We start from the raw sequence: 144,179 nt of genomic DNA, 5'->3' as shown, positions 1-144,179 counted from the left end.
TAATTTAAAAAGTTAAAGATCAATTTTAAAAACAAGCTATATATGTGGTAGAATACCTACTTAGATGGGCATGGTCATTGGTTCAATCCTCAGTACCCCCCCCACACCCTCCAAAAATGTAACGTGGAATTCCAGTGCTGGCCAAGATGGAGTAAACCTCTTACGATTTGTCTCTTACTATTATAACTAAAATGTAGACAGACTAAAACAGGTGACCACCTGAGGACTCTGAAAAGCAAACAATAAAAGGCAATTAAATAAGGAAGTCGGAACCTGAAACACAGGCCTCCAGCCCAATGGTGAGTTTCCAATATTTCTCCCCCTTTTATGGCAGCTTTGACTTGAGGGTGAGACAAGAAGTCTAGGAACAGTGCAGTAGATGTGAACAAGGAACTCAACTGCTCTTTCTAGCCAAAGGAATGGATGGAGGGTGGGCAGATCTAGCTGGAGAGTATAGAGGATTCCCCTCTGCAATGAATTGAATGTCTGGGTTCTCCCAAATTCATATCCTGAAATCCTAACCCCCACATTAGGAGGCAGGTATTAGATCATGAGGGCAAAGCCCTCATGATTGGGATTAGTGTCCTTGTAAAACAAGCCCCAGAGAGTTGATCCTTCCACTATGGGAGGATGCAATGAGAAATCTATATTCTGCAACTCCAAAGAGGACCCTCATCAGAAACCAACTATGTTGACATCCTGATCTTAAACTTCCAGTTTTCAGAACTGTGAGAAATAAAGTTTATTGTTTTTAAGCCATTTAGAAGTTATTATTTCTTATAACAAGATAAGATATTCTTGTCTCCCCTGTTTTTCTCACTGTCTCAAAGCCAACTCAAACAGTGCATTTGAAAATGCACAATGAAGCTAAGCAAAAAATTTGAGGATCCAACTATGATCTACTCTTTACTGTCCATGTCCCAGGCCAACTTCTCAGTGGTTCATGCACATAGGCTTTGAATGTGGGATCCACCACCCACAAATAATAAAACACTCACTAAATGATTCTATATCTATCACCTGATTTCAAGATTTACTATAAAGTTACAGAAGTCAAGATAGTGTGATATTGGCAAAATGTAGACCCATGGAACAAAACAAAGAGCTCATAAATAGATCCATTGAAATATGGTTAGTTGATTTTTGGCAATGATATAAAGACAGGTCAATGGAGAAAGAATAGTCTTTTCAGCTGGAACAACTAGACAGTCGCATGCATAAGTATGGACGTTGAAGTAATAAACCTTCTGCAGAAATTAATCCCAAATGAATTATAAACCTAAACATAAAATTTGAAACTATAAAACCTTCAGAAGAAAACATAGGAGAAAATCTTTATGGCCTTGAGTTGGGGAAAGTTATCTTAGATATGACTTCAAAAGCATAACTATAAAAGAAAACATTGATCAATGGGGCTTTTCAGAATTTAAAAATATTTGCTCCATAAAAAAATAATTTTTTTTTCCTTGTCTTTGCCATGGGCTAAATGTTTGTGTTCCCCTAAATTAATGTTGTTATGGTCTGAGTCTAATAAATATAGATTATAAATTATAGATTATAGGTATAAGATATTTAAGCAGAAAAAGAAGGATAAGATAAAATAGGATAATAGAAATAAGTACTATGAGATGAGTAACGTTAAACTACCCTAGTAATAAGTTAGAAGTAAGCATAGAACATAAGTTCATCAGAAGTGAGCATAAGTAACAGCAGGATAAGCAAGTAACTGTAAGACATAGGATGTAAGCTATAGGAAATAAGATATAAAACAATGTAGGGTGATAAGTATGTCAGTAGGCCAGTGTAGTTATAGATAAATAAAAGGCTAATAAGTTAACATAGAGATAGTTAAGGTTAAATCAATATAGCCAAGACAAATATAGCTTGATATAGCCATAGTGACTCCATTTTTATGACTCTCATGTGAAACTGACATATAACCTGTTTTTAAGATGTTAAAAAATCATTTTTCTCTATTTCATACACCCATACTCAAACTCAGGATATAGACCCACAAATGTGCTCTAACCCAGGATGTGGTTGTGTGCTCTAGTCCTGCTAACTGCTTTCTCAGTCCTTGTATCCCGCTTGCTTACAACTTGCAGATTCCATAGGATGTGGTTTTCTTCCTTAAATACTCTGGCTAGACAATTTGGGGCTATTCTCCCATAGGATCCCTTGGACTCAGTGAGGGACAGTCTCTGGCCAGATAATAAAGGACTCTCAAATTTGCCTTAAATTCAGACTTAGAATGTTTTCTGAGCAGTTACCCCATAACAATGTTGCAATCCTAACACCCAAGTGATGGCATTAGGAGATGGGGTACTTTGGAGGTACCATTAAGAGAATGAAAAGAAGTGCCACAGACTGAGAGAAAATATTTACAAATCACATATATGACAATGAATTTGTACCCAGACCATATAAAAAAATTAATGCTCCACTAAAGAAAGCAAAAAAATAAAATAAAATAAACAAAAGGAGGGAGCAATTTGAATAGATACTTCACCAAAGAAGACAGATGAATAGGCATCTGAAAACATACTTCGTAATAATTATTTATTAGAAAAATTCAAATTAAAAGCACAATGAAATACTATTATGAGGATGGCAAAAAAAATGTTTTAAAACCATATTAAGTGTTAGAAAACATAAAGAACAGGTGGAAATGTTATATATTGTGGTAAACACACAAAAAGTTAAAGTCATACTGAAAAATAGTTTGCCAGTTTCTCATGAAACTAGGCCTGCAATAACCATTCATCTCAGCAAATCTACTCCTGGGTATTTTACCCAAAAGAAATGAAATTTAAGTTCACACAAAAAAATCTGTGCTGCTCTATAACAAAATATCTGAGACTGAGTGATCTATAAAGAACAAAAGATAGTTTCTGACAGTTCTGGAAGCTGATAAGTCCAAGAGGTTTGGTCTGGTGAGGACTCTGTCTGCTTCCAGGACGGTGCCTCATGCCTGCATCCTTAGAGGGGGTGATTGTTGTATCTTCATGTAGTAGAACTGCAGAAAGACCAAGCCCCAGGGAAACCTCGGCATAAGGGCCTTAATCCCATTCATGAGGGAAGGGCCTCCTAAAGGCCCCACCTATTAATACTATTACATTGGTAATTAAGCTTCAACATATGAATTTGGGAGGATACATTCAGATTATAATGTAATTTAATTCATATTCACCCCAAACTGGAGAACACACAAATGATTTTACCTGTTGAATGGATAAATACATTGTAATTAATTCATATGATGAAATATTACTCAACAATTAAAAAGAACAAACTGTTGCCAGTGTGGTGATCACATTTGTAATCCTAGTCACTCAGAAGGTTGAGACAGGAGGATGGTCAAGTTTGAGGCCAGCCTCAGCAGCTTAGTGAGACTTTGACTCAAAATAAAAATAAAAATGAAGAAAGAAAAGAAAGAACTGAGGATGCAATTCAGTGGTAAAGTGGTAAAAACACCAAGACAAACAAACAACAGTTTGCACGCTACAATGGCAAATTTGAGTATTTGTATCAGAGTTGAAAATATTTACTATCTGGCCCTTTACAGAAAAAGTGTGCCAATCCCTGTGATAACGGAAAGGAGTCAGATGCAGAAGGCTACATAATCTATGGTTCCACTTATGAGACATTCTGGAGAAGGTAAAACCCCTGGGATAGAGATCACTGGTTCCCAGGGGTCAGTTCGGCTGTAGGAATTGACTACACATGGACAGCACAAGAGCATTTTTGGGTGTGAAGCAACTGTCCTGCATCTTTTTTTTAATTTTTTTTTCCTTTAATTTTTATTGTTGGTTGTTCAAAACATTACATAGTTCTTGACATATCATATTTCACACTTTGATTCAAGTGGGTTATGAACTCCCATTTTTACCCTGTATACAGATTGCATCACATCAGTTACACATCCACTGTTTTACATATTGCTATACTAGTGTCTGTTGTATTCTGCTGCCTTTCCTATCCTCTACTATCCCCCATCCCCTCCCCTCCCCTCCCATCTTCTCTCTCTATCCCATCTACTGTAATTCATTTCTCCCCCTTGTTATTTTCCCCTTTCCCCTCACTTCCTATTGTATGTAATTTTGTATAACCATGAGGGTCTCCTTCCATTTCCATGCAATTTCCCTTCTCTTTCCTTTTCCCTCCCACCTCTCACCCCTGTTTAATGTTAATCTTCTTCTCATGCTCTTCCTCCCAACTCTGTTCTTAGTTATTCTCCTTATATCAAAGAGAACATTTGGCATTTGTTTTTTAGGGATTGGCTAGCTTCACTTAGCATAATCTGTACTAATGCCACCCATTTCCCTGCAAATTCTATGATTTTGTCATTTTTTAATGCAGAGTAGTACTCCATTGTGTATAAATGCCACATTTTTTTAATCCATTGTCTATTGAAGGACATCTAGGTAGCTTCCACAGTCTTGCTATTGTGAATTGTGCTGCTATGAACATCCATGTAGCAGTGTCCCTGTAGCATGCTCTTTTTAGGTCTTTAGGAAATAGACCGAGAAGGCAAATAGCTGGGTCAAATGGTGGTTCCATTCCCAGCTATCCAAGAAATCTCCATACTGCTTTCCAAATTGGCTACCCAATTTGCAGTCCCACCAGCAATGTACAGGCGTACCCTTTTCTCCACATCCTCGCCAGCACTTATTGTTGTTTGACTTCATAATGGCTGCCAATCTTACTGGAGTAAGATGGTATCTTAGGGTGGTTTTGATTTGCATTTCTCTGACTGCTAGAGATGGTGAGCATTTTTTCATGTACTTGTTGATTGATTGTATGTCCTCCTCTGAGAAGTGTCTGTTCAGGTCCTTGGCCCATTTGTTGATTGGGTTATTTGTTTTCTTATTGTTTAATTTTTTGAGTTGTTTGTATTCTCTGGGTATTAGGGCTCTATCTGAAGTGTGAGGAGTAAAGATTTGTTCCCAGGATATAGGCTCCCTATTTACCTCTCTTATTGTTTCTTTTGCTGAGAAAAAACTTTTTAGTTTAAGTAGGTCCCATTTGTTTATTCTTGTCATTAACTCTTGGGCTACGGGCGTTCTATTAAGGAATTTGGAGCCCGACCCCACAATATGTAGATCGTAGCCAACTTTTCCTTCTATCAGACGCAGTGTCTCTGTTTTTATATCTAGCTCCTTGATCCATTTTGAGTTAACTTTTGTGCATGGCGAAAGAAAGGGATTCAGTTTCATTTTGTTGTATATGGATTTCCAGTTTTGCCAGCACCATTTGTTGAAGATGCTATCCTTCCTCCATTTCATGCTTTTAGCCCCTTTATCAAATATAAGATAGTTGTAGTTTTGTGGATTGGTTTCTGTGTCCTCTATTCTGTACCATTGGTCCACCCGCCTGTTTTGGTACCAATACCATGATGTTTTTGTTACTATTGCTCTGTAGTATAGTTTGAGGTCTGGTATCGCTATACCACCTGATTCACACTTCCTGCTTAGAGTTGTTTTTGCTATTCTGAGTATTTTATTTTTCCATATGAATTTCATGATTGCTTTATCTATTTTTATAAGAAATGCTGTTGGGATTTTGATTGGCATTACATTAAACCTATAGAGAACTTTTGGTAATATCGCCATTTTGATGATGTTAGTTCTGCCTATCCATGAACAGGGTATATTTTTCCATCTTTTAAGATCTTCTTCTATTTCTCTCTTTAGGGTTCTATAGTTTTCATTGTATAAGTCTTTCACCTCTTTTGTTAGGTTGATTCCCAAGTATTTTATTTTTTTTTGAGGATATTGTGAATGGAGTGGTTGTCCTCATTTCCATTTCAGAGGATTTGTCGCTGATATACAGGAATGCCTTTGATTTATGCGTGTTGATTTTATATCCTGCCACTTTGCTGAATTCATTTATTAGCTCTAATAGTTTCTTTGTAGACCCTTTTGGGTCTGCTAGGTATAGAATCATGTCACCTGCAAATAGTGATAATTTAAGTTCTTCTTTTCCTTTTTTTTATGCCTTTAATTTCTTTCATCTGTCTAATTGCTCTGGCCAGTGTTTTGAGAACTATGTTGAACAGAAGTAGTGAGAGAGGGCATCCCTGTCTTGTTCCAGATTTAAGAGGGAATGCCTTCAATTTTTCTCCATTCAGAATGATGCTAGCCTGAGGCTTAGCATAGATTGCTTTTACAATATTGAGGTATGTTCCTGTTATCCCTAGTTTTTCTAGAGTTTTGAACATAAAGGGAACTTTGAACTTTGTCAAATGTGTTTTCTGCATCTATCGAGATGATCATATGGTTCTTATTTTTAAGTCTATTGATGTGGTGAATAACATTTATTGATTTCCGTATATTGAACCAGCCTTGCATCCCAGGGATGAATCCTACTTGATCATGGTGCACAATTTTTTTGATATGTTTTTGTATCTAATTCGCCAGAATTTTATTGAGGATTTTTGCATCTAGGTTCATTAGAGATATTGGTCTGTAGTTTTCTTTCTTTGAAGTGTCTTTGTCTGGTTTAGGAATCAGGGTGATGTTGTTGGCCTCGTAGAATGAATTTGGAAGTTCTCCCTCTTTTTCTATTTCCTGAAATAGCTTGAAAAGTATTGGTATTAGTTCCTCTTTAAAGGTTTTGTAAAACTCTGCTGTATGCCCATCCGGTCCTGGGCTTTTCTTAGTTGGTAGTCTTTTGATGGTTTCTTCTATTTCCTCAATTGATATTGGTCTATTTAGGTTGTCTATATCCTCCTGACTCAATCTGGGCAGATCATATGCCTTAAGAAATTTATCAATGCATTCACTATCTTCTATTTTATTGGAGTGTAAGGATTCAAAATAATTTCTGATTATCTTCTGTATTTCTGAAGTGTCTGTTGTGATATTGCCTTTTTCATCCCGTATGCTAGTAATTTGAGTTCTCTCTCTTCTTCTCTTCGTTAGCATGGCTAAGTGTCTGTCGATTTTATTTATTTTTTCAAAGCACCAACTTTTAGTTTTGTCAATTTTTTCAATTGTTTCTTTTGTTTTGATTTCATTAATTTCAGCTCTGATTTTAATTATTTCTTGCCTTCTACTTCTTTTGCTGTTGTTTTGCTCTTCTTTTTCTAGGATTTTGAGATGAAGTATGAGATCATTTATTTGTTGGTTTTTTCTTTTTTTAAGGAATGAACTCCAAGCAATGAATTTTCCTCTTAGAACTGCTTTCAATGTGTCCTATAGATTCCGATATGTTGTGTCTGTGTTTTCATTTATCTCTAAGAATTTTTTAATTTCCTCCTTGATGTCTTCTAAAACCCATTGATCATTCAGCAACCTATTGTTCATTCTCCAAGTGATGCATGTTTTTTCCTTCCTTCTTTAATCGTTGATTTTCAGTTTCATTCCATTATGATCAGATAAGATGCATGGTATTATCTCTACTCCTTTATATTGTCTAAGAGTTGCCCTGTGACATAGTATATGGTCTATTTTTGAGAAGGTTCCATGTGCTGCTGAAAAAAAAGTGTAACTGCTTGATGTTGGGTGGTATAGTCTATATATGTCAATTAAGTCTAGGTTATTAATTGTGTTATTGAGTTCTATAGTTTCCTTATTCAACTTTTGTTTGGTGAGAGAGGTGTGTTGAAGTCTCCCATGATTATTGTATGGTGGTCTATTAGACTCTTGAACTTGAGAAGAGTTTGTTTGATGAACATAGCTGCACCATTGTTTGGGGCATATATATTTATGATTGTTATGTCTTGTTGGTGTATGGTTCCCTTGAGCAGTATGTAGTGTCCCTCTTTATCCCTTTTGATTAACTTTGGCTTGAAATCTATTTTATTTGATATGAATATGGACACTCCTGCTTGTTTCCGAAGTCCATATGAGTGATATGATTTTTCCCAACCTTTCACCTTCAGTCTATGTATGTCTTTTCCTATCAAATGTGTCTCCTGTAGGCAGCATATTGTTGGATCTTGTTTTGTGATCCATTCTACTTGGTCTCTTTATGTTATCCCATATTTCTTGGATGTGCTGCTCATGGTTTCTTAACAGTCTTGCTGAGCTGTCTGTGTCTCTTAATTTGTGAGTTTAAGCCATTAACATTTAGGGTTATTATTGAGATATGTGTTGTTCTTCCAGCCATATTTGTTTATTTATGTTACTAAACATGGTTTGTTTTCCTCTTTGATTATTTTTCCCCCTTTACTGTACTACTTCCCACTGTTGGTTTTCATTGTTATTTTCCATTTCCTCTTCCTGTAATGTTTTGCCGAGGAATTTTTGGAGAGATGGTTTTCTCGCTGCAAATTCTTTTAACTTTTGTTTATCGTGGAAGATTTTAATTTCATCTTCCATCCTGAAGCTTAATTTCGTTGGATACACAATTCTTGGTTGGAACCCATTTTCTTTCAGTGTTTGAAATATGTTATTCCAGGATCTTCTAGCTTTCAGAGTCTGTTTTGAAAGATCAGCTGTTATCCTGATTGGTTTACCCCTAAATGTAATCTGCTTCCTTTCTCTTGTAGCTTTTAAAATTCTCTCCTTATTCTGTATGTTGAGCATCTTCATTATAATGTGTCTAGGTGTGGATCTCTTATGATTTTGCACATTCAGCATCCTGTAGGCTTCTAGGATTTGGGATTCTGTCTCATTCTTCAAGTCTGGGAAGTTTTCTCGTATTATTTCATTGAATAGATTGCTCATTCCTTTGGACCTCTATACCTTCCTGTATCCCAATGACTCTTAACTTTGGTCTCTTTATGTTATCCCATATTTCTTGGATGTTCTGCTCATGGTTTCTTAACAGTCTTGCTGAGCTGTCTATGTTCTTTTCAAGTTGAAATACTTTGTCTTCATTGTCTGATGTTCTATCTTCTAAGTGTTCTACTCTGCTGGTAGTATTCTCAATTGAGTTTTTAAGTTGGTTTATTGCTTCCTGCATTTCTAGGATTTCTCTTTGTTTGTTTTTTATTACCTCTATCTCCTTGTATAGTTGATCTTTTGCTTCTTGGATTTGTTTATGTAATTCATTGTCGAAGTGATCTTTCATTGTCTGATTTTGCTGTCTAATGTCTTCCTTGAGACTCCAGATCATCTGAAGCATGTAAATCCTGAATTATTTATCTGACATTCCATCTGCTGCAGATATTACCTCTTCTAACGTTGAGTTGACCTGCATTGCTTGTGGTCCTTTCTTTCCTTGTCTTTTCATACTGTTCGAGTTTCTTTCCGCTTGGTGAAACTGTTGTGTTATTGAATTTTCCCCCTATATATTTATATTGCTCTTGTATAGTTGCAAAGTCTCTCTTGCAGGTGCGAGCAGCAGCTCTGCTCCTCCTCCAATTGGGGCAATGTGCCTACCATACCGGCAGGCCGCTGGGCTTGTTCTGCTGATCGGTAGCAGGTCTGCCTACCTTGCAGGCGTGGGCGCTGGCTCTGCCCCTCTGCAGGCCGCTGGGCCTCTTCTGTCAGTGGCCGCAGTTCCGCCTACCTTGCAGGCATGGGCAGCGGCTCTGCCTCTCTGTGGGCCACTGGGCTGTTCTGTCTGTGGTCGTAGTTCCGCCTACCTTGCAGGCACAGGCTGCTGGTCCTGTTCTGTCTGTAGGTTGCAGGTCTGTCTACCTTCAGGCGTGGATGGCGGCTCTGCCCCTCCCCCAACCGGGGTGATGTGTCTACCACACTGGCGAGTCTCTGGGCCTGTTCTGCTGGTGGGTCACAGGTCCTTCTACTTTGCAGGCACAGGGGCAGTTCTGCCCCTCCGCGGGTTTCTGGGCCTGTTCTGCCAGTGGGTCGCAGGTCTGCCTACCTTGCAGGTGCAGGGGGCGGCTCTGCCCCTCCTCAGGTTGCTGGGCCTGTTCTTCTGGGTCGTAGATCCTGTCCTGCATCTTAATTATGGTGATCGTCAGACATCTCCATGCACTTTCCAAAGCTAAAAGAAATGATTCAACTGCAACTGCATTTAAAAAATCTTCCTGTATGTCAACAAAAAACTGAATAAAAATAAGTGCTATAAAAATAGAACTTTTCTCTTTGGTGTATGTATTTGTCTAGACATTTTGGTTGCAAATTGTAAAAATTGAGATAATTTTTTAATAGATAAAAAGTAGATAATTCAGTATTCAGATAACTGGAAGTAATACCATCTATGACAAATCGAAAAGAAGGGCTTCAGGAACTGGGTCTGAGAGAAGAGATCTGGAGATCACAGTCCTGGACTCTCTCTCTGCCTGCCCTCAAGTTCTCTGTGCGTGATCACTCTCCCTCACTGATCTCTTTGTAGCAGAGATTCTGTCCTCTGGCAGTTCCAATTCAGTAGCCCAGCTGGAAACAGAGAACTTCTTTTCCTCTAAACATTCATTTAATGACTCCAGGGAAGGCTATGATCGGCTCTGCTTTGCCACCAGCCTTGATCCATGGCTGTTCTCATCCCATTTCTGTGACCCAAGGACCAGGGTCTGCTTTGAGAAGACGACTGGAAAACCTTATGAGTGGACACAATCCATAGCAGTCTCGGTCAACTTTACTTGCCATCAGTGAATATAATTAACAATCAATATTTTATTTCTAGTTCATGTCTATTTATAGTTTCACAATTGTTATCTTACCCTTTACAAAAATTGATTTGGAAGGCAGGTTTGAGGTATTTAAAAGAAAGGTTTTGAAGCATTTGTCAAGTGGTCTCTGACCTACAGAACAGGGAGCCATTCTTAATTAACCATGACAATATTTATGTCAGCTTTCAGTGGATTTCATTTAAGTATTAATATTTCAAGAAAAAAATGTTGTAAAAGAAGTGACCTAATGCTATAGGTATAGCCCAAATAAGAGACATTGTATGCATTAAGACTGTACTGTAGCAACCTTTATGATTAAGCTTTTTTTCCCTTTGAAATATGAGCTTCTAAACATTTAGGGAGATTCTTTTTAAAAATTCAAATCTAGATAGCCTCTTGTCAAAAGAGAAAAGATGCATAATTCTAAGGATTTTCTGAGCATGGCATCAATCATGACGATTGAATTTGGCTTACTAATTTTCCTGCCTCTGTGAAGGAACTAGAACTAACATTCTCTTTAAATGGAAAGCAGACATACAAAGACCTTAATTTTCTCTTTTCATGCAGTGTATGCTATAAAGAAATCATTAAACAACGTATAAAACTCCTTCCAAATCAAAAGACACAGAAATTTCATTATCTTGTTTTTCTCTTTCCCTTTCTGCAGTGTTATTGCAAGGGCTCCACCTGATGGGTTAGCTTAGCCAAGAGAAAATCAACTACACACTGATCTCATGTCCCTAAATTACCACCCAATAACAGGAGGAAAAGAGAAAAATAAAAGCTGGCTTCCATTTGCCCAGCCTTCTGGTTCATCGACCTGGGAACACAGACTGCATTGGCTGCTCATTTACAGGGCTGCATTGATGGCTTCTCCCCAGGAGGGAACCATGGAGAGAATCATTCACCCTCAAACTCCTCTGATACTTAGTGCCTGAGGAAGCAAAAGCAGATAAAGAAATTGGAATAAGACTTGCCTGGGAGGAAATTTGAATCATTTCAGAGAGGAATGAAATCTCAAATTTTAAAACCTAATTTAATAAACATACATCTCTGCAAAATAACATTGTGCGTATCAGCACCGTTTCTATCTCCAACTGAAAATGGAAGCAAAGTTTTCCGTGACTGGGAAATCCTCTTGATATTGAGACAACTGGAAAGAAGAGTTAGTGCGTCTAATATTTTTCTTCTATTCATTAAAGTTATCTTATTCCATATTTTAAAATTCTCTCCCACTCTACTTTGAGACTTTAGGTTGAAGTGATGTATAATACTTAAAACTGGGAATGTAAAAAAATTTTACTAGGGAAAGTTTCAAAATTATCCATTAAATAAAAATCACTACATTAGCTTAAGCAGTAACAGTCTAATACAGTCCATTTCAATAGAAGAAGATATCCAAGAAAAGGTCTACTTGTTGTCTTAAACTGTGTGGTAGTGTGTGGGGCTGAACAAAATCTTTCCTATGTTCTAGAATTGGAGATCAAGGCAATTTCAAGAGCAAACTGTACTAAGTGCCCACATTCCAGGACAAAGGATGATTAGAGATGTGTCTGAGAGTTTGTGGATTTATCCCACTGGCACCAAACCTCCATCTGAACACCACCACCCTGGCTGAAATAAGATAGCCCAGAGGGATAAGGAGACTGACCCTAAAAGAAAGGCCGGGAAGGGTCGGGGGACTGAGAAGGTGGGCCAGGGGGGCACTCACTGGCACAGCTGATGGTTGACCTAGGGGATCTGACAGCCAAACCAATTGTTTTTTTCATATTCTGCTCCATCTCATAACACAATTATTTCAGTAAATGCGGAAATTAATACATTTTAAACCTTAGTTAAATCTGCTTATGCTCCTTCCAAATAGAATTTTTCTATGTATTATATAGATTTTTAATTTGCTTGAGTTTCTTGAGAACTAGATGTTCTATCTTTTGGATTCTACCAACAAAGAACATTTATAAATCACTATCATATAATTTCTAGTGTACAGCATACTGTGGCTTCATTTCCAGTAGAAAGAGCCAAAGAAATATTGATTCAATCCAGTCATTCTTTGGCACTATTCCCAGAATATAAGCAGATAGAATGTCTACATAAACAAATTCTTATGAAATATAGTTAAAAGATTTTGTGTCCAGAAAAGCACCATTGCTATTACAAACTGAAATAAGTAGTAATAATGGACAGGAAAGAATTGCCAACAGCGAAAAAATGTTGCATTCATTTTTATGCATATGATCACATCAGTAAAAAATAAAAGATTATCAAAATATTCAGAAAAAGGAAAAGTAATGAGTTAATATATTTTGATTGCTTCAATGAGATTTTTGGGAAAAAGGGGGAAATGATTGTCTTTAGATTAGTCTGTTATGTTAATGATAATAATGAATAGAATTATGTTTGTTTGTTTGTTTGAAACCTTAATATTGTCAAGATGGATCTTCACAGATTCATGTTCAGTGGTTTCAGAGCCCAGTTTTTCAATCTATTGTCCCTCATGGTTGATCCAAGAGCAGTTTTTATTAATTTTAATTTCAAAAGCTATTTTTACATGATGCAGCACATAGTAGGGAGAAGTCTTAAGTGTCAGGATAAATTTATCAGAGAGGGAATCCCGCCAGCCAAGCCCACACTGACCCCCGGGCTGAGATCGGGAGTTTAGACGGGGAAGGAAGCGGTACAGTCCCATCCCCCACAGCGGACACTCCGCCAAGGCAATCAGCAGTCAGCATCTTGAACAGCTGAAATTTCCACCGCCATTCTCCGACAGATCTCAACAACAAAACAGGTGTGTGGCACTCAGCCCATCCCCCATACATCGGGAACTCGCATAAAATCTCTCCTAGGCCTGCCGGGGGAGGGAGAATCAGAGTGAGCCTGCATAAAGACTAGGGGGGAATTAGAGGCACCTGACCTGCAACCCCCCCTACCCATCTGCAGCCAAAACGAAACCTGTCTAGCTAGAGCTGGGGGAGGGGCAAGCAGGAAAAATCCAAAGGACAGAGTGCCTGGGATCCCAATTGCCAACTGTGGGACCCCGGAGATCCAGGCCGACTGATTCGTGCGGCCTGCCCTGCGGCTACAGAAGGCGTGGCGCCCCAGGGAAGCCATTAATTAGCAAGCAGGGAGAGGCTTGGCTGAGACCAGGTGGAATCCCGCCAGCCAAGCCCACACTGACCCCCGGGCTGAGTTCGGGAGTTTAGACGGGGAAGGAAGCGGTACAGTCCCATCCCCCACAGCGGACACTCCGCCAAGGCAATCAGCAGTCAGCATCTTGAACAGCTGAAATATCCACCGCCATTCTCCGACAGATCTCAACAACAAAACAGGTGTGTGGCACTCAGCCCATCCCCCATACATTGGGAACTCGCATAAAATCTCTCCTAGGCTTGCCGGGGAGGGAGAATCAGAGTGAGCCTGCATAAAGACTAGGGGGGGAACTAGAGGCACCTGACCTGCAACCCCCCCTACCCATCTGCACCCAAAAGGAAACCTGTCTAGCTAGAGCTGGGGGAGGGGCAAGCACGAAAAATCCAAAGGACAGAGTGCCTGGGATCCCAATTGCCAACTGTGGGACCCCGGAGATCCAGGCCGACTGATTCGTGCGGCCTGCCCTGCAGCTACAGAAGGCTAGCAGGAGAAACCAGGAGGCTAGAGGCAAGGCCCTCGAGACTGGGCAGCTGGAAATTGCAGGCCCGCCGGCGACAGTTCACCCACTGCCCGCATAGGTGGGCGGTAGGAGAACACCCGGCCGCAGGTGACCGATCACCCGCCTGCGGCCTGTGATACTGGGCGGCTGGAGACCGCCTGCCTGCCGCGACTGGGAGCTGAAATCAAACAGAGACAGTTCAGTCATACCACCTCCTCAGGACACCCCGGCAAGGAACTGGGGCCAGTCATAGCGAAGTAGTGTCGTCACTGGAGCTCGGACGTCGGATCTGCCTTCACAGTGGAACCCACGTCAGCAGGCATAGTTTAACAACACTAAGGAGAGGCATCAGAGTAATACAGAACCGAAACAAATCTATAGAAGAGAACAGAAACACGACAATCAAATAGAGCTGGAAAGCAACGGGGACAACATGAGAAAACAAGGGAAAAAAGGAGTACAAACAATGCAAGACAACTTAATTCTACAAGAGGACATAGAAACATCAGAAGCAGGGATAGGGAAAGAACTCAAGGCATACCTAACTCAAATGGAAAGGAATATTAGAGAAGACATGAGACAGCAAGTCCAAGCAATAAAAATATATTTTGAAAATGAGTTAAACAAACAAATTCAAATGGCAAAGAACGAGCTCTACCAGGAGATAGAGATCTTAAAAAAGAATCAAAATATAATCCTAGAATTGCAGGAAACTATAAACCAAATTAAAAACTCAAACGAGAATATTACAAATAGACTTGATCAAGTAGAAGTCAGAACATCAGATAATGAAGACAAGGTTTATCAACTTGAAAAGAGTATAGTCAACACAGAAAAGATGCTTAAATCCCATGAGCAATCTATTCAAGAGATATGGGATGCCATTAAAAAACCAAACTTGAGAGTCATCGGGATAGAAGAAGGCACAGAGATTCAAACCAAAGGAATGGACAGCATATTAAATGAAATAATTGTAGAAAACTTCCCAGAGATGAAAGATGGAATGGATTGCCAAATCCTGGAAGCCTACAGGACCCCAAACATTCAAAACTATAATAGACCAACTCCAAGACACATAATTATGAAGATAGCCAACATACAGGACAAGGAGAGAATATTAAAAGCTACCAGAGAAAAGAGACAGATTACATTCAGGGGTAAACCAATTAGGTTAACGACTGATTTCTCAGCACAGACTTTGAAAGCGAGAAGATCCTGGAACAATGTATTTCAAACGCTGAAAAATAATGGATTTCAACCAAGAATACTGTATCCAGCAAAATTGAGCTTTAGATTTGACAACGAAATTAAAATCTTTCACGATAAACAAAAGCTAAAAGAATTTGCAGCAAGAAAACCAGCACTGCAAAGCATTCTGAGCAATATACTACAAGAAGAGGAATTGAAAAATAGTGCCCAAAACTAACAACAAGAGGTATCTCAGTAAAGGAGGAAGAAAATAACCAAAAAAGTAAAACTAGCCAAACTAAAATAAATAAATAAAGAAGCATGACTGGAAGTACAAATCATATCTCAATTGTAACTTTAAATGTTAATGGCCTAAACTCACCAATCAAGAGACATAGGCTAGCAACCTGGATCAAAAAAACAAATCCAACAATATGCTGCCTTCAGGAGACTCATATGATAGGAAAAGACATACACAGGCTGAAGGTAAAAGGTTGGGAAAAATCATACCACTCACATGGCCCTCGGAAGCAAGCAGGAGTGGCCATACTCATATCAAATAAAATCAACTTCAAACCTAAGTTAATTAAGAAGGATAAGGAAGGACACTATATACTGTTAAAAGGGACCATCCACCAACAAGACATAACAATTATCAATTTGTATGCACCAAACAATGGAGCTGCAATCTACATAAAACAAACGCTCCTCAAGTTCAAGAGTCAAATAGACCATAACACAATAATTACGGGTGACTTCAACACACCGCTCTCGCCATTAGACAGATCCTCTAGACAAAAACTGAATAAAGAAACTATAGAACTCAACAGCACAATCAATAACCTAGACCTAACTGACATATATAGAATATACCAACCATCATCAAGTGGATACACGTTCTTCTCAGCAGCACATGGATCCTACTCAAAAATAGACCATATATTATGCCATAAGGCAAATCTTAGTAAATATAAAAGTGTGGAGATAATACCATGCACCATATCTGACCATAATGGAATGAAATTGGAAATCAATGATAAAAAAAGGAAGGAAAAATCCTACACCACATGGAAAATGAACAATATGTTATTGAATGATCAATGGGTTACAGAAGACATAAAGGAAGAGATAAAAAAATTCTTAGAGTCAAATGATAATACAGACACAACATACCGGAATCTATGGGACACAATGAAAGCAGTTTTAAGAGGGAAATTCATATCCTGGAGTTCTTTCATCAAAAAAAGAAAAAACCAACAAATAAATGAACTCACACTACACCTCAAAAACCTAGAAAAGGAAGAACAAAACAACAGCAATTGTAGTAGAAGACAAGAAATAATTAAAATTAGAGCAGAAATAAACGAAATTGAAACAAAAAAAACCATTGAAAAAATTGATAAAACTAAAAGTTGGTTCTTTGAAAAAATAAATAAGATAGACAAGCCCTTAGCTATGCTAACAAAAAGAAGAAGAGAGAGAACTCAAATTACTAATATACGGGATGAAAAAGGCAATATCACAACAGACACTACAGAAATACAGGAGATAATTAGAAACTATTTTGAAACCCTATATTCTAATAAAATAGAAGATAGCGAAGATATCGATAAATTTCTTAAGGCATATGATTTGCCCAGATTGAGACAAGAAGACACACACAATTTGAACAGACCAATAACAAAGGAAGAAATAGAAGAAGCCATCAAAAGACTACCAACCAAGAAAAGCCCTGGACCTGATGGGTATACAGCGGAGTTCTACAAAACCTTCAAAGAAGAACTAATACCAATACTTTTCAAACTATTTCAAGAAATAGAAAAAGAAGGAGCTCTTCCAAATTCATTCTATGAGGCCAACATCACCCTGATCCCAAAACCAGACAAAGACACTTCAAAGAAAGAAAACTACAGACCAATATCTCTAATGAACTTGGATGCAAAAATTCTCAATAAAATTCTGGCGAATCGAATACAAAAACATATCAGGAAACTTGTGCACCATGATCAAGTAGGATTCATCCCTGGGATGCAAGGCTGGTTCAATATACGGAAATCAATACATGCTATTCACCACATCAATAGGCTTAAAGACCAGAACCATATGATCATCTCGATAGATGCAGAAAAAGCATTTGACAAAATACAACATCCCTTTATGTTCAAAACATTAGAAAAACTAGGGATATCAGGAACTTACCTCAACATTGTAAAAGCTATATATGCTAAACCTCAGGCTAGCATCATCCTAAATGGAGAAAAACTGAAGGCATTCCCTCTAAAATCTGGAACAAGACAGGGATGTCCTCTATCACCACTTCTATTCAATTTAGTTCTCGAAGTACTAGCCAGAGCAATTAGACAGACAAAAGAAATTAAAGGCATAAAAATAGGAAAAGAAGAAATTAAATTATCGCTATTTGCAGATGACATGATAATTTACTTAACAGACCCAAAAGGATCTACAAAGAAGCTGCTAGAGTTAATAAATGAATTCAGCAAAGTGGCAGGATATAAAATCAACACGCACAAATCAAAGGCATTCCTGTATATCAGCAACAAAACCTCTGAAATGGAAATAAGGAAAACCACTCCATTCACAATATCCTCAAAGAAAATAAGATACTTGGGAATCAACCTAACAAAAGAGGTGAAAGATTTATACAATGAAAACTACAGAACCTTAAAGAGAGAGATAGAAGAAGATCTCAGAAGATGGAAAAATGTACCCTGTTCATGGATAGGCAGAACTAACATCATCAAAATGGCGATACTACCCAAAGTTCTCTACAGGTTTAATGCGATGCCAATCAGAATCCCAAAGACATTTCTTGTAGAAATAGATAAAGCAATCATGAAATTCATATGGAAAAACAAAAGACCCAGAATAGCAAAAGCAATTCTAAGCAGGAAGTGTGAATCTGGAGGTATAGCGATACCAGAGCTCAAACTGTACTATAAAGCAATAGTAACAAAAACAGCATGGTACTGGTACCAAAATAGGCAGGTGGACCAATGGTACAGAATAGAGGACACAGAGACTAATCCACAAAGTTACAACTATCTTATATTTGATAAAGGGGCTAAAAACATGCAATGGAGGAAGGATAGCATCTTCAATAAATGGTGTTGGGAAAATTGGAAATCCATATGCAACAAAATGAAATTGAATCCCTTTCTCTCGCCAGCCACAAAAGTTAACTCAAAATGGATCAAGGAGCTAGATATAAAAACAGAGACACTGCGTCTGATAGAAGGAAAAGTTGGCTATGATCTACATATTGTGGGGTCGGGCTCCAAATTCCTTAATAGAACGCCCGTAGCCCAAGAGTTAATAACAAGAATAAACAAATGGGACCTACTTAAACTAAAAAGTTTTTTCTCAGCAAGAGAAACAGTAAAAGAGGTAAATAGAGAGCCTACATCCTGGGAACAAATTTTTACCCCTCACACCTCAGATAGAGCCCTAATATCCAGAATGTACAAAGAACTCAAAAAATTAAACAATAAGATAACAAATAATCCAATCAACAAATGGGCCAAGGACCTGAACAGACACTTCTCAGAGGAGGACATACAATCAATCCACAAGCACATGAGAAAATGCTCACCATCTCTAGCAATCAGAGAAATGCAAATCAAAACCACCCTAAGATACCATTTCACTCCTGTAAGATTGGCAGCCATTATGAAGTCAAACAACAATAAGTGTTGGCGAGGATGTGGGGAAAAGGGCACACTTGTTCACTGCTGGTGGGACTGCAAAATGGTGAGGCCAATTTGGAAAGCAGTATGGAGATTCCTGGGAAAGCTGGGAATGGATCCACCATTTGACCCAGCTATTGCCCTTCTTGGACTATTCCCTGAGGACCTTAAAAGAGCACACTATACGGATACGGCCACATCAATGATTATAGCAGCACAATTCACAATAGCTAGACTGTGGAACCAACCTAGATGCCCTTCAATAGACGAGTGGATAAAAAAATTGTGGCAGCTATACACAATGGAGTATTATGCAGCACTAAGAAACGACAAAATCATAGAATTTGCAGGGAAATGGATGGCATTAGAGCAGATTATGCTAAGTGAAGCTAGCCAAGCCCTAAAAAACAAATGTCAAATGTCTTCTTTGATATAAAGAGAGCCACTAAGAATAGAACAGGAAGGAAGAGCATGAGGAAAAGACTACCAGTAAACTAAGACGAATGGGGGGAGAGAAAGGAAGAGAGAAGGGAAAACATATGGAAATGGTAGGAGACCTTCAGTGATACACAAAATTATAAGAGGTTATGAGGGGAAAGGGGGTGGGGGGAAAAAAGGGGAGAGAACTGAACAACAGCAGAGGAGGTAGAGAGGGAAGATGGGAGGGGAGGGGAGGGGAGGGGGGATAGTAGGGGATAGGAAAGGTAGCAGAATACAACAGTCACTAATATGCCATTATGTAAAAACGTGAGTATGTAACAGAAGTGAGTCTGTATTATGTATTTGGGGAGTTCAAATCTCAATTGAGTCGAATGTATGAAAGATGATATGTCTTGAGCTCTGTAATGTTTTGAACAATCAATAAAAAAAAAAAATTAAAAAAAAAAAATAAATAAATTTATCAGAGATTCGTACAAATTCTATTTCACAGTGAATTCTAGAAATTACAATACTGAGCTTGTCAGTTTGTCTTTAGGATCAATTCTAGTGGTTTTTAAAGTTCTCCAAAAAATTAATAAATAAATCCTTATTAGTAAATTCATACAGATCATATTTTGTGAAAAACTTTGAAAGTTTTTCTTCAGCTACAAAAATCAGAAATATTATTTGATCCTTTACCTTAGAACACCTGGTAAGAACAATGAAGTGGACCAATCCAAGTCTTTTCACTATCTCCTACAAATCTATAGCCAGCATCTCTTGTTATTTCTCTTGGGATTTTTCTCCAGAATCTGATTAATTTTTCTTTTGTTTTTTTATAAGTTGTTGGAGGAAAATTTTTTCCTCTGCCACTTAGGTCTGAATGGTTGAAAGCCTGAGAATCATTTATAGTAGATTAATAGGAGGCGAATTTATTGTACATGCAGGTGTACTCTATAGAAATAGCTGCTCCCTGAGCATCTGTGGATAAAAAAGTTCATATAACAGTCTAACAGGTAGAGGTAGTAGGTATGGGATGTTAGGACTTCAAAGGCTGGAAATATTTAATGAGGCTCGTCTGCATAATATTTTTTAAATAGCCCAGTATCCAAGGTCAGCTACCTCCCAGATTGGAGACCACCCCTGGGAGGTTGGAAGGCCTCTGCAGCAGCCACCTCTTCTAAATCAAATAAGGCAAATTCAGATAAGACTTCTTTCTGCTTCTTACACAGCTCAGGCATTTTTACTTGATGCCATTTTGGTAGGTTTTGGTCTCTTTGATGTTTTGTGCCATAATTACTGTATTCAGAACTTTTGTGTCTTAATCTTAAAGCAACAGGTTTAAAGCTTGTTGTCTAACCGTACGTTGTCCACAGCTGATTTGGACTGTTGGCAGGCATTTTTGGATCTTAGTAATCTCATCTAAAACATCAGAAAAACAAAACAAAACTCACAAAAGAAAAAATTCATGCAACAAAGAAATTTTAAACGAGTTCTCTTGGGTCCACATTTTCTTTTAGATTGTACGGTACTTTAAAGATTGAAATTAACTTTCAAACTTGCTTGGACTGGGCAGCTCCATATCAAACATGCCGTCTGGTCTGGTACAGACTTTTCACTGTTAGACACACATGCTGCAGTTTTTCCTACTACTGCAGCAAGAATTAAATCAAGGAATAATTTTTTTTCCTCCAAATTTTCAAGGGAGCCATATATAAGGCAACACTTTCAAAGGAATGAACTCTGCAAAAGAATTTTTTAAAAATTGATTTATGTAAGATATGCATAAGGACTGGGAGTCATTCCTGATTTGTGCCTGACACCACTGTGAGTATCTGTCATAGTTTCAGCTTTGTCATATCATTGATCACGACAGATGATTATGTCTGTCCATCATCATTCAGTTGTTTTAACTTCTCTTCTGTGGGCTCAACAACATTCTTCCAGGAATTACAAAGAAGCTCAAGAATGATTCCTTTATTTGCACTTTACCACTTTCATCTGGACATATCTGACTATTTTGCACATTTGATCAGTGTATGAGACATGGATAATGCTAGCAAAAATAATTCCTAGGCCAGGCACGGTGGCTCACACCTGTAATCCTAGCATCTTGGGAAGCTGAAGCAGGAAGATCTCAAGTTTGAGACCAGTCTCAACAGCTTAGCTAGGCCTTCAGATATTTAGCAAGACCATGTCTCAAAATAAAAACAATAAAAAGAGCTGGGGATGTGGCTCAGTGATTAAGCATCTCTGGGTCCAATCCTTGGTACCAAAAACAAACAAGCAAAAAAAGAGTTCTTAGTATTGTGCTTTTAAAAATATCTGTCTAGATGGTTCCACTGATTTAGTGTTTTATTTTTTCTTGATTCATATTTTAGTTTGCCATTTAAATGGGAGAGAACACATTTCATCTCCTTAAACATATTATTCAAATTCAGTAAAATACTGCATTGTACAACCTGAAATTTACTTGTTTCAATCAGCTATGTTATAACTGACATTTTGCATTGTTTCACTCTTGTCTAAAACACAAATTAAAAACTCCAAGGGACCAAATAGAAAAATAGAATCCAAGTTCTCTGATTCTATTTTCTTTGCTTTATAATCTCTGTGCTATCATTATTTAATTTTGAATAACTGTTTTAAGGTAGAATATGGAATATCATAATGGCTGTGTTCAAACAAATATTACTTTTTTAAAATATATTTTTTGGTTGTAGTTGGACACAATGCCTTTATTTTATTTATTTATTTTTGTGTGGTGCTGAGGATTGGACTCAGCACCTTGCATGTGCTAGACGAGAGATCTATTACTGAGCCACAGCCCTAGCCCCAAATCTTAATCTTTTTGAACTTACTCTTCCCAAAGAATGCAAATTACTAAATCCCTGTGTCTTGGGAGCCAGCTAAGTAATGGGAATTTTTCCATGTTAACTTCCACATAGGAAAATATTTATGAAAGGATAAGCAATCAAACTGTATTAATTTGAAGCACATATATACACAGAACCAATAGCCAGTAATTATTTAGATCTTAGACCAACAAAATATATTTATAGGGAGAAATATTTTATCACTAACATTTTAAATAATTGCAATGATGATATAAAAGAAGACTGAGTCGTAGTTGATTTTAGTTTTGCTTTTAATTCTCTACAGACCATGTATTGCCTTTCTGCCCATAGCACGTGGAACCTCTCACCATTTTACCCTTGGTGCAAAACTGGTCTTGAATGAGACTTCAGTAAAGAGAATCACTTAAAGGTCTGTGGGCTTGTGTAAAGGGGAGAAATTGCTTTCTTTTTTTCCTAATTGTTTGCTTAGTCATTGAGCTTGATGATATGAATAGATGTCTCCAAATGAAAGAGAAATTTGAAGTGGTGGCATATCCTGGTAGGAGAAATAACAAGACTGTCCTCCAAAGTTCCAAGTGTGTGCCTATGCCTGAGGCCCTGGAGTTGACCTGTGGTGCCTAGGGAAGCTGTTTGGGAACAGCCTAGATGATAAAACTACATCAGCAAAAGAATAAGAGCAAGCACCTCATTACTGTGGATGAAGGTCTGCCCCCATTGACACCCCATGGGAAACCATCTTGCTCTGAGTGACTTAATAACCCAACACTCCACCCACCCTTTCCCATTCATGTCCCTGGAACATCAAGCTAGCCTGCACCAGGCAAGGAGGATAGGGAAAGCAGACTGGGACAAGAACTTTAAAATTCAAAGTGAGGTAGGAACTTTAAATGAGGAGGATTAACTCTTAACAAAGAATAATCTGTCCGGCTTAATAACCAAGCATGTTGTCAAGTAAGGCATCAGTTTGATATGTCTTTGACAGAGTCTATTATCTCATGGGAAAAACACAGACTAAAGGTGTATCAATAGAGTAACAGCTTTTGGAAAACAAAACAAAAAGGTTTATTTTTGTTCTTGGATAATGCATATTCCTTCTGGGCCACTGAATAAGGCTGGATTTCCTTTGTTACTGAATGAGTGAATGCACTTCTGTCCCTTCCCTGTTATCTGATGGAAATCCAGAGAGGGTTTTCCTAACTAGGTCCTGTTCTAGTTGTCTTATTTCTAGGAATTTTGCTGGTCTGACCCAGGACTTTGAGAAATTTGCTTCCTTTGACATTAACATTAGGATTTTTAGTTTATCCTCACATCACCTAAAGTTTCAAGAGCTTCAAAGAAAACCATTTAGTTCTGGAGTTTTTGCTAAATAAATGTGTTCCTCCAACGTGTACAAAATTTTGTCTCGAAAACTAGCCAGAAGCCATGGTATTGATGACAGCAACTTGTCCTTCTTCAAATGATGAAATTTCCCCTTTTTGTTTTCCAAATTTTCATCTCATTCTATTTCTTTTTCTTTCCATTTGTTCTATTTCATTTCTTCTGGAAAATACAGAGAAATGCCTCATAAATTTCTTTTGAACTAGGTAATTATAACATCCAAATTATTTTATTTTATGTAAACGTCTCCTATATTGTTAACATACTCAAATCTCTTATTTAAATAATGACTAGACATTGTTAAGTTTAAGGAATGCATGCATAAAGCTTTTTATCATTAAAATACTGGAAAATCTTTTGAGGCTATTGATTGTATTGGGCTAGGAAATTACTTCTCTTGACTGTGTTTATGGAAAAAAAAAATGCCCATGCTATTTCAAAAGTGTTTCGTTTTTGAGCCCTATTTTCCCAAAATATGTAGCTATGGAGTACTGTATCTTCTGTGACAAAAATATATATTGATATTTTTTTGAAGTGCTAGGAAAATTTACCATTGCCATTATTAGTTTGGAGGACTTTGAATATAGTTTTTCACATTTCAGATGCTCATGACAATATATTTGCAATAATTAGGAAGAACAGAAAAAGGTACAAGGAAAATAGACATTATAATTCCTCATTTGCCATCCTAAACCAAACTCCAAAGAGTGGTGTGTGTGTGTGTGTGTGTGTGTGTGTGTGTGTGTGTTTCCTGATTTAAATGCCAATCTAAATACACCTCCTAGATTTTGTCAAATTCATATTTTCCCAACCATTCCCAGACCTCTGCTGAAGGTCACACAATGTATCTTGTAGAAATGGGAGTCCTTTTCATAAATAAGTAAGGTGACTGTCCACAGGATGAATCTTAAGATAAATGACAGATGGAAGATAGATAGAGTGCGTGAGTGAGCAAGCCAATTAGGATTGTGGTGCCTTTACTTGAGCCTCCGAAATAAACAAATTCTTGGAAGAGTATTACCTATTCCTTCCAGAACCCCAAATAGAATAATAACAGTAATTTCATGTTTGCAAAGCCCTTTATAATTTATACTACATTTTCACCTACTTTTAAATTTTTTATTCCTTTGGAAAGCCTGTGAAATAGTTATTATTATTCCCATTTTGCAACTTATTAACTTACTTTCATAATTCATGAGCCTCAAAACCTAACCTCAGGTCAATTGGGTCAATACATATCCTCAGCTTCACCTAAAGATAAATCTTTTTCTGTTGTCTAAATCCTTAAAGAGCTGGATGCAACCTTCCTGCTGCCCCAAGCACATAGGATCCTTTTCTATGTCACTCATGGTAGCATTACTGTGAGTGACCACATTGGCAATTCCAATATGAAAGGGGAGATTTCTCTCTCTAAAGTAATTCCATCTCCCATGTGTCCCATCATCGAAGGGTTTATGTGGTGGGCCATTTTAAAATTCATACACTTAAAATATTAAAAGGGTATCATCTCAAGATATAAACAACTAAGATGCAGAATAAATTTTATACCCTTGCTTAACCTGATTCAATTTAAAGGAATCAAAGACTATCTTTTTGTTACTCATATCCCTCTTCCTGCTATAGTTCTTCTATTTTATCTGCCACTCTTCAGCTGAAGCCAAGTTCCACGTTCCAAGGAAATTTCTTTTCTGTTTCAGTCCTGAACCTTTTAGGTGACTATTTTCTTCCCTGTCATCTGGCCTCTGACAAATCCACCAGGAAAATTTCTTGAACTCAGGGTCCTCTGTTTGCTGTCAATCCGCCTATTTCTATATTTTGGGGGGTTAAAGTCAGAATGTCTGTCAGCCTCTAGCAGGAGGTTAAGAGCCCTGGGAGGAACAGGCTTTTTTTTTTTTTTTTTTTTTTTTGCTAACTGTGTACTGCTGGGACCAGGGCATCCCTGCACCTACTCTCTAGAGGCTCAGTAAACATTTACCAAATTAATGGATGAGTGGGAACTCAGTGTGCTCTTTAATGAAGGGGAAAACTCAATTGGTAAGAGTTTAATGAATTGGCTAAAGATACAATTGTTAGTATCAAAACCAGGAACTGAAGTCAGATCTAGTCACTCCCATTCCAATATATTTCCTCTGTACATGTTAAGGAATGCCTGTCAGTGATCTCTCTCCCTATTAATTGTATTCCTAGCAGGAGGATTTCCTAAACTCAATTAGCTGACCTTCTCTGTCATCTCTGGCCTACCCCTGGTCCCAAATGTATAAGAACACTTTAAATTCTGTTGCTGTTAGCACAATGCACAATGTCTTCATAGTCCCATTTCACCTGTTGGCATGGTGTGTTGCCAAGGCAAAAAATATCTAATCTATAGAACCTGCCGTAATGTTTTTCATTATTATATTACTGTACTTTATTATTCATTCCTTCCCAAATGAACAGGATCAAATTTTATATGTTTACTTATTTTATTACAAAAATGACAATGATAGTAAAATTTCAACTCTTCAAAGGATGGAACAGCAAAAGTTCCACCTGCCCTCTGACTGCAGAGCTGCTTTCCAGGTGTGAGCATTGTTACCAATGTTTTGTGTCTGTCACCAGGAATCTGTCATGCAAAAGCAAGTGCAACCATGTACCCTTTAAGCACAAAACACAATTGGCATTTACATTCAAAAACAATGTTGAATGAATAAAAAAGCTTTGAGTGACAGGAATAAAAAAGCAGGTTGAACAGGTCATAGCATTTATGCAAATTTAAAAAGGCACGAAAACAATAATACTGCATGTATGTTATTTATAAAAGTTTTAGAAAGTATAAAAAGATACACACAAAACTCATGTGATTCTCAAGAGGCAATTAAGGGGCTGGGGTTGTGGCTCAGTGGTAGAACACTTACCTAGCACGTGTGAGGCACTGGGTTCGATTCTCAGCACTGAATATAAATATATAAAAATAAAGGTCCATTAACAACTACAATATATTAAAAAATAAAGAGGCAGTTCAGGTACAAAAGACAGGAGATGAAGGACAGAGACTTTAAATTTATCTGTAACTCACCACCTCTAACCCCTGCCCACCTGCCACAGAAGAAAATATGACCAGCCTTAGAAATTGCAAGTTTCAGGAGTAGGTTCATAGTTTGATACATTATTGTTTGTACAATACTTGTTTTGAAATATATTTCAGATAAAAAATTTAAAAGCAAATGAGAAATGGTAGATTTATTCAAGACATACTGTTCTGCACTGTATTTTTTCCCCATTTAACAATGTATCTTGGAGAGTTTTATCATTTTAGTGTACATAGATCAACTCATTTTGGAATGGTTACATATCACTGAACTGTACACTAAGAACAGCTAAACTGGTAAATTTTATGCTCTGTGTATTTTATCACATTTTTTCCAAAAATTGCATGGTATTTCAGTAATTTTACAGTTTCCCTGTGGATGAAAATTTATGTTATTTCTAGTTTTTTGCTATCACAAATACTGCTGTAATAAATCTAAATACACATTTATATTTTATCATTTATATTTCACTGTAAATTGGGAGATTTTTCCAAAATTGCTTTGGCTTACCACAAAATTTTGAACAAATTTAAAAAAGACTAGACATTACAAAAATTGGGGTGTATTCACTTGTAAATGCAGAATTTAGACAACGTATTCCATTCATGGAAATTAGTTATGCTTTGGAGCAAAATTGCCAGTTTCATAATTTTAAGTTTAAATTTTGATTTTGGTTAAAATTTCAGTATCACAAGTTTTTTAGTGTTGGCTTAAGGCTTAGCCTCTGGGAATTAATTTCTAGTCATCTTTGACTTAGCAAGATTGAATTTATCAGCTCATTTTCTAAGATTAGGTTTTCATAATTAAATAGATAGAGCTAGAAGACACTTTGGGGGTACTGAGAAAAATGCACCAAAATCAGAGACTGCAGCCCCACAAGGCAAAATTAACTCAAAATTTTTGCATAGAGCACCTATTACATAAAAGTTTCTCAGTATACATTGACGCCAACCCATCACTTTCAATCCTCAAAGAAAATTTTAAAATTATGGCAGTAACAACCTTAAAATCTGTGTCAGTGGAACTTTGTGAGAGACTTTTGGTTTTACTAATACTGCCCTGAGTCTTTTTATTCTGAATTTTTTTAAGACTGTGTCATTAGAAGCATCATGTTAAATATTTCTATTGATTTTTATTTGTATGCTTTCATATTTCACAGACATTCGAAACTAGGAGAATCAATATGTCCCTGGGAATTTGGGTGGACACACTGTGTTTAGGACACACCACGGTATGAGGTTGATCATGGGCCACGCACATAAATGCAGGGTTGTGATTGACGCTGGCATGCTCTCCTGCTCTCTCTCTCCAACGGTGAAGGAAACTCTGGCCGGCATTGCCTCTGTATTTGTCGATATTCTTATATTGTTAAAAAATACAGTGAAGGGAGGGAATTGTATGCATTTTTAAAACAGAGTGGAATGGAAAACAAAAGCAACCATTTTTTTTTGCGACATGTAAATCTCCCCCCTGTTCTGAGACCACTGTTTTATACCAATGTGCTCACTGGTCCAAGTTTTCCGGAGCTTGCCTTCTCCTCTGGGTTTCACCTTCCTCGCCCACAGAGATTGCAGTCTGTTTTATTTTTGCTTTTGTTTCCATCTGAGCCACTGGGAGTCTCCTTCTCCTGTCATGTGGTTTTGCTCACTGGCCCTAATAGCCATGATAGAGGCTGCACATCCGCGCTTAAGAGGGAAAATGGAGAAAGGAACCGAACGTGTTAAGAGCCTTCTTTTGGGGGGAGGGGAGTGGGAATGTTGGAGTTCTCTTGCTATTTGGGAACAGATAAAAAGCTTGATTTCAGAAATGCAGACACAGCTTAATTAACAGTGTTGCTTTTGCATCACACATCACTCCAAGGATTCACATGCTATTGTCACTTGGTGTTGGAGGAAATAGTGTTAAATTTGGGCTCTGAGAAAATACATAAAATGATAAGTACAGATGACCCATTTTGACCTCTACAGCAAATGAACTTGCTTTTTTTTTTAAAAAAAAAACAAAAGACCTGGGTATACATACTATTTACATGTAAATAACTTACCCTGTGTGTAGGTATGTATACATCTGTGTATAATTTTAAATGACAGGTACCAATTTAAGGGAGAAGCTAGGGCTCATTAGCTCCCTGAGCAGGATTGATTCTCCATAGCTAGAATGGCATGTACAACTCCCAGATAATTTGTAATGAATTGAATTTTCCTTCAGCATAACTAATTAGTGACTCTTTCTCTTGCTATTTAAAAGGATATAGACATCTAAAAAAAATGTTTGCAATTCTGCAAAAATGCTTGGAAAGGCAGTAAGCCTTCATTGCATCATATAACCTAAGCAATTCTACTCCTAACTATATATCCAAAAGAATGGAAGACAGCTATTCAAACAAAGGCTTGTACATAAATTTTCATGGCAGCAGCACTATTCACAATAGCCAAATGGTGGAAACAACCAAATGTCAATCAACTGACAAAAGGATAAATAAAATAGAGTATATACCTAGAATGGAATTCAGCCATAAAAAAAGAATAAAATACTAATGCTTTTTGCAATGTGAATGAATCTACAAAACATTATGCTAAATGAAAGAAGCCAGTTATAAAATATCACATATTGTATAATTCTATTTACATGAAATACCCAGAAAAAAGTAAATCCATAGAGACAACGCAGATTAGAGGTTGCCAGGGGATGGAATGTGTGTGTGTTTGTGTGTGTGTGTGTGTGTGTGTGTGTGTGTGTGTGTGAAGGAGGGGTGGTGATAGAGAGTGTTTAATGTATGTGATTTCCTTTTGGAGTTACAAAAATATTTTATAACTAGATAGAATGATGTTTGCACAGTATTTATGAATGTACTAAATGCTCCTTGATTGTTAATTTATACTATGAGAATCCTACCCCAAACTAAAGCTGCAAAAGTCTATTCATTTAGAAAGACAGTAGAGATGCAAGTCTCAGGCACTGAGAATCCAGGGTAATAAAAACAGGTGCAACTAACTGTGAGATGGGTAAAGGATGACTATTGTTGGACAGATGTTGTTCATGGAGTCGGGGGAGAATGCCAACTGGCTCAGGGCTGAGGTGTGGGATTGAGATCGATTCCCAAGCCAATTTGGGAGCTTTCGAGAGCTGTTACTTATGGACAAGAATTAAATACAAATTACACAGTGAACCTTAGTGTTTGGGGGTTTCATCAAAACATTAGAGATATGATAAAAGCTATGGATAGATATCAGCTTCTGAGAAAAATGACAATTGTGTGTGTGTGTGTATGTGTGTGTGTGTGTGTGTGTGTATAATTTTATAGATATTTTCTAGGAGGTGATGGTGTTATATCTGTGACAGGAATAAGCCTTGTCTCACCAGGCTAAACGTTGGTGTGGTAGACTGGAAAGCACATGGGCTTTGAAAACCAGTAAAGCTGGGTTTACTAATGTGTAACTTTTATTATGATTTGGCTCAAAGAAGGTATATTGGGCATCTAATTAATTCCAAGCACTCTTCTAAGGGACTACGTAGACAGACAAGATGCCTTTTTGCACTGAAGTTCAGTACAGAAGGGGAGAAAAACCTAAAAGCAAATAAATTGTACAACAGTTACCAGACTCAATGTAGCATGTAGGAATTGACCAAGCTTAGAATCCTATCATAACTGACAGTTCTGTTGAGTCTTGCCTAGTGCTTTTCCATAAGGTTGAGTCTCCAACTGCAGCTATAACTAACATTGTTGCTAGTTAATTTATCTGTTTTGTTGCTAGTTAGGCAGAATGTTTCTCCCTTCCAATCTATGTGTAATATTGATGAAGGCCAATTGAAAAAGCAAAATGGAGTCTACTCCCTAAATTGCCTAATATTTTAAAATACTTGAGAGCATTTTGTATATTATGTCCACCAAGCTTCCAAGAATGGGTGATGCTGGAGTTATGTTTGCTATTCAGTCTCCTACATCCTCAGACTTTTCTCTTGGTGAGAATGATGTTCATATTCTAATTCTTTTTTGTGTGTGTGGTACCAGGGATTGAACTCGGGGACACTCAACCACTGAGCCACATCTCCAGCCCTATTTTGTATTTTATTTAGAGACAGGGTCTCACTGAGTTCCTTAGCACCTTGCTTTTGCTGAGGCTGGCTTTGAACTCGTGATCCTCCTTGCCTCAGCCTCCTGAGCCACTGGGATTATAGGTGGGCTCCACTGAATTTATTCACATAGAAATTTAGCCAAATTCTAAATTTCTATGTGAATAAACCTCCCTGAGTTGTATAGTGCACAGCTGGGCCGCTATATGGAGTGTCCTCCACAGTCAGGATTGCCTTGTGGACTACACAAGCTGGTTTAGGCAAAATCCCTAGTGCAGACCCTGGAAGTAGCCAAGATAGCCAAGAGGAATAGGGGAGGGGTACAAGTGACAAAGAGGCCAGTTTAAGTCCCCCAAACTAATGATGATTTGGAACCCTTGGTATTCCCTTCCTTTTAGATCTGTTAGACTACTCAGGGAGCCTGGGGAGAGTTGGGAAACAGACCTTGGAATTCTTGAAGGGGCAGCTAGAGTAAAGGGGAGCTGCCCTTTCATACAGACCATCATAAAACCTCTAAACTCTGAGGCCAAGCCCTATCACCTAGCAGCCATGATGGGAGGGAAGGCCAACATTCAATGAATGGAAACCCATGACTTGATGCAGCCTTTACCAAATACATATTCTGTGCCAGACTCTCTGTGGTCATCTCACTGAAGGAGAAAATGTTGCATTTGGGACTGAATGATTAATAATCAAGAGTTGAACCTGCTTTTCACATCTTTACTTCACTGTCCAAATCTTGTTAATTTATTTATTTTGGTTGATACTCTGATCCCTTTTGTTTATTGTGATGATCACCTGAGTCTTGGGAGAGTTTCTGTATGTTAATATTTAAATGCAGATATAGATCTATGTCTATATCTTTCTATATGCATAATTAAATGTCAGCACATAGAAATGCATCTCTTATGTATTCCAGGGCCTAATACAGCACCTATCATATAACAGAAGCTTAACTGATGAACAGGCTAACATATATTAGTATACATATCCATTTATTTTTCTCAAATTTGTTTTTAAAATTAAGCTGTTCAGGGATTGGACTCCATTTTTGCCTTTTTAATGATCCATTCCCATCAATATTAGGCACAGATTAGAAGGCAGACCAACTCTGACTTGGCCAGAAAGAAGACAAAGGAAATTAGCAACAGTATTGGTGAAAAAGGACTAGGGATTATTAGAGGCACAACATGATGACAAGGTCCCAACAATCTAATGAGAGTTTAAGTTATATAATTCATTCCTGCAACAAATATTTATGGCTCATTCATGGGGATCTGGATTTCTGAATGGGATGCACAAGATTCCTGCCCTGTGATGTTTGCAATCTAATATAAAAACATGTGAATTAAAACTGCTCATTTCTATGAATGAAGTAAACAGAGTGATGAAATAGGGTTAATGTGGAGAGGAATGTGGATTTCACATGGAAATGGCAAGAAAGCTCCTGTTTGTGATGGAGACAGGTCCTGTGAGATTTACTAAATCTAGTGGAAAAAGTCAGCCATGAGAGGGAGTTCCTGAGGCAGAGGGCACAGGGAATGAAAGAGGAGAAAGGTGATTTGTGAAAAGCAAGGAGGCTAATGGAATGCATATTGCCTGAGAAAGGAAAGGGCAAAAAAGAATTCGAAGAACAGATAGTAAGAGTGTAATGTAAGGCCTTAGTGATCATGAAGGGTTCAGATTTCATTCCAGAGCAATGAAAAGTAATCAAAGTATCTGAAGCTGAAACATAATACAATTTTATTTATGTAGTAGTTGCTTAAGAAAAAAGCAAGTACTGCATCAAGACTGAAATAAAATTTGGTAAAACAGCTAGGGGACTACAGCAAGCAGAGGATGGTTACTAAAACGAGGTGGTGTCAGTGGAGAGGAGAGTGGGGATTCTGCTCTTTCCTAGATTATAAGCTTAAAGAACCGGGTGGGTTGTTGGTCCATTTACTGAGATGTAGACTTGTGAAGGGTTTGGCTTTCTAGTAGGCATCTAAGTGGATATACCCATTTAGCAGGCAACTGAATAGAATTTAGGGTAAAAGTAAAGGCTGAAGATGGAAATTCAGAGAACCATCTAAAAGTCTATACTAATGGCTATGAAACTGAAATTCCCTAGGGTAAAAGGGAAGATGAAGATCAAGAGATTGGAGAATGTGGAGCCAAGGGAGACAAAGTTATATACAAGATTTTAGAACAAATTTGGAGCTCCAGAAGAGAAGAGAAACAGGTGATATGAAAGAGAAAACTGCAAGAGTAGAGGAGAGGGGAGGGGGAGGATCCATGGCACTCAATAGAAGCAGTCTATGCACTGTGGCTGCAGTGAGGATACAGCATGTTAGTGCCATTACTAGTTTTATGCATTGATATGGAATGAGATTAATGTTTACAGATAGTGTGGAGATGCAAAAGGATTTTGGGATATTTGGAGAAAAGGGTACCAGGTGAGCAATTAAGAGCAGAATGCAAATCATTTTCAATACTTGTACATTTCTAGACATGAATTTAAAGAGTAAGGTGCCTCTGGGTTGTGTGATCTTTCTCCAGCCATATTCAGGTTGCTTGGGTTCAGGTACACAGTCACCCAGCTGCATTTAAACCAAGATTGGTGATTGCATGGTGAATAAGACAAAGGTGATTCCAAGGATGTGATACTAATATTGAACTATGGAATCCAAGCTGGTTATAGTTGGACTTGAAGATCAAATGGAGTCACGGTGATCAAAAGGTGGGTCAGTGGATTGGAGGTCTGGGGATAAATGGAGACTTGCTGCACCAGAAACACACACAAGCCAGCAGAACTGGAGGCTTATAGGCAAGAGGGAGTACATGATTTCAGAAATGGTGATAACAGAATCTGAGTGAGATACCAATGCATCAAGGAGTGGTTTGGGAGGTTGGCTAAGACAAGGCACAGGAGAAGAGCATAAGATGTCAGGAAATCAAGGAGCCAAAAGGCAGAGGGTATAAGTCAGCTCCAGCAATGATGTCAAGAACAGGAAGAAGAAAGGCATGCTGAGCCAGTGGTGACATCTCTTACCAACAAGGACACACTGTCATTGGAATTGCCAGATCAGGGGATTTTGAAGGTGAAAGAGAGATGGAGAGTGAGAAAATGAGCTTCCTCATTCTCAGGAATATGGCTTCTCAACAGCCTGAATTGAGAGGCTGTAGAAATGACATCCTCCTGGGGCAGCTAGAAGTAAATGAAGGAAAAAAGTTTGTGTTGGTCAACTTTCTGTTGCTGAAACTTATAGGAGAAAAAGTTTATTTTGGGTCATGGTTTCAGAGGTTCAGTTCCTGGTTGGCCAACTCCATTGTTTGGGGCCTGAGGTGAGGTGGGGTATCAAAGCTAAAGAGTGTCAATGAAATAAAGCTGCTCACCTCATGGCAGCCAGGAATCAGAAAGAGAGAAGGAGAAGCCAGGGGACAAGATGTATAATATCCAAGGCCACACCACTAGAGACCTACTTCCTCCAACCATGCTCTACCTGCCTATAGTTAACTCCTGGTTAATGCATTCAAATTAGGATGAAAAGATTAGGTTAAAATTCTCATGATCTGATTTCACCTCCTACATTAACACAGGAGCTTTTAGAGGATGTCTCATATCCACAGCATAACAGAAGTAAATTTTGGTTTTCAAAGAGTTGGAGTTAGGAAAATTTTCTAAATCCAGGCTAGTTCCAAAGAGCATGGGATTTGGGAAGGAAGAAAGAATTCAGAAATGGGGTGAGATTAAAAATATCCAGAGCATTGTGGGAATGTGAGTTGTGACCATCTGGTGGCCATGGTAACCTGGTAGTTGTGCTGACAGGGTCTTGGGGACACGTGGACCACTAGTGTAAGCTCCAACTGTGAGGACTCAGCCTGGTGTTGTGGATGCACCAGAATTTCACTCTCCCTGTGACTCCTGCAGTGTAAGATGCTAGGGGTGGCACCAGAGGGGGGGGATCTCTCATGCTTACCCAGAGGGAATCTAAGGCCTCTGCTAAAGGCTGTTGCCCTTCCATAGCTCAGATGGGAGTAGTCCCTAGGCAGGGAACTGTGCACTTCTGCTGAATAGAGGAAATGACACCTTAACTTTGGGGCTGCCGCTCTCTTAATGTCTCTACCTGTTCCCAGAATGTAATGGCCCCCTTCTATGTTGCACTTGATCCGTCATCCATAAGCTTTGGCCTCAGGGTCTCACACTTTATGAACCTCATGCTTCAGATTCATATAGAAAAAATTTTGAAAGGAATGACTAAAACTGAAAACTGAGTCACAGGAAGAACAGACTGAAGTAGCTGGGGACATTTAGCTGGCAAAAGCATCTGAAAAGTTCTCATGTGGAAGAGCTAGTACAGGCTGGTGTTTCTCTACCTTTTTTTTCTTGATCCTCTAAGAGCCCTTTCTAGACATTTTTATCCCCACTGTTCTACCCCTACCATGAAATTTTAGTATCACATTTATGCTATACATATATCTGTGCTGATACATAAAAAGAGTAAGATTTTGTTCCCTCGTAGGAACTATTTTTCATCCTCTTGGGGGTGATCTTGTCATTACAGAAAGAATGCAAGTATATAGATCTGCAAATAAAAGTAAGTCCAGACTAGGAGAGGCTGTTCAAAAGAATCATGGCAAGAGGTGAGAAGGCCATTGTCAGGTGCACAAGGCCCAGGTCAAATTTGACATTGCCAGCGGCCTGTGAGGGATGGAATTTGAGCTCAGGGTAAAGAAGTTCTAGGAATGAGAATTTTTTAAAGGTGAATAGTTTGGTGCTCCTGGGCACTGGGTTTATTCAAGCAGCTTCTGAGTATATTTCAGAATGCTTCTACCTGTAGAAGTAAATGAGGAGTCACAAGTTCAGGTCAGAACCTGGACTGAAGAGCTGGTCTGAACTTGGGATTCTATGACTTTAAGCTCCAGAGACTGAGATAATAACATACAGACATTTCCTCCAGCATCACTTACAAGTGGACTTCCTCCTAAGTGTAACCTCAAATATAAGACACAGCATGTTTAGACTTTTCATTTCTCTCCCCTGTGAGGGCTGGCCCTGTCCACAAGTTCCTGGGGAAAGCAGAGGATTCTCAACCAAAACAGCAACGACCCTGTGGGGAAGGAAAAAAATCATTTCCTCACTCATCCCTAGGTTCACGGCTGAGGCATCTGCAATGGGAGACAGATGAACAAAAGCAAAGCGAATGCATTTATTTAATATAAGTTTTACATGACGTGGAGCCTCATAAGAAAGTGAAAGCCCAAAGAAAGGATCAAACTTGAGTATTTTTATTCGGGGTTTGATGAAGAGTGTTGAGTCATGGGGAAGTATGGCCTAGAACAAAGGTTATGAACGATGGTGATGATTAGGGAAACTTAGCAATTCCTGCTGGTTCATCTCCTTGCCATTTGTGTCTTTGGTAATAAGGATGTCCCTTTCCTCAGAGTGTAGGGAGGCCAACCTCTCTGATAAGGGGTCTTATGACCTGCTGCAGGGGAAGAGGAGGAGGGCTTCTGCTGTCTTCTCAAATTCCCAGGTGCCGTGTTATAGAGTAGCCACCCTTGAGCCCCAGCCAACCTCTGGAACACTGGAGGACAACCGAGCCGAAATGTAAGCAGGTAAACTGAGTCTTAAGTTGAGGGAGTCTTTGGAGGACTGTGGTAGATTGGGACTATGAGGAGGGCAAAAAAGAACTGCAAATGAGTCAAGAGCAAACCACTGGGTGTGTGAAGAAGTTAAGGATACTCACCTGCAACAACCTGTCCTTTATGGGCTGCCCTCGGAGAGAGCAGGGAGACTCTCCAGGTAGGACTGGGAGGTGCACACTTTCACCTCACACTCCATATGTTTTGGTCCAGGTCTTATCTGTCACCAGAAAGTCTCAAAAAATATGTTTCTAGTTCTAAAATGCTATAGTTTGGGGATTTTTCATGTATGCCTAATTTCTTTCAAACTCTTGTCTTATAGAATAGTTGTTTACATTTGAAAAGAATCTTTATAAATAGGCCATTTCTCGTTTCTTTTGTTAGTTCTTTTCCCACCAGGATTATCTGGAATCTTGAATAATTATACTTTTATTTTTCTTAATTAAAAGAAATTTCATGAGCTACATGAAATTTAATTCAATTCAATTTACTTCAATTTAATTATGTTTATAGCTTATGTCAGTGAGCTGCTTTTACTCACAATACTTCTGACACCTACTGGATGTTTAATAATCCAATTCAGTTCTGACATTCCCTAGAGTTAAGGTAGGATCCTGAAAGTTAAAGTGCTCAGTCCCAAGACTGTTCTCCGCCATCAAGAGTATCCAGCCACCCTTTCTGACAGACCAGGTATGAATTAGGAGTTTCCTACCCCCTCAAGTTTGATGATTCACTAAAAGAGGCTCACATCACTCAGATAGTTGCTTCACTTACTAGTACTGGTTTGTTATAAAGAATACGCCAAATAGAAGAGACACAGAGGGGACAGTATGGAGAGGGGCTGGGAGAGTGAGATACCACCTCCCAGCACCTCAATGTGTTCACCAACCTGGAAGCTCTCTTAAACCAGTCATTTAGGGGTTTTTAAATTTTGTTTTTGTGGTGCTGGGGGTTGAACTCAGGGCCTTGTGCATGAGAAGCAAGCATTTTACCAACTGAGCTATATCCCCTCCACTTTTCAGGGATTTTTATGGAGGTTTCATTATGTAAGCACAATTGATTAGATTTTTGGCCTTTGGTGATCAACTCAATCTCCAGCCTCTCCCCTTTCCTCAGAGGTTGGGGCTGGGGTCTAAGGATTCAAGCTTCTAATCAAAACTTGTTCTTTCTAAAACTAGTCTCTGTTCTGAAGCTCTCTAGGAGCCTCTAAACACAAATGACCTCATTAGCAGACAAGAGACTCACCACTATGGAGATTCCAAAGATTTTAAGAACTTCGTGCCAAGAACCCGTGACAAAGATCAAATATTAATTTTTTAAAAAATATTTATTCTTTAGTTGTAGATAGACACAATATCTTTATTTCATTTTTATGTGGTGCTGAGGAGCGAACCCAGTGCCTCACACGTGTTAGACGAGCACTCTACCACTGAGCCCCAGCCCCAGCCCCTCAAATATTAATTTTTTATTATACCATTGTTAGTAAAATGTTATACAGTATCAAAAATCCCCCAATTCCACCTTCATCACTAAACAAATTTAAACATGTTCTAACTAGTCTGCAAAGAAAGAGTTCATAATGAAAATAGATTTTTGTATTCTCATAAAGATACAGAATTTTAATTAAGTATGGAATTCATGTTATATATAAAAGGATAAAGCCACATTGTGGAAAAGTACAGGAGCAATTTTAGGAAATAAGATCTAGCTTGAGTATTTTACTTAAAATCTTCATCTCTGAACTAAATAACTCCTTAATTCCTTTAGATAACCAAAGAACACTTAACTAGAAATGAAGAAAATGGTTTTTAGGAGTTTTCAGTCTGAGGAACCCACTTAAATGGATTTCATTGATCTTCCCTCGAGGAAACACAGGATACTTTAAATCTTATACATTAACCAGCTAATTCAATAATTGGGTCCCTATTATGCCAGGCGAGGTGCTAAGAATACAAACGCGAGCACAGCTGGTCTCTGTTCTACTCCACCCAGGCAGCTGGGCAAGTGGCCCAGCTGGTTTGTCTTCCATTCTCGAGCCATCTGGGGCACACCCATCTCCACCATTTATCAGCTGCAAAACATCAGAGAAGGCATTTACCTACTCTGAATTCTGATTTCTTTATCTACAAAATAGGCACAACCCCAGAGCCTCAAGTGTCCTGGAAAAAAATATTTAGGATAATGTTTAGAGTTGTTAAATATTTAGAATATGTTTGCAATGGCTTTTTGTTTGTTTATTTGTGTTTTGATAAGTTAACTTGGTTAGGTTATAGTCCCAATTGTTCAACCAAACAATAATCTAGGAGTTACAGAAATAGTGTTTTGTGTCAGTTCTTCTAAGTAGTTGACTTTTAATAGGGAAGATTGTTATAGATGATCTAGTTGGGTCTGATTCAATCCATTCAAATGTCTTAAACGCAGGGGGCAGGCTTTCCTTGAAAAAAAAAAAAAAAAAAAACCTGCCTGTGCAGGAGGGTTCCAGCCTGCCCCTCCTGACAGCCTGTCCAGCAGATTTTGGACTTGCTTAGAGCCCCACAATTGCATAAGCCAATTCCTTGCATTAAATCTCTTAAAGTTTTGATTATCTCCTATGGGTTCTGCTTCCTCCTTTGAACCCTGACCCTGAAATTAAATGTGTAAAATAATGAATATGAAATGCTTGGCTGTAAAAGTAGCCAAAAGTATAGATTATTTAAAAACAGGCAAAATAAAGATAATAACGTGTTGGCATAGGTATTGGATTTGGGAACACTCAAGAAGGGAACTGCATATGAAGGTACCACTAGAACTAAGGCCTAAGATAAGAGGAAAATGAATCAGGTAGAGGAAACTGCAAGAGCAAGCAGTGAGTTTCTCTCAAGATAGGAGATAAAGAGGAAAAAAAATCTCTTCTGTTTTGCTTCAGTTACAACACAGATTTTTGAAATATCTTTCACCCCAATGTCTTAATCTGTTGGGCTGCCATGATAAAATGCACAGATAATTTATAACAAACAGAAGCCCATTCCTCACACTTCTGGATGCTGGGAGGATAAGGTGGTGGAAGATCTGGGGTCTGATTCAGAGATGGCTCCTTCTTGCATGTCCTCAGATGGTGGAAGGGACAAGGGAGCTCTTTGATGCCTTTTTGACGAGGACAATAATCCCATTTGTAAGGGTAGATATCTCATAAGCTAATCACCACCCAAAGACTCCACCTCCTAATACCATCACCTTGGGACTTGGGATTTCAACATGTAAATTTTAGGGGGACACAAACACTCAGGACATAACACCTATTTACAAGGAATATAAATATAACCATGTGATCCAAGAACCAAATTCTGTGCACTAGGTGTTACTTTGGTTTACACTATGGTTTTTAGAAAGCATTTAAAAATTATTTTCTGAAAGTGAATCTATAGTTGCTTAAAAAAAAAAGGAAGAGAGTTCTCACATAATATAGGTATCTGGTTTCTTTCAAAAATCTGGAAGCACTGGCCACACTGAGCCCATGCTCTCTAAGGGTAGTAAATAACTGGCCCTAGTCCTTTCTGTGTGGTCCCCACCACTAGCCCTGTGAAGGCAGTGATATCAGGCACACAGTGATCTTACTCATTTATATAATCTGCCTTGTCCCTGTAGTCAGCTAGTATTCCCTGTCCTGGACAGTCCCCTAAAACCTGACCTTTAGCTGTCCTTGACCTCTTTTGATTCAACAACTTCCAATAGTCATGAAGGCAAACTTCCCTCATGATCACTCCCTGGACCCTACATCCTGGAAAATTTTATTTGTTTTCCCATTTATTCTTTTTTCTTTAAATATATTTTTATTTGTAGAAGGACACAATGTCTTTATTTTATGTGTCTATTTATACGTGGTGCTGAGGATCTAACCCAGTGTCTCGTGCACGTGAGGCAAGTGCTCTACCACTGAGCCACAACCCCAACCCCCCCCTTTATTCTTAATAATAGCTAAATTCCTAAATGATTACTCTTTCCTAAACTATTTTTTATTAATCTTACTGGCAAGTCACATAATGCTTAATACATTTCTCTGAAATGTAGTCACAACGAAAGACTAATGCTATATAACTTCTATGTAAATTTTAGAACAGTTATTTTCCCAAGCCAGGTGTGGTCTCTTGTACCTGGCCACCATCCACCACCCCACGTCAGCTGATGAATGTGGGTCCTACAGGAGAAAGAAAACGAGGAAGGAGGTCAGGCTCTAGACTCCCTGAACTTTATCTAGTCACACAAAAATAGAAACTAAAGTATTTCTGATATAGCTGCTTCTGTGCACATAGATACAATTTTTAAAAACTAAAATGGGATTATATCACAGTTATTTATGATACAACCACCCTTGCCTCCCTCTCTCCAGAGGATCATGTGTCTCTTCTTTGCTTTAGAGTAACCTGTGATGGGTCTTTCCCTGGAACCTCCCTGAAGCCATGATTTCTCTTTTGAGTATTTTTCTCTATTTTCCAAATATACCTCCAATTGATTCTTTTTCCACACGCTATAAATGTTCTCACATCTCTGCCATTAATAATCACTATCCTTGCCATGTAGGCCCCCCATCTTCATCATCTCCCTCCCCAACATACTAGTGAACACTGAATTCATTTTTTTATTCCCATCCACTCTTCAACCTACTGCAATTAGCCATCCTTTCTACTTTCCATTTACACTAGGGCAAAATTTATCAATGACTTTTTAGTTGCCAAAATAATTTATGATTGTTGACCTTCGTCTTAGTGATCTGTCCCTGTGTGTGGTACTCCACACAATACACCTTCCCTTCTTAACATTCCCCTTCCTGAGAGTTTCTACTCTAATGGGTCCTCTCTTCCCCTGGGTATCATGTCTCAGTTGTCCTCACTGACTCCTTGCACAGTTGCGGGGGTTTTGGTGGGTGTGTCAAGACAGGATAATGACCCCCAGGCCTCAGGATGGGGAATATAATACAGGCTGGAACATCATTGATGCTTTTCAGGAATTTAAGTCTGGGGTGGGGACACATGGCATGGCAGGCAGTTGAAAGCGGGTGAACTGAGGACAGCAGCCTAGATGGCAAGGCATAGATCTCCCCAGAGACCATGGAAGCTCCCTTCCTTCCATGCTCCCTGAGACCTGGTTATTCAGCTCTTTATTCTGTGACCTGCGTGCAGCAGGTTTCCAATAAGTTCATTTTTATCCACTGCATAAAATTAATGTGCGTAATGCTCCCGAGCTATGTACTTAGAATTGTTAAAATGGAAAAAGTTTTATGTTATGTATGCTTTACCATAAATTAATTTTTTTAAAATGTGGTGTTGGGGATTGAACCCAGTGCCTCATGCATGCTAAGCAAGCATTCTACCGCTGAGCCACAACCCCAGCTCAGCCATAAATTTTAAAAAAGAAAGATAGTGATTTCAAGGGATGGCAGACTAAGTATTTTTGTTTCCTTTTTAAATTGTTAGAAGGGAACTTGCTTTCTATTCATGGAGGGAGGGATGGAAGAAACTGATAGTAAAGTGAAACTGAAGATCCAAGAGAAGAGGGATTCTATCTAGGTTCCTTTTTTCACCAGGATGACAGGTGTAAAATGTCACCACTTTACAAATTCAAAATAGGTGGTCTCCATTTTGCCATTACAATAATGTCTTTCTTCCCTTACTTTCCTGTGATTAAAGAGGGCACCCCATCAGCTTCTCAAGCTCAAGTCCCCAAAGGAAAGAAAGAAGACAGAGCCCAGGCTCTGTGGCTGTAGTTGCTGTTGTGGCCACAAGGTGGCACTGATTCTTTGACGGCCTCTGGTGCTCCCAACCTTGGTAAGTGGGGAGGAGGTAGGACCACATTATTGTGAGGTTGCTGGTGGGGGTATCATCAGTACCCCAGCTCTGATGCAGTTTCCTCCATAAGAGGGATATGTTTGGGCCCTGTCTCTCCCTGTATCCTTGCCTTCGCACACTCCTCTCAGCTCCATGTCCTTTCAGGTATGAGCTTCCTGCTCTCAGCAATTCAGCCACCTAAACCTCCAGTCTTTGCCCCATTCCACCACTGTCACCAATTCCAACTTTCAGAATCACTGTGGTTGGACACAAAAGATCCTGGCTCAGATGCAAACACTGGAGCCACCTTCCTCTGCCACCTTCTCTCTAAGCCTGGAATGCAGGAAATCCTTTCTTATTTCTTCTCACAGAAGACATGATGCTTACTTCTAGATGCAGACCCCACTGGAAAATTGACTGAGACCTTCCCTTGAAAACATGGGGGGCATCAGAAAGATCATCAGAAGCACAAGTGGACATTTCAGACATTGAAAGGAAGAAGGAGGCAGGTCTTATGAGGTAGAAGAGAAGGAGGGTAGGTGGGTAAAACAAAAGGTGTTGTTGGAAGGAAGGGAATTTGGGAGGTATGTGGCCAATTTCCCTCTGTATTTTCATTATAAAATAGATACAGACATCCTGTCTATAAGTGAGGAGGAGAATACTAATGCAGAGTCCTATTTGAGTGACAAAAAGAATTGCAGAGGAAGAGGCCAGCTGGCTAAGCCTAGTATAAGAAAACATATCATCTTGGAAACCAATGGTTCACTCATTTATGTATTTAAAAGGTATTTATTGAGCACCCACTTTGTGCTGACACTCTTTTTTGAGAGGTGGGGATACATCGTGAACAAAACAAAACAATACAAGACATGTCTTTGGGAAGTATCCTACTTGGGAGGGGAACTGAAGATAAAGAGAAATATAACAAGTAAGTGAAATTAAATGCTAGAAGGTGAGATGCTGTACGGAAATGTCAGATCGGGATAATAGAAAGCAAATGTCATGTGAAGGAGTTGTGATTTAATATCCAAGGGGACCATGACCTAAATTGAAGGAAGTGATGTAGCTTGCCAAATTATTGTGGGGGTGGGTCAGGGAAGACAAACAGTCCAGAGAGAGCACAGCCAGCACCAAGGCTCTGAGGCAGCAGTGTGCCAGGGGTCTCAACATAGCTCCCAGAACCTGTGGGATGCTGGCACCAGAGCAGAGGATAAAATGGGATGGTTTGGGTGAGGAGATGGGAGCCCAGTGTGGCAGATGGGTGACTCAGGGAGAAAGTGAGGGAAGTGCCGGTGGTGTGGTTCAAGGGAGCCATCCTGTGGTCCAGGTACACCAAGAGGTGGGAGGAACGGAGTCTATCAAGGAGGACAGAGGCTGAGTAGGAGTAGTTAGAGGAGGGGGATACTGTGGATAAGCACAGGGTGTCTGGGTTGGAATTTAAAATCTTCTTGGTACAACAGTTTCAGGTGATAGCAGAATTGAGGGTGTGGCCTTGAGAGTGAATTGCTATAAATGGCCCCTGGGGTTGCTGCATGGTGTGCACCCAAGTACACCATAGTCCCCACTGGGCTTCTCTGAAAGAGATCAGCTCAGATTGAGTAGAACAGGAAAGGGCTAAGCTGCACTGAGTTTCCTCTCATGCTTGCCGACTCATCCACAAAGGAATTCAGCATTCTCCTAAGGCAGTCAGGGATGCATGAATGCCTGCTAGGGGATGTCACAGGGCGCACCAAATTGTACCCCCAAAGTGCAATTCCCCGCCAATACACCCATTTCTCTGACAACAGGTGGTTTATTTTGTTCCTTTTCTTTCTAAGAGGGTCAGGCCTGTCTGTGTTTGTGTAAATCCTGTTGGGAGGAGTGTGGGGCTGTTGTGAGAGGTGTAGCAGAAGGAACTGGGGCAACATGGTTTGAGAGGCAGCAGCCTCCTCATCTCTTCTGCCCACTCATGATTTTAAGGAAGGAAGTCCTGGGAGTGGCAAGGTGGAGATGGAAATCTCAACCAAGAGCTGTGTGTAGTGAGACTCCATCTGGCTTCCTTCTCTGAGAGTGACTTCCCTATCACGAAGATCCCTTATTTTTCTTTACTCTAATGCTGGTTGTTCAAAGCTCTGCTCTCTTGTGAAAGAGGATTAATTATTAGAAGGTAATGATGCAAAACTATAAAAGATTGGTGAGACGGGAAAGGACAGTGATGGTTCATTCATTCTTTTGCTACTTCAACAAGCACAGATGCTCCTGACTTATGATAGGGTTATAACCCAATAAACCCATTATGAATTTTTAAAAAATTGTTAAGTCAAAGATGCACTTAATACGCCTAACCTGCTGAACATCATAGCTTGACTTAGCTGACCTTAAACAGGCGGAGAATGCTTACATTAGCCTTCAGTCAAGTACATCATCTAGAGCAAATCTATTTTATACCAAAGTGTTGAATAACTCATGTCATTTATTGAACACAATACACTGTAGCCTATCTGTTGTCTCCACTACTGATGGGTGACTGACTAGGAGCTGTGACGCTCTGCTGCTGCCAAGCATCTCCAGACACACTGGTACTGGAAAAGTACCAGCTAATCCAGGAAAAGACCGAAATTGAAAGTACAGTTTCTACAAAATGTGTATCACTTTTGCACCATTGTGAAGTCAAAAATCCTAAGTTGAACCATCATAAATTGGAGACTGGCTGAAGGAGTAATATGAGATCATGATCCAGATGTTGGAAATGCATCAGTGAACCAAACAAAATCACTGCAAGAGGGAGAAAGAAGACACACAAAGGTGGGATGTTACAGGAGTTGAGTTCTAGAGATCAGGGGACTGAACAAGAAAAGAGATTTGACCTTTTACAAGACGTAGTAACACACAACAAGCTCTATTGGGTGGCACTTGGTTAGGGATTCATAGAAGGAGAAATCCTTCACAGCAAGAAACTGTCCAGAGGTTTAGGGCCAGGGGACCACCATCCAGAAGGGGAAAATGTAAGGGGGAGGTGAGAAAAGCCGGGACTGGAGAGGGGGCTCAGCATGTCTAAGCCAGGTAGCCCAGCAGCAAAAGGCAGCCTGTGGGTTAGAGAGCTCAGAAAGGCCGCAGAGGCCACACTTATCAATGGGAAACAGCTGGTGCAAGAGATTCTCAGGGTGTGTAAAGTAGGCAGGCTTTAAATGGCTAAAGATGTGCTTATCTGGGCTATTTTAAAAATAACTGAATGTGTGAAAATCTGAGTGTGGTGCAGGAGGACCTTGGAGCTCACAGGTCTTAGCCTGCAGTGATAAATTGAAATAATAGCTTAGAAACCAATGCTCAGAGGCCATCTTTGGCTCATTTGTGTCATACAGGGACTAAGAGAAAAATACAGCAGGACAAGGAGACAAAGCATGACAGGAAGGGGTTCTGTTTTAGACAAATTATCTAAAAAGGCCTTTGTGGAATGGGGACACCTGAGCATGAGAAAGGGACCAAGGGAAGGGAATGAAAAGTCACACTCCAAAAGTGTTTCAGATATAGAGCTCATAGAACATGCTGATGAACTGAATGTGAGGTTCATCAGCATGTTCTCCTTAGACTTAGGAGTATGTAACTCCTTAGAGTTAAGGAGTCTATGATAACAGGTATTTGGAGCCCACAAAGTTGCCTTTCTCTAGCTACATTTAAACAATAAGCAATATGGCATCTGCAGCTGGCATTTGATACAGTTAGGTCTCAGAGAAGGTCATGGTGGAGGCAGAATAGTATAGACAGAAGCACAGGCTGTGGAAACAGGAGTGTGTAGGGGGGTGTTGAAATCTGGCTCCATCAATTTAGAGCTGTTTGACCTTTGGCCTTTCTTAACTATTTCCACATTGTAAAATGGATGTAATAATCGTGCTATTTTGTTAAGATGTTAAGATGTTGTGAATAAGGGGTAGAGAGTGTTTAGTACAGTGCCTGGCTTCAGCTGTGTGTATAGTAAATACACCTAGAGTTACTAATGTTCAAGAATGAACTTCAGAGATAGGGATGCTTATTCTTAGGGGACAAGGGAAGACAATTTCCAGTGATGTGAATGGATCATTTTGGCTTGTCAGTATGCCTAAGAAAATATCCTTCATCAACAGGACCAGCCATGTAATTTGCAGTGCCCAATTCAAAATGAAAGTACACGGTCTTCCATTGGAAAATTGAGAGTCTTGAGTTGGTGACCACAGAGGGTTAAGCCAAGCACAAGACCATTCAGAGTCAAATCTGGCTGCACACTTGTGAAGATGACTCTGTTCATCAGACTGTCTCAAACACTTCATTGTTCTAAGTAGGACCAAAGGCCTCTTGGTGCATGTTGTCCACCAATTCCGAGTCCAACCAAATGGCGTAAGTGGCACAATTCAATCATGCACCATCACCACCCACTACATCATCCTGCTGATTCACAGAAGCCGTCTTCCCTGACTCCTATGACCACTTGTATGCTCTCAAGTAAAATGAGAGTCCTCCATATGTATTTTCTAAAATGAGAGATTAATAAGTAAATGGAAGTGTCATTCCCTGGAGAAGATAACCCTGGGATGTGTTCCCAGATGTATAGTTCACATTCCTCACCATTTGGATAGGGCCAGATACATTTGATAGTGTGTCCATAAGCAGTAGTCCTGGAGGTGAATATTTTAGAGGACACAGAAGTTCAAAATGTTTACATGGTTTTCTCAAAGTTATTGCATTGATGGCATTACCAGAATTGGACACCTGGTCTCCTTAACTTCTGGTCTTACAATTTAAAATCAATTTTCAAGGTAAATGGGACATGGAAATAATGCCAGTCTCTTAACTAGGATTCATGTGAAAGATATTAATTTTAATATTATCTTTCTTTTGGATAAATAAGAGTTGAAAATTGACCTTTGTTTTCTTTTTATATTTTATTTATTTAATTTTTCTGTATTGGAGATGGAACCCAGGGGTGTTCTATTACTAAGCTATTACATCCCCAGACCTTTAAATTTTTTTTTTTTTAATTTTGAGACAGGGTCTTGCTAAGTTTGCAAGACTGTTGACTACCTTGAAATCCTCCTACCTCCACCTCCTGAGCAGTTGGAATTACAGGTGTGAGTCATTACACTGTGTGACTTTTCTTTTGAATGTGAACTATAATTCTATCATATTAAGCATTTGATGTGTTTTTATGTCTTTATATATGTATGTCTGTATTTTATATTTTGCTTAAAGTGTGAGTTCTTTGAGATATTGAGCTGGGTCTTTCTCACCTCTTTCTGTTCCTCTTTCTCCTTCCCTCCCTTTCTCTCAGGTGCTTTGTGCATAAATGTATTTAAAAAGTCACTTTGGGTATAAAATCATAGTTCCTAGCTAGGGATGATTTTGCCCTCCGGGGACATTTGGCAATATCTGAAGATGTTTTTGTTTGTCACAGTAAGGAGAAAGAAGGCTAATAGCATCTAGTAGGTAGAGGTCAAGGCTATTGCTAAGCATTCTGTAAAACCTAGGGCCCCTCCCACCCCGACACACAACAAATAATTATTTAGCCTCAAAGGTCAATAGCACAAAAGCTGAGAGGTTCCACTGTAGAAGAAGGGGCCGGGGAGAGAAAACGGAAGAAACCATTAAGATCCCATATCCCTGATTAAGAATAGACCAAATGATTCCCCACCATCTGTTTAGCATTCTGGGACCTGGTTCAAATTAGAAAGGCCATGGTGGACCTTCTGCAAAGGGGGTCAACTGTAGATAGTATCAGAGCCTGCAGCAGGGTCCCAGTGGACCCCAAGGGCGGTGCATGAAGTTGGGGAGTAGATAGATGGTACTGTGATTTTTGCTGTTCTCTGTGGCACTGGTGGATTATTTACTTTGAAACAGTGAGTTAAAGCCGTTTCAAGTCTCTCTGTGAGTTGGCACCTTTCCTAGGTGCGGCAAGATAAGGAGCATCCTCTTGGAGTCTTTACAGAGAGAAGAGGGAAGCTCCTCCCCTGAGTGTCCCAGGGTGCCTCGCCCCAGCTGTCAGGAAAGCATATTAGAAAAAGGAAATCAACCATTGCAATTTCAAAGTCAGGGAAAGGTCATGAAATGCATGTGCTTTGGATTGCAGGGGGTTTATTTCTTTCTGCCTGGTAAGAGCACTATAACGGAGCCAATCTGGGGAACTGGTTCCAGCGAAAGTTCTCAATGAAGGTGTCTGAGTGCATGAATTCCAGGGAGATGAAGCACTGATGGATTCCATTTTTCTACAAAATGTGGAAATAGAAACATGATATAAACACGAATTATTGACAATGATGTTATGATTAAAGGAATATGAATTTCTGGGCATACAAATGGTAACTAACCCTTTACTGTTCTCAATCATGATTCATTAGTGTTTTCAATTAGCATTCTTATTTCTTGTTTGTTTTTGTGCCCAAAGTAAAAAAGAAGAGAAAGTAATACAAAAGAAGATAAATCTCATGACCCAAGACAACATGGATTGATATCCAAACAACACAAGATGATTTTTCCAAGCATGATTACTTTTGTTAATTTCTCCTAAAGGTATATTTTTATGTAATTATTTTAAGATTAAACTAAATAGTTAAGATAAAAATAAAATTATGTTTAGATTACTAGAAGCAGAATGGCTGCATTAACTAATCAGCTTAGTTTAAATTTGATAGATATTTCTAGACTGCAATCCAAAAATGATGTTCTGGGTTAAAACCCTATTTGCCAATAATGTCAGAAATTAGCTGTTTCTCTGCCTGTGCAATTCTGGCTTTTATCAGACTTTAAAATGTTTTTCAATCTAATTGGAACAAATAGCAGCTCATGCTTTTTTTCAGTTGGTTGTCTTTATTTTCTCCTGACATAAATATTAACAATTTGCATTTCTTCTTTTGTGAATTACCTATGAATGTGCTTTGCACACTTTTTTTTCCTGGCGTTTTTCTCTTATTTGAAAGAGTTCTTGGCATAATACAGATTGTATTATTTTTTCCTTTTACATAGGGTCTAAGTATTTTTTTTTCAGGTGGTAGACATTTTAATGGTATTAGATGTATATAGAAGTTGTATAGTTTTGTTTATGTGATTGTTTCCATTTCTTTTGCTTTCCTAAATGCTACCAATTACCTTTTGATGAAAAACTAGCCATTTTCTCTCTCATTTGATCATTCATTGATTCATGAAGCAAATGTCAAGTCTTTTTTAAAAAGTCAGGACAACACTAAATACTAGAAATATAATAACAAACAAAGCAAACTGTATCCTCACATATGAGCTTAAATTACATCAACAAAACAACCACTATCACCACAAATAACTTTAAAACAAAACAAAAATTCCACCACAAAATCTATTTTGTGAATATCTGACCACAAATAAATAAAATAAAATGTTCAATATCTTTCTAAAGACAACTAACATTTAGTTATAGTACAAAAAGACCGAATAAATGGAGATAATGGTGTGATCCTGGACAGGAATAGTTATCCTTAAAAAGATATTAAATTTAACTTTAGGGTCATGATAAAATCATTAAAAATTGGGCTGGGGATGTGGCTCAAGCGGTAGCGCGCTCGTCTGGCATGCGTGCAGCCCGGGTTTAATCCTCAGCACCACATACCAACAAAGATGTTGTGTCTGCCAATAACTAAAAATAAATATTTTTTAAAAAAATCATTAAAAATTAATATTATAAGCATACATATATGAAAGTACCTAAGAAAAGTTTCACAGAAAAAAAGTAATAGGAGATTCACCCTGAAACATATAAAAGCAGATTATAATCTCTCAGTACTTAAAATGATTGGGAAGAGAATAATTAAACCAATGATATTAGTGCAACTAATTATCATGGGAAAAAAATTAAAATAGAGCATTACATCTTATATACATTAAGCTTTAGAAAAATTTAAGACTTTTTATAGATATTAAAATAATAACAATAGAAGAAAATATAAGAGAGACAATATTAATGTGTTTTAAGAAGCAAGAAAAGTTTTAAAAAGTACAACATTAAAGACAGAGAAAATAGAATCTACTATGTAAAAATTTGACCACAAAAATATGTAAAAGATTTCTACAATAAGTAAATACAGAAATGCATCTGACATAGACATTAACAATGGCATGACATATAACAGTGTACATGTAGTGAGTGTGGATTGGAAATTCGCAATATCTCTAATATATAAAGAATTCTTTAGATTTACAAGAAAGAAGACAAACCCTTCATTGGAAAACAGATGACACAAATGGATGATTCAATAAAAAAGAAATACAAAATAAAATCCATATATTTAAATATTAAGCTCTGGTAATAATAAAAGAAATGCAAACAGTTTAGCAAGTATTAAAAAGCACAGTATTGATGAGCATGTGAGAAATGTGCACTAGTATACCCACCACCAATGAGAATCTAAATGAGGATGGTCACTGGGGAGTGTGCTTATTGTAGTTAAAGCAAGGACTATTATTCTCTATGGGTCAGGTATCTTGCAGGTTAGTTGGGTTCTGGGGGTCAGTGTTTCTCCCAAGGCTGCAACCAAGGGGTCAGTTTGGGTCAGAGTCATCTCAAGCTCCATTAGAGAGGATCCTCATCTCAGTTCACTCATAGGGATAAGGGCAGTCTCTAGTCCTCTCTGGCTGTTGGCTGGAGATCTCAATCTAACCCAACTCGGGGCCATATATTTAAGAGTATAAATACCAGAAGTGAGGATCATTTGGGTCTACCTTAGAGGTTGTTCACCCCAGGAGACAATTTGGTATCACAAGCATAAAAAATATGTATTTCTGGACTGGGGATACAGTTCAAAGGTTGAGTACTTGCCTAGTATATGCAAGACCCTGGATCCAATCCCTAGTACCATTGAGAATTAAAACAAAGAGAAGAAAAATTACATATTTCTTTGACATGTCAGTTTTAATGGCATGACATATAACAGAATAAGATGTAAACAACCAAATGTCAATAATCTTGTTCCGATAAATTAGGTCATAGCTACACAACAAAACAGCAGACAGCAACTACAAGTTGTATACATGCATACACAGTAATATGAAAAGATGTTATTAAAATATTAGTAAATTTAAAAATAAACATATACATTTTATAAAGTATTAAACATATACATGGGAAAAAATCTGGAGTGACAGACTCAAAAATATTCACAATGATTATTTCCTTGAAGGGAAGGGAATGTATAACTTTTTAATTTTTCTTTATTTGGCCTAGCCTGTGTGATCTACATCTTCTACAATGAAAATATAATATTGTGTAGCAAAATTGAGCCAAGCTCATCTTGGAAAAAAAAAAATCCAATCTTGGTTGCTATTTGGATTACTCAAACTTTCAGCAGCACTGAAGACCCCCTCACTGTAAGTAAGACCCCAGTGACCTCCCATCTTGCAGGATCCTTAAAAAACTGAACCAGACCACTCTACTTTCTCTGGGAAAAATGAGTCCTGAGCCTTTTCTAAGGCCTCAGTCACTGCAAGGGCTAGTCCTTTATCCTTGGGAAGCGAGGGTGTCATTGCTTTCCAGGTGTAGATCAACAGCACCATTAAGCGTGTGGCTAACAATTGTGAAAAGCCAAAGTCAGGGAGATGCAGCACAGGCTCTCCAGAGCCTTCCTCAGAGGCAGACTGTTACGCAGTACGAGTTCTGTTCTCTCAAGATGGGTCTGTGAGTGGGAGATAGCACTAATTCTTCATTTTTACCACTCCTTTGAAATTTTAAACACATTATTTTTTTGTCTTTAGAATACAAAGCTCTTATTTTCCATTAACAAATGAAAATTAAAATAAATTACATTAAGCTGTGCTGTCAAGGTCTTTTCTGTGAAATTACTTCTACTGAAACATTTAATTGGACATGGTTTATGCATTGATAATAATCAATATATTCATTCCCTGATGAACTGGGAATCAAATCCCTCTGTCTGAAGGAATCATTTATATGTATTTTATAGGTTCATTAAATAAAGCAAGTGAAACCCATAGCTGCACAATATTACCAAAATACTTCCCCGAATGAATTGTGATTTCTTTATTGGCTGATGTAGTAATTAAATCATGTGCTACAAAGTAATACTGAAAATGATTTCATTCTTTTTTTAAATGAAATTCATTATTCTCAGCTTTAGACATTAAAACGGAAAATTTTCTATATTTAAGGCAAAGTGCTTTCACAACTAATCCCAAGGAGGAGAAATCTGAGCGTGGCAGATTGTTGGAATTGTGCAGTTATTCCCTGCCAGCCCTTTCTTAAGCCCCAGCCCCCAGCCCTTTCATCTGATTCCGAAACTGCCTCCGACATAATTGGGTTTCTTAAGACCCGTTCCCTCACTGGACACAATTGTGAACAAAGAGGACTGAACTGGGAAAATAATTAATTTTAATGAGAGAGACACTGGGGAAGTGTGAGTGGCTTCCTCTGTTTTCTTTGATCTAAAATAATGAATGTTCATGCAGCAAATAGAGCAGAAAGATTATAGGCATCTAGTCCTAAACAGAGGTGACACTTTTAGGGGAAGGAGACCCAACAATCTAATGAAATCTGCTTCTACAAACCATGTTCACAACAGAATTTGCTCAGTCACGACAGAACATCCTACAGCATTGTATTTTTAATCTTTGTTTGTACAAACTAAGTTGTACAAATACGCACTGTTACAGGTTCCTGAAGTGTGTGCCCAGTTCTTTCTCTCTTTAGGCCATAGATGCAGAATATTTTTTTCTTTTGGTGTTTAGGAACTCTTTTTTTCTTCTTCATCTTTTTCAACTTTTACATTAAGAATATCCTACCTGCATTTTCTTCTAACCTATGAATAGATTGTGATCTTCCCCCAGGTGAAGATAATACTATTTGCATCATTGAATCTCATTTTCTCTTACAGTGCTATGCCTATGGACTCAGTAAATCTTTATTGAAATGAATGGAAGAATTGGCCACCACTGAAATGTATTTACTGTTTTTATTTTGCTTTCTATAGTGGCAGTCCTTTATAAGCATGAATATTGAGACTAGTTGGAAGAAAACTACACAGGAATAACACCCTAGCCTCTTAGCGGCTCACAAGATTTTCTTGTTTGTTTGTTTTTGTTTTCTTGATAATGCCGATATCACAGTGGGCCAAGTAGAGGGACCCAGGATGCTTCCAACTGAGGCTTTGGCACCTCAACACATGGCTTTCGTTATTGCTGCAGAAAGTAAAAGATGGTGCAGGAAGATAAACTTTAACTGTCTTGACCCAGAATAAAACACTTTATCCCTGTAGTCTGACTGGCCACCAGGTCTCCACCTGTCCGTGGAGTCGGGAATTGATGCTGAAAGTTCCAAGAGTGAAGATGCCCTGAGAAATAATGTCTACACAGCACTCTGTCAAGTGGCTGTGTCATAAGTATTTTAACTAACTCTTTTTTTTTTTTTTTTTTTTTTGGTGGGGGTGGTGTACCTGGGATTGAACTCAGGGCCACTCGACAACTGAGCCACATCCCCAATCCTGTTTTATATTTTATTTAGAGACAGAGTCTCACTGAGTTGCTTAGCTTCTTGCTGTTGCTGAGGCTGGCTTTGAACTTGCAATCCTCCTGCCTCAGCCTCTGAGCCACTGGGATTACAGGTGTACACCACTTTGCCTGACTAATCAACTCTTTATTATTGGAAATTATGATAATTTTCAGTTTTTATATATTACAAAACCATATGTTGTGGCTTTAAGGGAGGAAAAAACCCAACTTATGAATGTTTCTGGTTATTTCAGTATAATTTGCTAAATACATTATCTTTCCAAAGGCAGTTTCCTGACTTTTAGAGCAGTAGATCTCAATCAGGTGTACCTTGTTCCTCTGGGGACATTGGGCAATGTATTGAAACATTTTGGTTGTCACATCCGAAGAATAGGTGCTACTGGCATCTGGTAAATAGAGGCCAGAGTGGCTGTTATGTGCCCTACAATGCACAGAAGAGCCCATCACAAAGAATAATTGTCCACCTTAAAATGTCCATGTGGATGAGGTTGAGAAACATAGTAATCCTTAACATTTGCAGAATACTTAACAGTTTACAAAGGGCTTTCAGACGCTTTATTTTCTTTTTCTCCTTTACCAAAGCCTGAAGGTAGTTAGCACAACTAAACATCAGAAATGTGAAGAAATTTATCTCTGATCCCTTAAATGCCAAATCCAGTTTGTTACAATTCAGCAATTCTTCCACAATGCCCAGTAGCTTTCCCTGGCCAATGGGTTTTTTAGAGGGGTGAACATAGCTTCAGTTGGTGAGAAGGTACAGAGGTAGAGTTGGGAAAGGGACCAAAGGAAAGAAAAAAAATCGAAAGAGAATGAGACATCCTACCCTCTTTTGAAATAGAACCTGAGGAAAGCTAACTCCTTAGAAATTTGGGTTCAGAGAGAGTTTTAAAATTCTAAAATAAAGGATTTTCTTAAAAGCCAAGAAGAAAGAGAAAAGGGACAACGGTATGTTTAAAATGTGCACCATTGTGTAAAACCTAGTTGATAACTCTGGCCCAAGTCCATGTTATTGGCTTGCCCTTCTGATTTGAAGTGGAGGTAGCTGAGACTCAGGGGTGAGGGCTGGGGGCAAAGTAGACCAGAGAAAGGTTAGCTGGGTAAACAGAGCCCAACAACTGAACCAACAACCATAGCTTATTTGCCTGGACTTCATTTGTGGCACCTGGAACTCATTAATAGTTATTCCCTGAAACTGCATTTCATTAAACAAAAGTCTCATACAATTTTTATTATAGATTGTCAAATAATCCTCTATGCCTTTTTCTGGTTTGGACAGGTTGGTAGGACTTCTCTGAACTTGCTAATAGAAAAGGTCAAAAGTTCAATTATTTTGCTGGCCTAGAATCTCATTTTCTTCTCCAATTCAGTGAAATCCAACCAAATTTTTCTTTTATTAATAGATGATCATAGTTTTAGTCAATGGGGAAACAGTATTTCAGATGTTCATTTTTGTGACGATGGATTAAATCTATTCTTTGTATACTTTTATTTGTTTCATTTTATTGTTAAATTTTAATAATAATAATAATAATATGTGGAGGAAATTTTAGTGTTTATTTTTACTTTCACCTTCTCTGTACAGCAATCTTGAGTTTAACTACAAGGCCTTAATATATCCTTCTAAAAATTTTTTTATAATAAACTAAAGCAGGATCAGTTGGAAGAAAAACTTTCAATAATAGCATGGATGCATGCAGATATGAAGATTCATGAAATTGGAGTTTGAATGAACAGTGTCTGAGAACCGGTGATTTAGCTACCCTAAGAGTCCATTGCTAAGGTCCTTGAATCCAGATGCGTACCTTTCATTGTCAAGGTGGTTTTTAATCTTGGCTGTATGCTTGAACTACCTGAGGAACTTCTAAAAATTTGCTGATATCTAGTTCCCAGTTAAGACAAACTGAATCAAAATCTCTGAGTCTGAAGCCCTGGGATGGGTACTTTTAGAACTCATTCCATGAGTGTATTGTCTACCCTGTTTAAGCCAAGCTGGCTCTACCCCATGTGAAAAGACTAGTGCACCTACATGAGTAGGATGTCCTACAGATCCCACATCTCACCTTATGTTTTGTAAAGAATGGTAGGAATAGTAGCAGTAATAATAAACTTTAATTTATTAAGTGTTTGCTACACGCTAATGGATAAAAAATATGTGGCATTTATACACAATGGAATTTTACTCAGCAATAAAAGAGAATAAAATCATGGCATTTGCAGGTAAATGGATGACATTGGAGAAGATAATGCAAAGAGAAGTTAGCCAATCCCAAAAAACCAAATGCCGAATATTTTCTCTGATATAAGGAGGCTGACTCATAGTGAGATAGAGAGGGGGAACATGGGAGGAATAGATGAATTCTAGATAGGGCAGAGGGGTGGGAGGTAAAGAGAGGGGGCAGGGGATTAGTAAGGATGGTGGAATGTGATGAACATCATCATCCAAAGTACATGTATGAAGACATGAATTGGTGTCAATCAACATACTTTATATATAATCAGAGATATGAAAAATTGTGCTGTATACATGTAATAAGAATTGTAATGCATTACACTGTCATTTATTTTTTTAAATCTATAAAAATAATATCTTCTGCTGCAATGCATTAATGAGCTTTATACATACAAAATTTTGTACATGTGGAAAATATGTCTAGAGTACAAACCTTCATTTATAACTTCCTTTTAAAGTGGAATTCATGTAAGTATTTTAAAATTTTTTATTCTGAAACAGTCTCAAACTTACAGAAAAGTTGTAAGAACAGTAGAAATATATTTTTTTCTGAACCATGAGAGTGACTTGCTGACATGATGGCCCAGCTCCCAAACACTTTATTATGTATTTCCTATAAATAAGGATATTCTCCTATATGACCACAAATGCAAAACCATCAAAATTAGGAAATTAACATTGATATATTCATCTTATATGCAATTCAAATTTAACTGGTTTTTCCAGATATCCTTTACAGCAAAAGGATTCAGTGCAGAATCACAGGTTGCATTTAATTTTCTTCATAGTCTCGTTTTCTCTGCAAGAGTACCTCAGGATTTCCTGGACTTTCATTACCATGATGCTTTGGAAAAATTGCAGGTCGGTTTTTGGAAGACTGTCTCGCAACTGGGGTTAATATGAGATTTCCTTATGCTCAGATTCAGGTTGTGGTTTTACAGACACAAAGAAATTTCCACTGAAGACTTCTCTTATCATCCTATCAGATGTGCATGATTTCAATTTGCCCTATCAGTGACAGTTTTAACTTTGTCAGAATAAAAGGGTGTCAATCAAGTTTCTATACTATAAAGTGACTATTTTCCCCTTATGATTAATAAGAATTTTGTAAGAAGGTATTTTGAAACCATATATTTATGTCATGCTTCTTCAGACTTCCATTTTACTCATTCATTCTTGTATCATTAAAACTCATGGATTCTTAGTTTATTCAATAGGTTATAATCCATTAGTATCATAACTTATTGTGATGGCCAGATTATCCCAGCCTTGCTCCATGGGGGCCTATCAAGCTGGCTTTGTATTTTGTACACATTCCCACCATTCTTCGAGTACTTCCTTTTTTTCTGGCATAATAAGATGTCACTCTCAGCTTATACTTTCCCTGACCCAGCCTTGGTATTGGCCACTTACTCAAGGGGTCATTGGTTCCTTTTAGCACAGAAGGTTATTTAGAAATCTATATCTGGGCACTAGGTGTGCTCAGTGCTACTGATATGTTATTGTTTCCAGGCCTCCACAGTGGACAGAATTAGAAAATGTTATATACATATGCACACACACTTATATGTATATGCATATATATTTTACATCTACTTATTTATGGAACTATGTATGCATACTAAAAAAACATGAGTTCACATCAATACCCCAATTCCAATCCAACATCATGAGACTTTTCCAAGTCTGTAGCTCACTCTGCAACTTTGAGAATCCTGGCTCACATTATTCTCCATCAAATTTGATCAAACCCCCAACATGCTACCCTTCTCCAGACCCTTTATGCTAGCATCTCCCAACTTCCTGTGTCTGAACACCACCTTGAAAGGCTCCAAAACCCTGAACTGAAACTCTACTTAAGAGTTTTTATTGTTGCTGTTATTTGTTTGTTTAGTTGGTTCTTTGTTTGAGACTGGGTCTCACTAGGTTGCCACAAACTCTAAGATTCAAGTTTTGTACATGTTTTAGTCATCTGCACCTGTGTGGCTGGGACTATAAGTACACACCACCATGACTGGCTTCCACTGGGTTTTGACCTTTTTCTAAAGTCCCCCAAGGACAGTCTCTCCTTGCCCTGCTTGTCTCTGACACTCTGTGCCAAGCCACCCTACTCCTCATCCCACCTGGGTTCTGAGGCCCTTCAGTGGACTACTCCTACTGCCATCCACTCACTTGAACTCCCTTCTCACCCTGCTTGGGCTCTGACTCCCATGCCTGCTCACCCTCTGTACCCTGCTCATCTCTACTCCTATATCCTGGGAATCACTTTTCTCAGCCCCACTTAATGCCTTGTAATTTTTAATTTTGAATAGTTTTTCCAAATTGCCATCAAGAGAGATTCTGCCAGTTTATATCTTACCAAAAATATAAGAGCACCTGTCTCCCCAACACCCTCTGCAATTAAGCGTATTATCATACTTTTAGATTTTGCTAACTTGAGAAGTGAAAATTTTCTATATCTTATTTTAACTGATATTTTATTTGAAGAAAAATAAAGCACATCTACAAAAACATTGGAAAAGTGTTCTCATTAAAGCCCCAAATTATGATTCCATTAACATTTTGAATCTTTAATGATAAACCCAAGAATAAAACAATGAGTTTTCTCAGCTCTATAATAGCAGACATCCCATTTAATAACTAAATGGAGTTCCAGAAGCATATTGGTGGTCTCAGATTTAATTGAAAGAAATAGGGATTTTAAATTCTAAAGGAACAAAGAAAAACAACACATGAACAGTCTGTTTTGACTAGAGCAGTTGTCAAGTCAACAATTAGTTGTTTGTACTTTTGTCACTTTGCCTGAAATAAAAGGTTGAATTTAGGAATTAAAAAAAGCCCATCACATGATAATAATGGGAGGCCAAGTTCATTTAATCCTGTGTCATAGAGAAAGTTCCAGTGACATAGCATGCCATTCATTAGGAGCAGCATCCTTCATGGTGAGGTCCTCATGCACTAGGTACCTAATGGAAGCTGTTCTGACTACATCTACCCAGTAAGTGGCATTAAAGCTGAAAGAAAAGGGGCACAGGACTAATCACACATACACACACCTGGGATAAGGAGCGGGTTTATTGTTAGGAGCCTGACAAGGCTGCTCTGCGCAGAGAGAGGGACTGCAGCAGCAAGTGAGCAAGAGCAGCAGCAACTCCCCCTTGAATGTTACCTTATATAGGCTAGAATCATGGGCGCACGTTGGGGGCAGGTTTAGCCTTGAATGACATAGTAAGCATCCCCTGATCTTGTGGAAGGCAAAAGTTTACTTCTTGGGAACAGAGACAGGCAGATTTCCTATCTCAGAAGGGGAAACAGGAAAACCGTTCATGTCTCTTTAACTTCTCAAGGAGAGAACAGGGAAACTAGTACCCACCCATCTCAGGGGCCAGTAAGTTGTCTCTTATCTCCCAATGAGAGAATAGGGAGAGACTGGCAATTCTCCAGGCCAGTAGGTTTATCTCAGGCTACTTTCTATTCTTGGGAATAACAACTGTATTCATAAAGTAGGGGTAAGGGAAAGGAAGATGGCTGTAATGTAGCAAATGTATGTACACATACATGTAGATGGACCATGGTTGGATCAGAGCAGATGGATGCAATTAATAGGCCACTATTTTCCTGTTCCAGAGTGTGGGGCAGTTATAAGCATGTTATATTTAACTACCTCCAGAAATGAAATGTGCTCGTTGTTAAAGTATTAAGCTATTTATAATTAGCAGAGTCTTAAGGAAAAAGAGTCTTTTTGACAGCTTCAGTTTTGCATAATTTCCTAGAATTCCCCAAGAAACCAGAGACTGTCCAAGGCTCCGAATTTTGAAAGGCATTCTCCATCCACCATGCTACATCTCAGACTCACTGTGGGTGCCAGATGACGCTGAAGCACACCTTCTGAATCATGGGTCAAGGAATTCTAGAGCTAAAAAGTAGTGTAAAGATTATATGGTTTGCATTTTTCACATGAGGAATCTAAGACATTAAGGTTAAGGTAATATACCCAAGGTCCCATAGTGTCCTGTCTGGAGTAAAGTAGAGCTGGAGGACCAAGGCCACCAGAAAGTTATAGATTCATCCACCAGGATATAAGAAATAGGTTACTGGGGTCATCAATCTTAATTACTGAATGGGGCTACCAGGTAGCACAGTCGTGATTCAAGGTTGCATGGTAAATATCGGGGTGGAGGTGAGGGAGAAGACAGTGGCATTTATTAGAAAAATTTCTGCTCATCCTTTAGGCCTCTATCTAAATATTGCCTCTCTGAAATATTTACTGGAACAGCATTCCTAAGAAGAATTAATTGTACCACAATTAATTAATTAACTCTCTGTCCAAAAGTACCTATCAGCTCATGTTTTATAAATGTGTGACGTGAAGGAAAAAGTGTTACTGAATTATCTGATCCTCAGTATACCCAGTATGGTCTGAGGTGTGGTAGGTGCTGAGAACATATTAGTTGAGTAGTTCATCAAATGCATGAGTAAATGATAACTGGATGAAAAATGAAGACAAACTGCCTCTTGATTTAGAGTCATTGTTACAAACCCCAGCCATGGGCAGAGGGTGAATAGGCTTCAGGAAGTCTCTTCCCTCATGGTCCCGGTGCAGGGTTTTTCCAGTTACTTGCCTCTGGTTTCATCCGATTTCTTACTCTTAGCTCAAACTCCCAGAAAACTAAATATATGTTATGATTTAGACATTAGGTGTCCCCCAAAAGCTCATGTGTCCCCTAAAAGACAATGCAGGAAAGTTTAGAAGTGAAATGATTGGGTTACAAGAGCCTTAACCTAGTGAGAGATCAATTGGGTGGTAACTGTAGGCAGGTAGGGTATGGCTGGAAGAGGTAGGTCACTGGGGACGTGCCTTTGGGGTATATATTTTGTGAGCTGAGCTTTATTCGCCCCCCACCCTGTCTGCTTCCTGGTGTCATGTTCTGAGCTGCTTTCACCTACCATGCCCTTCTGCCATGATGTTATGTCTCATCTTGGGCCCAGAGCAACCTCAGAAACTGTGAACCCAAAATAAACTTTTCCTCCTCTAAATTTGTTCTAATTTGTAGTGAAAAAAATTGACTAAAACAATATATGAAATCATTAATATTAGAAACAAGCAACAACTGGAATTACTGATTCCCCCCAAAAAAATACTGTTTCATTTTTTTCAACAAATAATTACTGAAGATCTACCATATGCTATGTGCTGTTATAGATTCTATAGATTTGATCAAGTTTTTGCCTTGCTGACTTTTCATTCTAGTGGTGACCAGACAGTAGATAGATGATGCATCATAAACTGTCAGACTTTGGTAAGAATGAGGAAGACAAATAAAGCAGGTAAAGGTCCTGAGAAAGGAAGAGGTCTAATATTTTAGAAGCCAGTTGGAGAATGACTTAACTAATATATTTTCAGCACTTACCATGCTTCCAACCACACTGGGTATACTGAGGAGGTAATTTTTGATCAGAGACCTATTTTATCCTGTGACTCTCTGACCTGAAGCTCCTAAGACTCCAGGCAAATTTGTTCTAGACACCATTTTCTGGACTCCATTGAATCTTCTTTCCCACAGTCATTCTGTTCCACGGTTAAACCACATTTAACATAGGGGCTCTGCCTAGGCTGCCAGGTCCTGAAAGCTCTTTTCCCAAATGTATGGAAGGACCCTCCAACAATTTTAGTTTGTTAGATATTTATGAGAACCAGCCCCTACCAAAAAACTGATCAGGCTCTTGAAAAGTAGACTAAGAAGAGTAAGACAAGGCTGTGGCCCTCGGTGAACTTACACACTAGGGGTGACAGTAAACATAGAAACAAATAAGTTGCAGAAAAGTGTGATAGGTGCCTTCAGAGGTATAGGTCCATGAGGACAAAAACCAAGGAAACTCCTCGTGTCTTTCCAAGAAGAGGTGATACCTGATGGGGTTCAGGACAGTACTCTAAAATTCCGCACTTTGGCATTCTGAATTTATTTAGGCTGAAAGAATCCAGGAAAATAGCAGAAACAGAAAAGTCCCTCTGACCCTCCTCCACCCTTTCCCCTGAAGCAGGATGTAACACTCTCATGCAAGAGGTGCCCTCCCTAGAGATGGAGAAGGCATCCTTTTCTCTGAAGTTGAAGGGACACAGAAAGGAATCCAAATAAACAGACTTGCCAAGCTCCCCCCATCCCAGCACACTCACCTCATACTCTTTGCCCCAGGACTGTCCACTCTTCACCAAACCTACTCACAACATAAAGCACTCTGGTTTAACTCTTTTTTAGGTCCTCATTTCCCTTTAAGTTTCCCAGGCCAGGTAAAACCTTAATTTTTTTTTCTTTTCTCTTGTCTCTCTTTTCTTACATGGACCCAAGCCACGAACTTAAGAGGGTAACCCAGCAGAATGTTTTTTCTCCTCTTTGTGCCTGAACTTGTAAAAGAGAAGTCAGTATTTTCTTGCCTGACATTGGCATAAGCCAATAGAGGTAAGAACAAGAGCTGAACTATATACACAAACTTGAAGTTCTGTGTGTACTTCCAGGTTTATCTCATTCAAAGACTGTGAGGTGGGGTTGAGGAATCACAGTAAGAGATTCTGGGGAGGACCTTGGTTTAATCCTGAGATATGGTACACAGCCAAGCTAAGGGGGTAGCAATATAGTTGAGGGTTACAAGATAGACTGAAGTATTTTCACAGAGGTCTTCAAAACCATCCTGGACAGTTTGCCTGTCATGTATATAAAGATTGCATACATATTCATGTATACAGCCAGACATCCTCAGACTGTAAAAAGCCACAGGAATTGTTAGGACAACTGATCAGGTAGGGGTAGGCTCATGAAACAAGGGAAAGTTAAGACTAATAGCTATAGCACTGGTTAGTTGAGTGTTGCAGTAATCATTGAGTGGCTGATGAGGTACTGAGCAATGAATGAAACAAAAATTTTCATCATTTTTATATAAGAGCATCAGTGCGAAGGTACCCACGATAGGACTGGGCATTTGGTTGGTCTGACAAACATAAGAAAATAGCACTCCATTCAAAAGACTGTCTTCCTTTTCTCCTCTTCCTCCCCATGTCAGCTTTGAAAAGAGAAATGTGTCCTAGCTAATGAGCTTCAGTATTTTGACATTAATTGGGATGTTTATTAACCAACAAATGACAACTTCCCATCCTACCCCAACCGTTAGGCAATACACTTTAAATTGAAAAAGAAGAGTTTTGGAGACCAATTGCACATCACTGCTTTCATTTCTTGCTTGTCAATTTGTATAGATTTCCAGTGCTAGAGGAACAGATGACTGCTAGGCAAAAAAACACAGCAGGCCTGTGATGCCCTCTAGAATTTCGGATTCATGTTTTGCAGTTGTGCATGATAAACTAATGTTCTTCCCCTACACAATTGATGGAAATGGAAATTTAAGTATTGCTGCCCAGTTCTCCAGCTCCCCCTCTACACCCCTGTCTTTATACTCCTATGAAAGGCAACTATATCTAAGATGAAACATTTTGTGCGTCAGAGTAATAAAAAAAAAGCAATTTAACAGACTCTGGAATTATTTTAGAAGCAGTAGAGTCTTGAATGAATTTAGACTTGTCTATGAATTTTAAGCACTAATCAAACAAATCAATAAGGGAAATTAAGGAAGCCAGAAAATGTAATTCATCTGCTTCATCCATCACCTACATTTCCAGATTAAGTGAGCAAAAGCACTCAAAGAAGATGTTAGAGCGCCTTCCTGAGGGAAATCACGTGACCTGCTCTGCCTCTCACAAATGCTCTGCATCTACCAAAGGGCCGTTTGTTTCGCTCTTAACAGCAAATGACGCACTCCATTCTCCATGGGCCACCCGCACAAACCCAGCATTTAATAAAGGCTGAAAAGCTGTATCAGCCAGTGAGTAATAACACCAGGATCTTTAGGAGGCTGATAGAATTAAATTGGTTCAGAAAAACCATCACTCAAGTGTCAATTTCTTAAATGGATTAGATTAGGTTGGGGGCTATATTTTCTATTCTGAAAATACTCTAAATTATTTCAATATTTCCTATGATGAAGTTCTTAAACTCTTAAAAGAAGACAAAGAGCTTATTAAATGCCACATACCAGCTGTCAGCCAGAATTCTTCACCCAGCTCTGCACGGGCCTAAGGCCCACTCTGTGGGATACTGAAGGGCCTAACAAAAATCAAACAAATAAAATGAAAGGCCTAACTCCTTCCCAGATGTCAGTGGCGGATATCAGGACGTGGCATTTGGAAATGACTGGAGATGTGAGGAAGGACATGTTCTCCATCTTCACTGCTTGTCCCTGGGAATCTTCCTCTCAGACTGAAGGAGGTGGCATAGATCCCCACCAGCCTGTCCTGAGGTTGGCATAGAGTGGCACTTGTCTATGCAGGAAGGAAGAGACAGGATCAGGGCCTTCTTGTCATTCACTGTATGGTGCTCTCAGATTTTGTTGTATGCCACCACCTGGAGGCCCCCACCCCACCCCCCAGAGCTGCCAATCCTGAGGGCCTGGGGTGGGGCCTGAGAATTGTCATTTCTAAACATTTTCAGATGATGCCAATGGAACCATACTCTGAGAACCACAGCCTACAGCATCTTTTCAGGAGGACATTGGTGGTCCACCAGGTATGGCACCCTGGTTTCTGCTTCTCCATCTCCTTGGATATCATTTTTCTTATTTCCTTCCCACTGGCTGATTTTCTCTCTATCCTCTGCCCTCTACAGTCATTGCCATCTCTAGGCCTTGGCTTCTTCTTTTCCCTATTGGAATATTTTTCTTTTGCCTGTTCATCCCTTTATCTCTTTCCATTCTCTAACTTAAACCAAATCCTCCTTTCTCTGCTAAAGTCATTCTAATCAACTTAAGCCCTCATTTCTCTCCTAATTTCCATAATTCTTCTGATTTTTGTGGTCTGTAGCAAATCTTGCTTGTTCTCAGACTGACTTATGGGGTTTCTTAAAATACATTGTAAGCTCCTGTGGGCAGGAACTATCCACACATAGAGTGGTAATGATACTTAATACATTGAGCGTTTACCAAGTGTAAAACATGTGCTAACCATTTTAGAGGTATTAATCCATGAAATGAAGAACAGAGAGGGCATATAAGTCATGCGTTAAAGTCATTCTGGAGCACTTGGTGGGACCAGGATTTAAGCCCTGGTCACCTGAACTCTTTTTAACCACTACTCAGTTTGTTGTGAGAGTCCCCCTAGGCTAGGCACCGCATGAAAAGCTCTCAAAATAGCCTGGGCACATGGTGCTGTGAACACTCTATCAGTGGCAGCCAAGACCCCCAGGAGCAGTGCTCCCAAGTGGTTACTGAAAGAACTGAGCAGACCCTTAGCATACCTCTCCTGGTTATAATCTCCCTTTGATCCACACCTTTCACATTGCATAAGCATACAGAGATGATGCTCGTCTCTGATAGGTGTGCAGAGTTGCTCAACAAATTGCTCAGTTGTCTTTGTATTGTGCTATTCACTCTCCATTAATATCTTCACAGACAATGACTCCTCTTTGAATGGGTGGTACTGAGTTGTAAGGATATCCCATGTTCACTGAACAATCTTTAGGCTGTAAGATTTGCCACACAGTTGGAGTCTTAATAATCTGGACTTAATAACACTGTAGGGCACACAACATGTGCTAATTGCCAGATGTGACCATGAAAATAAAATACATATAAAATATATACAAAAATAATGTGTATTTATGATTATTTTCACAGCACTTTTTTTTTGGTGTCAGGGATTGAACCCAGGAATGCTGCTCATCTCCTGAGCCACATCCCCAGCCCTTATTATTTTTTGTTTTGAGACAGGATCTCACTAAGTTGCTGAGGCTGGTTTTGCACTTGTGATCCTTCTGAGCTGCTGGGATTATAAGCGTGTACCACCGTGCCTGGCCACAGCAGTATTTTAAAAAGTTAAACCAATAGTGGCAATCCCTGGTTCTTTTTATTTTTTATTTTAAGACAGGCTCTCACTAAGTTGCTGAGGCTTGCCTCAAACTTTTGATCTTCTTGCCTCAGACTCCCAAGTTGCTAGGATCACCATGTGATCAATCACCATGTCAAGCTGCAGAATATTGTATTGTTATGTTTTTGCTTGAAATTTAATCTTTTTATCTGTAAGATCTCTTCATTTTCCCCCACATGAACATGTATTATTGGTACACTGAAAGCTGAGAGTATTACTTAGATGGAGTGGCTTCTTTAAGCATAAGAAGATTTAACATTTACAAATCAAAGGATGACACGTGTGATTTATCACACATCAAAACTCTGAATATACTGTGCAGTCAGGCTTGTCATTTTATTAATTTTTCCATATAGGACTTTTCAAATCTTTAAGCACTGAAGTATGTTTACATGTACTGTGTCCTTCTGCTCCAAAGAGAGAACATAATATCATAGGCAGAAAGCACTAGAAACTCTGAAGAATCCATTTCCATCGATATCACTTTGCAGCATGAGCATCAACATACTCAGGTGAACAAATGGACTAAGGACAATGGTGGCAACAGGCTGTGTGGCCAGTGCTCACCTCCACTGGGCCAGTTACATGCACAGCATGCCTCTGTCATTTTGTGTAAGCTGAATTAGGAGAACAATGCCTCTTAGGGAACACAGGAGCAAGGGCAGGCCTGAACTCACCAGCAGGTAGTCCACTTCTAGGAGAGGGCAGCAGAGAATTCACTCTGATGGCAACAATATGCAACTAGGATAGAAGATACTAATTGAAGCAAAGTCCAGTTAAAACATATAGTGGGGCTTTGCTGCAGATGCAAGACCCTGGTAAGCAGAATCCCAGCTTTACCTGGCTGCAGCACATCCAACCTTGTTGGCTTGTCCCCGTATATTAGGTAGAATGTCAGCAACAGCCTCTAAGACTGTTGCCATCACAAAAGCACGTGTAGATGGAGGTTTTTCAATTATTTATGCTAATTTGTGAGGATAGGGAAAATAAGGAATATTTGGCCACTACTTTGTGTTCCTTTACTTAAATGTTTTCTTTGTCCTCTTCATACCCAGTTAACTTACCAGACTGTCTAGCAAATTTTAACCTTGAAGATGTTCCCAAATGTGCCTTTCTGGGTCTCTGACTTCCTGATGCTTTCTAGCATTACAGTGTTTGTTGCAGGAATTGCAAGCATCCATGAAGTTTTCAAAAATATTGTACTGAAGGGACTTGCATATCTTTCTCTGGGGGTTTCCAGAACACTGAATTCAAAATGGGACCTCTCTTCTGAACCAAAACATCTGGCTTCACCTGGAAATATTACACACACACACACACACACACACACACACACACACACACACACAGCTTTTTATTGCTTCATTTTGCTTCTACTCAATTGTGTTCTTTCTCCCTTCACCCCAGGTTCATCCCAGAAAATTAGGTTAGCTATAAATGTGATGATCATTAGGAGTGTAGGTGTACATGTGTGTGTAAATTTAGAAACATTGACACTTTCTTCCACACTTATTTATTCCTTCTTAAATCGGGAGAAGAAAAATGACTAATTTCTTGGTTGAAAATGTTTTTGTCATTTTACTATGTACTTGACACCGCTGCAAGTAAATATGTAGGTTTTTACTTAACTGCATCAATTTTTGTAGCTGAAGATTTCAGAAAGCTGCACCAAATCTCAGGCTTCTAAAGAAATTGTCAGTGAGATCAATGCTGCTATATCTGGCTCCAGCGTCATATCCCAGGCGCCTGAGTGCATTTTGAGAAAGAAACAATTTAATAGAAGAAAAAAAAGATGTCTCCCCTTCTGCAGAGCAGGCACTCCACCAATTAACTGCATATCAAATGCTTTTTTCCAGAATTATCATCTTTGGTATAATTTAAAGACGGTTGCTTATCAACTGCTCTTTGTTTTTATTTTTTATTCCTATATCACACGTGGGGCAGGGTTGCAAGATGGTCTGCAACTCAGCCTCATTGCACGACATGGACCCATTCTTTTCTATATCTCAGAGAAAAACTAGGAAGCTTATTTCCTTGTTCTTTCTCCATTGCCTCCAAGGTACATTTGGGCAGTGAGAGGTACTCCCAGGAGCTATACAAGGTGGTAAAGAAGAAAAGGCCATTTTTCTTTGCTGCAGTTCCAGACAGTGCCTCAAAAGCCTCTGCTTCTTTGGAGTCCTCTGGGAAACACCCACTGTGAGCAGCTTGATCATATCTGCAGCCTCATCTTCCCTAGAGACCTTTTAGGACATCTCCCAGATGTCCTAACATTTATTTACCCTGGCCTTTATTTACTCAACCCTTCTAATGGTTGGGTAAACTTCACTTCCTCTATCAACTCTCTCTAAGAAAAAAAAAATCTAGAAAGACTTCTGTTTTCTGATTAAATCCTGAGTGATGGGGGGCAGGGGGAGATTGTTTTCTTGTGTCTCTCTAATAATAAAAAATATTTACAGATATTAGCTAATAACAAGGCACTTATTGAATGCACATCACTTACCACAGAATCATTGCAGTATGTTAGATATGAGAACACAGAGGAAGTCACTTCCTTCAAATAGTTCCCAATGAAGTAGAAATTAATAATGATCATGCATACATTAAATGTATAAATAAATGCAATGACTAAAAGTGTTTGCCAAGGGAAGAATGGATCAGGAAATTTTTGGAGAAAAGAAATTCACACATTTCCTTTATTTCAAAATCTTCCTCCAGCCAAATAAATGCTCAGTAGGTGGGCATCCTAGGCATGTGCTGTTGTCCATGACTGCACCCTGAGCTGTTCTGACATGCTGTCCTGCTAGGGAAGCACCATCATGTATGCCTGGGGCACCAGAGTAGGGAGGCCTGTGAACAAAGAAATGTAGTGTTTAGCTTTCTGCTGCTTCCTGCACATTCACAGAGTACATCCAGGAAGAATTCGAGAGTGAAAATAATGGCCATGAATAGTTGCATTAAAAGGGGCCTCTGCCAGTTGGAAATTTGGGCCTCAGGAGACAAAAATACTGAATTGACTGGCTTAAACTATGTGAGATGAATGCACAGTCAGAGGTTCAGTGGTGCCATCCACCCAGGGTTCTCCTGTCCTCTCCTCTGCTGTCCTCAGCATCAGTTCTATTTTGAAACCATGCTCTTTGTAGAAGTAGGATAGTTGTAACTTTCCTAAGTGAGACATCCAGAAACAAAATTAATATTGAGTGCCCAAAAGGGAGCATGACTTCTGGGTTTGATGTTTTCAGAAATAAGGAAAAATTTCCTCTCACCGGCGCCCCCCTCCCCCAACCTTCTACGCCTCTTGTATGGCCTGTTAGTCAGAAGTAGCTCTTAAGCCCATCCCTGCACATATCATTGGAAAGAATAGGACTATGAAAATCAGCCAGGATTTAACCTTGAACTTGGGATAAAACCAGTTTTTTGTGCCATGGTGATATGGGATGGATGTCTGATGCTATGTTTATGGCAATAAGAAATAAGGAGAGGATGTGCTGCCCCCATCCAACTCAGGCAACTGTACCAAAGTCACTTGTGTGAATTTGGGGTGACACAAAAAGACCACAGGACACAAAATACCTTTTTCAATGAGCTTCAGGACAGCTTCCCTCGCTCCCAGCCTCAGATTCCCACAATGGGGAGAAGAGAAAGTTACAAAAGGCTGACAAGAGAGAGGGAGCACACGTTCTGAGATTGGCTTTTATTGGGGGATGCTGTTTCTTAGAAGATTCTATCCAAAAAAGGGGGGGCAAGGAGTAGGATTACAAAGTGAGTGTAAATCAACCCTATCAGGTAACGTCTACACCTGGAGCCACACCTCATTATCCCAGCGGAGGTAAAGCCTAAGTTATTACAGGTGCAATAATTGTTCAGTATCTCTTGCTCAGGACTCAATGGCATGTATTTCCAGAGTGGCTCCCCACAAAGATACATGTAGTTTTCTCTTAAACTGATCCAAAAGGGCAGATATTTATTGTAATAAGAAGCTGGGCCCGGCATGATGTCATATGCCTATAATCCCAGTGGCTCAGGAGTTCCAAGCCAGCTTCAGCATAAGTGAGAGCTAAGCCTAAGCAACTCAGTGAGACCTTGTCTCTAAATAAAATACAAAATAGGGCTGGGGATGTAGCTCAGTGGTTGAGTGTCCCTGAGTTCAATTCCTAGTAATTCCTGTACCACGCCCCCCCCCAAAAAAAGAAAAAAAGAATCTGAGCGGGACTCTAGGACTTGCTGGCACCATATTGTTAATGAGAATTACAGATCTTTTGGGAATTTCTGCAGTACTCCCATCTTATTTTGCACTGCAGCACTCAACTATGCTTGAATTCAATTGTATTATACTATGTAAGTCAGCTTTCTGTCACTGTGACAACATGCCCTAGACAAACAACGATAAAGGCAAAAAGGTTTATTTTGGTTCATGATTTGGGAGGTTTTAGTCCATACTCTGTAGGCTTTGTTGTTTGGGGAGCTGTGGCGAGTCAGAACATCCTGATGGGTAGCATGTGGTACAGCAAAGTCGCTTACCTCATGGTATCTGGGAAGCAAAGAGAAAGAGATTCTCTTTCAAATGTATGCCCTGACCAATCTTTCCACCAGGCCTCCCCTCCTAAAAGTTTCATCACCTTCCAAATGTCTCTCAAAGGCGGAGCATCTGGGCCTTTGAGAGACATTTAAGATCCAAACCATAACACTCTATGGAAATTATGTTCAACTGTTTCCAGAAATCTACTTTCAATTCTGATCTTAATGAGAGTACTACTTCTTTATACAACAATGTTAGGATCAGAAAAATAGCTCATCACTGTACTTAGGGCACAGAAATAGAATTCCATTGTTGCACTGAGCTCCCTGGACTTCAATAATCGATGGGCAACAAGAAAGTATTCTTGCCACCAGTGATATGCCTATAAACACTTTTCTATAGGATGACACAATGCCAGACCTGGGACACCTGGAGACGATCTGCCCCATTGTTTTCTAGATGTTATTAGGTTTTCTGCAAAAAATACAGTGGCTCTTCTGTTGACTATGTTAGAGAAATGCTGGGTAAAACAAGTTAAACAGGCCGATTTGGTTCAGGACCTCACTGAGCTTTTTGATATGGTGCCATTGTGCAAAAAGGCACATTATATTCACAGCTACTTGAACTTATTTGATCACAGACTACAAAGTAGAATATGGCAAGACTGATGTGCATAAACTACTTTGGGTAATGCTGCCCAGATGCTTCATTTTATACCTAAATAAACTCCTCACTTTACCCCAGGATCCCTTAGGAAACAGGTGAAATATTGAAAAGGAATTTAAAATAGAAAACAAAGTGGCTAGACGTAGTAGTGCATGCCTATAATCCCAGGGTGCGGCAGGAGCCTCAGCAACTTAGTGAGGCCCTAAGAAAATTAATGAGACTATCTCAAAATTAAAAAAATTAAAATGACAGACATTAGTCTGTCCATGAATTTTTTAGACTGTAGTTTGAATTTTCCTAAGCTCTTAGAACTGTTGAAAAAAAAAATAGCTGGTAGGATTTTTAAGAGTGTTCTATCAATGGGGTGAAGTATTGAAGGTGTTTTCAAGAAATAAACTAGTGGGTTACTTAAGAGTGATACAAAATTTCCCTCTGTAAAAATGGATGAAGCCACTCTTTGTACCCATGGTGCAGAAGCAATTTCTGTCAGGGGAGCTGACCCATCAAGAAGACAAAGATCACAATCTGGGTGGGGAAGGATCACTTCAAGTTCTGTACAAGACTGTTGCCCAGAAAAGTTGAGGATGAAAATAATGAGGGCAAAGAGGATAATCCTCTGAAATGGTCAAAATCCTAAATTTCAATAACAATTTGCTAAAAGCATGTTACTGACCAGGGCCATTTATATGAAATATAGGATTGGCCCCCAGATGGTAAGAAAAGAGGACAGAGTTCAGGAGCAGGTACCGCCAAATTAGGGCCCTCTGGCGAAAAAGGCTAAGGGCCTCAGACTTCACCCATTTTAAGTGTTTCCCAGAGTGGTTGCTGATTTTTGTCTGAATTGTTTATGTCAAAAATGGATATTTTCCCAATGATCCTCAAGAAATAAGAAAGACAAAATTCTATCTTAGACTTTGATTATATCCTGTAATTTAAATCCCTCTGCATACATTGTGTGTGTGTTGCTGGAGTGGAGCATTGCTTAGAGATAATCAAGCAAATCAATAAGTACTTATATTATAAGTACCTTATACTAACAAGGATATTTATTAACAACCTCAGTTCTAAGATGGAACTAAACTGTGGTAACAATTTTAAAATCTGTAATAAATTCAGTTAAGGTCAATAGTCAATCAGAATCTGAATGAATAGATATATTATCAGAATATCTTGAAAAAGAATTTATATTAATTGATTGGCTGTTTTAATATTAATAAAATATATAAAATTCAGTATTGATCAGGGAGAACATGGTACAAATTTTAAAAGAAATCTGATTGAATGGTTGTTTTCTTACGCTTTTATAAAAGCATTGAGGATAATTTGTTAATCTGTTTCTCTGAGTCCTACATAATAGTTTCATTTGCCTCCAAAACTTCTAGAAGCTACTCCTAGTTACTTTAATGAGTTTTTCTCTTCCTCCATTTAAATTTGTTTTTTTTTCCAAACAGCAGCCACAGGGCTAAACGTAGGTGAGTTGGTTATATTAAGGGAGCTACAGTAATTAAATTATTGTACTATTGCCACCCCTCAAGCTGTAATTAGAAAGGATGAAAGCTTAATTTTTCTATCAACAAAGTCAATTTCATCCAAGCTGTTGTTCAGATTGCCACATACATTTAAAAAGTGCATGTCTAAACTAATGGGGAGCAAATGAAATTTAAACCCCTCATCACAATAACATGGGTGGATTGTAAATTTATGGCGCATATTCTCTATAGAAAAACAAGTCTATTCAAAACATATGTAGAAGTCCTCAGGCAAGCACAGCAGTGTGGATATAAGGTACCCACTGTGTGAGCTTGTGGCAAAAAGGTCTCTAATAAATTAGAGTAAACAGCATCCGAACTGTCCTCACCTTGGTTTCTCTGTTCAACCTAGCAAGGAAAGAAAGTTAGCATTAATTGGTACGCTCAAAGGAACAGGCACTTAGAGTAATTAAGTCAGATGCAGAAAAACAGCTCTGCATTGAAAGGCTGACAGCAGGACTCAGGCACAATATTCATAATGAGTGGCTGAGGATTTTAATGGATGGAGGCTTAGAGACTAATGGACAATTAATGTAAAACAGATGACTTCCCTTGGCGATGACAGTCTTTTAAAAGGCGCTTCACCTGCTGCTCAAACAAATGTGGCTAAAGTGAAATGAAAAGAGAAATGAGGTCTTACTGAACGGGGCCACAGCTAGTATTCGTGTCTCTGCTTTTTCCTCTCATATTTTCAAAAACTAGGTCAGGAATTTAACAGTTCCCTGCAGTGGGCAGTACCAGCCCCCTCTTTTGGCCTCCCGCCATCCAGGGTGGACTGAGATCACTGACTGTGTCTCTTAAACCTTCTAAGGAGCTGCCCTAAGGGCTCGCCTTGTTTTATGGGGGAAAAGAAGACAGGGCACCTTATAATGCGACAGGATATCTTTGAAAATGACACCAAACCTCCCCTACATAAGAACTGCAGTAAATACATAACAGAACATCTCTTTTTAGAAATGATTTCTTCTCAAGCTGGGCCTTTCATTGTGCTTACTAAGGTAAGACAGAGTCCTCCACATTTGAGCTTTAAAACCAGAGGCAGGCTCTTCTGATAAGTGGATAGATATGAAAAATACACGCTGAAATCAAATCAGTTGTTTGAAAAGAGAAATCTATTTCCTATAAGAACAATGCTGCCGTGACATCAAATTGCCATATGATCCTGCAAAGCCTGTTGAACCCAGACTGGGACTTAATGCTGGTCAATCAGAGCCCTGAATCCTAGGCACAAGAGGTGCTGCCAATACAGGAGAGTAGAAGAGGGAGAAGAAAGTACGTCCCTTTTCCTCTTAGTGGAAAGTAGGACTGGACTGAATTATAATTTTGAGATACAAACTAATCCTTGACAATTTTCTGTTCTCCAACATCCTTGCACAGGACCCTCAGGAAATCAGTGCCTTGATGTGATTTGGTTTCTGGGTATCTCAAACCTGCTGCCACTCCCTATCACTCCAAGTGTCCCTAACTTAATAATTCTTTACTCATTCTCCTCTTGTTTCTCTTCCATTTGTTCAAAATAGTATATCCCCGCTAGAAATTAGAGGAAAGCAACTTGCACCAGCTAATTAACACCCTTGGGTGATGGCCTGAACACTCCTAGAAGTCTTTGCATATTTAAAAAACAAAATGCATCTCTAACTGACAGAATTTTTGTGAGAAGAAAATCAAGTGAAAAATGTCAGATATCTCAAATGTATCTACACATAGAGGAGAAATGTACGAGAATATTAGTTATGGCAGAGAAAAGTAGAAGCCACATGAAAGTCAAGAGGAAAGTGTCTGAATTAAATATAGCATGCTCCTACTGTGTGATCTTATGCAGGAGTTACCGGTGGCCATTAGAAAAATCACAGAAAGTCACCCTTTCCTCACAACCTGGCTGGGTTCCAGCCCCAGTGTGCCCACTCAGCAGGACACTTCCAGGTCACACAGTTTATAAGCCCTGCCTACCCCCACAGAGAACAAAGAGAACACACAGCTGTAGCAGGGGCAGAACTGGGATTGAAGTCACAAATATAAATATAAGTGGATTGTGTGTGATAAGCCAGAAAGTTGTGTCGTAGGTATGGCACTGACTCTTAAGTTGGATAGGCAAGAAAAATCTAATTACTTTCTTCAAATTAAATCTGACTGCCATCCCTAATGCCACTGAATTGGCAAGAAATTCAATCTCAGTTATGTGTCTCCCTTCCTTATCCCTGGGCATACATAAAAATTTGGAAAGCTTAGTTGGTGCCCAGAAAGAAGCAAGCCTTTTAATGTACCGCGGGTGTGTGTATCCTTACTATCCTAGGCTTAATCTGAGGAGGTTGGCTCACCTGGTTCTGACCAAGCCGCTTCTCTACAAGCCCACTGGAAGACTGAAGCAGGCTCAGTGAATCCTGGAGCCTTCTAAGGAAAGGGCACTGATTCTCAGCCTTTGGGTAGATGCAACTTTCTTCCATTTCAACATCTTGTCTGCTCCTTGGACAAATACATTCAGCTATCCCCTACCCACACGCAGAGACACCCTCCAGCACAACCCTAGCATTGAGCTCAGATCTCAGGCTCCTGAGAGACTAGGGAGGTTTCCAGGTTGCCAGGAAGATCCCTTACCTGAAAGCAGTAGTTCTCAGTGGGTGGATCGTAGCCTGCAGTATCAGCATTCAAGGGAGACTTAGGGTTAGAAATTCCAGTTCTGGACTCCATCCCAGACTTGCTGAATCAGAAACTCTGGGGCAGGCTGTGTCTTAAGTCCTTCAGGTTCCTCAAAGAAACTTGAATTTTTTTTTTTTTCTCGGACACCTCAACATTCACTCAGAGCTGGGGATGTAGCTCAGTGTTAGGGTTCTTGCCTAGTATACACGGGGTCCTGGGTTCAATCCCCATGACCGTCACCACCACCACCAAAAAAAAAAAAAAAAAAATAGTGCCAGTTAGAGGCAAAGGAGCTTTTAGTGCTGCCTACCCCCTTTAAATTAGAAATTAGATAAAAACAAAACCATTCTCATTCTTTCACATTCCTCTCTGGGGTTGGGGAGGGACTAAAGAAATAATTAAATACCTTCATTAACTATCTCTTCCCCCTGCCCTTTAAAGCATTGTAAAGCACAGTCTGGATTTATAAAATATAAAGAAAACCTGAGAACTTACCTGATCCACATCTCACCAGCAAGTTCTCACCTCCACCTTCCAGGTTTAAGAATTCAGAAGGCTTTGTCCTGGAAAAAAAAAAAAAAGAAAGAAAGAAAAGAAAAAAGAGCATGCTGAGAAATAAAGGTCAAGTATTCAGACTAGGCTGTTCCACATCTCCATGGAATGAAGAAAAGTGTGAACACCCCTGGAATTTCAATTGGATCTCCTTGTGCAAGGAGTTTTATACGGAGTGAGACAGGACCAGCACATAACTTCCTTGCACTGAAGAATTTCATAATAAGAAAATACCATCATATTACACTAGGTAAATGCCAATTTTTATCATACCATCTAATTTCAACTTTGATATAGAGGTTTCATTTATGTGAAAGTGGAGAGTCATCATTTTCATTCTTAAGCCCTATTAAATGTCACCCGTTTCCTGATGCATCCTCCTGCTGCCCCAGATACTTCTAACACATTTCAGACCTGAAATTTTCAGAGCTGCTTCTTCTTTTCTAAGTCATTTTAAGAACCTGGCATTAAAACATAATTACATGACTGAGAAATACTTTTAAAGCCTGCTCAGTATGACTTTTTTTAATAGTGAGGTTTCCGAATTGCATGCCTCAAAGGATGATTTTCTGAGCTGTGTATAACTGGAGAGCGTCTCTCCGGGCCCATTAGTCACCTTACAAAATTACATGAACTCTTTTAGGCCCCCTAGGATAGCTACGATTTAAGAATAAATGAATGGATTATGTTTCATGTGACCATATTTTAAAACAATGTATATTAACAACCAAGACTGTTGGACCGTTTTTGGCTCCTGAGATTATAGTCACAATTGCTATAAAATAGAAGATTCTCTTTTTATAGAATAAAAAAGAACATTTTAAAGACAAATTGAGAATCAGACTCCAGTTTTACTTGAGGAAATCCAGGCCACAGATCAATCCAGACCTTGCTCAAGGTCACACAGTCTGGTTTCAGTGCAGCAGGAATTGGACTCTGTCCCCTACGCATTCCTGCAACTGCCAATTGTCGGATCAGCCAATTCTTATTTTTCCAGTGGCCAAAAATCCTGTCCATTACCTTCCATCACACGATTGCCACCTAGTGCTATCAGTGGACATTGCTGCTTATGTAATGACTGGGCTCAGGCCAAAACACAAACAGAATAATAATCAATTCATCTTTAAAAGTTATTGAGATTCTATTGCTATGTTAGGTCCTTTATTTATGTTGTCTTATTTAATCCTCACACTATGAACTGAGCATTTTTATCCACAAAGGAATGAGATTCATAGAGATGAAGAAACTGGTCCAAATTCACAGAGCTTTGCCCCCAGGTGCAGTAGCTGAATCGTGTCCTTCCCTGGGGCTGAGTCCCTGTCCTGTAACTTTGGTCTACATAAGGCTGGGTTCTAGTTCTTTTTGGACCTCTCTGATCTGTGATGTTCTTCAGGCTTCAATGACTGGCTCAGGGATAGTCAATAAGGCCCCCTGACACTTTTGCTAGGACAGGTGAGGAGGAGGTACTTGCTATTTCCACTCACAGAGTATGTGGTAAAAATAGTTGAGCCAGACCCTGTGAAGTAGAGCTGAGAATCAAGTCATCAAAATACCGGAAAAGCTAAAGGATGGAAAAAACTGAACAAGGTTACACGCCTTGTGCCCTCAATTCCAACTGTGTTTGAAGCCAGTTCCTGGGTGTTTCCGTTCTGAGTCAGTAAAGGCCTTTTTAAGGATTAAGCCAGTTTGAAATGGGTTTTTCGTGTCTTGAGCTGAAAAGTCCTAATACTGAGGATTTGCCCTTTCTGGGTTCCTTTTCTTTCTTTACTTTCAACTGTCAACAAATCAATATTGGTATCATGCCTATGCTTACAAAACATGAATCTGTTTTCCAGAACTTATCATTCTATTCTTATAGCTACAGTACTTAAGAAATCATTTGAAAATATGTAACTATAATTTTAACACAAAACTATATATAAACTACAATACAAAAAAAAAATACCTTGAAAATCTTTTCTCATCCTAAATATGAGCTTCTCAAAAGCAACCAGGAAGTTTACAATCTAAAGTAATTATTCTTTCATTAAGGCAAAAATTGAATAGAGCTTTGGGGCTTGTAAGAGAGTTTAGCCATCTGTCCAGGATTCATGTGTCATTATGGCTTGGAGGAGTACCGTGGGTTTTGACAAATGAGACATATTCCTTTGAGAATATCATGCATTTATTCAAGGCAAGATCAAGATATATGCATACTTGGGTAAAGGTGGCCTTGAAAATCATTTTTTTAAGTTCAAAATTTTTGGATGATGGGAGAAATTAATTTCCTTTCTTAAAATTACTCATTCCTTTTTTTCAGTATTTCAAATAAGAAACTTGTTACATGCAATTTTCTAAACCAGACTACTTCCTGGGAGTTAAATTGTTTATATTTCAATACTAACATAAATAACTCAATCCCAGAAAACAGCACCATGCTAATAATTTGTTTTTCCAATGTTAATGACTACCAGCTTTTGGAGAGTGTTTGCTAGTTAGGTTGAAGGTTGTAGCCTCGTTGGTGACAGCCTCAAGTGCCTATCACAAAAGTATCCAACAAAGATGATTTGGCTGCAGCAAAGGGAATTTTGTTTGTTTGTTTGTTTGTTTGTTCAGGAGGAAGAGGTTTTTCAAATAATGTACACAGCCATGAATAGACATTGGAGTTAAGTGCTACAGTTTTTACTGACTTATTTCAGCAATTTAAAAACAACCATTTTAAAGACTATTGACCAAGGAAGCTGCAGTTTGCTGACTTGTCCCCTCTCCCCACCACTCCTGGTTTCCAAGAAGCCTCAGGAGCAGCAGGATGAGAGAGCTAAGTGGGCATGACCTCACCACCTTAGCTCTTCCCATTCAACCATTGCAGCTTTGCTCTGAGCTCTTTTTTTTTTTTAATTTTTTTAAATAAATAAATTGTTTTTAAATTTTTTATTCCAACTTGTTATATATGACAGCAGCTCCTTTTTCAAGTGTTGAGCTTCTGTTAAAGATTTTCTTTCACTCATTCAAGCAGCTGTTTTCCTAGCATTGTGCTAAGGCTTGGAGGCCCTCCCCTGAACAAGAAAGTCAACCACCCCCAATTTATGTTCTAGCACAGGAACAGATATTACCCAAATAAACAAAAGAATTTTTAAAAACAATACAGGTAGAAATTAGTAATGATAAAGAGAATGAAGTGGTAGAGTGAGAAACAGTGACTTAAGGGGACAGGCATCAGTAGAAAAAACAGTGGGGAAATGCCTCACTGAGAAAGTGGTACCTGAGGAATGTACTGGAGCCATTTGAAAGCTGTAAACAGAGGTGTAATAGTTTGAAAATTTTTTAAAAAATAACTTTTATATGTTTGGTAGAAGAGGCAAGAGAGAATGAAAGCAGATGAGCTGGGCTAGGCTCAACTGGGATCATCCCGGGGAGAAATCCTGATGGCTAGGATCAAGAGAGTAGCAGTGGAGATGGAGAGAAATGGGTGCTTTGGGGCACATTTTGGAGACTGATGGAATTTTGTATGGTTTGGATACAATTGATGAAGTAAAAAAAGAAATTAAGAATTACTGCTAGTTTTTTTTTTTTGTTGTTGTTGTTTGTTTTGGTTTTGAGCAGTTGGATGAATGGTGATGTTTTTAACTAAGGTAGCAGAAATAGGAAGAGAGATATGCAGAAAGTTTGGTTTTGGATAGCTTTGGTTTCAAATGCCTCCTAATTATTCAAACTGAGATGCAGAGGAATCGGTTTCGTATGGAGACAGGAACTGAGAAAAGAGATCAGGCCCTAGAGACCTAGTTATGAGAAAATCATAGATCTAAAACATTGGAGTTTTAGATGTTCAAGATGATCACCAAGAAGGAGACCCAAGACCATGTACCAGACACTCATGTTCAAGATGATCACCAAGAAGGAGACCCAAGACCATGTACCAGACACTCAAACAATTATAGTAGAAGCAGAGAAAGGAAAGGAAGGATAGAATGAAAATCTAATAAAGATAATAGATTCTGCAATCAGATAACTCTCACTATCCAAAGAAAAAAAGAAATCTGCTACAATTGCCATGGATGTTCCCAGAAATAAGATGGAGGCATCAAAAACTCGGTCAAAACTCTTGGTTGATAGAAGTAGAAAATTGTGGCCAGTAATTCAAAAGTAAACTAAAAGAATTCAATGAGTTCTCCTACTCTTCAGAAGCCTTCAAAGATCCTAATAGGGAAATTTATCTCATTCCTGAAATGTTATATACTCTGGGGAAAAATTCCCTGATCTTGGATGTCGCAGCTAGGATTCATTTACTTTCACCTGGTCATCCTACAGCATGTCCCAGTACCAGTGTGGCTCTATCAGAAGGTACTAGTCTCAACTACTCTCTTCAGGGTTGACTCCTCTTTCATGTCAAACAAGGATTTCAATGTTCCAAATGTAAATTATCCTATGAAGAATTTTTCCAAATGTCCTGCCAGGCAAGTTCCATTGACATCACTAGCCATTGGTAGGATACATTTTAGTAATGTTGAAGCACAACAAGGGAAGAATGGACTTCTGTATTTCTTTGTATTCAACAAGTTCTTTGGACAAAGGGAACTTGCAAATATGCAAAAGTTCTCCAAATACTACGTATGCATCCAAAGGGATTATGTGGAAGGATGGATTTTGTCAGACCACAGAGGGGTACGCTTTCCTTACATCAGTGGGAACCTTTCCTGATACTGTTAATGTTCATTATTCTCTGATTTTATATTTGTGAATTTTCCTACCGGACAAAATTTATTTGTAAGCCGAAAATCAGTGTCCCTAGAGCTTTCTCAGTTACTCATGGACATCCACCGTGTAGCAAAAATTGGGGGCACCTGTATTCAGTTGAGACTGAACAAGGTGATACTCTACCTTCTTGTTTTAGTTCTTTTACTACAAATGAGTGCTGTTTTTGCAGTCTATTTAGTACCATGTTTCTCATTTTTTGTGCCTTTTGTTGACAATTTTGTCCTTTAAAATGTACCCCGACCCAAGCAAGTGCTTAAGTGCTGTCCAGTGTTTCTAAGCACAAGAAGGGTGTGCTGCACCTTATGAAGAAAATACATGTGTTAGATGATAAGTTTCATTTAGGCATAAGTCATACTGCCCTTGCCCTGGAGTTCAAAGTTAATGAACCAACAGTATATATTAAATAAGTTGTATAATACAAGGGTACATACTATGTGATCAGAGAATTCCAAGAACCTAATCCCATATTTCTTCTTAGAACAAGGCTTAATATTTGCATGACTTAAGAGAACATAACTACCACAAATAACAAGAACCAACTGCATTTACGTTATCAAAGGATCACCACTCAAGTGGCTTTTCTAAAGTAAGACACACATATCAAGGTGGTCCTAGTCTCCATTTAATGTAGACAGTCTTTAAAAGACAGATCCTCTTCCTTTTAAAATGACTAAAACAAAACAACAGAGAAATCAAATATTTAAAGCATTGCTTAATCAGTGTTATACTCCCCGCAGGAAGTGGGGTGTGTGTGTGTGTGTGTGTGTGTGTGTGTGTGTATGTGTGTGTGTATGTAAAAATAAAACTAAACACCAATTTCACAGTAAAATTGGTATGTATGAAGTGCTTGGTGCTAATCCTAGTATATATTAAAATATTAGTATAATATGCTCAACCAAAGAAATTGCACAGAAGGGAAAGGAGAGGTACTGAGAAAGTACATCAGCCAAATTACACATGTGCATTTATAAATATAGCACATGAATTCCACTTTTATGTATAATTATAATGCACCAATTAAAAAATAAAATAGAAAGGAAACCAGTAAAAGTAGTGGGGGAGAGATGAGAGAAGGAAAAGGGGGAAATACTAGGGAATTTATGTGCATGTACGAATACGCCACAATGAACCCCACTATTATGTATAATTATATACACTAATACAAACATTAAAAAGAAATTGCACCAAGAGATAGTATTTTGATACTAAATATTAGAATTAAACATATCTCAAATATTAATATTATTATCACACTTTTACCCCATATGTTATGTAAAACATTTTCCCAGAATGAAATACATATTCTTTCTTGGAAATATCTGTAGGGAATTGTTAAATAATGGTACAAACACATGATAGATAATTACACAAGTATGACGAGTCATGTTTTAGAAGAATATTTAATATGGTAGGATGTTTGCTGTACAATAAAAACCCAAAAGTCTAGGCACAATAGGATGATAATTTTTAAGTTTTCTACAAACACTTCTAACATAAAATCCCACAGTATTTGAAATTGTAAACTTCAGCTATCACATTGAAAGTAATTTTTATTTTCTATGTGCTAGTGTGAATTTTCTCTATTTCCTACAGGCATATTACGTTATAAAGTAAAAATAAAAAACTGTCATTGTGATTTCCATAATTTACTACTTTTTATTGTTCAAGCCTAGAAAGTAGCCACACTTGTTTTCATTTTAAGAAGCTACATTTTTGTTATCACTTGACATCTCCGATAATTGGTGAAAGCTGAATGAAACATAAATAGTCATAGTCAAGTCTGTATTCTTCTAGTAATAAATAGCAATATGAATAACCCTTTGTAGATTATACAAAAACTCTGTTGGTTTGGAAGTGAGATGCATTTTTCATGCAGAAAACATATCTCTCCAAAGCTAAACATCAAAAAGAGCCTGTCTCCCTGGAGTACCTTGCCTCTGGCAAACACAGGAAGGAGGCCACCAGGCTGCTGAGGAATAGGGGGATGCTGGGATCATTTGCAAAATAGATAACCTTCTTAACATATATCGTAAATCAGGATGTAAATTGAAAAAATAAAAGAATAGGCAAATCTAGGGGAAATGGTCTAGAATCACATGGTATGTAGACAAATATGTGTACCAAGTATACAATATGTAGGCAGTAAGTGTACCTGGGAGCAAACAGTCTCGTCAGCTATAAGAATGATGTAAACAGGTTGAATAATGTTATTCTTAATAAGAAAGGGTGTATATTTTGGCATATTTGAACCTATAATTGAACCTCCTATGGAGTAATAAAAAGAATTCCTAGTGAATGGTAAGCCCTCATTTTTACATTAATTATAAATTAATTTGTAAACTTTAGTATAATAATCCTTTAAGCCATATGCTTTAAAAATGTTCTGTGTTCATTTTAAGCTTAAAAAAAAACAAGCATGAGCTATTGTTCTCCTAGCTTTCATTTATAAAAAGCTCATCTAAGTACTATAAGCCATCAATTCTTAGACATTGATTTTTATTTCCCTACTATTCTTTGTTCTTATGTGTGCTCTCAGTTTTTGTTGTAGTCTTTCATAGGCACCACGAATTGTGTTTGTTTTCCCCCTTTAGGGCTGATTTCACCCAATGTACATCCCAAAGAAAATTCTGACTCAGGAGGCCTCTTCTATTCCAGCAGACTGGAGAATATAAGAAACTGGCTACTTAGAGAGCTTTTGAACAACAGATTTTATGTGCAACTTTGAGGTTCCACTTGGCAGTATCTTGGCGCCATCTTGACATGAGATCATAATAAGGCCAGAGAACACAAGAATAATCATGCAACTTCAGATACTCATGAGACCTAAAAGGTTGCTCATACTACCCTCTCTTTTTTTCTACAGTTCCATAGCTCCAGGCTTTATCTACAATTCGAGATCAGGTATAGAGGAATAGAAGAGGAGGTAGTATTGTATGTGATCAGAAATAGAGAGACATTTCCCAACTGGAAGAGTCTGTGCCAACCCTGTGGGATCTCTGGTTGGGTTGAATATTAACAATTGTCATGTGACTTGTACAGTGCTGGTAGAAGAGGTGATATAGCCACTCATTTATAGCCTCAGCTCCCCCTATATCCAGCCCATTACCACTAATAGTCTGCAAAGAAAGTGAGGGATTTTCCTGGGGAAACTATGAACAATAGTGCTTGACCAAAAGTTCAATCTGTCAGAAGACATCTGTTCAATAAGATATTATTTGTACTAGATTTTCAACTTTTTGGAGAAAATGCTTATAAATTTTTATAACTGTCTATACTCACCAAAGTTTTTTTTAAAACCTAGCAGATTATTTGTGAAGTATTTTTGTCTTTTTAGCTTCAAATGCTCTGTTTCATTTTTACATTAATATTTATCTAGGAGTTTGTTTTTTTTTTTTTTTTTACTTACCCTAAAAAGAAAGACTTCAAATACTAGCACAATAATGCCACTTGCTTCATTGAGTCTAGGGTATTTTAACTTCCCAGAAAAACTGGAAAGAACCAAAAGATTGGCTGCATGTGCTGTCTGTTGGGAGGATAAACAAAGCCTTTTTATATTTGAAGAATCATAGATCATGTTAGGCCTCGGAAGAGTGATAAAGAGGAAAAACTTTCCTGAGTAATGGCTGAAAAGACGGCTCAAGAAAAAAAAAATTTTAAATGTGGAGTTACTGGAAAGTTTTGCTGAATGCCATGATCTTGGAAACTGGAAAACCATTTTTTATTTCTGGGTTAGACATGTTCTGGGAACATTTTAGATATTTGTTGAGAAGCTGCCGAAGTTTGATTAACTTTCATTTATCGGACAAAAGATTATCACTTAAAGCTAAATCCTCAGGAGGCTATTCTGAATTGAATGATCCAAGCAGTAATATTTATTCCTTTTGAATTCCATTTGAGAATATTGATTCCTTCAGCTGAGAAATAAACAATCAGGAAGAAAGAGGAAGCAAGTGTAGAGGCAGCAACCCAGGACTTCCAGCTCTTCACTCTAAAACACAGGAAGGAATGTGGTCTAAATCACTTCCCCTCATACTTGCTTCCAGGCTGTTCCTTAGGAAACATTACTTATCTTCTACTTCTCTTTTCTGTTTTTTATTAAACTAAGGAGGATGCCTAGTGACTAGCAATAAAGAAAATTGTACTAAACAATCAGAAAACAATTTTCCAGAGGACTAGTTAAATGAAAGCATATTAGTTTTTGAAATCAATGAGAACTGAGAGTGATGTTCTTACTACTTGTGAGATTTGGGATGACCAGACAGACCTGGAATTCTGGCTCTTGCTAGGAACTCATAGCTGTAGGGAAGACAGCTGTTATGAATGACACCCCAGCAACCCAAGTACACGAAACATGAAGTTCACTTGCATTTCTGTTTACAAAACAAAATATATCTAGCAATAAGCAATGCCTTCAACTTTGATTTTTCCCCAAACTTATCCTATTCATTAATCAAACCAAACCATTATTCTAAATTCCAAGGTTTTAATATGCTACAAAAGTTGCCAGATACAGTGAAGAAGAGTTGATTTGTGATTGTGATGGTGAAAAGGATGAGCTTTTCATTTCTTTTATTTCTTCCAAAGCTTGCTGTTTAAAACACATCTGAAATTCATAATTTAAAACATTCCATTTCTTGAAGCTAGTGGCAAATGATTGTCATTCAAATAACCGCAGAAATGCAAAAGGCCAGACGGAGAAACCGTAAAGCAAAGCTGGTGTTCCCACTTATGAGGATGCCGATACAGATGAGGGGCTGGGAGTCCAACTGAGGAGAGAACAAACCTGTCACAAATCATAGGGAACCCTGCACTGAAAGAACTTTTGAAACTTCAATTGCATTTTCTTGGCTGATCATACATCACTGTGCATAACCACCATGTTACGTAGTTTCACAGTCTATATTTTAACTTTATCCCTTTATCCCAGGAACTGTTCCTATGATACAAGAAATTTATAGTAACCAAATTATAATTGTGCCATCATTTTAAGACCCATTGACTTTGGCACCATGTATAACCACCCTTACATACTTTTTAACCTCTTGATCCAGTAATTTCACTTCTTGTACTCTATCCTAAGAAAATAATCAGCTGCAAGGTTAAATAATTTAGTGTGCATATTTTTGTGTATATCAAGATGCCTTTAGTGTGCATATTTTTGTGTATATCAAGATGCCTACTAAGACATTACATAAAAAAGAAAAAAGTAAAATATAATGATAGGGAATTTTCTTAATTTTCAGGTCAATATTTAAATAACATTTAAAACAATCATGATAGAATGTTAAACTCACTAAAATGATGTTTTAGAAGGTATTTAAAAACAGTTTTGTTTTTATTTTAACTGGAAAAATCCAGAATATAAAATGGTATGCCACAAAATTAACTTTATGTGAAATATAATGCATTTGTAATACATGTGAAAATACTTTGTATTTTTAACAATCACAGGAAAGACACTAAAATCTTAAACTTAGTTTTATCTAAGAGTGGTTGGATTCTGAATGACTTAAAACTTTCTTCTTTTCACTACTTTGTAAATTTTCTTTTTTGTTCATTAATGATCAGAAAAAGATATAAAATAAATTAAGTCAGTAAATACAGTAAGGGGTGGGGATATAGCTTAATGGTAAAGCACTTCCTTAGCTTCCAAGAAGTCTTAGGTTCAATACCAGTACCACAAAATAAATAAATACAATTATGAGATATGAATATATTTTAATTATCACATGCAGCCTAATACTTACACAACTATATGAAATGTTATTTTGTTGTTGTGATTTTACAAAGAAGAAAACTAAACTGTTTCTTGGCTTTCAATTTCTCCAGTTCAGTTTCAAATTGCTCACTTGAGAGGGGCTTTAAGGTAATACAGATATGAGCAGACCATAAAAGACACATGTAATTAGGGCTGAATTTAAAACTAAGACACATTAAAATTTTATTAGATCACAAATCCAATATGGTTGTATACACCTATAGTCCCAGATACTCAAGGAGGCTAGGACAGGAGAATCATTACAATCCAGGAGTTAAAGATCAGCCTGGACAACATAGTAAGATTGTGTTTAGAAAACAAACAAAAAGAATCATTACATATCAGCAAATGAAGACTATGATCAAACTTCTTCAACTTAATAAGGGACATATTTCAAAAAAAACTGTCTGATATCATAATGGTATAAAAGTAGAAGCTTTCCCACTAAGATCAGGAGCAAGACAATCATGTCCTCTCTCACCACTTTTTTTCAACATCATACAGGATATTCCAGCCAATGCAGTAAAACAAGAAAAGGAAAAAAAGACATATGGATTGAAAAGGAAGAAATAAAACCGTCTTTGTTCACAGATGACATTTTGTCTATGTAACAAAACTGAAAGAATCAACAAAAAATCCTCAGAAACTAATAAGTGATTATAGCAAGTTTTCAGGGTTAAAAAAAAGTGAATCACCTTCCCGTTTAACAGCAATGAACAAATGAAATTTGAAGATAAAAACACAATACCATTTCTATTCACACCCCAAAACTGAAATAATTAGGTAAAAGTTAAACAAAATGCATACAAGAATTACATGAGCAAAAAGAAAAAAAAGCTCTGATGAAAGAAATCAAAAAACTAAATAAATGGAGAGACAGTTTGTTGTGTTTTTTTGTCAAGCTATCTTTTCCCATATTGATCTGTAGATTCAACACAATCTTCAGTCAAAATCCCAGCAAGTTATTATTTTTTTATTTTTTATTTATTTGTTCTAATCAGTTATACATGACAGCAGAATGTTCTTTGGTTCATTGTATACAAATAGAGCACAATTTAACTTCTCTGGTTGTACACAAAGTAGGGTCACACCATTAATGCAAACATACCTGTACATGTAACATACATCATTACATATATAGGGTAATAATGTATGTCTCATTCCACCATCTTTCCTCTCCCCATATCCAGTCCCCTCTCCTTCCTCTCCTTTGCCTAATCCAAAGTTCCTCCACTCATCTCATGCCCCCACCCCATTATAGATTATCATCCATTTATCAGAGAAAACATTCAGCCTTTTTTACCTAATTATTTCAGTTTTGGTTATTTGGGATTGGCTTACTCCGCTTAGCAAAAGCAAGTTATTTTGAGGCTATAAACCAACTATTTCACCAACTATTTCAGAGTTGACAGAGAAAGGCCAAATATCTAGAATAGCCAACGCATCATCAAAAGAGAAAAACAAAGTTGAAGAACTAGTACTGCTTGATTTCAAGATTTATTACAAAGCAGTAATAAAGTGTGGTACTTGAAAAAGAAGAGGCAAATATATCAATGAAATGGAAAAAGAGACAAGAAATAGAACCACAAAAATATAGTAAATTGATCTCTGGCAAAAAAATAATCAAGGACAATACAACAAAGAAGAAATAGTCTTTTTAACAAATAGGGCTGGAATAATTGGTCATTCACATGCAAAACATTGAATATAGATATAGACTTTGTACCCTTCACAAAAATTAACTTATTGATCATACACTTCAGTGTAAAACACAAAGTATAACCTCCTGGAAGATAGATACATAGGAAAAATCTAAATGAATTTAAATTTGGTGATGACTTTTTAGATACCAAAAATGGGTATCTAAAATAATCTATGAAAGAAAGAAAATTGATAAGCTGGACTTCATTAAAATAAAAAACTTTTACCCTACAAGAGATAGCCAAAGGAATGAGAAGACAAGCCACAGACTGGGAGAGATTATTTGCAAAAATGTGTCTGATTGATTAGGAAATGTTTCCAAAATATACAAAGTACATTTAAAACTCAACAATAAAAAAAATGAATAACTTCATTTAAAAGTGGATCAAAGATCTTAAAAGACACCTCACTTTTAAAGATGATGTACAGATGGAAAGTAAACTTAAGAAAAGATGATCCACATCATATCTCATCAGGGAAATGCAAGTTAAAACAATGGCATATCTTTAGATACCTATTGTAATGGCTAAAATCTTGAACACTGACAATACTAAATGCTGATATGGATGTAGACCACCAGGTACTCTCACTTATTTGTGGTTGCAGTGCAAAAGAGCATAGCCACTGTGGAGGTCAGTTTGACAGTAAGCAATACTCTAGTCATAAGATCCAGCTATCATTCTTCTTGGTTTTTACTTAAAGGAGTTGAAAACTTATATCCACACAAAAAACTGAACACAGATATTATAGCTGTTTTATTCATAAATACCAATACCTTGGAAGCAACCAAGATGACCTTCAGTTGGCTCATGGCTAAATAAACGGTGATACATTTAAACAATGGGATATTACCCAGTACTAAAAAGAAATGTACTATCAAGCCATAAAAAAAGGGAGAAATGTTAAATGAATTAACTAAGTGAAATAAGCCAATCTGAAATGACTAAACACTGCATGATTATAACTGTATGACATTTTGTAAAACGAGAAGTAGGAAGACATTAAAAAAAATCAGTGGTTGCTAGAAGCCTAAAGAAGGAGAAATAAATAGGCAGAGCACAGAGTATTCTTAAGACAATGAGGTACTCTGTATGGTACTATATGGTGATACATGTTTTCTAGTAAACCTTAATGTAAACTATGGAATTTGGGTAATAATAATATATCAACACAGATTCCTAAGTTTTAATATTTATAGCACTCTGGTAGTGGAAGTTATGCATGTGTGGAGGCAGAAGGTAAATGGGAAATCTTTGTCATAATTTTGCTGTTAACCTAACACTGCTCTAAAAAATAAAGTCTATTTAAAAAGAAGTTATAAAATACCAAGGTAATTAATAATTTTCTGGTCCTGAGAGGCAGCTTCTAATTTGATTAAATGAAGGGAAGGAGCAACACATGTTTACGTATTTTTAAAGAGGTCAGATCTTAGTCCTTATCTCTCACAACTCCTGTTGTCACACAACTTAAGGCAAATGCTTTCTGATAGCCACTTACATTGCCAACGATGTACTTCGTTAGGTGAAGAAACTCACATATAGATGCTTTACATTTTTAAATTACTCATATAAGATTTTTCTTGGTAACAGTTGTGCCCCACTGTGAGTGATAAGATTGTGTCACATCCCATATAGAATCTATATTATTAGCAAGGTGGCATATGATGTCACATCCTGGTGGAATCTACAATAGTGGGGTATATACAAGGTGTACTTTACCCCTTCATTTTGCACATTTGCCCATTATTTCTATGTTTTGGGAAAGCATTTGGATAAATAAGTCATACTGTTTTTTCATTTTCACATTTTTCCAACTTCTTGTACAATAGATTATATTCAAAAATTAGGTAATTCCTGTAAAATCTTTTGTTACTTAAAAACCTTAATTTTCATCATGACTCTGAAAAGATAAAATACTTTCACTTGAAACTGAACAACTATAAATATTTTTCAACACTCTTAAGATAATACTAAATTGACTGTTCCTTCAGATGTGGACTATCTGTATTTTATTTGATTTGTGTATCATACAAGTAAGTCCAGGTTCCTGTGCTCTGTGTGGTCTTCATAATTGCTAAGAATTCCCAGTGTTATTATTCAGCCTAAGCATCAGGCTTATGGAAGTGTGTCTCTCATTGCAAAAAGTTTGCAAACAATGCAACCTTTAGTGTTGGTCTATGATCGTCAGAATTTCAAAATAATCTTACCACTCATGTAACTTTTTTTCTTTCAAAATATCTGTTTGTGACTCATCTTTTCATTTATTTTTCATTCTATTTTATTCTCTGTACATATGATCAGGATCACAATTTAGAAAAAAGCTCTCATTAGTTACGGCCTTTTGTAACTGAACATAATGAAATAAAATGTGGTACTTAACACAGTCAACTTGTTCATCAAAATGGAGCTGCTCTTGACCATCTGGAGTATCTGCTGAACATCAATTTCTCTCTTCTCATTTTCCTTTCTCTTCATTCTTTCTGTGCTCTTATTCTTGTAAAAACCCCTCTTCAGCTGGAAAATTTGGTTGCTCTTTTTGTTTTGTTTATTTTGATCCTTTTTTTATCTTCATGACTGAATATATATGAGAGATTTCAGTTTCCTGTGTAATAGAGAAATATGAATACACTACAAGTCCTCTTTCTTCTAGAATAGATTTCCACTTTCAGTAGGACACATTTTTTTCCATTTTATTTAAATTTTGACACTTTTGATAATTTAGGGGAAACATGCAAAATTAATTTGGAATGACGGTACACAAAAGTATAATTCAAATGCACTTTAAAAATTGTTCCTGCATTGCACTGTGCTACATAAATTAGCAATCAAATTACTCCTATAAAACATACATTGAATTTTTATTACAGGAACACTTCCTCAGTTCATTTTAGTGCATTCGAGGCAAATTGTGTGTAGTTTTGCTAAATCTATTGTTTCTGCTTTATCAATGTCAACATTGTTCTATTTCATCTGAAGCTACATTTAGGACAAGATGTACCAGACCTGAAAATGTATGATCCCAGGCATTGGAATGCAGAAAATATGCAATTCACACACAGACATTCTAGATTTACTTGGTACTGCCACAATTTTGCTCCATCACCCCAAGAATTTTTAGGTTCTATCCTCAAAGTATCTCATTATGAACATGCAAATATTCCAAAATTTTTTAAAAAAATCTGAAATCCGAAACATTTTTAGATAAAGGATACACTATTTCATATTGTAACTATTCATAATAAATTAATATCAATAGCTCACACATATATAACACTTATTATATAGCAGGCATTTTGCCAAGGTTGTTAAACTTCAAATCAACACATGAGGTAGGTATACTATTATTGTCCTGATTTTAGAGATAAGGAAATAGAGGCACTGAGAGGAAAAGTGATTTGTTCAATGTCACGAAGTCTTCAGTAGAGGATCTAAAACAATGGCATATGGATTTCTAAGACAGGCACCTTAAGTTCCAGGCAGGTAGGATAAATGGGTAAAGCCACTGTGTATAGCTATACCAGGCATTCATCATAGGACTAGGGAGAATGTGTTGGGTTGATTAGAGAACTCAAGTTCGATTTAAAGGGCACTATTCAGATACAATGGATCCAGACTTTCTGATTTTTCAAGAGAATATAGAAATATGGATTTTTATATTTTAAATATCCTTATTTAAAATAGAAATTTTAAAAGAAAAAGAATTGATGGGCCATGCAGAAGAACAATAATTCTAGTTTTTGGCCCCTGCTCTAAGCCACAGTCTTTTTGCAAAATCTCAAAGCACAATTTGTAAGTCTACCCTGTTTTGCATTTCCATGCAAAGGTTTTTGTTTGTGTTTTAGTTACAAACACATTACCTAGCATTGTGCTTGTCCCAGGACAGGTATTTAGTAAATAACCATTATGGACTAAATTTAGGTGATGCAATTTATCTTTAAATATACATTATTTTTTCCCTCCACTTGATCCTTCTTAGTCAAGAGTCAGATCAACCTAGGAGTAAAACATAGAGAAGGGCAAAAAAGGCTGATCAAAATTTGTGATTCACCCTTATAAACATTCCAAGCTTTCAGTGTAGCCATCCTATTTTCATCTCAGTTGAATGAAATATGTAATTGCTTTCTAAAAGCAATTCAAAATCATCCCCAAACCTTTCTCAATCATCTGAAGCCCAGAAATCAGCATTGTTAGCAGTAAGCCTGTGAAATGTGGCGCTAGTACTCACAATAAATACAGGCAAAGTTACCCTTAGGTCCTGTGAATTTACTGATATGAAGGTTTCCATTATCTTCATTTTATCCATTTTTGTTTTTCTTTTAAATTTTGTTTATGTATTTCTTACTTCCAATGACCAAAAGATACATTCTTATGTGTCAAATGACCAAAATTGTTGTTTGCAGAAATTCCAGAAACATGGAATTACTAACATCTGCCTGTTCTGATTTTTGAGCTCACTGGGTTTGCACACATTGATGGAGTTCATAAATACTATGCCTGAGGCCAGCTCTTCATACATAGAGGAAGGAGGGAGGCTTGCCACCTCTACATCCCCTCTCTGCCCTCCATCCTGTGGCCTTGGACTCCGCTCCCATCTTGTGCATCTGAGCCTGTCCTATTTCTTCTGTGTAAATGTGTGGTTTGGCAGTTCTGGAGCTTTGCCAGACAACTCAGGAGTTTCTGCCTCCCAGCATCTTATCCCCTAAGGCTGCAAACTCAATCTATTTAGAGAGCTGTTAATTAAGTGAACTATTTGGCCAGGTACTTATGAACAGAGAAAATAGCAATGGAAATGTTATGCATGCCCTTACAAAAAGACTGAGTAAGCTATATGTAAATTAAAAAAAAAAAGCAGCAACTAAAAGGATCTCTCTGAAACGGATTTTCCTCAACTCTATTCTGGTTTAGTTTTTCTCTTTAACCAAATTTGAGAGAAAGCACTTGCTCTATAGTGATATCAGGCTTATCCCAAATGTGCTTGTAAACTTGGGCAAAATGCAGAGAAGAACTGAGAGGAATGTAAATATTGTATGTTCTCTGTACAGAGCTGTTTGAGGAAATGCTGTTTACTTAGAAACCAAGTTGTAGAAAGCATGTCTACCATCTGTAGCACAGACGATGATGACTGTGGTGATGAATTAAACAGTTAGAAGTAAAATCTAATGGTTGTTTCTGTTTCCAAGGAAAAGACAACCGAAATACTCTTTCATTACTCCTAATGCGCAAAACAGCTGGAATTTGTTTATGTGCCATTATTTATGACTTTGAAGATACATAAGAAAAGACAAGATGATTGCAGATTTTTGAGTGTTTGGGCACAGTTTCTGTAGCAGCTATCAGATGTGAGCCCTGTGCCAAGATGCAAGGACAATGCCAGAAGTTTGAATATTACACCACCACCACCACCACCACCACCATCATCATCATCACCACTCTGTAAGGAGGAGTGATGCTCTAGGAGAGAGTGACCATTCCATGTGTTGCCTTCACAGGTCTGATTCTACACATACCAATCAATTCATCATGAACTAATTACCATCCCTCACCATTCCTAAATTATGACAAGACATGTATTCAGCTTGGCATGATTACTGACTAAGATGCAAAGAAAACTAAATAGGTATGATTCCTGAGCACTCTTCAAACAAAGTAGGCAATCTAAAATGACATATAAAAGACAGTGAAAATATTCAATACAGTCTTAAGATATCTGCTAAATCGAGGCCCCATGGAAGTATTTTAATACAGTTGTTTAAAAAAGAAGGGTGAGTTTGGTGTGCCACATGGGGGTAGGAGGGGTGGAGTACTAATATAGTATCATCACCTTTCACCCACAAATCAATTGCTAATTTTGGTATGAAGTGGAATTTCAAAGGTTTGTGCAATTGAGAAGGTTGAGAAGGGGACATATAAGACAGAAAATAGAGTGGATAGAAAATGAATGATAGGACTCAAGCTGGACTTTGGAGGTGGTGAGGCAGAGATACGGCCTCTGCTCCCAAATACAAACGTTCAAGGTCTAAGAAAAAGGCTCTGGTTAAAGATTTAAAGAATGCTCTGACCTTTCTGATCCCTCATCTTTTGATCAAAACAACCAGCTGCTTCAACTAAACAGCAGTTATCCTTCAACTAAACAGCAAGGAAGGGACGGCAGCGGTCCTGCCTGAAGTGCAGGCTGGATGGGGAAGGTTTGGGTAACGGAGACGGTTGAGAGAACAAAACAACTAGTGGTGAACTGGAGCCAGCTCCTCCAGCACAAGAGAAAAATCAAAAATTGGCAAATCCTCGGGAATTTAGCAAGCCAGTGTTTAAACACAGGTATTAAAATATGTTAAACTTACAATTAAACAAAATTATATTAAAAACAAAAGTACTTCTTGCTTTTTTTGGTTAGATTTTCATATTATCTATTATTGAGATAATTTTCTTACATTAAAATGGAAATACTACAAAATGGTTTACTACTAGGGCTAGGATTGTGGCTCAGTGGTAGAGCACTCATCATGTGTTCAATCCTCCCTGGGTGTTATCCTCAGCACCACATAAAAATATATAAATAAAATAGAGGTATTGTGTCCAACTACAACTAAAAAAAATTAATATTTTAAAAAAATGGTTTACTATTAACATCTCTTCCCTACACTTGGTGACAATATGTTGGTAGCTTGAAGTCAGCCATGTCAATCAACATTCACCAGCAATAACTTGTCCTGTATCATCCTTAAGAGTGAGCCTGCTCTTTACATAAGAGCTGATGTTTAAGGCTGAATAAAATCCCATTAGAAAGAAGGTACACAAAATCTATGCAGACAGGAATGTTGTACCCAAACTAACATTTCTCTCACCTTGGTACCTGTAATTTTTCAAGAACTCTTTCAATGGATTTCATGGAACACATTATACTGTCATGCTAGGCTCTCTGGATACAATGAATATAAAGTGGAGTGCCTGCCCTCCAGGAGCCTATAGCCTAATACACCACCTAAGTGCATGGATGACATTGGACTAGCAGGAAAGCACAAGGAACATGAAAGCACAAAGAAGGGAAAGCTGAGTGTGAGCAGAAGCAGGACTAACACCACGAGCAACACAGCATTTGGTGCCAGCTAACGTAGGAAGAAAGCATTAAAGTGCATACAGTCCTTTCACTTTTAACATATCTGAAACAAGTATGGATCATATTCTGGGAGAGGAGCCCTGTATCTCCACTGGTGGAGGGAGCTTTTTGGAAGTTGAAGGGTACCAATGTCACCTACCAATGGCATAACAGTGGGAATTAGAAGGCTAGGGAATGACCTTCCTAGGAAGAAGAGCATCTTGCTTGTTCAAGTTTGCACATTCCAGTTGGAGATCTCGCAGTGCTTTCTGCCTGGAGTTCAATGCTAGGCTATCAGAACATCTGTTTCTCCCCATTAACCTAGACCAAGGATGTGTTTTAGTCAGTTTTTTTCTTTGTTTGTTTGTTTGTTTGTTTTTCTGCTGTGACTAAAATACCACACAAGAACAATTTAGAGGAAGAACAGTTTACTTGGGGCTCACGGTTTCAGAGGTCTCAGTCCATAGACAGCCAGCTCCATTACTAAGGCCTTAAGGTGTGTCAGAATATTGTGGCAAAGGAGAGTGGTGGAGAGGAATGACTCACAAGATGATCATAAAGCAGAGAGAGAGAGAGAGTCCACTTGCCAGATACAAAACATATACCTTTCAGGCACCCCACCGGGGACCCACCTCCTCTAGCTTCACCACACTTGCCTACAGTTACCATCCAGTTAGTCCTTATTAGGGATTAATACACCGAATGGTTATGGCTCTTATAACCCAATCATTTCACCTCTAAATTCTCATGCATTGTCTCACACATGAGCTTTTTGGGGACATCTAATATCTAAACTATAACAGGGTGCTTGGGGGAGGAGGGAAGGAGTTTGAAGAAAAAGGAGGCCTCACCTGACTCTTGAAGGGAGTACAAATGGAAGAAGGAACAAGACAAAAGCTACCCCCGGGTGACAGTATCCCTGCCACCAAAGTTAATTCTCAGCCAAAAAGCTATTTCTGGGATGTTTAGGAATAAACTAGGAAGGAAAGAAGACAAAGGAAATAAGAAAGTGTAGAAGAGGGATCAAAAGCACTGACACCAGTTCTGGTAAGATTTTCAGATGGTTCCTGAGATTGGGCCTGGTGCACTGAAAGGATTCTCATCGAATTCTTGGGCAAACACTTCTAGTTATCAGGCAACTGAGAAGTAAATTGAAATGACATTATTAGAAGTAAGTGACTCTGTATAATAATTTGCAGTCTCACTGCCTGAAAGAAGAGAGTTCGTCATCTATATTCATTGCTTTTGAAACTGCTAAACTGAATCCTGTATTTCTTCATGTTGCATTGAAATGTATAGTTATCAAAATGCTGACAAGTTGAGTTATTGGCTATTTTCAGGGCTCGTGCAAAGACTTTCCCATTAATACAACTCACTGTGTACATTGATAGAAGAGAATTATTTAGAGCTATAAAATGGATTATTACAATGTGTCCTGTATGCCCTGAAGAAGACAGTTTTTGACTTACAGAAAGGAAAAAAAAAGATATTTACAGGGAGTTGACAAATGACAAAATCCCATTGCTAATAACAGAGGGGGAAATGTAGCAATGCAATTCTGCAATGATTCAATTAAAATCTTCCTCCTCCACCACACTATTTCTCAATAGGTGAACATTGCTTACCTCACATAAAATAGAAACACTATGAAAGTAGAACTCAGATGAATAAATTTGTTTTAAATGCTGGTTGATCATGTGGACTTAAAAATATGGCAGGAAAATAATTTGACAATTTCCTTTACTTTATACTAAAACATTACAAACTACTCACTTGAGGATGCAATCATGTGCCATGCCTGAAGGAAAATGTTTTTGAATGTTCTGATCTTAAATATAAAGGCAATGGCTCAGAGGTAAATATGGGGTTACTACCATGGAGTGTGGGAAGTCTTATCTGGCAAATAAGAACCACAAACTTCTTTTTTATTGTGTAATCGCCTACATAAATAGTTTTCAAAACTTTTCAATCCATGAGCTACTTTAATAGGTCCATTGTTACTTTGGATAAATCCCCTCCCATGTGATGTCATACAGATATAGCTATAATCCACACTCCCACGACACACAAACACGCATGCACAATCCACGAATGAGTGGGCAATGATGCCACCAGACACCACTCAACCATGCAATTCACCTGCATTGCACAATTCCCATGTGCCGGGGACAGTGTTAGATACTGGGTCAGTTCCTACCCTCAGAAAGGTAGGTTCTAATAGAGAAAGACATTTAAAAAGACAAACTACAATATGATAATGTAAGTAATTTTATTAAAAAAGTGTGAAGGATAATGCTGCAAAATTCCAGAATGGAGGGATTCACTCTGCCCAGCATCAGAGAAAACCTAACAGACATGCTGGTATTTTAACAGGATAGGACCACACCAGACAAGAAAGGGAAAAAGTTTTGGTATTAATAAATTCAAAGTCATTCTAGAAAATAAACCCTATGTTAACTTCATCAAAATTGTTCCTGAATCCAGTGCACAGACCACATGAAAGACCTTCTGAACCATGAGGCAAGCCAGAGTCATACTTGAAAATTTCTGCAACATATTTTCTGTTGTTCCTGATTCATTCATAGGCAAAGGCATTCTGAGTTATATTAATTCCATCACATTCCTTCAAGTTAAAGCTCTAGGAGTTTTAGACTCCTGATTTCTTGTATTTACCCTTTTAATGGGATATAGTAACATTTTCTTACAACTTTGAAAAGAAACATTTCAAATTCTGTTTCTTCTCTCTAGAGTCCTTGTAGGAACACATTTTATACTCACTATATTTTATATTTTCACTCCTTTTCTTGATGTCTTTTAGGGTATATTATTTGAGAAGTAACTGAACTACCTGTTGGGTCAGGAGTTCCCACTGACCTATATTCTTTAAGTATAAAAGTAGCAAGGTGTTCTTGTCTGACGAAATATTCAAGGAATTCTTTTAAGAGCTTGATAGTGAGAGTCTGAGAAGTAATGAGGCAGCTTGGTACAATTCCCTCTAGGCTGGGATGCATTCTTCACTTGGATGCAATCTCAGATTCATAACTAAGAACTTGGGAAATGGCAAAGGGCTCAAAAGCCTGCCATGTGTTCACTAAGGCACTTCCTCCTGGGCTCATTTCCCAGGCTTCTGAGGAGCGGAAGGTTTTTGAGCTGAAAGGCTGAGTCCTGCCTGGAGGAGTCTTAGTGGAGTGATGTTGGCCACAGCATTCCCCACAGCTCTCCAGCTTCCCTTTCCTTGCCATGGCCACCCTAGAGGCCACCAGATAGTGTATCTGAGTAACACTGAGTACTACCCCATGTAGATCAGTCATCATATAAATGAAAAATGAACATTGGTATTGACTGCTTTTGAGGTGTTGGAGTGTTTGGTGTCTTAGCAGAGCCAATTTTATCCTTTCTGGAACAATTTTGTGAAGTTCTCTTTGGAGTCAGGGTCAAATCATGGTTCGTGAAGATGGGGATGGAATGTTCTCCATAGGAACAGATTCCCCTAGACTCAATCATCTTGGGAAATTATCAGGCCTGGAATAAGAAATAAGAATTATGTAAGCAACTTGGAAGAGAGAAAAGTTTCCTCCTCTTTGGAGTCAGAGGTCCAAGTCAGGGAAACTCCTGGAGGATTTCTGATACTGGAATGGAGAGACAGAGAGAGCCAAAAGACACTGAACATTTTTGTGCCCATTCAACATTGTAAATATTTCTCAGTTCTTTGTTTTCCTTCCATTTTCCTCAACTCTTCAATAAAATCTGTTCCAAGCTATAGCATAGATTCAACTGCGCTACAAGCAATTAGGGCAAGACTTACCCTTTTTCCCAACACCTGTACAGGAAAGAGCAGTGTTCCTGTCCCCAAAGTTCCCTAGTAAATATCCCCCAGGCCCAGCTGAGTAATTGATTTACTGTCATAGTTTCCTGTCTGAAACATAAGAGAAACTAAGATGCTAAGCACCAGAAATAGTCTCTGTTTCTGGCTCACCTTCCTGACCTCAGCAAGTTGAAACTGCAATTTCATTTTACAATTGAAAATTTTCTACAAAGGCTATTCAATAAGACACATGCAATTTTGTCTGTCTTGTTACCATGAGTTGCACTGTCACAGTGAGGATGAGATATCATGTTGCAATAACAACTGGCCTGAGAATCTCAGGCTACAACAAGAGTAGGGTACCACTAGAATGGCTTCTTTCTTATTGATACTACATGCCTAATGCAAATCTAGGGTGGTCTGTACTCAAAGTCTCTCTTTCTTGAACACAGGTTAAGGGGTCAGCCACCATCTGAAATGTGGCCAGTTACTGTGGAGGAGAGAGAGACACACACACAGCAAACCATGCCTTGACTTTTAAAGCTTTCACTTCCCAGGAGACATACGTGTGACTTCCACTCACCAAAAACAAGTTCCACATCTGGGGAAAGGCAAGGCAGGGAGCACATGTGTGAGTACAGTCTGTTGCTTCCCACAAACAGCACACATTTCCCATGAAGTCCCTTGAGTCTCTTGTTGAAGAGTATGTTGTTTTAAAAGGATAAATTACCATCAAATTTAAAATTTACAAACAAGCTATTGCTTTCGTGACAAAAGATACTCTTAAGGAAAGCTTGGGCAGAAGTAGGGAGATGAAGAAAGAGAGAAAAAAAGAAGAATGAGTGGAGAAGAGATGAGGGGTGAATACAAGGACAGAATAGAGAAAGAAGAGACACAGAGGAGGAGAATCCTCAGCAAGACTGGGCCACCCTTGCCATGAACGGCGTGGAGTTTTCTACTCCTCTGATGCTCCATTGTTGATCATTTCACAAGATCTACACAGTTCATTCAATGAAGATGGACTCATAGGGAAGAGGCAGCAAAAGAGAAGTGCAGAAAGAGAGGCTTCAATCAGACACATGAGTCTGGGCTCTCAGAGAAGGGTGGCTGAAGAAAAAGAAAAGGGAACCTACGTTAGTCAGCTTTGCATCGTTGTGACCAAAAGACCTGACAAGAACAACATAAAAAGGGAAAGATTATTTTGGCTCTTGGTTTCAGAGGTTCAGTCCATGGTCGGCTGACTTCACAGCTCTGGGTCTGAGGGGAAACAGAACATCATTTCGGAAAGGCATGGCAGAGGAAAGCAGCTCAGGACGTGGCAAAAGGAAACGGAGAGCTCTGCTCACCAGGGGCAAAATAGAAACCCCAAAGGCACACCTCACTTGCCTAAGGTTACCTACCACCCAGTTAATCCATATCAGTGGATCAATCTATTGATTCATCTATGGATTAGATGAAAGAGCTCATAATAATCATTTCACTTCAGCATTCTTGCATTGTCTCATACGTGAGATTTTGAGAGACACCTCATATCTAAACCAAAACACCACCCTCGGGAAAGTCTAAAATTGGATAACTTTGTAAACTTGGGAAGACACTGCAGCCTTGTGAAACTGATAGTTTGTTGTTCTGGCCTTTGAAATATCCATTTTTTTCCCTTGCAGCACTCTGCCTGATGAGGTGTACAAAGATCACTCTTGAGATTTGCATGTATGTCCCAGGAAAGAAGATTTGGGAACTGGCTATCCCAAAAAAGACCCAAGGGCATTTATAGCAAGGTGTGAGCACTGGCCTGCACTGCAGTGGTTCCAGCTGGTCAAGCCTGAGCCAGCCTCTTTCTACCCATCTTTATTTTATTTATTTTATTTTTTTTCTATTTTATATACTTTATTCTAATATTTCTATTAGAATATAGGATTCTAAAGAATACATGTAACTTGTTTTAATTATTATTTTTGCAGAAGTCATTTGCATATGAAACTTTTATTTTTATATATTTTTAATTTTTTTATTGTTGGTTGTTCAAAACATTACATAGTTCTTGATATATCATATTTCACACTTTGATTCAAGTGGGTCATGAACTCCCATTTTTACCCTGTATACAGATTGCAGAATCACATCAGTTACACTTCCATTGATTTACATATTGCCATACTCCACCCATCTTTAGACAGCCTCCTTTAGCCTTCAGTTCTGGAGAAGATGGTGAGCCTTCTGGATAGAGGTAATATAACTGTTCTGGAAAAACCTTACTCTTCCCCATGAGAAGTCACATAAATTTGTTTAAAAAGAAAAAGGGAGAAAAATCTTTACAAGCCCACCAGTCAGGTGCTTAAAAACATCATTTTAACCTACCAAGAGCTGCTTTCAGTAGCACTTTGCAAGTGGAGACTAACAGGCATCTCTATTAAATGTCAGATTGTCTTTTCACATAAAAGCCATGAAATTGTCTAATTGAAATCCATTGTGAGAGAGATTCTGAATTTTCCACAGGGATGACATACAGCTAGAAAAGCAGCAAGCCACTTTCCAAGTTACCATTAAGACCCTGAGTCAACAATAGCTTTGCTCACACTAAGGCATCTGGGTCATTTGTTCATGATTCAATTGTGAAACTGTCCTAAAAATTGTATATGAAATAGAAACCATTTTCTAAGGAGAATGTATCAATGTTACTAAGCAAGAAAACTTAGAGAGTCAACCAGTGGCTTAAATTCCCTCTCAGGGTCCTGTTGAATCTCTATCCCTCCTCTGACATTAAAATTTCCCTTTTCTTCTTCAATCTACAAGTCTACTTTTTCCTCAAAAGTTGTTCATAATTTATTCAGGGATACCACTATCCTAATTAAAGCCTTCATGTGAATAAAAGGGCTTAACTTCTTGGGTACCCATTTCAGCAAGCTCAGTGTCTGAGAGAAACAAAGGAAATCCCTTCTTCTGGAAAGATCTCTACTCCATGTTAGTGTGGTTTGATACCCAATCTCCACATGCCCTTTAGCTGGGTACCATTGTAAAGGGCACAAACTGTAAAACTGTACATGCCATCTCTTAACTGTTCTTAAATGATGTGTTTCTATAGCTATTTTTATTTGTCTAGGGGTGTATACACACACACACACACACACACACATATATATATATATATATATCAAGCTAATCAGAGCCCTTCTGTGTAATATTTTTTTTCAACAGTAACCAAGACGTTCAGACCTTCCCTATTGGTAAAAGCCAAAAGATGAATTTCATGAGCTACTGGTGACTAAGATTCCTTTAAAAAAAAACAAAAACAAACAAACAAAATCCCAGGTGATTTGTAGTAGGTGAAAAAATGAAATCAACCTGCACAAAGAAGCAAAAGCATAAATAATTATATTTTAGTGAACAATGAATATTCTGGTTCTGGGGATAGATGAGACTAGAGACATCCTTCCCTTCCTTGCTGTTGGGTGGTTTGTTGATTGGTTTACCTGGACTCCATCATGGCAACTTGAGGGTCATAAACAAAGTGCAGCAGTACTGTAAAAACCAACCATGGACCATGGCAGGCGATGCTTCCTGACCTTATGCAATTCTAGATCTCACTTTCCTCATCTATAAAATGAGAACTTTTATAATCTCGGTTTCATGGATTTGTTGATCAGATTAAGTGAAACAATAAGTGTAGATATTATAATAGTGCCTGGCACCCAGGGTTTAATAAATTTTAGGTCTAATTATTATTAGTTTATTATTTCCAGTGTCAGGAGGGTGCTTGACATTGAATAGACACTAGTAAGTGTTGCAATGGATTTAAGAGTCCCACTTTGCCCTAATTCCATAGTTAACATTCTGTGAACTCAGGTAAGTCACTTTATTCTTTTTGAACCTTGGTTTTTCATTTTTAAGTGAGAATAATATTTTTGACAGGCAGTTAAAAGATAACATGAGATATTGTGTAAGAACTAATTTCCAGAATTCTGCCAAAAGGTAAAAGATTAGGGATATACATCTAAGTTTGCTTCTTTTCGAAGATGCCAAGATATATTTTATTTTTTAATTGACAGATAAAAACTGTACATATTTATGGGATACCATGTGATATTTCAATATGTGTATAAATTGTGTAATGATCAATGCAGGGTAAGAAAATCTATCCAAATCTTATCATTTCTTTGTGGTTAAAAACATTCAGAATCAATATTTTATCTCATCCCAGTTAGAAATGTTATTATCAAAAAGATAAAAGATAAATTCTGGTGAGGATGTGGAGAAAGGGAACTCTTACACACTGTTGATGGTAATGTAAATTCGTGTAGTCATTATGGAGGACAATATGGAGATTCCTTAAAAAACAAAAACAGAACTACCATATGATCCAGCTATCCCACTTCTGGGCATAAATCCAAAGGAAATGAAATCAGTAATTCAAAGAGATAACTTCACTCTCATATTTACTGCAGCACTATTCACGAAAGCCAAGAAGTGGGATGAACCCTAGGTGCTCATCAGTAGGTCAGGGGATAAAGAAATTTGGTATATATACACAGTGGGATATCATTCAGCTCTAAGAAAATGAAATCCTGTCATTTTCAGCAATATGGATGGAACTGGAGGATATTATGTTAAATGAAGTCAGCCAGATTCAGAGAAAAACTACATGTTCTCTCATACATGGAAGCTAAGGAATAATAAAAAGATGAAATGCTAATTATCCTGATTTGATCAGTACATTCTGTAACATTTGTTGAAATATCACACTGTACATCATAAACATGTATATCAAAAGTTAATAAATTTGTTTAAAAAATCTGTAGTCTAGTAGCTAAAAAAAAAAGAAGTGAGAATTTAAAGACTGACATTCTTCCATTGAATGCAACAGGTACTATACGTCCTAAAAATAGAGCCCTTTTCCCAACTGGAAACAACAAAACTATTCTTATTTTGATTGGAAAAAAATGTGTTCTTTAAACATTTTTTTATTAGCCCTCAGGCAAAATTTTTACTTTACCCTGATGAAGACTGAAAATTTTGATAGTACTCCAAGGCCAGCCTATGAAAAAAGCAATTTAAAAATTCCAAACCAAATCTTGTTATGATGTTTAAAATATTAGCCTCCATACAATTAAAGAAGCCTCACATCAAATTATTAGCATGCTAATAATTATTAATAATCAAATGCTAGCATTTGATTCTTGATACTTGGATATTTGGAGATTTGGGATTAATAACTAAAATTGAATCCAATAATTTTGGGGCCATTTCATTGTAAGTAACTTGTCCTCCCACCAGAAAACAATTGCTTTTTCTAGCAAGTTTGTAAATATATTGACATGTTCAACAGAACAAATTCAAGTTAAAGAATAGAAATGTGACACAATCTATGACAACAGGAAAGTTGAACATTGTGCTATGATATCCTGTTTGTCTTTTAATTTAGAACATCACCATCAGTTCTCTGACACACCCTCTTCCCCTGTTAACCCAAAGATTTGCAAGGCAGGAGGGAGGGACTTGGAGAGAGCCCGTGTTTGACCGAAGCTATTTTCAAGCCAGATTACACACCTGTTCGGTAGCACTTAGGTGATGTGGTTCCAAGTTTGTAGCAGACACCATTGACTTCCTTCTGGCACTGTTTTCCTTGCTGGCTTGCTAATAGAACCTCAATTATGCTCTAATCTTAGTGTGCCTAACCCCAGGAAATGGATCATGTTTGGTCTCTGTCGACTCCCTGCTACCAGATGTGGGCAATTGACCCAGCCTGATTAATGTGATGTCAGTGTGGTTTGCTGTGAGCTCAGGGAGTTTCCTTCCAGAAAAAAAAAAAAAAAAAAAGGCCCATGAGCCTACCTCTTTTCCTCCTTTCCCTCTCCATCCTTGAACATTACATTATGTGAGAATATAATGCTTGAAATTTCAGCAGATCTTTCAGTAGCCATGATGGGAAGACTGGCCAGTCAGAGTGATGGACTCGGTGGCCGGGGGATGTGGAGCTGACCCACTCCAGAAATTACCCACCTCTGCACTTCTTGTTACGTATTAAATTCAATGACTTTATTGGCTAAAACACTGGTAAGTATTTTTGTTACTTGTAAGGAAAATCACCCTCACTGACAGAAGGGTCTTCCACAAAGAACTTTATCCCCCTCTTTTCCCTGCTCCTTCCCACTCCCCATAATACCTGGCCAACTATGAAGCTGCACAGTAAGCACCACAGAAAATCACTCTGCATCTTCTCCTCACTGATGATAAAGGAAGGAATTCAGGTGTGATTCCCTTGGAGGAGTGGCCCTGGCAAGGTGTGACTACTGATGGGAAAGGGAAAAGGTGTGTCTGACTGACAGTGTTTTGACTTTGATGGGAGGGACTCACCAGACCATTTCCTGGGAGTAAGCTTGTCTGGAACAGAGAATCCGAGGCCTTAGGAACCTAGAGTGAAAGTTGAATGCACAGAAAAATGAAGCTCCGTTTTTTAAGTTCGTTGAATTTTTCTCTAAGGCAAGATTTGAAGCAAAAGAATGATTTGGGGGTTATCAGAAGCCATTTTCATAGGCCCCAAGTACTTTTTGATCTTTTAATCCAATTCTTCCATGACCCTATAGTCACAACCTGACCTCCCTTCATTTAAATTGCTGATTAGAAGATTATTTTTAAAAGTTCTCACAATTTTTCCCCTCAAACTTTTTTTTTAAATTATTGATGGACCTTTATTTTATTTATTTTTATGTGGTGCTGATGATCAAACCCAGTCCTCACACATGCTAGGCAAGCCCTCTACCACTGTGCTTTGTAACCCCAGCCCTCCCCTCGAACTCTTATATCAATAAAGACTATTTTTATTGAGAGAATATATTCTTTAAACATATTTATGAGTAACACAAACAGACAGTCACAGGTATCCTCTATATTTCATATTTCCTTGCTCTGTTTAGCAAAGTACATGGACGTTAGTAGATGCTCAATAAATATTTGTGGAATGGAAGTGTAAAGAAATGCAAGAAACTTAGAAATACAAAAGCACAGAATTTTAAAGAGACTCCCCATTCTTCTTTTACAAATATGTTTTCTATTTATATTTTTTTTCTATGGAGGAGAAGCCTATTGTAGGCGCTGTTTCCAAATATTGGCTCTTTGGAACTTTTCAACTATGTTATCCTCCATTATAATGAGGGACAGAGGCACTTAGGCTCCTTACACAGTGTACACAGGCAACGGAAACAAACCTCACTGTTCAAACTACCATGAAAATTCCTCTACTCTGCTATATAGGCAGTCTAAGACATTTAGTAGAAAAAAATGAAGAACTAAGGATAGTTTGTCCTAGGTTCCAATTCTCCCAGCTAGCTCTTTATTCAGAGTTAAGCACAACTAAGCAGGCACTGGATGCCAAGCATTGTCTGGGTATGGAGAAGCCTGCAGACTATGAAGCAGAGCCCCTGGCCTTGTGAGTCTCAGTTTTCTGGGATGATAAAATTAACAAATGAACAAAAAATATATGATTCTGGGTAGCAATGCTATGATAAAAATATAAAGCAGGATGATGGGATGGGAGTGGTAGGTTCCAAGGGAACAGAGCATCACTGAGCAGAGAAACATGTGAATTGTGAGCACTGCCCTGGGGTTGTCTCAGGGAATGTGTTCCAGGCTAAAAGAATACCAAGGACGCCTGTGTGAGGAGCAGAGTGAGCTACTCCAGTGTGGGAAATATGGTCAGGGAGACAGTGGGGGGCAAGACTATGCAGGGTTTGGACACCCCAGGGAAGGTGTTGGGCTAGTTCTAAATGCCAGGACATAACTGGAGAGAGTTATTGGAAGGGAGCAACACAATCTGCTTTGCCTTTTAGAAGTGTCCTTCAGGACTAGAGATGTGGCTCTGTGATAGAGCTCTTGTCTAGCCTGTGTGAGGTCCTTGATTTGATTACCAACACTGGGGGAAAAAAATACATGTAAAAGGATCTTCTGGCTATGCTTTAGAGACTAGAATATTTGAAAGCGGAAGGTGGAGGCGGGAAGGAGGTTCAAAACAGAAATACAAAAGCCAGTTCAGGGTTATTACAAAAAGCCTCCCCAGGATGATTGGTCAGGACCAGAGATAGAATTTCCAGGTGGGCCAATATGAAAGAGAAAAATGAGAGATAACTTGGGTTGAGACTCAATAACTGAATAGTCCTATTGGATATGGCTCAGTGGTAGAGTGCTTATCTGGCATGCACAAAGTTCAACCCCCAACACTGCCAAAAAGAGAGAGAGAAAAAAAAGAAAAAGAAAAAAAGTAAAGAGTATGAGAAAGATTGAAGAAGTAGGTTGGGATAGGCAGGGGCAGACAAGAGATCAATTTCAGACATATTAAATGTGAAATCTTAGTTGGTAGAATCCCTCTTAATGGAAGACCCATTTGAAAAAAAAAAAACAGACTTCAAGAGGTAAAAAATCTAGTAAGATGATTTCATATGATACAGTAAAATGTTTCTAAAAATAGTTTTGCAATTCTTCAGTCTGTAAGGGCCAGAGAAAAAAAGGTACCTGAACAGTGATTGGTCCAAAGAGCACCTGTGGATCCCCTGTTGTATACCAAAAAAGCCAATGCCAGCTGCCAACAGCAGCTATGACCAGGAAAGATTCCAAGAAAAGAAACAAGGGCTTCAAAATCGACACTATGGCACCTACCATCGCAGGACATGGAGGTCTCCAACAAAGGGTGCAATTACCCATACAGAGAGACCTGCAGCATGGCTGGAACTGAGACAAGTTTCCCAAACAAAACATCCCTCAAACAGAAGAAAGGATCTCAAGTACCCATTATCATAGCTTCAGCAGACCAGCTCTTTAATGCCATTCCTACTGGGAAAAGTCTTCTATAAGGTATGTAATATGACCCTTTGGATAAAAAGTAGAATCAAAGCTGCCAGTGGCAAAATGAAACTATAATACAGAGGAAACAAAACAAAAAACAAGAAGAAAGGTCCCATTTGAATATTTGCTAAAATTACAGACTTTCATCTCATGATGAAATCTGTCTAGATTCAAATGTTCAGAATGGAATGCAACAGTATTGAAACTCAGTCATCATAGCTGTCATTTGAATAGATCAGTTTTCTTATGGCTGTGAGAAACATTCATATAGCCACATATCAGAACACAAATTCCACATGAGATTCTGAATTAGTTTCTCCTTTCTTAACTTGTGTTAAGAAATATGGGTACTTCTTTATGGCTGAGTACTATTACATTGTCGATATATACCACATTTTCTTCATCCCTTTGTCTGTTGAAGGGCACCTAGGTTGGTTCCATAGCTTGGCTATTGTGAATTGAGCTGCTCTAAATGTTGATGTGGCTGCAGCACTGTAGTATGCTGATTTTAAGTCCTTTGGGTATAAGCCAAGGAATGGAATGACTGGGTCAAAATGGTGGTTCCATCCAAATTTTCTGAGGAATTTCCATATTGCTTTCCTGAGTGGTTGCCTCAATTTGCAGTCCCACCAGCAATGTATGAGTGTACCTTTTCTCCCACATCCTCACCAACATTTATTGTTACTTATATTGCTTGTATTGTTGATAATTGCCATTCTGACTGGTAGAATCTCAGTGTAGTTTTAATTTGCATTTCTCTCTGATTGCTAGAGATGTTGAATATTTTTTTATATATTTTTTGACCATTTGTATTTCTTCTGTAAAGTTCAGTTCCTTTGCCCATTTATTGATTGGGTTTTTTGGGTTTTTTTGGTTTTAAGGTTTTTGTTTTTTTGTGTTTTTGTTTTTGTTTTTTGAGTTCTTTGTATATTCTGGGGATTAATGCTCTTTTTTCCTATTCATATCAGAGGTGCAGGTGGTAAAGATGTTTTCCCATTCTGTAGGCACTCTTTTTCCATCCTTGATTGTTTCCTTTGCTGTGAGGAATCTTTTCATTTGATGCCATCCCTTTTTTTGATTCTTATTTTACTTTGTGTGCTTTAGGAGTCTTAATGAGGAAGTCTGTTCCTGAACTGACATGATGGAAAGTTGGGCCTACATTTTCTTCTAGTAGGCACAAGGTCTCTGGTTTAATTCCTAGGTCCTTGATCCACTTTGAGTTGAGTTTTGTGCAGGGTGAGAGATAGGAGTCTAATTGCACTTTGTTACATATGGATTTCCAGCTTTCCCAGCACCATTTGTTGAATAGGCTCTCTTTTCTCCAAAGTATGTTTATGGTGACTTTGTCTAGTATGAGAGAAATGTATTTATGTGCATTTGTCTCTGTGACTTCTATTCTGTACCATTGGTCTTCATGTCTGTTTTGGTTGCCAGTACCATGCCGTTTTCTTTTTCTATAGCTCTGTAGTATAATTTAAGTTCTGGTATTGTGATGCCTCCTGCATTACTTTTCTCATTAAAGATTACTTTGGCTATTTTCAGCCTTTTATTTTTCCCAATTTCATGATTTCTTTTTCTACTTCTATGAAGCATGTCATTGGGATTTTCATAGGAATTGCATTAAATCTGTATAGAGCTTTTGGTAGTATGGCCATTTTTACAATATTAATTCTGACTATCCAAGAGCTTGGGAGATCTTTCCATCTTCTAAAGTCTTCTTCAATTTCTTTCTTTAGTGTTCTGTAGTTTTCATTGTAGAGGCACTTTACCTCTTTTGTTAGATTGATTCCCAAATGTTTTATTTTCTTTGAAGCTATTGTGAATGGGACAGTTTTCTTAATTTATCTTTAAGTTGATTCATCACTGAGGCATAGGAATGCAATTGGCTTATGGGTGTTAATTTTATAGTTTTGTACTTTGCTGAATTCGTTTATAAGTTCAAGGAGTTTTCTGATACAGTTTTTGGGTCTCCTAAATATAGGATCATGTTGTCTGCAGATAGGGATAATTTAAGCTCTTCTTTTCCTATTCATATCTGTTTATTTTTTAATTTTTGTCTACTTGCTCTGGCTAGGGTTTCAAGTACTATGTTGAATAGGGATAGTAAAAGAGGTCATCCTTGTCTTGTTCCAGTTTTTAGAGAGAATGCTTTTAATTTCTCTCCATTTAGAATGATGTTGGACTTAGGTTTAGCATAGATAGCTTTTATAATGTTTAAGGTGTGTTCCTACTATCCCTAGTTTTTCTAGAGTTTTGAGCATTAACAGATGCTGTATTTTGTCAAATGCTTTTTTGCATCTATTGAGACAATTATGTGATTCTTGTCTTCAAATCTATTGGTGTGATAAATTATGTTTATTGATTTCCATATGTTGAACCAACCTTGCATCCCTCAGATGAACAAAACATATGTTTTGTATGTGATTTGCCAGTTTTTTAAATTAATTTTTGCATCTATGTTCATCAGAGATATTGGTCTGAAGTTTTCTTTCCTTGATGTGTCCTTGTCTGGTTTGGGTATCAAGGTAATACTAGCTTTATAAAATTAGTTTGGAAGTGTTACCTCCTTTTTTATTTTGTGGGATAATTTAGAGAGGATTTGTGTTGGTTCTCCTTTGATGGTCTGGTAGAACTTGGCTGAAAATCTGGTCTTGGGCTTTTCTTTGTTGATAGGCTTTTGATGGTATCCTTAATTTCATTTGCTTGGAGTTAATCTGTTTAAATTTTCTATGTCCTCCTATTGCAATTGGGTAGGTCATAAGTCTGTACAAATTTTTGTTGATGTCTTCATGATTTTCTATTTTATTATTTGTATTTCAGTGGTATTCATGGTGATATTTACTTTTTCATCACAAATTTTAGTAATTTGAGCTTTTTTTCTTTATCAGCTTGGCTAAGGGTTTAATTATTTATTTTTTAAAAGGAACAACTTCTTGTTTCTTCTATATATATAACTGCTTTTTGTTTCAATTTTATTAATTTCGGTTCTGATTTTAATTATTTCTTGTCTTCTACTTTTAGTGTTGATTTGTTCCTCTTTTTCCAGGGCTTTGAGATGTAATGGTCGGTTATTTATTTGGTGACTTTCAATTCTTTTAAAGAATGTGCTCAAATAGTAACAAAAACAGCATGGTATTGGCACCAAAATAGGCCTGTGGACCAATGGTACAAAATAGAGGACACAGAGACTAAACCACATAACTACAGTTACTTTATATTAGACAAAGGCACCAAAAGAAAAGATAGCCTCTTCAACAAATGGTGCTGGGAAACTGGAAATCCACATGTAACAAAATGAAATTAAACCCCTATCTCTCACCACACACACAACTCAAATCAAAGTGGATCAAGTACCTAGGAATTAAACCAGAGACCTTGCATCTAATGGAAAAAAAGTAGATCCAAATCTCCATCATGTAAGATTAGGCCCCAACTTCCTTAATAAGATTTCTATATAGCATAAGAATTAAAACCAAGAATCAATAAATGGGATGGATTCAAATTAAAAAGCTTCTTCTCAGGAAAAGAAACAATCAGTGAGTTGATTACAGAGTCTACAGAATGGGAGCAAATCTTTACCACAAGCACATCAGATAGAGCACTAATCTTTAGGATATATAAAGCACTCAAAAACCTTAACACCAGGGCTGGGGTTGTGGCTCAGTGGCAGAGTGCTTGCCTTGCACATGTGAGGCACTGGGTTCAATCCTCAGCACCACATCAAAAAATAAATAAACAAAATAAAGATATTGAGTCCATGTATAACTAAAAAACAATTTAAAAAACTTTAACACCAAAAAAACAAATAACCCTATCAATAAATAGGCCAAAGGGCTGGGTTTTAGCTCAGTGGCTGAGTGCTTGCCTCACATGCATGAGGCACTGGGTTCAATTCACAGCACCACATTAAAAAAATAAATAAATAAAATAAAGATATCATGTCCATCTACAACTAAAAAGTAAAATAAATGGGTCAAGGAACTGAGCAGACACTTCTCAGAAGAGGATATACAATCAATCAACAAACATATGAAAAAATGTTCAATATCTCTAGCAATTAAAGAAATGCAAATCAAATCTACTCTAAAATTTCACCTCACTCCAGTCAGAATGGCAGCTATCAAGAATACAAAAAACAATAAGCATTGGCGAGGATGTGGGGAGAAAGGCACACTCATACATTGTTGGTGGGACTGCAAATTGGTGCAGCCAATATGGAAAGCAGTATGGAGATTCCTTGGAAAACTTGGAATGAAACCACCATTTAACCCAGCTATCCCTCTCCTCGGTTTTTACCCAAAGGACTTAAAAATAGCATACTACAGGGACAAAGCCATATTAATGTTTAAAGCAGCACAATCACAATTGCTAAATTGTGGAACCAACCCAGATGTCCATCAGTAGATGAATGGAGAGGGAAACTTTGGTATATATACACAATGGAATAATATTCAGCATTAAAAGAGAATAAAATCATGGTATTTGCAGGTAAATGGATGAAGTTGAAGAATATAATGCTAAGTGAAGTAAGCCAATCCCCAAAAAACCAAAGGCCGAATGTTTTCTCTGATATAAGGATGCTGATTCATAATGGCAATTGGGGTGGGAGGGTGGGAGCATGGGAGGAATGGAGAAACTTTAGATAGGGCAAAGGGGAGGGAGGAGAAGGGAAGGCACAAGTGGGTAGGAATGAAGGTGGAATAAGTTAGACATCATTACCCTAAGTACATGGATGAAGACACAAATGGTGTGAAAATACTTTGTGTACAACCAGTGACTTGAAAAATTGTGCTCTATATGTGTAATATGAAATGAATTGCATTCTGCCATCATGTATAACAAATTAGAATAAATAAATAATTTAATAAAGAAAAAAGAATGTGCTCAGTGCAATGAAATTTCCTGTTAGAGCTGTTTTCATAGTGTCCAGAGATTTTGATAAGTTGTATCAAGATTCTCATTTACATCTAAGTATTTTTTAAATTTCTTCCCTGATTTCTTGTACTATCCATTGGTTATTCAATAGCATATTACTTAGTCTCTAGGTGTTAGAGTAGCTTTTCTTTTTTGTTTTATCATTGATTTCTAATTTCATTTCATTATGATCTGATAGAATGCAAGGTATTATTTCTATTTTTGGTATTTTCTAAGCATTGTTTTATGTATAGGCTATGGCCTATTTTAGAGAAAGATCCATGTGTTGCTGAGAAAAAAGTTCATACAGTCTTTAGTAGATAAAATATTCTATATATGCCAGTTAAGTCTAAATTATTAATTGTATTTATTAGTTCTATAACTTATTTATTTAATTTTTGTCTAGAGGATCTATCTCATGATGAGAGAGGTGTGTTAAAGTCACCCAGTATTATTGTATTGTGGTCTATTTGATACTTGAAATTGTGGAGGGTTTGTTTCATGTATGTAGGTACTCCATTATCTGAGTCATAAATATACAATTGTAATGTTTTGTTGAGGTATAATTCCCTTGAGAAGTATGAAATAGATTTCTTGGTCCCTTCTGATTAATGTTGGCTTAAAGTCCACTTTATCTGATATGAGGATAGAAACCCCTTCTTGTTTATGAGATACATGTAAATGATATGTTTTTTTTCTCATCCTTTTACCTTCAGTCTGTGGATGTCTTTGCTGATGAGATGAATCTCTTGGAGACAGCATATAGTTGGGTCTTGCTTTTTAATTCAGTTTGCCACTCTGTTGCTGAGGGCCATTGCCAAGTAGGAATGACGCATCGAAATTTCCTTGCCAGCGTACCCTATGTTGCTTAGAGGACATTCGATGGGACATTGCATGTATGCTTTAGTAAGGTGACCTTGCTCAAAGACCAGGGCGGATCGGGTTTAGAGCTGATCAGGTTTTAGGGAGTATCCCGTCCTTGGGTTTAGGGAAGTTCCAGGTTTAAGGTGTACCCTGCTGGGGAATAGGGCGTATCCTGCTGCCTCAGGCATACCTGATCCTTGAGTTCCGGCTGAGTTCTCCAGGAGAGAAAGTTTTGGGGACGTGAATTGTGCGGGAGATTTTGGATTTCCCGAGAACGTGTTTGGAGAGGCCGGTGTGAGTTCGGGAATAAAGAATTGCTGTTTGAATCTACAAAGCTGAGAGTGGCTCGTGATTCAGTGCCAAGCCGAGACATTGGCACTCTGTGTCTTTTGATGGATGTATTTTGGCCATTTGCACTCAATGTTATGATTGAGATTGTGATTTTTATTCCCTGTAATTTTGGTTTATTTATGTCTTTTAATTTGAATTAGTTTATCCTTTGACTGACTATTCTTCCAGGTAGTTCCTCCCTTTGCTGGTTTTCACTTTTATTTTTCATTTCTTCTTCACGAAGTATTTTATTAAGTATGATTTGTAGTACAGGTTTTCTAGTTGTAAATTTTTTTAACTTTTGTTTATCATGGAAGGTTTTTATTTCATCATTGAATCTGAAGCTTAATTTTTCTGGGTATAGTATTCTTGGTTGGCATCATTTTCTTTCAGAGCATGGTATATATTATTCCAAGACCTCCTAGCTTTGAGGGTCTGGGTTGAGAAATCAGCTGAGATCTGAATTGATTTTCCTCTACATGTTATCTGTTACTTTCTCTGGGAGCCTTTAAAATTCTACCCTTATTCTGTATGTTAGTAATTTTCATAATAATGTGCTTGGGTGTGGTCTGTTGTAATTTTGTATTTTGGGGTCCTATAAGCCTTGTATATTTGTTCTTTTTCATTTTTAAGTTTTGGGAAATTTTTTGATATTATTTAATTGAAAACATTGTACATTCCTTTGGTTTGTATCTCTGAGCCTTCATCTATCCCGGTAAATTTTGGTGAAATGTTAAGAAATTAAGGATTTGTATCCACTATGGTGGACAAAATAGTCAGTGAGTGTATGTGTTCACTGACTGGACCCACCTGGTTTTCTTTTCACTTCTTTTTGAGGTATGAACCAACCATGGGAGTATGGGCTGTGGGTTGTCACAACTTTCCTTTTTATTGTTTTTCCCACTGGTTTGAAGGCTTTGGTGTAAGACTTCCAAATTTCCTTTCTTGGAAGGTTAGTGTGTGGGGGTGGGCCGGGCTGCAGACCTGGAGGCAAAGTGGTGTTCTGGGGAAGCTGCATTGCAGGCAGCCATGTTCAGGGGTGCCCAGCTAGTCTACACCAGGCGAGTCAAGGTGGGGTGCTGGGTCCTGCAGGCCAGTGGCAAAGTTATTTCTTTAGAAAATAAATATAGACTATAAATAGGTGTATATTTAGAGGTCACAGGATCTCTAAGCCATCTTGCTTCTGGTTTTTCATTGTTCAATTATTCCTTCTGTTGAAAATCCTGTGTTGTAAATACTAAAAATATTAGTCTCTGAAACTTACAAAACCAAGCAAAGGGATCTTGAATGAATCAAAATATCAACCTGTATGTATATTGTACCTACTCCTAATCTTTAATTCTAAAGGAATAATGAAAAACCAAAAGCAAGTCATTAGCTATGACTCAGTTGCTCAGCCAAGTCTGTTTCCAACATTTCCTAACTTACAATAAGTACATTGAATGAATGTACATTCTTCTCACTGATATCTGACTATGAAATACTTCTAATTGAAGATCTCAATACACAAATTAAAAATAGAGTAGGCTACTGGACTCTTATACTGGGAGCTAAAGTACGATTGAGATAGGGACTATATATTAACCCCTCTGCGGTATAATTTTAACTCTCTTATTTCTTCTTGTAAGTTCATGATGGCATTAAGAGCAATATGATCACATGTAAGCCCTTATCTTAATCAGCCCAGGCTGCATGACAAAAAACTAGAGACTAAGTGGCTTAAACAATGACATGTATTTTCCACCATTCTAGAGGCTGGAAGTCCAAGATCAAGGTGCCAGGAGATTCAGTTGCCACTGAGAGTTCTCTTCCTGGCTTGCAGATGGCTGCCTTCTCACTATATCCTTTCCTGGCAGGGAGGGGAAGGAAAGAGAAGGAGGAGGAATAGAAAGAGGAAGAAGAACAAGAGGAAGAGGAAAAGGAGAAGGAGAAAAAAAGCTTTCAGGTATCTCTTTTTGTAAGGGCATGGACTCTACCCTCATGACTTCATCGAAGGTAGCAGAATACAACAGTCACTAATATGCCATTATGTAAAAACGTGAGTGTGTAACCCATGTGATACTGCAATTTGTATTTGGGGTAAAAATGGGAGTTCATAACCCAATTGAGTCAAATGTATGAAAGATGATATATCATGAGCTTTTTTTGAGCAACCAATAAAAAATAATAATAATAATAATAATAATTAGTGGACACTCATAAGCCAGGTACGGTACCTGGGATACAATTGAGTTTGTTGCCTTATAAAGCGATTCATTAAACATTCACATTTTTTATTCTATCATTGATTTACAAGGTTTTTCTACAAACATAACAAAAATCAGCCCAACACCATCCTTTTGAATAAGAATAATTTGAGAAATTTCTCCTACTGTCTCTTCAACTCAATTGAATTTTACCTACATGCAAGTGTATAAACTTTTTTTTTTTACTAAAATTCTTAAACTTTCATACCAAGTTATTATTCAGCTTTAGGATAGTTTTTAAAGCAGACATATTAACAGAAAACCTGTTTGCAAAAAGGATTACAGTTTCACAATTCTTTCTTCCAATTCTGAAGTCTAAAAAGCTGTAAACTACATATAAGAGCTATTTTCTTTTTTTAGTAGTAATATCTGACCTGAATTGACATGAAACTTATTATAGGCTTCATTCGTTGCACACAATTTGAGCAATTTTACATTTTGCTGCAGAAATACTATGACTTTGTCCCCAAGGTTAAGAAGCCCTACTACATCCAACCAAATGGAAAAGCCCCATAATCATGTGAACTACTCAGTTCTACATTGAAAATATTTCTCAGAAACAAAAACAAACACAAAACCAAAAAGTACTGAACAGTACAGACTTTTTTCTTGTCATTATTCCCTAAACAGTACAGTATAACAACTGTTTATATAGCATTTACGTTTTACTACATATTACAAGGAATCTAGAGACGATTTACAGAATATGGGAAGATGTAAGTTATATGTGAATGTTATGCCATTTTACATGAGAGACATGAGCATCCACAGGTTTTGGTGTTTGCAGAGTTCTGGAATCAATCCCCTATGGACACCTAGGGGTAACTGCCTTTAGATCCTATTTCCGGCTGCCTTTCACCTAATTTTCCTCTTGACTCCCTCACCTTTCCAGAAGCCCCTCATCTTCTCTGTACCCCTGTGTGCATGGCCTGATGTAAGCTAGAAGCTCCTTTCACACTGCCTGTTACACAATGCTGATGCTAGCTGAGAATCTCAAAGCATGTTCAAAACACAAAACATTGTTTGCTAATCTTATTGCAGTTTTTGTAATTACATTAGTCCTTCATTATTTGTGGGAAATACTTTCCAAGACTCCAAGATTAGGTCTAGGAACCACAGACAAGGGGGGACTATTATAACTACTGTACCATGACTGCTATTTAGAGCCTGTTAGGATCTCCATTCGCCTGCAGCCTAACGTCTGAATGATCTGTGTCTAATCTCAGAGTATCCAAGTCTCAAATGTCACCCCACTCCACTGCTCTCGTATCCGCCCTCATTAAGGTTGAGGAGAAGAATTTAAATATCAGGGCTGAGCTCCTGAGCAATCATGCCATTTCTATTGATCATCTAATGAAAATTTATGGCCTTTAATAGAGAAGAGATGGGTTTACGTAGAGATGCTGGCTTCCACCTCGGCATCATGCCATTTCCAGGAATGCCTTTCTTTATAACATTCTCATTTTGAGACTCTTAATTGCAGAAAGAACTCTAGGACTGAAGACAGGTTGGGCATGTAGTCCTGCCATTTCATTACCAACTGATAAAAATAAACTGAGACCCTGGTAAGCATCATGAGAACCGCAGAGTTTAAACGTAGAGACCAAAGTAAAGGAAAAAATAAAACCTTTACTTGATCTAGTTGGGTAAATTTCACCTATCATAATTTCCTGGTGTCTTGTCAATGTGATGTTGAATAGCAACAACAACAACAAAAAATCCAAATAGTGAGGACAAATGTGAGCATAGAATTAGTCACAGAGTGATAAACGATTAACACCTTTTTAAAATGCAGAGAAGTGTATCACATAGCCGAAATGGGTGAAAATTGTGTCACCTACAGAATTTAATTTACAGTCATGAGAGGAAATAAAAACTGCTGAGAAGCCATGACAACTGTTCCCAGCGGGGAGACTGTAGACACAGCTCCTGGCAACTGTGACCTTGCCATAATTTAAGGAGTTTGACATTATTTGCCAAACAAGAAACTTCTTTTGAAGCTAATCATGAGGGTGGGAAGGAGAAAAGGCTTCTCCTTCACCCCTCCAATCCCCTTATCTATTTTGCAGAGTTGTACCACGTAGGCATGGCATCTCCTCAGAAAGGCCCTCCACAACTTTCTGATCTAAAGAGACCTGGACTTGCATGAGCCCCCAGTCCCTCACTCTGCTGTCCCACAGAGCTCACTCCTGCCTAAGCCTCTAGGAAAGCACACAACTGCCCTTACATGCAGCCTGCCTCTGTAACTTGCCAGCATGTGATTTTAAGCAAGGTACTTGATTTTTCTGTGCCTCAGTTTCCTTTTCTGAAAAATAGGAATGTTAACCGTGTTGAGGTAAGGATTAAATGGGTTACTTCTTAAAGGCTCTGGAGCAAATTCTGACAAATAGCCATTCCAAGTATTTGAGAAATAAAATAGACAAGTAAAATGTGTTTGCTTGTTTATTGTCTCCACTATTGGACTGCCGGGGTTACCAGGAGATTCCTGCTCAGAGGTGTGAGCCACCTGGGAAAATAAAAAATCTGAAATAATCAATAAAGAATAAAAGACAAAGCCAGAAATTAGATTTCAAAGCGGGGTGCCTGATGGGTCTTCCAGCCTTGATAGGAACTGGAACTGAAAAAATGAAAAAGGCCCCAATCCTTTATTTGAGGGGAAGTACATCAAAGTGTGGGATGGATCTTGAAGGAAACAGGTTGTTTGGTGCTGGATAGGTTATGACCATCTCCAGGAGGCTGTGTTTGATCCTAAGGCTGTGAGCTAAGGCAGGGCACCAGTATGATCTAGGCTTTCTTGAGCAAGGGAATTTCACTCAGGAGTTCCCAGAAAAGCAGATTCCCCGCCTTAATGGCTCAAACAAACCTATAATTTATACACAGCTCTCAACCGTAAGTTCCATGAGGAAGGGAGTTGTTCTACTCTCTGGTACATCCTCAGTGCTGAGTGCAATGCCGAATACACAGTAGGACTTGATAAATATTTGCAGAAGGTATGGATGGTGGAACCAAGAACTTCCTCTCTGCCACTTTACCTCATCTCTCTGTCTTGTTTCTCTCTCTTTCTTATTCAAAGAAGGGAGAATTTCCTGGATGATATGGCTCATTTTAACAACTCACTGAAATATTTTAAGTTGACAAATCCTTTAGGAATATTATCTTGTTGAGATAGGCACTTTTTTAAAAATTGAGATCTTGCAATTAAGGTCTATAGATCCTCCTGACCCAAATATATGGTCCAGAAACAATACTCAGCACATATTTGAATTATAAGAGAATGAGATGCTGTTTTTTAAAAAGTGCTCTGGGGAATGCAGGCCAGAGGGAAGCAGGGGTAAGGAGTAAGTTTGGAAGGAGCAGAGCTGGGATCAGGAACCACTCACCCTCAGGCATGTTGTGGCAAGCAGAGCCCACATTCCAAATCCCAGAATGAGAGGAGACCAGCCGTGGGACTCTATCCAAGGGATTCTCTGTTGAACAGAAGCCACACAAGACTCTGCAGATAAGGGAAAACACCGAGGTCAGAAGGGGAGTCTTGTTCCAGAGAAATGGAGGGGCAGGAGAACCCATTTGAATTGAACCAGGTCCTTGGCAATTGTGCCACAGAGTCAGGGTCCAACTCTGCAAAAGAAGGGCCCAGCCAGGAATTCACATGTTGCCCAGACCCAGATTTGCGTCCTAGGCTTTAGAGCAGAGTCCAGTCCCAGCAGGAAGCTGGAGACCTAACCAGGGACCAGCGCAGCTCCTGGGGGCACAAAGCCCATCCTCCTGCAGCCTCTGTGAGCCCTTGGTTTTAGTATGTTCTCATTTCTTGGGCTGCTCTCTCCTGTTGTAATCTGAAAACCAAGGATTTCAGTTCTTCAAAATGCCTTTGATTATTTCTTCAGAAATTTCCTCTTTTTCATTTTCTTCTTTCCTTTTCAGAAATCCTTACTATTTAAGTCTACCTCCTAATCTGAGCCTCTGATTTTCTGTTTTTCTATTAGAAACCTTTAAAGAGCGTTTTGTTTGCTGGTTTTACTTCCTGGTCTATTTCTTTAAATCCATCTCTGAGCACTTCTGCTGGCCGTTTCCATTTCAGCATTCAAACAAGAGTCCCGAGCTCTGGTTTCACGGGTGTAGTGTATTCTCCTGTCTCTTTCTCATGCTCTGGGGAGTTTAATGATCAGACTCCTCAGTGCAAAGGAGTGTGAGCTCTGTATAGTTTCTGAATCCCTGAGGTCCTTCTGGTTTTGACTTCTGTGTCTCTGCCTTTCCTTTTAGAGGCTTTCCTCCTGTCGTCTATCCCTCCTGGGCTTTTCTTATCCATAAACTGAGGCCCTTGAGAGATGAGTGAAGTTTTGTGCACAGGCTGGACTTTGTTTTCTGGTTAACCTCTGGTTAACCTCACCGAGGAGTTACAGCCAGAGAGGGCCATTTTTTGGAGTAATCCTCAAATATCGGTGTCTGTAGCTCTGTTCTCCTGCCCACTCTGCTCATCCTGAGGGCAGTCCTCCACTCTCCTACCTGGACTGCAGAAGGCTGTTTCCAGTGGTGTTGGGAGGGAGTTGAAGATGGGGCTCAACAGGGGGTTCACTACCAGGTGTGGGGACTGTGGCACCGAATCCCCCTGCTTCCGGCCTCATGCCTCACCTTCCCCAACTCTCCCACCTAGTGATCTTAATCTGTCCTTTCTTTAGAAACTTTAGAAAATTAATTCAGTTTCTCCAACAGATTCTAAAGTTCATAAGGAATAACTTACTTAGTGGGATAATTTTTAAAAGATTACAAATCAGACTTCAAGAAAATTTTTCATACAACTTTTTTTTGAGGGAAATGATTAAAAGGGGCCAAAGCATTATAAAGAGCTTGATTATAGAAAAGTGAGGTCATCCAGGTTGGCATGTTTGCAAGGCACTTTATGGTGAGAGACTGAGACAGTGGGTGTAAAGGGGAGCCCTGGGACCTCCATGTGTGCTCTCGTCCTGGGCCCACGGGACTGGTGACTTGGGCAGGTTACTTGCACTATTAAAATTAAGCTCCACTCAAAGACATCTATTTCATTCCACTATAATAAAGCCATCTCAATCTTATCCCTGTCGAAAGCTAGGATGAGTCACATACAGACGTCATAAATTCTGCTTCAGGGTACTAAGGTGATATGACATGAAGATTATAAATCACATATAACAATAACATCTCCTAGCTGGTGTAGTTTGGGATGACAAACAAATAAACAGTGTTGTTACCTGAGCTTTGCTCTTGCAGGTATTTGAGCTTTCCTTTCAGACCTGGAAAAGATAAACAAAGGCTATGAAATGGTTTCTTTTAAGGTTTAGCATTGGAATTTCATCTTTCAAAATCTGCCTTATATATTTAAGAAAGTGAGATGAGCCAGTTTGTATGGCTGGAATTAATTTGAATGTGTAGTTATACACACCACTTCCAAAGGGCAGCTGCAGAAAGTATGTTGATGCAGTGTGCTGGGGTCTGCGAGGCTTATTGCTGATGCTAAGTGCACACACACACACACACACACACACGTTCCTGCACACGTGCGTGCATGCAAGACCTTGGTGCCTGTCCTTGCAGGTGTCTGGACACACACCTCAGTGCTGCCTTTGTATGCAGGAAATGATCACAGTAATCAGTCTCATGGGATACTGGGAAACATTTCAGCAAAAGATGAGAAAATAAATAGAATATATTATTCCTTTGACAAACTTTTGTCCTTCAACAAGCTTAAGTCCCTTCCCCCATGCTACCCTGAAATAGAAATCTCTTCACTAGAAGTGCTTTTACCTGTGGCTTGTAGGGGAGCGGCTCTGCCACAGTTCCTGACACCCTAGCAGGTCTCCACACAGGGCACGAAGCTGAGGCTCAACCACAGTCTGACTTGTCTTGGTGAACGCTCTGTCATCCTCTCAGGAACTCAGCAAAAGTGGCAGTTCTGTGAGGTGCTATCATAAGACTGCTCCCCTCGCACCTCCCTACATCCTGGGAGGTTGCCATGGGCAGTTTTACATCTGTTTCCCATGTTCCAGTGAGGCAGGGACTTTCCACCTGCCCCGCTCCTTCAAGAATAGTTGTAGACTAAAAACCTGCTTAGCTAGGGCTCTGAGTCGGCTCCTCAGAAGAGTGCGCCACTGCTCATGGAGCCCAGCAAATGACCCTTTGGGTTTGGTGTCATCCTGTGGGTCAAGGATGCAGGTAACCAACACAGTGCTGATCTTACTTATGCTGTCTACTGTACAAGTTATAGATTGTCTAAATGCACTGGGCACAAAGGCTCACACCTGTAATCCCAGTGACTGGGGAACCTGAGGTGGGAGGATCAGAAGTTCAAGGACAGCCTGGGCAACTTGGCAAGACCATGTCTCAAAAAGAAGAATTTTAGGGAGGCGGGGAATAGAAGATAAATGTATTATACAAAGGGGAATGAAGGGAAAGGAAAGGAAGGGGAATCGGATAGAAAAACTGTAGAATGAATCTGACATGACTTTCCCATGGCATATCTCAATATGCCACCAGTGAAATTCCACATCATGTACAACCATAAGAATGGGATCCTAATTAGACGAAGTTATACTCCATGTATGTATAATATGTCAAAATACACTCTCCTGTATGATATGTCAAGATCATTGTAATGTTTTGAGCAACTAATAAAAAAATTTAAAAAAAAATATACTCTCTTGTCATGTGTATCTAAAAAAAAAGTAGGAATTTTAAAAGTGCTGGGGATATAGCTTTAGTGGTAGAGCTCCTCTAGACTCAGTCTTCAGTACCACAAATGATAATATAATAATACTAATGTTTATTATTGTTATATTAATACATCCACTTGAGCTTGTGATCTCGTTAACAGGCGAATTTCCAGAAATGTAGTAAGACAAACCAGCAGTGACTGCCATGCTCCTGCTTAGTGACTGCCTAACTGTTTCAGAGAAAATTCTAACCAACAATAGCCTAAGAAAATAGGGATTTTTTTTTCTCCACTTCACATAAGGAGAAATCTGGACACAGGTTCTGTTAAGTAACAATCTGATGTCAGGCTGATACAACTACAAAATATTTTTTTTTCTGAAGTGCTGGGGATGGAATCACCCAAGGCCTTCTGCTTGTTAGGGAAGCATTCTACCATGGAGCTACATCCCCAACCCTGCAAAAATTCTTTAGTTTTCTTGGTCACAAGATGGCTGTGCAGTTCTAGGTATCACGTTTAAATTCAGGCAGTATAAAAAATGAAGGCAGGGCATAGTCTACCTGTTTTATTAGGAAAGTAAAATTTCTGCAATAGACTTCCCCTTGCACATCATTGAACCCTGAGCTTCAAAGGAAGCCAGACAGCCAATTTCTGTAAGAGAGGAACTAGATTGGTATGATTGGCTAAACTAGACCAGACTAACCATGCTATATCTCAGGGTTGGCCTCCTTGTCACTTGAAACCAAACAGTAGTTTGTTTCACTGATGGAACAGAACTGCAAGGTAAGTTGGGCAGACAACAAAGTGTGTCTGCCACTTGAACCAATGTTGCTGGTCCCAGCTTTGCCAGCTCAGTAGGGAAGACCAGTCAATAGCTGACTTCAGTACCTCTCCTTGCTCCCGCAGTGATTGCATCTCATACTTGAACTGACCAGTAAATGATGGGGTGTTGTAAAGAAAATCTCCAATTCTGTAGAAACTGCAAGACTACAAGAAAAAAACTATTAGAGTTGTCACAATCTGGGGCTGGGGTTATGGCTCAGTGGTAGAGCATTTGCCTAGCATGTGTGAAGCATTGGGTTCAATTCTCAGCACTGCATATAAATAAATGAACAAAATTTATTTTTAAAGGTCTATCAACATCTTAAAAAAATTTTTTTTAAAAAGAGTTGTGACAGCCAAGAGCTTTCAATGTGTCAACCCCTGAAATCTTTTTTTTTTTTAATTCATTTTGAGGTGGAATAACAGACCTACCATCAAGTGGTTATGAGAGAACAGCACAAGATTGGCACTGTCTTCTGAAGCCACCTCGAGCTTACTCACCTTTGCAGAATTTAGCTACAGTAACTCCTCCCAGGTAGGAATATTCTTAAGTAAGAAATAGTTGACATTACTACCTGTATTTTGGTAAATTGATATGAGGAACAGTTGTTCTATCTGATGTAGAGAGGAGAGAGCTATTTGAATACTAAGACTGAACTAATCCCTCAGGAATTGGACCGTGAGGACTTAACCCACATTCCTTCTCTTCCACCTGTCAAACTCTCCTCAAACTTTCTTTTATGAAATCTTCTGAAAATTTCTGAAAGAAGTCAAGCCATTTGTAATCTTAATTAATCTTAATCTCTTCCTATTGTCTGATATAACCCTTACCAATGGCACACTGAAATTATTCATTCATACAATTGTCTCACCCACTACATTAAGACATTTTCCAGGGGAGTTTCATAGCCAGAACTTAAGGAGGAATGCACAGTAGTAAGTATTCAACACATTTTTTGGTTGAATAAAATTTAAACTATGAATAATTAATAATATAATATTGAGTTTTATATTTTAATTCAAGCACTTAACAATACAAGATGTATTCACAGTCCAACAAAAAAATAAGCAAGGTAAGAAGCAAATACAAACCGAGAAAAATATTTGACTTCCCTATCATATAAATATCCCTATTATATTATTGACTTAATATAAAACTCCTAGAAATTGAGATGAAAAAGACCAACAAATGAAAAGATAAACAAGCAAGGACATGAACAGACAATTCACATTTCTAAAAAAATGTTTAAATGGCCCTTAAGCTAATGAAAATATACACAACCCTGACCGTGACTTTTAAAATGCCAGTTAAAACTATGCTGAGATGTGATTTTAACTTATCAGTTAAAAAAATTTAATAATATACTCCATTAGCAAGATTGGGAAAAGAGGCACTCTAGTGCACCTCTGGGGGACTACAAATGGTAGTTCATAGAAGGGACCATGTGGCAGTATTTATGCAATGTTACAAATGCTTTCAACCTTCGACCCAATTATCTGTGACTGGGAATTCATCCTACAGAAATGTCCACACAGCTAAAAATGACATGCACAAGTGATGTATTAGCATATTGTTCATAACATCCTAACATGAGAGGCTACTCATTTCAGTAAATAGAGGACTGATTAAACAAACTGTGGCACGTCCTCACAATGGAATATGAGGTAGCTGAAAAGAGAATGAAGATGTCTGTCTGTTTTACTCTGAGAAGGTATCTAGGATAGATAGTTCTATAAAAAAGCAAAGTTCAGAATAGTGAGCACAATATGAAGTCTACCGTGATAAAAGGGCAGGGATAAGAATATGCATTTGTTTGTGCAACTGCATAAAGTACTAGAAGGGTGCACAACAAATAGAAGAAAGGGAGATGGGAGAACAGGGAAAATAGAGTAGAAGCAAAGTTCTTCATATATCTTTTAATTTAAAAACTGTAAATTACAAATTTTATCCAGAGCAATTAGGTAAGATTAAAAAAAAACTGACAAAGAGAAATTTAAACTATTTCTTTTTGCAGATGACATGATATATAGAAAAACCCAGACTTTATTTTAAAAGCATTAGAACAGAAAAAAATTGCAATATCAACATATAAAATTCAGTAACATTTCTATATACCAAAAATAAAATTTTCTAGCTGAAAAAGAAATCAATTGCATTTACTTAGCTACACAAAATAAAATAAAATACCTGAGAATAACTCAAACAAGGAGATAAGAACTCTTCAATTAAAACTATAAAACACTGATCAAAGATATTGAAGAGGTCATTCCATATTCCCAGATTGAAAAAATTAATATTGTTAAAACGCCCATACTAACCAAAGCAATCAACAGATTCAGTGAAATCCGTATCAAAATACCAATGGTATTTTTTACAGAAGTAGAAACCTCTAAAACTTATGTGGAGCCAAAACAGAACTTGAATAGCCAAAGTAATCTTGAGAAAAAAAGAACAAAGCTGGAGGCATTGCAGTACCTGACTTCAAAAGACACTACAAAATATAGTTACCTAAATAGTATGATACTGGCTTAAAAACAGACACATAGGTCAAAGGAAGAGAATAGAGAACCAAGAAATAAATCCACATATTTATTTATTTATTCTGCACAACAACGGACAAAACAGAATTAGGAGACAACCCAGAAAACGGGAGAAAATGTTTGCCACCTATTCATCTGACAAGGAATTAATATCCAGGATACACAGCAATTCAAAAACTAAACAGCAAAAATGAACAAATAATTTGATTAAAAATAGGCAAACACTCTGACATTTTTCAAAAGGAGATACACAAATGGCTAACAAATTGATGCAAAAAGGTTCAATATCACTAATTAGAAAATTAGGCAACACCACAATGATATATCTTCCCACACTAGTTAGAATAATTATCCAAAAGACAAAAAAAAAATAATAAGTGCTAGAGAGATTGTGGAGAAAGGTGAATTCTTGTACACTGTTAGTGTGGATATAAATTAGTCCCGCCATTTTAGAGATCAGTAAGGAGATTCCTCAAAGAATTACCACATGATCCACCAATTCCACATGTAGGTATACATACAAAGAAAAGGAAATCAGTATTTCAAAGACAGATCTGCACTCTCATGTTTATTCATGGTAGAAAAGATAGAGAATCAACCAAGGGGTCCACTGGTAGATGACAAGATAGAGAAAATATATATACACAAAGAAATATTAATCATCCACAAAAAAGAATGAAATCCTGTAACATGTGACAACAGAGATGAGCCTGGAAAGCACTGTGTTGAGAGAAATTTCAGGCATAGATAGACAAATACCACGTTTTTATTTATGTGGAAGTTAAAGTGTTGATCCCATAGAAGCAGAAAGTACAATTCTGGAAAGGGTATGGGAGGGGAGGGACTAGAGAAAGGGTTGTAATGGGTACAGGGCTACAGTTGGATAGGAGAAATAACTTCTAATATTCTAATATTCTATAAGAGAGCGGGGTAACTGTGGTTGTCAAAAATTAAATGTGTGTTTCAAAAATAGCCAATAAAAAAGATTTTGAATGTACCCATCACAAAGAAATGATAAATGTTTGAGTGATAGATATACCAACTACCTTGATCTGATCATTACACAATATATACATCCATTGAAATGTCACACTGCATCCTATAAATATGTATAATTATGTCAATTAAAAATAAAAGCTTTAAAAAAGTTATTTAAAAAAATAAAAAGTCTCTGAATCATTACTTATTTAAAGGATTAAATCCAATTTGTAAAATGTTATACATTGTTTTCAGAGCTAAATTGTGTGCCTTCGTATCTCTTCCTCACTTAAATCAGTAATTTAGGCTAATATCTGAATCTCACTGTGCCTTGAAGAAATGCAATGAGTTAATAAGTACAAATAAGTCAAGCCTTAAACAAAAAAAATTCTGCATGATATTGGGCTATTGTTAATGTTGCATTTAATAATAATAATAATAATAATTTAAAAGAGCTCTTGATGACCCTTTAGTGATAAAATTTCCTGAGCCATTTCGGTATTCATAATCTATTTTTGTTTTTGAAGATAATACAATGAATGATAAGAGAATAAAGTGGTTAATCTAAAATAGCTCTGACCAGGACCAAGTAAGAACTGACTTGTGGACATTGCAGATCATTTCATGTTACACATAGGACAATGCTGTGAGATGAGGTCATTGATTTCTATTCCTTTTTTAGCAAATCAGAAAGAGTATATAATAAATTGGATTGCGAGGTATTCTGAGTGCACAAACTCTTCCAAGATGTGTAAGACAGCTGTAACACTCAGCCACTGAAAGCATCTGCTACAATTGCTGACTAAATCAATAAATGAAATCCTTCTACCTGTCTTTTAGATCTCCAGAAGATAGGCGTTACCATCAGGATTTGGCTATGTAGAGAAACCAAATAAATAAGGGTAGAGACTTCTACAGTAGTGCTTGAATTTATCGTCCTAAATACATCCACTCAATGATTGTTCATTTAAAAAAAAATCAATGATGCAGATATGATATAATCAGCAAGGCATTGTCAGTAAATTTGCCAGCCCCTTTCAGATGGCTTTTTTCAGGGGAAAATAAGTCCGTGCATGACATTCTGATATTTGGATTATCAAATAACACCCATTCAAAACAGCACAAAGAACCAGCTTAGGTGTTTTCTTTTCTAATCAAAAAGCAAAACCTAACACTGTGAAGAAATTGTGCCCCCTGCTGATTTTATTTGATATTAACTTCATCAGTTAAAAAAAAAAAAAAGCCTCTAGTGCTGCAGGAGAGTGCAGCATCCTCAAGGTCAGTAATTTAAATGTGCTCTCAGATGTATGGCAGCCTGTCGCTGCCACTGGAAATTTTTGCATGATATTGACCTTGGGAGAAAAGAGGAAGGAGGAATGCCTCCTATTTTGAGATTTGTGGAAATAATTTGTTCTAAGAACCTTCTCCATATTGCATGTACCTTTGGAGACACTGAATAGGGAAACGGAGCAAATAAGAAAAGCCTTGAGAGATGAGCCAGTTGTTGGCAAGCACAGGTCCCTCATGATCACTCTCAACTGTACTAAGATCAAAGTATATTAGAATTCCATTTCAACTATCAGAGAAATAAAAAAAAAAAGTTTCTTGAGACTGAGTTTGTTCACTCTGAGAAAACTATTATGGCCAATGAAGAGTAATCATGGCTGGGCATTCCAAGTGCTGGAAATCATTTTAACTTGATGTGGACCATCTATTCAGATTCTAAATGCATTCTTAGAAAGGGCTCCAGCCCTGCACAATGTTGTTAACTAGGAGACAGCACGAAGCTCCCCAGCTTCTTTCTTCTATGACCCTCATTTTTATCTTGATGTGCTCTCCTCTGCTTTGTCTTTTGCCGCTCAATCTATTTTTCATTGCTAGCAAGAGGTAACCTAAGGCTCCTGGAAAGGTTAACTAACAAGAACATGTGTCCTTTTCTCCTGATATTCACATCTTCAGGAAAAATTCTTAAACACCGAAAGGACTTCAGTTGTGCAGTTAGTCTTGGGGATGATAATGGAGTGAGTATTTTATGGTGCAGGAAGGACCATTCCTCCTGCTTTCAGACAAAGCCACAGACTGCTTAATAGATTCTCAGCCAGCTGTGAAGATAAAGGCTTCTTCCAGTCTACAGGATGCAAAACTTTGATCTAGGTTCAACCAACAGTGTGATAGTCAAGAATGCACAGCACTCCTACTTCTAATTTCATTTGAATAAGAATTCCGAACCAAAAAAAAAAATGCCTTTTTGGTATTAGTAATTGTTATTTATCTGAAGCTCATATTGAATTAATATCCCGTATTTTATCTGGCAACATATCTTTGATTTAGCTCTGTTTTCACAAACATTGTAAATCCGAGTGATGGCCCAGCCAGGTTGGGGTGCGGAGACGTGGGCACACAGGTGGCCTCCCTAGCTATGCTGTCTCAGGCACCCGTCTCCCTCTAGCGGCCGCCAGGGACATCGCGCCACTCAGCCAGAAGCCATGCGGGGAAGCAGCGGCTCCGGACCTGGAGGATGAGTCTTAGGCCACATCTGCAGGGGTTTTTGTTTGTTTGTTTGTTTTGGTTTTGGTTTTTGTTTCCTGGACCAGGGAATAGGAATGGAGACCTGCTGAGTTCAACGCCGCCTAAACCTAGTTTTATCCCTAGAAGAAGAAAGTAACACTCTTGCTACTGGCAGAAATGAAGTGTCCCTGGTTTTCAGTTAAAAATATACTGGACAAATAAATTCTCCATAGAACAGCTTACGATGACAGTTAATGTCCTACCCTAGGATGTCCTCATCATCACGGAAAACTGATAGATGTTGTCATCCCTTGCTGAAGAAAAATTGAAGCCCTTCTCCCCTCTGACCCCAAATGGCTTGTCAAGAAGTATTCATTCCGACAAGGAGGTGGTTCAGAAGGGTGGAGATACTTGTCTGTCGTCTATATTGTTCCTGACAACCAATAGATAATGTTGAAATGAATTGGCACTGAAATACACCAGTGGCTTGGAATGTAAGATAAAGAGGAAACCTATTCCTACTGGCAGAGAATGACCACACCATCTGAAAAGGAGATAATGGTGGCAGTGATGGTCCTCACCTATGGCGGGGGAACTGGTTCTTGGAATTGCACTTCCACTCTTAGCAATCTGATGGCAGGAGCCTGGCCAGCAGGGCCAGCACTGAGATTGTTTTTTATGTTACACTACTATAAGTGTTGAATGACACAGGGTGTTGTCCAGACTCAAGAAATGGAACCAGAACATGGGTTCTAGAGTCCAGAAGTGACTCCCAGATCATACCTGAGTTCCTTGAAGGACAATTTCCACAAGGCAGGTGTTTTGTGATTGATTGGTCAATTAATGAATGAATGAACAATGGGATTGTATCTATCACAACCATCTCCACACCAAAGGAATAATGTGTCATGGAGCACACTCATCAGGTTTGGTGGTATCAAAGCAAAGTAAAAACTTCAGAGACAGAACTCTGGTGAGAGGGGCCCCTATCACCAATAGCTGTACTCAGGGGTGATTGGGAGTAAAGATGGCTTTTAGTCTCCATCAGTCTCCTTCAAGCTACAAAACAGCACATAATTTAAGCAAAAGCAATTATTTTGCTTTGTCATTTCAAGGTAAATTCACTACAAGTTGTCCATTTTAAACAGACAACCTATCTTTAAGCCTTGCCTCACTGATATACCAAGTGTACACAAAGTCGGGTGGTAGGTGTTTGCATAGGGAGTTGAGACATCAGATACTCACTTTTTAGATTAACTCATAAGGAAGGAAATGATAATTACTGACCATCTAATCTATAGCAGGTACTATCTCTTGCTGCCTCGTGTGATCTTCACAGTAAGCCTATGAGGTGATCATTACTGTCTACAGGTGTGGAAATGGCATGTTAAAGAAGTGAAGTAATTTGTCTAAGGACATACAGAGAGAGCCAAGATGCAAATTTATATCTGCTTCATTGTCTCTTTCCAATATTCAATGCTGGTACTTGAGCACCTAAGGATGCCATTCATATAGTTCAAGACAGAATCAAATAATTAGGAAATGTATGCTACAAATAAAGCGCCAAGGGAAAAGTGCAGGGATCAGTCAAGGGGTGGGCGAATTTTATCCTTCTCCCACCCGAGCTCTGAGCTCTGTGGCCAGGCTTTCATCAGCTTATCCTTTATAGATCCAAGCTTCTTTAGATAGCAAAGTGGAAGACTTTGGAATTCCTTTGCTTAAATTATGTGCTCTTTTATAGCTTGAAGGAGACTGATGGAGACTAAAAGCCATCTTTACTCCCAATCACCCCTGAGTACTGCCATTGGTGATAGGGGACCCTCTCACCAGAGTTCTGTCTCTGAAGTTTTTACTTTGCTTTGATACCACTGAATCTGATGAGTGTGCTCTATGACACACGATTTCATAATCTCAAAGCTTTCAAAATACACTCATTTTCAGGCCTTGCCTCCCGAAGAATCCTGAGGTCATAGTTCTAGGGAGGAGCCCTGGAATCTGCATCTGTAGCAAGCAAGTCAAGAGACTCGATGTTATTTAATTAATGTTCAGCACTCTTCTAAATTCTGTAAATAAATGACTTAGGCTGTGTTCTTAAAAGAATTTCCTAGCAAATATTTTTACTCTTTTGAACAAGTCACGTTCGAAAAGGAAAAATTAAGGCACTCAGTGGAAATGAACTGAGTATTCTTATAATGATGTATCAAAATTCAGTTGGTGTTTTCTATGGTATTTCACTGGCATTTGGCAGCTTGTAACAGCCCCAATAGAGATCTAAGCTCCTTAAATCCAGTAAATCCACTTGATATTAGATTATGAAAAAGTTGTGTGGGTTAAGAACCTGAAGACCTTCCAGGGAACAGTTAATCTGGTGACTTTGGAACCAAAATGTAATAATGGTTGTTTATGCTAGATTTCCCTTTGATCATTCAAATCCTTCATTCATTCTTTGAGTAAGCATTTTTAAATGCTTCAGACCATACCTGTAGCTTTGAACAAGAAGTTCTTGGCTTTGTTCACTTCAGTGTGTATCACACTGCCTCAAATCTTGAGGAAAAAAAAGAGACCTGAGAAAGCTAAAACCAGTGAGCTTTTAAAAAATTACATTAGTTACCACTATGAAAAGGATCACTGTACACATGTTTGAGTCCCATGGGTTATGATAAGTCCAAAACACTTCTAGGACTGTGTTCCCACCCTCAAGTTGAAGTCATATTCCAACTGCACCTTGTTGAATCAACTATTCACCTGATTAGTTGATTAATTAATTAATTAGTTAATTAATGTTCAGTACTCTTTTCTAAATTCTGTAAACAAACGACTTAGGCTATGTCCTTAAAAGAATTTCCTAGCAAATATTTTTATTATTTTAAACAATCATGTTAGAAAAGGAAAAATTAAGGCACTCAGTGGATGAACTGAGTGTTCTTATAATTATTTACCAAAATTCGGTTGGTGTTTCCTATGGCATTTCAAGTAAACAGGATTAATATCAGGACCAAAAAGGGATAAAGACCAAGGATTCTCAGGCCACCCACTCTTCTCTCTCCTGGGCTATTTACACCAACCATTCTTCTAGATAATTACTATTTCTTTCTTTAGGCACACCCAGAGATATATATTTCATTTTCTTTATCTTATCTCAATGTAAGAAACTCATCTAAATGCACTTCCTTTTGAAGATAGAACACAACATTCATAATTCGTGTCTCTTATAATTGAACAATTACCTAGAAGATGATTTTACATGTACTTTTTTATTTCTTTCCTTATAAATTCTCTGTCTATATTGCTGACATGTCACCTGAAGTATCTAAGGTTAAATCTTTACTGGTTGGGCAGGTGAGAAGTTGATATATGACTAACAGGCAATTCTCCTTTAGGAAACCTAGAATTGTGTAAGGATAGCTGATTCATACTGCTGCAACTGAAATATGTAATAACAGAGCAACAACAAAGGGCGAAGATGATGACAGCCCAGCACAGTGACTGGTTCTCTAGCTCCATGGCTGATGGAGAAATTATGACCCTGGTAAAACAAGGTGCTCCCCAAATCATTCCAGTCATTCCAAGGAGGGATGTGATTTTTCTTTACAGGCCCACAGCAAAGACACAATGTTGTTTAATTAATGCCTTTCTTCAAAGGGAGCTCCATTGTTTCCATACTTATAAGGCCCTACAGGGTCATACATGTAAATTTCTGTTCAACATAGAATTTTGAAGCACCACCTACATGCCAAGAGACGGGAATTCTCATCAGCTTGTCCTTTATACACCCAAGCTTCTTTAGAGAGCAAAGGAGAAGACTGTGACTCCATAATCTGGGAATTGTGGAATCCCAGTTGGGATGTCAGCCATAAAACTCCAACATGGAGTTGAGTTTTATACTTAACAATATTAACTATTATTGCCAATTTCTGTTCAGACTTTAAATGCATTTTGTAATGAATCTTCTCTTTATGGCTGAGGATACAGCTGGGAGCTGGGAATACAGCTATAAAAATCATCAGCTGATACAGATATGACCCTCTTCTGGTTTATTCTTCTGTTCATTTAATCAAATTCACCTGTTTTAAAACATTTTGAAAATGAGTCAAAATATAAGAGTTTGAGGCTAAAAGAATGGGCTCTGTCATACAAACTTGGGTATGAGCCTCAGTCTTGTTATATTCCTTGTGTGGCCAGAAACTTGCAGGTACCATGGAGCCTCTTCCCACTTATAAAATAGAGGTTACATTAGTACCTCCTCCCCAGGATAATTGTGAGGATTAAATGAGGTAATAACTTCTTGCTGCAGTGGCTTGAATTTATCAAGTGCTAAAAAAAAAATGAGATCTCTTATTAGTTAATAATATTATTTTTCCCAGGCATGTATATACAGATTTGACTGGTTATGTGCCAGAAGGTGAAGACTCTCCTTGAGCCATCAACTGGGTTAAGCTTAAGAAAAGCTTTGACAAGAGCTGAAATGATTTGTGACTCAATTCATACCATGCCTGGTGTTAAGTAGTCAACCAGGGAATGTCAAAGGTAAGATTTTCCTGGCAAATGGAATGAAGAAAAGAAGAACTAATTCAGGGACCCAACATTCCTTTTCTTTTGAATGGGATTATCTTAGAGAAAACAAGTCCTGAGAGAGGCTATGAAATAATGGTCTCTGGCTAAATACCATTGAAAAGAGCTATGTAATATATTTATATATTTTTATATAGGATCACAGTGTGCATTAGGTAAAAGACTAGTGAATACAAAAGAGATGGAATCAGTTTTAACTTTCTATTATTTCCCAAATTGATTTATATGTTAAAAATATTTTAATAACATCAATTAGTATCTCCAGGAACACTCTTTGCCAAATTCTGCTAAAAGAAACTAAGAAGAACTTGCTTCACAATTGCAAAGTAGTAAAAGCTCCAAACTTGGGAACCAGGCACATTTTTTTCTGACCTAACCACTAGTATGAATTGGGGAAGTCACCTGATTTCAGCACGTATAAATATATGATAATATGCTCTTCACATATAGCCATAAAGAGAAGATTTCATTACAAACTGCATTTAAAGTCAGAACAGAAATTGACAATAATAATTAATATTGTTACAGTGTAAATTCTAACTTGTACCAGAGTAAAATCAAGGATACAGTTCTTCTGAGTAAAGCCTTTTGATATTGGATGTCTGGGAAGAGATTGGGTGTGTTCAAGATAAAGCTATTGATTAAAGTGTAAAGTATGTGCAGGAGGGAGCAGGAATCAAGACAGGGAAGATGAAGAAATGAAGGAGGATAATCCTGTGTGTGGGGCCAAGGCTACCAACAGAAATAATGAGGAAAATATGGGTAGGAGTGGCTGAGGAATGAAATTAGACTCTTTTTTGATGTGCTAGTTTGAAGAAATAACCAACCATCTGGTTGGCAACCTCATCTATCTAGAGCTTAGGAAATAGACTAGCGCTTGAGAAATTAAATGAGGAAATGTTAGCACATTGTTGTGAAACTTTTTAGAAAAGGGACTTGACAGATTCAACTCTATATCTTCTGTGTTCAGCCTTGTGTCTGGTGCATAGAAGGAATTTCTAAAATGTTGGAAAACGAAATAAATAAATGAGTAAACCACTGGTCTACAAATTGTCCAATTCAAAGTAGATTTCAAGTCAGTTCAGGATAAAATACCAACTGAATGAAAGAAATGACAGTTGAAACCATAGAATTGGGAGGATCTACCGTTAAAGATGTGTGGAGAAAAAGAAGACAACCAAAGACAAAACAGAGAGCTACCACTTATTTGGCGGCTGGCAGAAACTAGAGAAAACAGGGAGTCCAAGAGACTGAAGGAGAAATGAATGTTTTCCAACATGACAGGAAAGAAAGGAGAAAGTGAATAATAAATGTTATTAGATTCTGGGAGGTCCAGAGAAGTGTGACTTGTCTTCCATAAGTATCACTTCTTTTGGCCATGCTTTGGAAAGAGCAGCATGACCGTGGTCCAAAGACCTGATGTCTGGGGTGTGGGTAATGCAGGCTGAGTGGAATGAAGGTCTTCCTAACATACATACATGTTTAGAACTTGACCTTAGAATAAGCTCAATAAGAGGAGGAAAATGGAGACCAGGTTGTTGTTTTTTGTTTTTGTTTTTGTTGTTGTTGTTGTTCTCAACATAGGCTGGTTCTTTTTAAATTTTTAATTATAAAAAATTTTTAACATAGCAAAGGTTGAGAGCAGAGGAAGTATGGAAACGTGTTCTGACCCTGATAAATTTCTCTAAAGAAGAAATGTCAATGATTGACAAAGATATGAAGAAGAAAACAAACAAACAAACAAACTCAGCATCCAAATCACAGTGAGATTCGGTCCTAACCCAGTTAGAATGGTTATTATAAAAAAGAAAAGATAACAAGTGCTGGTGAGGATGTGGAGGAAAGGGACATTTACATACTGTTGGTGGCCTCACATTCATTCTGGAGAACAGTTGGAACTCCTTATAAAACTTGTAAAATTTATAAATATGTTTTATCTGTACTAGGTTACATGTTCTGTCTCTTTCCACTCTGACCTGTATTCAGACTACTTTTCTTGAAGACTAGTGATGCAGGAGTTGACATCATTTGGAGAATCTGGCTAAGGAGAAGTTGGGTTACAGTGTAGTCATTGCCAGCCCTGCTTAGCAGGAATGCCTCTTCCAGAAATGCTATACTGCCGCTGGGGTTCTCTGCTATGGTGACTGATGCTGTAGAGCAGAAGGTTATATCCAACTTTGAAATATTTCTTACAGTTCCTGGCACCAAATACATGTGATACCAATGATAGAGAAATTTTAAGCTAAGGATTTGATTCTCATTAACTACAAGTTAAAATTAAAGTTGACTTCTATTAAGAATATGCTGGAGGCTGGGGGTGTGGCTCAGTGATAGAGTGCTGGCCCTGCTCCGGTGAGGCACTGGGTTTGATCCTCAGCACCACATCTAAATAAATAAAGGTATTGTGTCCATCTACAACTAAAAAAAAAAAAAAAAATAGAAAAAGCATATGCTGATGCAGAGGGAACACCATGTATTATTTTCTTTTTTGATGGAGTTCATGCTATAAATTTAAAAGGATTCTTATGATTTTAAGGCCTAAATCATACAGTGAGTATGGCTGTGTATGGAATTGCATGTAGTATACATCCCAACTGTCAGTAATAAAAAGCAAATCTGAATCAACAATGTTAGAGAAAAGACTGAATTATCCTTATAGTACAGATGTCACAGAACTATGGAGGCATAAAGAGCTAACTCAATTTCCCTCTTGTGAAAAAACAAAGTGTATCAGATTCAAATGATTGAGACTCCAGAATATTCCACTTATATTGTAAGATTCAAGACTTTAAAGATAGGCAATGAATAAAACAGAAATCCATGGTATTGGACTTCTTCCTACCATGAACAGATGAATACAACAAAGTTTTTTTGTATAAAGAAATGCTTTTGACACATGTGCTGATGACAATAATTTTACATACTTATAGAATACCCTGTGATGATCTGATACATGCATACAATGTGCCATGATCCAAACTTGGTAATTAGCATACCTGTTTCCTTAAACATTATCATTACTTTGTGATGTAAAACTGCCAGCTCTTTCATTCTAGTTCTTTATAAAGTGTATAATAAATAATCATGGACTATAGTCACTCAACTGTGCTGTAGAATGATAGAACTTACCCCTCTCAGGTAACTGTATTTTGTTCCCATTATTCAAATGTTGAGAAATACATTTGAATAATGGGAACATTATCCTACTTCACTCTTACCCTTTCTAACTTCCAGTGATCATTATTCTACTCTCTATCTCTATGAAGTCAACTTTTTTAGTTTCTACAAATAAGTGAAAACATGCAGTATTTGTCTTTCTATGCTTAGTTTATTTCATTTAACATAAGGTCCCCCAGTTCTATTGCTGTTATTGCCAGTGGCAGGATTTCCTTCCTTTTATGGCCAGGTAGTATTCCATTGGGTATATACACCAGATTTTCTTTTCTTTTTTGGGGGGTATGAGGGGACGGTATTTGTTCTCTTTCATGATAGTAGAATGTATTTTGGCATATCATACATACATATATTTTTGTGGTTGTACATGATGTGGAGTTACACTAGTTGTGTATTCATATATGAACATAGGAAATTTATGTTACTGTCTTTTCTATTCTCATTCTCCCTCCCTTCCAGTCGTTACCGCGTCCAATCGGGTGAACCTCACCCCCCACCCAGCCACACCTGCCTATTGAGAGTCAGCATCCACTTATCCGAGAGAACATTTGGCCTTTGTTTGGGGGGATTGGCTTATTTCACTCAGCATAATAGCCTCCAGTTCCATCGATTTACTGGCAAATGCCACAATTTCATTCTTCTTTGTGGCTGAGTAATATTACAAATTGTGTATATGAACCACATTTTCTTTATCCATTCCTCAATTAAAGGTCACCTAGGTTGGTTCCATAGTTTAGCTACTGTGAATTGAGCTGCTCTAAATATTGATGTCTCCTCCTCAGTATTGTATACTGATTTTCAATCTTTTGGATAGATACCGAGAAGTATGATAATTGGGTCAAATGGTGGTTCCATTCCAAGCTTTCTAAGGAATCTCCATACTGCTTTCCTGAGTGGCTGTACCAATTTGCAGTCCCACCAAAAAAAATGTATGAGTGTACCTTTTCCCCCACATCCTCACCAACATTTATTGTTATTTGTATTCTTGATAATTGTTACTCTGGAGTAAGATGAAATCTCAGCATAGTTTTAATTTTTGCATTTCTCTAATTTTAGTTTGATACCATCCCATTTGTTGATTCTTGATTTTACTTCTTGTGCTTTAGGAGTCTTGTTGAGAAGCAGCTAAGCAATTCACCCTGAGAAGCCTGGCCAATTGAGGCCCAAGGAAACAGCCAAGTGGCCCTACTTACCCTCTTAGAACCCCAGGAAACAGATGGGTGGCCATGCCTACCCACTCTTAGCCCAGAAAAGCAATTGCTCAGGGTAGGCTGCCCTCTTGAGAGCCTATAAAAGCATTATACAGCCTGAAGACACTGCAAGGTACCCTTCCTAGGTCCACCAGTATGGCCTGGCCCCCATTCAGCTCTCAGACAGGCACCCTGGCTCCATTATCAAACACACTACACTGACCCTACCAGAATGGTCCTATTTCTGCAGAGCCCTTGCAAACCAATGGATGACCTCTTTCCTTCCTTCCTTCCTTCCTTCCTTCCTTCCTTCCTTCCTTCCTTCCTTCCTTCCTTCCTTCCTTCCTTCTCTCTCTCTCTCTCTCTCTCTCTCTCTCTCTCTCTCTCTCTCTCTCTCTTCTTTCTTTCTTTCTTTCTTTCTTACCAGGGGTTGAACCCAGAAGCACTTAACCACTGAGCAACATCCCCAGCCCTTTTCAAAATTTTATTTAGAGACAGGGTCTCACTGAGTTGCTTAGGGCCTCACTAAGTTGATGAGGCTGGCTTTACCTCACAATCCTCCTGCCTCCACCTTCTGAGCCACTGGGCTTCTTTCCTCTTTTGATTTGCATCCTCAGTAGCAATTCTGCACTCCCCAGTAGATACCTGATCCTCTAAATCATGTCTGGATCTTTCTAGAAATCTTGAGAGATAACCATGGAATGATGACAAGGGAAATGATATCAGAGAAATGGCCAAATCTCTGTCAACTACATTAAAATCCTCAGGTCACAGGGGTGACTCTAACAACTAACACTGAAAGTGTAGCTTGCTGACTGGCAGCACTAACATCACCAGGAAACTTGTCAAAAATGCAAATTTATAGGCTCCACCCAGTCTTTCTGACTCAGAATTTCTGAGGGTGGGACCCATCATTTGTGTTTAAACTCTCTCTAGGTGATTCTCATACATGCTAAAGTTTGAGAGCCATTCTCTAATCTGTTTCCCCTTTGCAACTCAGCTTTCCTGATACCTCACCAGTTTTGTTTTGCATTAACTGGGCTAATGGTCTCTTTAGATGAGCTGTGGGAATGGGAGGTTTGGAAGTTAGGAAACCAAGAACAGGGAATGGGAAAGGTAGAAGTCAGAAAAGAAGGATGAAATTTACACAAGTGTGATGCCATAGTCCTTCTGTGGGATAACATTTCATATTTTCTGCCTCATATGGACTGAGGAGCTAAGCAAGTCTTTTAAACAAAATTTAAATCTAGCATTGGACTGGGAAATCAAGCAAAGGACAGAATCCCAGGTGCTTATCTTTGTTTGGTCTAGTCTCCCAGATCTTTTTCTACTCTGGCACCCAAAGATTACTACCACCAACAACACTGTATAAGTTATGGCTTATATATTCATTCCATAGAGTTACAGTTTTCTTGCTTTAGATTCCTAACCCTGAGTAAGAGAGAAGTCGTCCATTATACTGGGTATCCTTTATCTGTGTTCTGTAGAGCGCTATGGCAACTGCATAAACCTATGTTCTCAGAAATTATGCACAGTCATCTCTCAGTATCCATGAAGGATTAGTTCCAGGATGCCTTTGGATTCCAGAATTTGTGTACGCTCAAGTTCTTTGTATAAAATTGCAATAGTTCTTGCATGTAATCTATACACATCCTCCTATATAATTAAAATAACTAATATAATGCAAATACTATGTGAATGTTGTTATACTGTATTATCTAGGAAATAATGACAAGGAAAAATGTCTGCATAAAGTCAGTACAGATGAAATCCACCCCACACACACACACAAATTAAGGCATTTCAAGTGTGTAGTTTGTTGACTCCGCAGATGCAGAACATGCAGCATGGAGGGCTGATTGTACTACTGAAATTCCTCTGTGTGTCTGCTATATCACTGCCTAGTAAAATTCCCATATTATGATTCACAGATATCTCTCTCTCTTTTTTTTAATTTTGGAGAGACTATGAGTCATTCAGCACAGATAGCATAGGTTTCCACACTTCCTTTCAAATGGGTTACGCCCATCCTTTCATGAATGAAGACAAGTGGCTACTAATCTGTGACACGATTCAAGTAGGATTCCTGATGTTTCTGTGAGGAGGAAACACACTTTAGGAAATTTGGCAGTGTGGAGGTGCTATAATAATTTTGCTGGAGGCTTCATATAATTGTTCCAATCAAGTTACTAGAATTTCATTCACTTTTTGGGTAGAGTCCAACAGAAACAAGCTAAGAACTTTTATGCCAACCAGAAAACACTGTGATTTCAGCAAAACACTTCCAAGGAAGGATGAGATTTTAGGGTTGACCTGGAGAAGATATACAAAACTGTGTTCCCTTAAAAATCATTGCTCATGGCTGAGTGTGGTGGTGCACGCCTGTAATCCCAGTGGCTCGGGAAGCTGAGGCAGGAAGATAGTGAGTTCAAAGCCAGTCTCAGCAACAGCAAGATGCTAAGCAACTCAATGAGACCCTGTCTCTAAATCAAATACAAAATAGGGCTGGGGATGTGGCTCAGTGGTTGAGTGCCCCTGAGTTCAAACCTCATTAACAAAAAGGAAAAAAAATTAAAAGTCATTGCTCACAATATAGATGTGAATGTTGTTTAATTTTTATACCATTTCTTTGTGTGCTATGAGATATGCCTATGGAACCAAATTTTTGTTCTCTTATTCTCAGCATTCAGCTTTTATTTCTCATGTAAGACTAATGTCAACAAACTTCCTATTATGCTATTAGATCATAAGTTGTACAATATAAAAGCTAATAATTAGGTCAATGAGTCAGACATAGAAATGAGAAATCGGGTGGAGCACAGCAAAATTTTCATTTCATAAGAATAGAAAAAACAAGAGAAGCTATTTTATTTAAAAGAAGTTGTACAGATGCTTTTATTTAGGTTCAAAAGTAAGTTGTTATTCTATAGTAGCCATATCATTTTAATGTGAATATTTTTCCCAAAGATACTTAATTTATTTGTAAACATCAGTGACTAATTCTTACATCATAGTTTTCCTGTTTTCATCTTTGTTTCTTTGTTAAGCTACTATCTATATACCACAGGCAAAACCAACTAGAATTGAAAAACCTGGTCGTTGACTCCTGAGTGGTAGCCACACCTCACCTCGGGAGCCCAGAAATGCCAGTTTTGCTACTCTCAATCCAAACTATCCACACCTTAGACAAAGATCACCCGAATTTTCTCTTCCTCTCCCTGAGCACTTATTATTTTCCTCTCTCGAAAAAGACATGAATTGTTTTCCTCTTTCTTCTAGAAGAACCTGTCCTGATTCTACCCTAAGTGTGATGTTCTGGAGATCCCAATTCAAGTGAGGAATAACCTGGTCTCAGCCCAAGCCCCTAAGCCTTCATCCAACCCCATTTCTGCCCTCCCTTGTCTGAGCTTGGGTGAGAGGGGCAGGCTCCCTGTTCTCACTCTCACCAGGATGAGAGGATTGGCCCAGATTGTGGATCTTTAGAGATTGTGGATCCATGACACTGATTCTTTAGGATTCCCTTTTTCTGTCCCCAGGTGAGTTCCTCAATGTGTGCCTTACAGTTTACAAATTGTTTCATAGCTTCATGATCAAAAAGAGCCTTTTCACACTCCTGTTCTTATTCATTCTTTGTATTAGCTCTGAGGGATAGTAAGGTAGATTTTATTACCTTCCTTTTAGGGGTGAAGAAACATAAGCTAATGGAATTTATGATTATGATTTATGCTTATTGGCTCACAGATTCCAAAGCGTGAAGCAGGAACCAACAGCAATGCTTTTACTAAGTGTCTCTTCCTCCCTGCTGCTACCAGGTCTTCTAGGACATAATAGATACCCTTCATTTCCAGTGTTTGAAAACACAAACTCTAATCCATTCATTTTTATTTCTAACACTCCTCCCTCATTCTTTTTTTTTTTATTGTTGGTCCTTCAAAACATTACACAGTTCTTAATACATCATATTTCACAGTTTGATTTAAGCGGGTTATGAACTCCCAACTTTACCCCGTATACAGATTGCTGTATCACATCAGTTACCCTTCCATTGATTGACATATTGCCTTTCTAGTGTCTGATGTATTCTGCTGTCAGTCCTATTCTCTACTATCCCCCCTCCCCTTCCCTCCCCTCCCCTCCTCCCTCATTCTGAAGCTTCAGAGCCTTGAATTCTCATTCAAGGGACAGATTCAGAAAATGACAGCTGTATATAAGTTTAATAAGATTGTTTTAATCACTGGAAATAAAAGGGTCAAGAATAGGGTGAGGGGAGTAAGATCTTTGCCTCAGGCATAAAATCTAAGCAGACACCAAATAAACAAAATATTAATCAAAATGAATTTGCAATGCAATATTTTAAAATGAAAATTTACATAAAAATCCATGTTAGAAAAAATGAAAATTTTAAATAAAAATAGGATCAAGAGATGGGAAAGGGATAAAAATTATTTGAAGAATTACGTGAATGACATTTTCAACCTGCTAAACATGGCTACTGTGCCGAATCTCTACTCTGCTTCCTCACTTCTGATTATGTAGGGAAAATAAATAAACAATTCATTTAAACAACCATTATTTTTTTTCTGTTACTTGCCACCAAATATTCTTTTACCTAAACCAATAATTTCAAATCTCACTATCTGAACATGCCCCTAGACTGCATCATATACCAAGGAAGTATACAATAAATATTTACTGATCTAAAATAAATTTTCCATGAACTGAAGACACTTAGAAAATAAAATACCTAGAAGTTGTGGAGAAAATTCAAAACTACTGGGATAGAGAGTACAGAGAGTCAGTACTGAGAGAGCCATAACAAGTACTGGTCAACAGACATGATGATAGTGGTTCATGCTTTCCAACTATTCATTGTTTTGGAATGTCAATTTTATTCCTAAGATCTGAAGCTTTTTCAAACATAGCACATAAATTTTAGTTCATGGATAGGGTCCAAGCTATCAATTTACTTGTAGGATGAATTATATATTAATGACATTAGCTGCTATTGTGCCATTTACAGTAGCCATTTAAAAACTGTTTTTGCCAAACTCCAAGCCTTCAAACATCAATCTGAAGACAAATTCGACACTGTATCAGCCTTCAAAGAACTTAACATGTGATGGGAGATCCCAGCAGGGAGTCTATCTCCCCTTGGCCTGTTTCCTCCCAACCTTGCCATCCCTAGTCCTACTTGGTAGAGTTCAAGCAGTCAGAGCTGCCAGCAATGGAGATTATATATATAAATTTCCCTAATACTACTCCCATCATGGTAGGGGTGCCAGCAATGGGACTAACACTGCAATTTAGAACACTGACAGCTTTTTCTTGAAAAAATCTGTTGATTCTACTTGATGGTTAAACCTAACTTTTTATTTCTGTTTCAGGTGAACAGGCCCAGTGGGAAGACCAAAGTTTTAATCTCAATGTCTGACATTGTTTCCCCTGAACGCCAAACAGATGATCACAAATTTGTGGAACACAATCCAACAATAACTGGGAGACTACCTACATAGATATTAGTTGCATTGTGTAATATCACAATATGGCTGAGGAACATTCC

The 144,179-nt window shown here is 38.1% G+C and overlaps 1 long non-coding RNA gene across 6 annotated transcripts; it reads right to left on the bottom strand.

The window, feature by feature from the left end:
- Positions 1–68,638: 68,638 nt before the first annotated feature.
- LOC144366148 (uncharacterized) lies at positions 68,639–120,491 on the bottom strand. Of its 6 annotated transcripts, none has more exons than XR_013425038.1 (5): positions 119,533–120,491; positions 75,820–75,887; positions 75,283–75,538; positions 70,414–70,504; positions 68,639–68,823 (listed from the first exon to the last, which is right to left on the bottom strand). It is a non-coding gene; the product is annotated as an uncharacterized LOC144366148 (long non-coding RNA). The 6 variants fall into 6 exon arrangements; XR_013425036.1 differs by lacking the exon at positions 68,639–68,823 and adding an exon at positions 105,318–105,374 and having other exon boundaries at positions 70,361–70,504; XR_013425037.1 differs by lacking the exon at positions 68,639–68,823 and adding an exon at positions 73,017–73,035 and having other exon boundaries at positions 70,361–70,504.
- Positions 120,492–144,179: the final 23,688 nt, after the last annotated feature.

Source organism: Ictidomys tridecemlineatus, chromosome 8 (genome assembly GCF_052094955.1).
Source record: "Ictidomys tridecemlineatus isolate mIctTri1 chromosome 8, mIctTri1.hap1, whole genome shotgun sequence".
NCBI lineage: Eukaryota > Metazoa > Chordata > Mammalia > Rodentia > Sciuridae > Ictidomys > Ictidomys tridecemlineatus.
Note: the sequence above shows the minus strand (reverse complement) of the source record. Positions and strands in the feature narration are given on the sequence as shown.